The sequence below is a fragment of the Pelobates fuscus genome, chromosome 8 (genome assembly GCF_036172605.1).
Source record: "Pelobates fuscus isolate aPelFus1 chromosome 8, aPelFus1.pri, whole genome shotgun sequence".
NCBI classification, from domain to species: Eukaryota; Metazoa; Chordata; class Amphibia; order Anura; family Pelobatidae; genus Pelobates; species Pelobates fuscus.
Genome location: NC_086324.1, coordinates 134247848 through 134392026, shown reverse-complemented (window position 1 = coordinate 134392026; position 144179 = coordinate 134247848). Strand labels below are relative to the sequence as shown.

The following is a 144179-nucleotide window of genomic DNA, read 5'->3' as shown; positions in this document are numbered from 1 at the left end:
AAAACAACAGCACGAGACACATGCCACAACACCAGAAACAGGGAGGGGGTGTGGGAAAACAGTCAGGAGCCCTCAACTGATCCTGCCGACTGGTAAGTCCCCTCCCTCTCCCTTTCTTTAAGAACCCCCCAATCTTAGCAACATTGTATCTTCCCTGATCCATCCCACAATCTTGGGCAGCAGTCATGTTCCCCCTTCCTTATTATTCCAGGGGGAATCTTGACTGCTGACCCAACCAGTCCCAACCATCAACCCGTTGCCCCCCAATAATACACGTGACACCTCATTCTTGTGGATAAGGGCAACGGCCACAGCTTTATTTAACTTAACAGATTTGCTCACTCCAAATCTGCCAGCTGTTGGGTGTTTGCCCAACAGGCAGTTCTCACACACATTCGGTACCATGAGCCTCGACAGCCAGCTCCTCGCCATCAGCTCCGTGCTGGCTGTCATCTCCCCAATGTCCTTTCTTCCTCTGTGCTGTCCAGGGAAACCGCCACCGCGATGCCCCTCCTCGCGCACTACACTGCGCAGGCATCGCGACCCCCCGCCAACAGCGCCTCCTCAATTCCTGCTTGCAGGCCCGTGTTAAAAATGTCCAGCCCAATGGGGGACAGGTGCACCCCATCTCGCCTCATGAGTGCATCATTGTCCTCCTCCAATTCAACGTGCCTCAGTACAATCCCACCCAAGCGGAGTACGAACCGGGACATGGTCATATTGACCTTCTGCCTATAGCGCTCCAGGGCCTTACTCTTTCCCTCGGTTCGCCAGACCGGGCGGGGCACAATCTCGGACCAGACGAGGGTCAGGTCCCCGAACAACGCGACACAGAGGGCCACGTCATGCCGCATCGCATGCACCAGGTCCTACGACCATCGCCGTCCGACATCGTTCCCGCCCACGTGAATAACCAGGGTAACCGGCCCCGACACGTAGCGCCTGAGCTGAACCAGCTCAGCATATAACCCGTCCCAAGACAGTCCCCGGATATCCCTCCAACGTACCCTTGCTATCTCGTATGGAAAACCAAGGTTCCGGCCATAGGGTCTACTCTTGGCCCTTCTAGCTGCCCAATACACAAAGGAATGTCCAATTATCCATACAAAACGCGGGGAAGAACCTACAACGAAACAACAAAACTATAACTACGCTGCGCCGCTGGCCTAAAGCAAGTGAGGGTGCACATAGAGCTGAAACCGCCCCGATTGCCATCGGCCCAACCGCTTGAGAGCCTCTGATGGAAGATCCAGCATACTGGCCTGAGTAGCCGCCCCAATCCTGAAGGAGTGTGTAGTATAACATCCGGGAGACAATCCAATGTTTATCACGCCCGCCCGAAGCACTCTGGCGAATTGAAATCGGCTGAGTGAGGACCCATCCCGATGCCTGAACAGCAACCCTGCTGCCCTCCCACGTACCTCCAAGAACTCCCGCAGCAACCTGACCGGGCAAAACAGCTGACCAGTAACCTGAATCCGAACCGAGGCGCCCACCCCCATCTGATCCTTCTTTGATCTCCAGATGCACAACGCGACGTCCCCCATAGAAACCTTAATATCCGCCATTTGCAAGGCGGCTGGCGCCCTGGTACTTGGGGCCACCAACTCGCCGACCCACAGGGCGGCAAAGAAGCAAATTGCAAACGCGGCCCGAAACAGGAGCACCTCATAGTGCGACACGCAGATCTGCGGTAGCCGCTCCAATAGTTTGCACAGGATCTCATAGGAGATGGGATGCCGAGCGTCCGGCCTGCGATCTCTCTTCCATCCCTTCATGACCCGCGCGACGCAGAACGCCTTAGTAGCATCCTGCCACCCACACCACTGGAACAGGAAGGACAAGGCCGATAATGTTCTCTCGGCCGCTGCTGCCGACTTACCCTCCTCACATAGCAACTCCAACAAAGCCAACGTAGCCGACAAACTACCTTCCTCCGAGGACACTTCCCTACCCCTGCAAACATCCGTCCATCTCCGCCATACTGCAGAGTACGACCTCCACGTGGACGCAGCCAGCGACCCCCTCACCAACCGGCACAGATTGTGGAAACCAGGTCCCAGAGGTTCCAGTCCGGGCCGCCTCGGGAGCCGCCTCTCGAAACCGGTCCCACTGAAACCAAGAGAGAGAGTCGGCTATAACGTTCCGCTCCCCAAGCACGTGCCGCGCAACCAACCACAAATTCCACTCTAAACTAAGCAAGACTAAGCGCCTAAGCAGCGACCAAACCGGAGGGGATGAAGATGTGCACCACCACCTTCCAGTTTGCCAGTTCCGAACCCCATAGGTCCACTGCCACGACAATGGGAAAGAGCTCCAGGAACGTTAGGTTGCCTGCCAATTCAGTCTCCAGCCAATGGCGGGGCCAGGCCTCTGCGCACCATCGTCCTTGAAAGTAGGCCCCAAAGCCCACTGCCCCGGACTAGTCGGTGTACAACTCCAAATCTATGTTGGATGCCGCCTGGCGCAGCCAGCAAGATTGACCGTTGTACCTACCCAAGAATGAGCTCCAAACTTGCAGATCCTCTCGATGTCTGTGGGTGATCCGAATGAAGTGAAACAGCTGTTTGACTCCGCCGGCAGCTCCAGGAAAGGGGGACGGACGACTGGGGGTCATCAACAATAGCCAAAGGCTCCCGTCCTGTACCCCAAAGTCCATACCCGGACACACTGCCATCTTCTGGCGAAATTGTTGGTCATAGCGGAACCAACATTGACCCCCATAAACCTTGTATGCCCCCCATATCAGGTCTAAGTATCCAAACAACGCTGGTGCCTTCTCAGGGAAGGCCCGCGTCAGCACGCTCGCAAATATGGAGAACCCTTGAAGCCAGTTGCCAAACGTACGCGGCAGCTGCTTGCCATTCTCGCCGTATGCCGCCTCCCCCCGTCGCGGTCTATCCACTGACTTCCGGTCCGGAGGGACCAGGGACAGTACATCTAAGTACTCACCTTTTATGATCTTCTCCTTAACCTCTAACGCCACATGCATACCTAGGGGGGACAATTCGCAACCCGGCAAGCACCCCCGCACTCCCCCAGAGTGCACCCCCACTTGCCTACTCGTATCCCCTGACTGGGAAGGGAGCGCGCTAGCAGCTGGGCCTGGGAGCCTCTCTAAAACTCCTGCGCGATGCCGTCACGTACGCGTCTTGCGTCCTGGCGTTCTCCTCCGACGTGCGTGCGCGCTGACGTCACATCCGGTTGGGCCGGAAGAGAAGAGCGCGGGCTGCGCAATCTTCCGGCCTCACCTCCACCATTGCCGCAGCCACCATCTTGGGCCTGGACACCAGTAACAGTCCGGCTCCTTCGCCTCCTGGGGACCGATGGCCGCTCCAAGTGCGCGGCCGAGCCGCCACTATGCCTATGCTCACGCTGCCGGACCGGGCTCGGGGAAAGGCGCGACGGAGGCCGCGATCTCCTGGCCCTCCGTCCGCCAGATGCCACAGGCTGACCGGATGTCTCTCCTTCCTCCTGGGCCATGCTCCTCACCCCCGACATCAATTCATCCAGGGCCCCTCGACCGTGGGCCTCAAGTAAAGCCTGCAGAAGCCTCTGTAAATCAGCAGCTGGGGCAGCCATAACAGCAAGAACAGGCTCAGGGTAGATTCGCCGTTTAGGTGATCCTTTTTTTTTTTTTTAATAATAATTTTCTTTATGAATTACAGGGGACAGTCAGCTAAGAAATCAGTCAGGAGCTCTCAACTGATCCTGCCGACTGGTAAGTCCCCTCCCTCTCCCTTTCTTTAAGAACCCCCCAATCTTAGCAACATTGTATCTTCCCTGATCCATCCCACAATCTTGGGAAGCAGTCATGTTCCCCCTTCCTTATTATTCCAGGGGGAATCTTTCTGTGAAGCCGCACAGCTTTTGCACTGATATTAATGCCAGTGGAAGTTTGGAATTCTTCAGCTCTGGAATCAGCAGAGTGTTGGCGACTTTTACACACCATGCGCCTCAGCACTCAGTGACCCAGCTCTGTGATTTTACGTGGTCTTCTGCTTTGTAACTGAGTTGCTGTAACTGAAATGCTTCCACTTTTCAATAATACCACTTACAGTTGACAGTGGAATATCTGGCAGGAATGACATTTCACAAACTGACTTCTTGCAAAGGTTGCATTCTATCACACTACCATGCTTGAATTCAATGAGCTCTTCAGAGCGACCCATTTTTTTTTACAAATGTTTGTAAATGAGGACTGCATGGCTAGGTGCTTGATTTAATACACCTGTGGCAATGGGTCTGATTGAAACACCTGAATTCAATAATTAGGAGCTGTATCCCAATACTTTTGTCCATATAGTGTATGTATTCTATGTCCTTTGCTTTGACAGCCAAATGAGTATCAAATCTTTGGAAGTTGGACAACAGGCCTCAACCTGCCCGAAATGGATCTCCATGCTCAAACTAATTGGAGGCTTATGATTTTCCATGCACTAGTAGTTATTGTCTTATTACAGCCAGCCATTCATCCTTATTAAAAGGATGTATTCCTAACACTATAAATTTTAAACTACCTATTAGTTACCCCAGCCCCCTTCAGAGTGGAGAAATAAAGTTTTTAAATGTATCTTTTCTTAATGCACCTGTCTCGCCACGGCTGGCCCCGCCTCCATGGCTGAGATCATCAAGCTTGATGATCTTAGCCAATATAATACTTTCCCAAAGGAAAGCATTGGGAGGCTATTGCGCTAGCGTGACAAAACACAGCGCTGCGCCAATCAGCATCTCCTCATAGATATGCATTAAGACAATGCATTTCTATGGGGAGAATTCCACGTTTCCATGCAGAGCGGGGAGACGCTGAAAGCAGGCGCTGAACTAGGAAGCACCTCTAATAGCCATCTGAGAGACTAGGGGTGTTACTATTATCTGAAAAGGCAGCGTTTACATTGCTCAGCCAGCAGGAACATGCTATAGATACCAGAACCACTACAAAAAGCTGCAGTAGTACTGGTTACGATAGGGTCTCTTTAAAGCTGTACCGTTACCACCTCCCTCTTCGCCCTCCAAAATAAGTATTTCATCAAGATAGAATCTAATTCCAACCGAGTCAAAAGATAAACTATGACGAAGTAGAGACTACTTTGTCTCAGTATTTTTTCTCCATCTGACAAAGTTTGGCACTAGATGGAGCTACCACTGTCAAACTTGTCATTTCCCCCAGCCATAACCAGTAATGGCTGTATGGATATTAAGCTTTTGTATAGTATCTCAATGCTATACTACCTCGTAGAGAGTACAGTGTTGACGTGGGCTCCTGGCAGTTGAAGGGCCAGGAGCTAAAGAAGACCAATATGGAGAGGATGGACAGGTTCTGGTACGTAAATCAAATCTTTCCCTGCCCCCACCACCGGCCAATGGACCCTGAGTACCAATGTCACCATTGGGGGGTATTTGCAAATTATGTAAAGATCCCAGATGGTGACAGATCCACTTTAAGGGGTCCTGCCTTTACAGGAATACTTAAAATGCCAAAACAACTTTAAAGGGACACTGTTCTGGTGAGTAGAATCATTACCTTAATGCTTTTTGCTGTAAACACTGTCTTTTCAGAGAAAATGCAGTGTTTACATTACAGCCTAGTGATAACTTCACTGGCCACTCCTCAGATGGCTGTTAGAGATCCTTCCTGGGTCATGGCTGCCTAAAATGCATCCAAACATTCAGTGTCTCCTCCCTCTGCATGCAGACACTGAACTTTCCTCATAGAGATTCATTGATCCAATTCATCTCTATGAGGAGATCCTGATTGGCCAGGGCTGTGTTTGAATCATGCTGGCTCTGCCCTTGATTTGCCTCTTTGTTAGTCTCAGCCAATCCTATGGGGAAGCATTGTGATTGGATCAGGACACCACTTCTGATTATGTCAGCAGACAGCTTTTTTTTTTTCCTGAGGCAAACAGCATGCAGATCTACAGCTTCAGGCTTGAATACAGTAAGATTTTGCTATATTTATGGAGGCATGAGGGGCCCAGGGGGGCTAGATGGTGGTTTTAACACTATAGGGTCAGGAATAGTGATCCTTTAACTTAATAAAGTAGGTGTAATTTATAGATTGTGTCTTTGTTTATGCAGCCTTAGTCCCACCTGCCCAGGCCATGACATACACACTTCATGAAATAGAGCTCTAAGTTATAAACCTCATTCATTAGATAGTCAGGGTTGATATCACATCTAGCAATACCAGAAGCCTAAGATATCAAACTATGGAATGCTTTGCATAAGTCAAATCTGAGTTTCATGTGCAAAACAAATGCTATTCATGTGCACTTGACCCCAGGCTACAAGTTGCCAGCATGTCCATAGTTTCCATTGTTCTGATTGTATACACTTTCATTTTCTCTGTTCTACAAACATCTCTGTTGAAGAGGCCTCCCCACTGCTGTTCCAGAACAATCTGTTCCAGTGATCTTCCTGTTCCAAATGTTATTCTTATTTAAGCCTACCTATTCTTTTGCTAATTTATTTACATTCCCACAAAACCTGGTTTCTGTCCACTAAATATCCTCTATGCTTTGACCTGCCCTGCTCAAATTCATGGGGTGTCAGCTAGATAATAATGGCCACTTATATGGAGTTCCTATCCTGGTCAGAAGAGTGAACTATAGTTAGTATTTGTTTAACTGGCCAAGTGGTATATTTCTAGTTCCTGCATCTGGGTTTTCCATCTTTGCAACTGTGACAGCATAGATCAAGTGCCTTCTCATACCATGACTTTAAATTATAATTTCTACCCATTAATTTAACCCAGCTGCATCTCAGCTTATGTGTCTGGGCAGCTTTAGGACAGCAAAGACTTGTGGCTAATGAGCAATGGATTAACATGGTTTTAAGGGCTTACAACCCAACTGTTTCTGTGCGTCAAACTTGTCTGGTTACAATTACATGTTTGTTAGTCCACCCATTGTAAAGCGCTACGGAATTTGTTGCCACAATATAAATATTAGAATAATAATAATAATAATAATAATAATAATGAGATTTAAAAATTATCTTTGACAAGATTCTAATAATCCAAACCTTTTCCCTATATGCAACAAAACTGAGTACTGACTGACACAGGAATACTGGCAGCTATAAAACTATCACATTATTTAGTCAATACTTCAGATTACTTCAGCTGATTTTAATAAAATAGAATTCTATATTGTGCTAAACTTACCATACCCCTTTCTTTGACAGTCACTATAAGAGTGGGATCATTGCAGTAATTCTTGATTAAAAATACAACTTGGTAGAATTCTCTGTACAGACATGGATTGATGATGTTGCCAAAACATTATTACCCCAATGTTAATTAGAAGTATCCAAACTTTGTTAATAGGCCGTAAAAGGGTTACTCCGTGCACCATGACCATTACACTGATTTGAAGTGGTTATGGTGCATGTAGTCTGTATGTTCAGTATGAAACATATACCCTTTACACCTCCGGCAGCGTCATTAAGGTTTAGTAAGCCCGGAACTGCTAATGTCAATTCTGTGCACATTTTTATTAATGTGCCAGTCACTGGCTGAGAGTGGTCAGCTGACACTCTTAGCCAATGAATGGTGACTAGATCAGCATTTTTAGCATCTGCAGCTCTGCAGAAGCCAGAAGCACGTCACCTGCCAGGAGAGGTAACTGGGAGTCCGGGGGGACCCAGGTAAAAGGACAACTGTTGCTTTGTGCTTTGTCACATTAGCAGGGAACCGGCCAGGGAACTCTTAGCACCATAACGACTACAGAAAATCATGTAGAGCGTGAGGACATCCAGCATCAGTTACCGGACCAAAAGTCCTTTCTACCTGTCTAGTAGAAAGCCACTGGAGGCAGACTTAGTGCTGCAATGTAGAGCAATGGGGACACTGTAGATACAAATATCAATTTTGCTATCTATCCTAGCTGTTCATATAAGGGTTAATTTGAAGCAAGAATAAATTTGGCATTTATCTCCTATTCTCGGAAATAGGATTTATATAAAATCCTAGTTACGGGAAAAGTACTGATTTCGAAATAACTTGTTAATTGTCCAAGATATCGGTATTTGTAAATATCTGGTTTTAATCAAATGTGTAATGCGTTATATAACGAAAGATTATAACTAGAAACAGCTGTTTATAACTTGTGAAAAACAAATTACGTAATTAATGCTCATGACCCCCACTGACATGAAAATGGGGTATAAATGCTACTGACGTATAATTAAAATTTGAATTGGTTATTGAACATGTCTCTGCTATTCATTTCCAATTTCCAGAGCTCTGAATGAGTTGGCAAATATCCATCATCCACAAAGGGTCCGGGCTGATTTAATCCCCAACAGACACTGCACCCAACCCACTTCAATGAGCTGAAGTGGTCTGGGTGCCTATAGTGTCCCATTAATTTTTTAAATAAAAATGGACAGAAAAAAAAATTTCGGCATTTCTTCACATGCACTCTACAATTTAGCCATTACAGTGATAGCAAACAATAACATACAGGAATGAAAAGGTAGAAGCTGGATGCCTTAGAGATTCCTCTGTGCATAGTAGCTTGTTTATATTTCATACAACATGAAACAAACAATAGCACATTATCGACCTTGGGAAAAAAATGTCTATCAACCGTAAAGGCAAGAACAATTTGCATGATTTCTTTTTTTTTTATGTTTTATCTCATATGTTCTATGTCGTATGCTAATTGCTTTCATTGCCATAGTGGAGCCTGCCAGGCATTGGACTTTATAGGTAGCTTTTGGAGAGCTTGTTATTATTGATCTCATGGTTATTGCAAAGTGCTTACCCTAGCATTAAATACAGAAGTTGCAAGGATCTGTGTGCATGCGCTAAAGTTCATATTTAACCTACCCACTAGCTAGAAGGCAAATTAACATTTCTCTGTCATCAAATGTTAAGATCCTTCATTTCCACCTTTTTTTTGGTTCTAAAAAACATTAAAATAAAAATAACAATTAGAAAAAATGTAGATGCATCCAATTGTATTTATATTTTTCAATTAGTTGTGCATCTTTTAGTGAAGAAAATTAACTTTTTCAAATTATATTCAAAGTGTTGATATTTGGCAATAAGCCCAAGGGTACATTTTATGGCACCTTCCATGATGTAAGCTTGAGTATTATATAAACCTATATTTAGGAATCCATTGCCTGCTGTGTGAAACCTATTAAATGCTGCATGAACCCTGCAACTCAGTATTCACCCAAAACTTGCACCTTAAATCGTTTACCCACTGCATCTACCCTAGCATAGTATGACCTCACACTGGACATTATACTTAACTCCTAATATGGTAGTGTTTAAAGTGGTACTGCTGCAAATTATGTCATTGGAGGTGTTATTCAAGGGTCTCAAAATCATTTCCAGGACTTTTCAGAACTCAGAATCGGGCTCCAACCCAGGTCAGACTCCATCAATAATGTTGATGTAAAATAGATTAGCGAATGTGATATGCCATCACATTTACAAGGGTTGCCGCATCTCTGAGTAAAATAACTAAACATTATTAAAGAATTGCAAAAAAAAGTGGGGAATGTGCCAGTTGTGATTCAGATTTTTTAAATCGTGAGATGTTACCCTGTTACTGGACTTTTCCCAATGTTAACCTATAAGTCCCAAAAGATAAGCAATAGTCCATACAAACATGGGGAATCCTCAAATAAGTCACAGAGCAAAACTGAAATATGAAAAAAAGTGCACTTTTATTAGTAAAAAAATATATGTAGACTATAAGTACATGGCATCAAACAGTCATGGCAGCCCCCATAATTACTGCAGGTTGTACAGGTATGACATGTCATCCAAACTACATGGTGTGTTGAAGTGGCATAGGTTTTCAAGTATAAACAGCTAACCCGAATGAAAAGGTCGAGTAACAAAGCCCTGGACGCGTTTCGCACCCCATTGGTGCTTTTTCAACATGGGCTGACAAAGGAACATTTAAGCATACATAGGAGTAGTAAATCTAAAATAAGGCTTTCTTAATTGAACCAAGTCCACACCCTGAATGTAGCAGTACTACATGCTCAAGAACAGGAAATTCAGAAAAATTTTAATTTAAAAATAACCGTTACCAAATAATAAGTGAAGCAAATGTTACCATATATGTTATGTTATAAGTAATATGAGCCATTTAAAATTAGAAACATTGCATTATACACTGTCGCCATATAATTGGTTTTCTTAATGAACTGGGAGACATATCGGCATTGATCCCTTGCTTTAATAGGTGCCTTGGTTGACCTCCCATAATTAAAGATAAGTCCCTATATACAGAATGGAGAACTAATGGAATGTACTCACTCCAAATTATGGGTGAGTGCCCCAAAATGTTAATTATAAGAAAAATTCACATATTTACAAATAAATGCAATGAACTTGCCTTGTGATAATGCTCCGCCTATCCCTACTTGAATGGATGAATAGAGGGTCACAGAGACATGAGTGCCCTATCCGGGCCACCACAATTACGATTCAGGGTATAGAAATGTGAACCCGCATGTGGGCATCACAAGCCTTCTATGTAATTGTAACGGACCGTTTTGCTCAAAAGGGGATAAAAATCGTTTAGGCGATAATTCCCTTTTTCCTAGACCAGCAGCTACTGTAAGCACCAATCTCCCGAACTGCAAACTGTACGAATTCTGGAAACTCCCGAACTGGAAACACACGAACCCTGGAATCAGCCGAACAGGAAAAGCATACAATCCGCTTACACTCCTGGCAGTCAGCATACACTCCAATTCCCCCCAAGAACGAGACGACACATCGGTTTGAGGGTCAAGCAGAATCTGATTTACTGAGGGCTACCTGCCCAGTATTTATGCAGGTCTCCCACCTGGTGGACACTCCCCTAGGGGACCAAATGGAAGACTGAAACAGCAGACAGACATGTATCACTTTCGTACACACAGCCACAATACTTTCCCACAATGCATCCTGGTTTCCTCCTCTCTGTCCTGGAGATAATTAGAGAAGTAATTCAATTATCTCCCAAGACAAAGGCAAGACTCCATTATACACGTGGTGACACAGAAACAGTATATCACTTTAAAATACATAAAGACACATTTTATACATAAAACACAGACATGTAACATATCCCCAGATAGCTCAGGTCTGAGTGCACATTATTAGGTGAATGGCTCTCAGACCACCCGAATACAGTTTAAGTGCCATGGAGCTAAAGTCTTTAATTATACGAACAGGCTCCATGGCATTGCTATCTGGGTTAAAACATTCACATAAAACATAAAATACCGAATTTCCCTGCATTCACCAAATCCATCCGAATTAGAACCAGGGGCTGGAGGTTCAGCGGTGCCTGCACGTAAAAATGTGTCCGATTTTGGTGCATGAAAGCCGGGCAGAAAAGCGCTGGCTGCCCGGGGAGCTCCAGAACACCGCCACCTAGCGGCCGCTAAGTGTAACAGCGGCCACCCAGTAACAATCAATTGGGTGGCCAATTAACGGCGCCGGCCAGCTTCCCACGGCTCTGGGGAGGTTGGTAAACGGCTGTTTGTACCGAACTGCTGTGCAGAAAGGGAGAAATAAATCCTTCTGCACAGCAAAATTAACCCTTCAGCTGCCGGACCATAATCTAAAGGCAGCAGGCGAGCAACCAGGCTCCTCCAGTTCACAGTGGCGAGGTTGGCTTCGCCACACTTCTCCCCTTTACCAATTAGACTAACAGGGTACCTGACCTCCTGCCGGTCAGTGCCCTGGTTAGTCCAGCAACCCACCCACAAAACAGAAACAGCAGTACAGCCCACCCACAATAACTGGTTACTACACCAGGGTAGAGGAGAACTTTGTCCAGGTCCAGGTGTCTCACCACGGCTGTGTGGGGGACTGGTAGTCTGCCTTGGTGGGTTGCTTAGTGGGCAGAGACCAGCGGTACTCTGCCCTGGTGCCAGTACTACCGCGGAAGTAGCCTGGTTGGAGCCTGGTTGTGGGAGGGAGAGACCGACTGTCTCCCCTCTGGCTACACTGCTCTGTGGCTGGGGGACAGGACCGACCGTCCCTACCCCTTGGGCTGTAAGTGCAGAGACTACGGTCCCATCTGCACAGTTGCGGGGCTTAACATCTCCCCTTGGTGGGTTAGGCTGCCGCTGGAGAGAGGGTGTAACAAGCTCCTCTCTCTGGACTGTCAACTGCCGCTGGGGAGAGGGGTTAACAGTATATCACTTTAAAATACATAAAGACACATTTTATACATAAAACACAGACATGTAACATATCCCCAGATAGCTCAGGTCTGAGTGCACATTATTAGGTGAATGGCACTCAGACCACCCGAATACAGTTTAAGTGCCATGGAGCTAAAGTCTTTAATTATACAAACAGGCTCCATGGCATTGCTCCATGGCGAGGTTGGCTTCGCCACAGTAATCCTCCACAAAAATAATTTAAGAAAATAAGGATAAACATAATAAACACCCGTGAATAAAAAAAAAAAACATCAACTAAATGGTGAACATAACAGTTAAAAGGAAGACGAAATCGGGGGCGGGGCCTAACCGCCATTCTGAGCGGCCGCACATGAAGTGAGCTCCTGGCTAAACTATAAGAAAAAGCTGATAAACTGACTCAATATCCAAGCAAATCTGACAAATCCTACTGAGGACACCCTGAGCCACAATCTACGGCATATTACCGATCGAATGGTGATTTTACCTCGACGCATCTCCGAGAAAAAACAGTGGAGACAGCTGGTGAGAAACGGCCGTTCTCCTTGCTGATACTCTGCCTGACAAGGAGAGGCAATCAGAATCCCCGTTCCCCCCCTGCCGGTGAGGGACATCCCGGTAAATAATCGACTGTCCATCGAAAAGAGGGGGCCTATGTAATCCCGCAGAAGCCCTGAGGCCTTTCAAATCAGCCATCCCAAAATGGCGGATGCGCCATGTGAAGGCAGCCTTGCGACTTCCATGAAGCGCCTGGACGAAATCTTCGGCAACTTCTGGCGCAAAATCGCAGTCAGGCAAGAGCAACGAGAGGAGAGGGAACGGGGCGACAGCTCACTGCAAAGGGCGAAGTCGCCGTCCGCCACTCACCGACCTGCTAAACATGCAACCTCCACGCCACACACTCTTCACCAGCGGAGCCGACGCAACCGACCCCCGGGCACTTACATTCCAAAAGCCACTAAAATTCAGTACCGCTACCCCGGGCTGAAAATAGCAAGATTGAGCCTCCCGGTGCACCTCCAGAGGATGAGGCTTCAAGCGCAAGCCAGCAATGCACTGCACCGAGCCAGCGGAGGAGCTGCACACAACCAAACCGGCAGGAACCGAAGCCCGACGCAAGTATGGGAAAAACAACACACCAAGATCAGGGCCATTGAGACTCTCATACCCCGAAGAAGCCAGGTACCAAGACGAGGGATGGGGTGATCGACCACTAGTAAGCAGCCTGGACATTTCAGTTACCGTCCCGTTCTTCTCTCACGGACTGATTTGTACCGATCCACACCTGGACTATTTACGCTACCTGGCCCACTTAAGCGACCGTTATGCCACGACAGATGCTGATCAGACCAACGAGAGAACTTTCCAACAACCCTCAAAGCGTGAATCTTCCTAATTGTTCAATCGTTTTCATGTGTTTAAGTGTTTCATTGTTAGGCATCCTCTTGGTATTTTCTTAATACTTAAATGATGACATATAACTCACACCAGTCACACACCCTCAATCACGGCATAGCTTCTAGCCAACCTGCAGACATGCACACTCATAAAACACGCAGTACTAGTGATGATTATGTCAGTTAATATAGCTTGAACACCACACAAACTTGTTTAACTGCCTACTGACACTTATTATTATTATTAAGATACTGTACCCCACCTGCAACCCCTATATATGAAAATGTGCAATCTTTATTCATGCCAGGCTCATCATATATCCTGCCTATTTTACTGTGCTGGATGGAGCTGTTGTGACATACCTTCTCATTCACCTCAAAGTCTAGATAGATTTACACACTCTGACAGCAAAAACCACAATATAGATCTAGACCGTTTTATTAAGCCTTGTTTATTAAGCATGTTCCTTAACTTGTCAATAGTGATGTACCGAACTGTCCGCCGGCGAACAGTTCCCGGCGAAATTAGCGTGTTCGCGTTCGCCACGGCGGGCGGACACATGCGCAGTTCTATCCGCCCCCTATTCGTCATCATTGGGCAAACTTTGACCCTGTGCCTCTCGGTCAGCAGACACATTCCAGCCAATCAGCAGCACTCCCTTCCACACCCTCCAACCTCCCTCCCAGCATCCATTTTCGATTCATTCGGAAGATGCATGCTTAGTGAGAGGAGGGAAAGTTTAGCTGCTGCTGATTAGATAGGGAAATTGATAGCTAGGCTAGGGTATTCAGTGTCCACTACAATCCTGAAGGACTCATCTGATCTCTGCTGTAAGGACAGCACCCCAAAAAGCCCTTTTTAGGGCTATAACATCAGGCTGCTTTTTTTTTTTTTTTTTCCTGTGTAATGTAATTGCAGGTGCCTGCCTGCCTGCCAGCTTCTGTGTGAGGTTCACATTGGATACTGTGCCTATTTGCCCAGTGCCACCACTCATATCTGTTTTAACAATAGGTTAAGCTTTACATTTAAAATAAATATTTTTTTTTCACTGTAATAGAAGAGCAGTTGCCTGCCTGCCAGCTTCTGTGTGAGGTTCACATTGGATACTGTGCCTATTTGCCCAGTGCCACCACTCATATCTGTTTTAACAATAGGTTAAGCTTTACATTTAAAATAAATATTTTTTTTCACTGTAATAGAAGAGCAGTTAGTTGTCTGCAAGCGTCTGTGTTTCAGGCCTACTTCAGCGTGTGCTCTGCAGACCTGTGCCAGCGTGCTTTGACAGTTGCCACTCATATCTTGTGTCTCTATAGCGTGCTTTTACAACCAAAATTTTGTTTCCACTGTAATAGAAGAGCAGTTGCCTGCCTGCCAGCTTCTGTGTGAGGTTCACATTGGATACTGTGCCTATTTGCCCAGTGCCACCATTCATATCTGTTTTAACAATAGGTTAAGCTTTACATTTAAAATAAGTATTTTTTTTTCACTGTAATAGAAGAGCAGTTAGTTGTCTGCAAGCGTCTGTGTTTCAGGCCTACTTCAGCGTGTGCTCTGCAGACCTGTGCCAGCGTGCTTTGACAGTTGCCACTCATATCTTGTGTCTCTATAGCGTGCTTTTACAACCAAAATTTTGTTTCCACTGTAATAGAAGAGCAGTTGCCTGCCTGCCAGCTTCTGTGTGAGGTTCACATTGGATACTGTGCCTATTTGCCCAGTGCCACCACTCATATCTGTTTTAACAATAGGTTAAGCTTTACATTTAAAATAAATATTTTTTTTCCACTGTAATAGAAGAGCAGTTAGTTGTCTGCAAGCGTCTGTGTTTCAGGCCTACTTCAGCGTGTGCTCTGCAGACCTGTGCCAGCGTGCTTTGACAGTTGCCACTCATATCTTGTGTCTCTATAGCGTGCTTTTACAACCAAAATTTTGTTTCCACTGTAATAGAAGAGCAGTTGCCTGCCTGCCAGCTTCTGTGTGAGGTTCACATTGGATACTGTGCCTATTTGCCCAGTGCCACCACTCATATCTGTTTTAACAATTGGTTAAGCTTTACATTTAAAATAAATATTTTTTTTTCACTGTAATAGAAGAGCAGTTGCCTGCCTGCCAGCTTCTGTGTGAGGTTCACATTGGATACTGTGCCTATTTGCCCAGTGCCACCACTCATATCTGTTTTAACAATAGGTTAGGCTTTACATTTAAAATAAATATTTTTTTTTCACTGTAATAGAAGAGCAGTTAGTTGTCTGCAAGCGTCTGTGTTTCAGGCCTACTTCAGCGTGTGCTCTGCAGACCTGTGCCAGCGTGCTTTGACAGTTGCCACTCATATCTTGTGTCTCTATAGCGTGCTTTTACAACCAAAATTTTGTTTCCACTGTAATAGAAGAGCAGTTGCCTGCCTGCCAGCTTCTGTGTGAGGTTCACATTGGATACTGTGCCTATTTGCCCAGTGCCACCACTCATATCTGTTTTAACAATTGGTTAAGCTTTAGATTTAAAATAAATATTTTTTTTTCACTGTAATAGAAGATCAGTTAGTTGTCTGCAAGCGTCTGGGTGTCAGGCCTACTTCAGCGTGTGCTCTGTAGACCTGTTCCAGCGTGCTTTGACAGTTGCCAATCATATTTGGTGTCTCTATAGCGTGCTTTTAAAACCAAAATTTGTTTTTCACTGTTATAGATTGAATAGCAGTTACTTGTCTTCAAGCGGGTGTCTCAGGCCTACAGTGTGTGCTCTGCAGAACTGTTCCAGTGCACATTGCCAATCATATCTGGTGTCTCTATAGCGTGCTTTTAAAACCAAAATTTGTTTTTCACTGTTATAGATTGAATAGCAGTTACTTGTCTTCAAGCGGCTCTGTCAGTCCTTCCTTCAGCGTGTGCTCTGCAGAACTGTTCCAGTGCACATTGCCAATCATATCTGGTCTCACAGTAGCTTGCACGCATAGTACCACTAATCCCCAAAAAAATGACAGGCAGAGGCAGGCCACCCCGCAGGGGCCGTCGTGGTCGTGGTGCTGTGATTCCCTTTTGCCCTAGAATAATGCCCAGTTTTCAGAAGCCACGTACCCTGAACTTGAAAAGTTCTGAGGACTTAGTTGACTGGCTAACACAGGACACCCAATCTTGTACAGCCTCCGCTCGGAACCTTGACGCACCATCCTCCTCCAGCTTAGCTTCAGGCACCTCTCAAGATAGCACTCACCCGCCTGCCACCACCACCAAAACTAGCACCACAGCCGCTTTACTTGGTATGTCAGAGGAGTTATTCACACACCCGTTTGAAGAAATTAGTGATGCGCAACCATTATTGCTAGAGGATGTAGATAACAGGGATATGTCTCAGGCAGGCAGCATTAAACACATGGAGGTACGGTGTGATGATGATGATGTTGTACCCGCTGCTGCTTCCTTTTCTGAGTTGTCAGATACAAGCGAAGCGGTTGATGATGACGATGCGTCCATGGATGTCACGTGGGTGCCCGCTAGAAGAGAAGAAGAACAGGGCGAAAGTTCAGATGGGGAGACAGAGAGGAGGAGGAGACCAGTTGGAAGCAGGGGGGGGCGTCGCAAGGAGCTAGTGGCACAGTCAGACAGCATGCATCGGCACCCGGGGTCAGCCCGACAGCACTCCAATCAACGCATGCTGTGTCCACCACCAGAATGCAGTCATTGCAGAGCTCAGCAGTGTGGCATTTTTTTTGTGTGTCTGCCTCTGACAACAGCGATGCCATTTGCAACCTGTGCCAAAGGAAACTGAGTCGTGGGAGGTCCAACACCCACCTAGGTACAACTGCTTTGCGTAGGCACATGATCTCACATCACAAACGCCTATGGGATCAACACATGAGTACAAGCAGCACGCCTACTCTAAGCCGCCACCCTCCTCCTGGTCCAGCATCTTCAGCCACGTCAACCACTGCTGTCCTTCTTGCCCCCTCTCAACCATCCGCCACTCCGTCTCCCGCCTTGAGCAGTTCCCGCTCATCTGCCCACAGTCATGTGTCTGTCAAGGACATGTTTGAGCGTAAGAAGCCAATGTCACCAAGTCACCCCCTTGCCCAGCGTCTGACAGCTGGCTTGTCCGAACTATTAGCCCGCCAGCTTTTACCATACAATCTGGTTGAGTCTGAGGCGTTCAAAAAATTTGTAGCTATTGGGACACCGCAGTGGAAGGTACCCGGCCGGAATTTCTTTTCACAAAAGGCAATCCCCAACTTGTACTCGATTGTGCAAAAGGAAGTCATGGCATGTTTGGCACACAGTGTTGGGCAAGGGTCCATCTGACCACTGATACCTGGTCTGCAAAGCATGGTCAGGGCAGGTATATCACCTACACTGCGCATTGGGTAAACCTGCTGACGGCTGACAAGCAAGGAATGCGTGGCATTGCAGAGGAGTTGGTGACACCGCCACGAATTGCAGGCAGTCCTGCTGCCACCTCCTCTACTCCTCCTACTCCATCCTCTTCCATAACCTCCTCGGCTGAGTCCTCTTGTGCCGCTGCTTCTTGCTCCACATCAACGGCACCCCCCCAGCTCCCCAGGTACTATTCCACATCCCGGATACGGCAGTGTCACGCCGTCTTGGGTTTGACTTGCTTGAAAGCAGAGAGTCACACCGGACAAGCACTCCTGTCCGCCCTGAACGCACAGGTGGAAAAGTGGCTGACTCCGCAGCAACTGGATATCGGCAAAGTGGTGTGTGACAACGGAAAAAATTTGATAGCGGCATTGAAGTTGGGCAAGTTGACACATGTGCCGTGCATGGCACATGTGTGTAATCTGATCGTACAACGCTTTGTGCATAAGTACACAGGCTTACAGGACGTCCTGAAGCAGGCCAGGAAGGTGTGTGGCCATTTCAGGCATTCCTACACGGCCATGGCTCACTTTGCCGATATCCAGCGGCGAAACAACATGCCAGTGAGGCGCTTGATTTGCGAAAGCCCTACACGTTGGAATTCAACACTCCTAATGTTCGACCACCTGCTCCAACAAGAAAAAGCTGTTAATGAATATTTGTATGACCGGGGTGCTAGGACAGCCTCTGGGGAGCTGGGAATTTTTTTGCCACATTACTGGACGCTCATGCGCAATGCCTGTAGGCTCATGCGTCCTTTTGAGGAGGTGACAAACCTAGTCAGTCGCACCGAAGGCACCATCAGCGACATCATACCATTTGTTTTCTTCATGGAGCGTGCCCTGCGATGAATGCTGGATCAGGCTGTAGATGAGCGTGAAGAGGAAGAGGAAGAGTTGTGGTCACCATCACCACCAGAAACAGCCTTATCAGCATCGCTTGCTGGACCTGCGGCAACGCTGGAAGAGGATTGTGAGGAAGAGGAGTCAGAGGAGGATTGTAGCTTTGAGGAGGAGGAGGAGGAGCAAGAGCAAACACAACAGGCATCCCAGGGTGCTCGTTGTCACCTATCTGGTACCCGTGGTGTTGTACGTGGCTGGGGGGAAGAACATACCTTCAATGACATCAGTGAGGAGGAGGAACGGGAAATGAGTAGCTCGGCATCCAACCTTGTGCAAATGGGGTCTTTCATGCTGTCCTGCCTGTTGAGGGACCCTCGTATAAAAAGGCTGAAGGAGAACGACCTGTACTGGGTGTCCACGCTACTAGACCCCCGGTATAAGCAGAAAGTGGCGGAAATGTTACCGAATTACAACAAGTCGGAAAGGATGCAGCATTTGCAAAATAAATTAAAAAGTATGCTTTACACAGCGTATAAGGGTGATGTCACAGCACAACGGGAATCTAACAGGGGGAGAGGTGGAAGTCATCCTCCTCCTCCCACGACCACGCCGGCAAGGACAGGACGCTTTAAAGACGTGTTGTTGATGGAGGACATGCGGACCTTTTTAAGTCCTATGCATCGCCACAGCCCTTCGGGATCCACCCTCAGAGAGCGACTCGAGCAGACTACCTCGCCTTAACTGCAGATATCGACACTCTGAGGAGCGATGAACCCCTTGACTACTGGGTGTGCAGGCTTGACCTGTGGCCTGAGCTATCCCAATTTGCGATAGAACTTCTGGCCTGCCCCGCTTCAAGTGTCCTGTCAGAAAGGACCTTCAGTGCAGCAGGAGGTATTGTCACTGAGAAGAGAAGTCGCCTAGGTCAAAAAAGTCTAGATTACCTCACCTTTATTAAGATGAATGAGGGATGGATCCCGAAGGGACTGACACTGGGTGATACATTCGCTTAAAAAAGGCCTGATGAGATGAGCTGCCTTGGGCTAAAAATGGTCCACACGCTGCTGTATTTTAGCTCTGAATGACGTTTGACTTGCGTGACTTATCCGCCACCAACTAGGGTTCAAGCCGCCATGTTTTAGGGCACTTTCTGCCTGTGAAACAAACATCAATTTTGCCTAATTTTTAGGCCCACTGGTGCAGCACTGTGGCTTCAAAAACCAAACCAAAAATTAAAATCCTCCAAGATGGCACCAATATACCAGTGGTCTAAGCATCTTCCCACCTTGGCCTAAAAAGGGGAGGTGATTCAACAATTAAAAATCTCTGCCATTTACACGTCCACTGATAGGAGACGCGGAAGGTATTAAACTGATATGAACAATACTCCACTCCTATCAGTAGGTCCGTCCCATTGTGATTTATGCCCCCCACCCACCGCGCAGGGATGGGGGCCGGGGGGGAGGAAAGTAGGCCCCCCATTGTGATTTATGCCCCCCACCCACCGCGCAGGGGTGGGGGCCGAGAGGGGGAGGACAGTAGGTCACCCCATTGTGATTTATGGCCCCCACCCACCGCGCAGGGGTTGGGGAGGACAGTAGCTCCCCCCAGTGTGTATCAGGGGCTTTGAGGACAGGTGTCAATCCATACCTGCCAAGTGACCGTATGTAGGGGGAACAGTCTCTATTCTGCTCTGTGTCAGTGTATATCATGGTCTCTGTGGACGGTGAACAGTCTCTATTCTGCTCTGTGTCAGTGTGTATCATGGTCTCTGTGGACAGGGAACAGTCTCTATTCTGCTCTGTGTCAGTGTGTATCAGGGGTTTTGAGGACAGGTGTCAATCCATATCTGCCAAGTGACCCTATGTAGGGGGAACAGTCTCTATTCTGCTCTGTGTCAGTGTGTATCAGGGGCTTTGAGGACAGGTGTCAATCCATATCTGCCAAGTGACCCTATGTAGGAGGAACAGTCCCTATTCTGCTCTGTGTCAGTGTGTATCAGGGATCATTAGGATAGGTGTCAATCCATATCTGCCAAGTGACCCTATGTAGGGGGAACAGTCCCTATTCTGCTCTGTGTCAGTGTGTATCATGGTCTCTGTGGACGGTGAACAGTCTCTATTCTGCTCTGTGTCAGTGTGTATCATGGTCTCTGTGGACAGGGAACAGTCTCTATTCTGCTCTGTGTCAGTGTGTATCAGGGGTTTTGAGGACAGGTGTCAATCCATATCTGCCAAGTGACCCTATGTAGGGGGAACAGTCCCTATTCTGCTCTGTGTCAGTGTGTATCAGGGGTTTTGAGGACAGGTATCAATCCATATCTGCCAAGTGACCCTATGTAGGAGGAACAGTCCCTATTCTGCTCTGTGTCAGTGTGTATCAGGGATCATTAGGATAGGTGTCAATCCATATCTGCCAAGTGACCCTATGTAGGGGGAACAGTCTCTATTCTGCTCTGTGTCAGTGTGTATCAGGGGTTTTGAGGACAGGTGTCAATCCATATCTGCCAAGTGACCCTATGTAGGGGGAACAGTCTCTATTCTGCTCTGTGTCAGTGTGTATCAGGGATCATTAGGATAGGTGTCAATCCATATCTGCCAAGTGACCCTATGTGGGGGGAACAGTCCCTATTCTGCTCTGTGTCAGTGTGTATCAGGGGTTTTGAGGACAGGTGTCAATCCATATCTGCCAAGTGACCCTATGTAGGGGGAACAGTCTCTATTCTGCTCTGTGTCAGTGTGTATGGAATTCACTGCACAACAAAACAAAGAATTAAAAAAAAAAAAAAAAAGGAAGACGAAATCCACAGAGGATAAGGTTAGAAGAAAGAGGTGGGGAGAAATAGATATACAAATCATAATACAGTGAAACTTATTTGGTTACATTATTCATAGGTTTACAGTATCCAATGTATTAAGGTAAGTTACAAATAAATTCAATATTTGGAGAGATACAAGCCATAGATTAATTTCTAAATTGCATGGTTAGTAAGTTATATGAAAACTAGAAGTGCTTGCTAATCAATTAGGATTTAAGACATTTTAATCAATAAAGAAAATTGTCAAGATGCTTATATTGAACCTTGGACCTATGTAAAGAAATTAAAATTAACTACCTGTCAGCTGACGGGGTGACAGATGAACCGTCAGACAGATGAACCCCCCGATTTCCGAAAGTCTAAGCAGTCTACCCTCTAAGACTTTAATTTTTTCCTGTTCACTGATGAGTGCCGTGCAACCCTGGATGGTCCAGATGGATGGAGTAGTGGATGGTTGGTGGACGGCCACCCTGTTCCAACAAGGCTGCAACATCAGCAAGGCGGTGGTGGAGTCATGTATTGGGCCGGAATCATAGGAAGAGAACTGGTCGGCCCCTTTAGGGTCCCCAAAGGTGTAAAGATGACCTCGGCAAAGTATGTGGAGTTTCTGACTGACCACTTTGTTCATCTTCATGCATGACAATGCACCATCTCATGCTGCAAAGAATACCTCTGCATCAATGGCTGCTATGGGGATAAAAGGAGAGAAAGTCTGGGGCGGGGCCGGGCCGCCGAGCTGAGCGGTCGCAGGCCAGCTCGGCTCCGGCAAATGGAGGCACAAATAGCCTACTAATCGTGATTCTTAGAGAGTTTACCGCCGAAATCTGCGATCCCCGGTGACAGCGGGCTGCCTGAGCCGAGGAGAGGCTTGCTCTTGACAGTTTTAGTCCCTCGGAGGATGGGACCCGCCGCTACAGGCGGGACCTATACTGGCGGTGAGTGAAGCGGACGGATTTTGACTTATCAACTTTACCTGCCTTGCTTCACTTTTGTCCTCTGCTGCAAAACCTAAAATATTTCACAAGATCTCTAACACAATTTCCAGAACATATTGCCTATGTATAGATTTCTTCCTGGCACATTATAGAACTCTCGCTCCTTGTGATATTGGACCTCAGCCTGCGTAACAAACCTTCCTGCCATTAATATGGACATAGTCCCTCATGGGACTTAAGTCCTGAACTCAGCCTTGCCCAGAAATTGTATTGAGAACATGTTCATGTACAAAACCACACATCTGTGATTAAAAAATTAATTGAAAGTTTATTGATGGATAATACACAGGAAATCATTTTGATCTAGACTGTCAGGAGACATAAACATTCATTTATGAAGGACAAAACCGGTCAAACTCACTTAATTGTCTTCATTTTCATCTCACTTAATTGCCTGCGTCAGCCCACGCCAGAGATAATAATTTGATTCAAGCTGAAGATGCCACCACCATTACGCTAAAAAGTAGCATATTCAGAGCCTCAGTTGGTTATATGTGTGATTTCTATATTGTCCCAGTCTGTTCTCTTTTTATTTTCAATTACTGTTGAAATGACTGAGAGAAAATTTGGAGCTTTACAAATTAAACATGGATCCCTTGATGAAATGAGAAAATGACGATCCCATAGAAGCCTAAACCTAAGCCAAACCCTATTCCTCCCTCTAACTCTACCCCTAACCCTAACATTAACCCTAACATTAACCTATATTCAGCAGCCCGTACTTCAGTTTATTTAGTATCAAGTGTAATGCAGAATGTGTCAAAAATGTTGAGAAAATTTATGTTATGTAAACTAGGGCATTTTGCCATTTTTAAATTAGCTTTTCAGCCTAATTCCAAATCTCCAAAGCAACATACAGACGTATAGCTGAGCAAACGATTAGCTTGAATGGTGCGCATGTTCGTCTGCGTCATGATTCAGAGAACCAAAAACTTTAATCTTGATGGGATAAAAATATGAAAACATTTATAGGTAGATAGAGTCTGGGTCTTTTTTTCTTTTCTGGTTGGCAGACTAAATTAAAAGAAAAGATATGGAGTACCTTTCAAAAACTTTGACATTTGTGAATAGAGGTTAGAAAACAGAGTAGTACCCAGAAATTCACATATAAAGTCCATACTTGACGTTGGAATTTTATATTTATGTATCTGTTTGTTGTGTTTTGTCTGATTTTTGCAAGAGGAAAAAAGGAAAAAGAGAAAAGGGAAAAGACACAATTAGATAGAATCTTAATGATAGAGATTGTTCTGTATATCAAAAGAACTTTTTTATATAATATTTATACGCTGTAAAAATGATTTAAAAAAACAAACAAAGTATAAATGATTGTATGTATTTATGTTAAAAATCTAAAAAAAAAAAAAAAAAAAAAAGATGATTAATGGCTAAGGGATAGCCACTAAATTTTGATTTTATTTACAACTCAAATGAGAAGTTCCCAGTAGAGTGCACAAAAGGAGGATCAGTAAAAAAAGAAATATATATATACACATGAAAAAGTATTTATTACCTAATGCTCCTCCTCTTTTTCCCTCTAATTGTTACTGTTCTCACTTAATGTTTTATATTATATATATTTTTTGCAGTAAACCGATTGGCCTATTATCATGCCCTTTTTGTTGTCCAAATTGTTTTCCAGCATACATTTCATGGACAATATTCAGACAAGTTTAACCATCATATGAGTGTTTCATTTTAATTTTCAGAAAAAAATGGTTTAGCCAAAATTAATTTTTCTGCTGTTGACAGGTATAACGTTATGTAGCGGTAGCCCAGTGTATAGTACTGCATCTCAAAGAAATTAATTAGATGTTTTTACAGAGCAAGAGGTAAAAAAAAATTAAAGTAAGTTAACATGTTACTGAAAATAAAAACAATTTTTTTTTTCATGCAGGTTGTGTCAGTCCCAGCCAGGGGAGGTGTGGCTAGGGTTGCAAAGACAGAACCCAAAGTGATTTAACTCCTAAATGGCAGAAAATTGGGACGTAAGACTGCAGGGGCATGATCTATACACAAAAACTGCCTCATTAAGCTAAAGTTGTTTTAATGAGTATAGGGTCCCTTTAACCCCTTAAGGACACATGACATGTGTGACATGTCATGATTCCCTTTTATTCCATAAGTTTGGTCCTTAAGGGGTTAATCTTCTGCACTGTATTATTTACAATGGATTGAAGCTTATATCCCAAACATGTTTTGCAGGTTTGTTTATAATATATTTCATACACACATGATTTTGTCGTGTGACTCTCAATGTAGAACCATTCGACCTGTTCACCCTAAATAGCGGCTGTCTCAAGAAGATTGAGGCAAGGAATAGCATAAACACTTGTTTAAACAGGCTTGAGCAGCACTTATGATGAATCAGAGGACATTTCAGACGATATGTGAATGCTTTAGCAGCGATCATGGTATAGAAAGCCCAGATTGGCTACCATGCATTCTGGCAAGCAGGCATCCTGATGTGACATGCCCATATTGCAGGTGGGCACTGGCATGGCTTCCAGCCGACCATGACTTAGTGCTACCAAACTTTTCAGGTCTTATACTGTAATACATATGTTAAACCCATGTGCACATTTAAACACTATAAATGGGGAAATGGGGAAACTATTAGTAGTATATTCATATAATTATGGAATTTCCCAGTTACATATCAGTTATTCAAAAAAAGGTGGTAGTTTCTACATCATGTGTAGAGTGAATACTACTTACTATAATCGTATGCAGCACACTTCATTAGGGCGTGCTCACAGTGACCCACACAACCAGTGAATGACCTGAAAAGCTGTATAAAATTCACATAAGTAAAGCTGCATGATAATTTCCACTTCAGCCACAACATTCAAAATGGCTGACTACTACGGACAGTCATATTTTAGTACTAAATTCCTTTGTCCCTGTCAGTGGTGTATCTTGGATTTGTGCTGCCTCCCCACCTCCCGCGCGCCACCCACACCCAACCCTTCCCCCCTGTCCCGCCTTCTAAATACACACACACACACATTCACTGACAGATACGCATACACTAGCTAACAGAAACACACACTCACTAATAGACACACACACACACACACAGTCAGACACATACATTAACACACTCACTTTTTTTTTTCTAATTTAACCCCCCTAGCCTCTATACCTTTGGGAATGCTGGGGGGGTGGGGGGGGGGTGGATTCTCCCATTCCCTGGGGGTCCAGTGGCTGCTGGTTGGTCGGTCGGGTGGGCGGCGCTGGCGAGGGAGCACTTTCCCCTGCGCTCTCTGCTCAGCTCCCTTGCGCGCCGCCCGCAGAGTGAGGCTGGGAGCCGGAATATGACGGCTCCCAGCGTCACTCTGCGGGCCACGTGCAAGGGAGCTGAGCAGAGAGCTCAGGGGAAAGTGCTCCCTCGCCAGCGCCGCTCGCCTATCCGACCAGCAGCCCGCCTGACTGGACTGTTAGCCCCAAGGCTAACAAGGCATTTGCCCTGGGCATTTGGGGGCGGCTTTTTTTGTCGCCCCCTGGAAAATGCCGCCCAAGGCAAATGCCTTGTTTGCCTCGCAGCTAAAACGTCCCTGGTCCCTGTAACGGAGCTCCCTGTACCCCAGCTGGGTACCTCTGCCAAGGACCACTTCCTAACTAGAAGAGAGGACAAACCGCAGAGCTTTTGCCCCCCAGTCGTCGTGACTTGACTAGGGTCCTGGAACCTCTCTGTCCTGGAGCAGACTAGGGGACTTGCTCTATCCACTCACACAGACTGGACAATACACAGTCCTGGGAGCTGGAGTCCTTACACGATGGAACAAGCTGCAACAGTGATTAGCCCTTTGCCCTCCCAGTAAACAGACGACACATAGTTCTGGAAGTACAAGCTGGAATGCTTTAATCTGGCCAGATGGCCTGCTTTTATACAATAGCCCCTACAAGGGGTCTCCCACACAAAACAACAGGGACATTTCTCCCAGGATCCTGAGATGCCTGAGAGATAATTAACATATAAGTGTTTGCTCAGGTAATTATCTCTCAGGGACAGAAAATATAACAATTTACAAACCAAACCAATATACACATAAAATAATATACGAAAACCCCACAAAAGTCATATCCCCTGATAGCCCCGATCTGGGTGATCCAAAAATCAACCAGATCAGTTTAGGGGTTCGGGTTTTCCATGGAAGTCCCATTTTTGACTGACCGCACATGTGGCTTAAGCCCAAAACAGTTCCACGAAATCAGTGCTAGTGGTCGGTCAACTTCGGTAACCTAAAAATAGAATAAAATACCGAACTTAGTCTCTATTTCAACCGTGGAGCTTGTTCCCCTCATCCAGACGAACAATTCCACCGAACAGTGTTCTTCTAGGCTGCCTGTGTTCATGCAAACAAGATGGCCGCCACCTCGTCGTAGTTAATACGAATTGCGGCCACCCAGACAAACAATTAGAAAACTGAGGTGAGAACCGTTCCAAAGTGTTAATTGGGGTTAACAAGCTCCCAGGCAGTCCCTGGTATGTGCGGTGGTTCAGTTCCCGAACGGTATAGGGAAATTACACAAACCAGGCCATTTAACCCCTTAAGGACACATGACATGTGTGACATGTCATGATTGCCTTTTATTCCAGAAGTTTGGTCCTTAAGGGGTTAAACAGTATTTTACAGGTTTCCATGCAGGGCCCATAGTCTGTGGGCAGGAGGCTGGAAAGCAGGCTCCTCCAGCAGCTCGTGGCAAGCTCACGTGGAAAGGGGAGTTTGTCACAGTCCCTCTTTTACTTCTTTTTTGTAAACACGATACATTGTTCCTGTTCTACATCACATTTTAGTTCCATACATTGTTATTAGTAAGTTACTTAAAACTTATCAGAACAGCCCTGCCCTTGGTCACATACCCACTCACATCCCTAAAATTAATGTGTCCCTCTTTGTCCATTGGAAATGTTGGAGGTGTGTTGCTGAAAGGTGTGTTTTTACTTTTTGATTTCCAGATTTTTTTGTTCCTTATAAAGCATTGTGAGAGCAGGTATAGAGGGGTGAACAACCTATTCAGAGAATAAGATGTGTGATTCCCGAAACCATCCAGCAGATGGCAGTATATTCGTTTTCTGCTGCTTCGCTCGCGCTCCGTTCGCCGACAGAGGGCAGCAGCCCATCCTCTCCAATGCGCCCTGGAGAGGAAGACAGGGGGCGGGCTAACACAATCCCTCCAGCCAATCGCAGAAGTGGAAGGCGTCTCGCCGCCGAGCAGCCAATCAGAGCAGGGTCCCTGGCGGTCAGCCAATCAGAGCGTGTTCTGTCAGCGCCAGCCCCCGGTGCGAGCAGTGAGCGCCCTGCTGCCGCCTCCTTCCCCAGGAAGCAGGAACCGAAACAAGTGGATCTGCCGTTCCCGTCCGAGTGCCCTCCCCCCCCGGCTCCCCGCCGCTGGCCATGCCGGCTCGGAGAAGGTAATGAGCCGCAGAGCCCAGGGGTCTCGGCTGAGCAGCGGCAGCACCAAGCAGTACCAGCGGGGCTGGAATGACTGGCAGCACAGGTCAGTTGGCGGACTAGGCCTCGAGCTGGGGGGATGGCTGGCCCGGGGGGGCCGTGACTGGGGGTCGCCGGAATGGCTGGCCCGGGGGGGCCGTGACTGGGGGTCGCCGGGATGGCTGGGCCGGACACAGGGGGCAGCACTCGGCCTGTCTGCCATCCAGCCTGGGCCTACCCCGGCCGGGCTCTCCATGCTGACAGACTGGCAAAGCATTGTGGGTAACGGGGGGCACTAACTGTCAGCACCTACCTCACCAGGCCGGACTCATATACTGAATATACTGTGTATACACCACCTGAAACATGGGGGGCTCATATACTGAATATACTGTGTATACACCACCTGACCTGAAACATGGGGGGCCCTCATATACTGAATATACTGTGTATACACCACCTGACCTGAAACATGGGGGGCCCTCATATACTTAATATACTGTGTATACACCACCTGACCTGAAACATGGGGGGCCCTCATATACTTAATATACTGTGTATACACCACCTGACCTGAAACATGGGGGGCCCTCATATACTTAATATACTGTGTATACACCACCTGACCTGAAACATGGGGGGCCCTCATATACTTAATATACTGTGTATACACCACCTGACCTGAAACATGGGGGGCCCTCATATACTTAATATACTGTGTATACACCACCTGACCTGAAACATGGGGGGGCCCTCATATACTTAATATACTGTGTATACACCACCTGACCTGAAACATGGGGGGGCCCTCATATACTTAATATACTGTGTATACACCACTTGACCTGAAACATGGGGGGGCCCTCATATACTTAATATACTGTGTATACACCACCTGACCTGAAACATGGGGGGGCCCTCATATACTTAATATACTGTGTATACACCACCTGACCTGAAACATGGGGGGGCCCTCATATACTTAATATACTGTGTATACACCACCTGACCTGAAACATGGGGGGGCCCTCATATACTTAATATACTGTGTATACACCACCTGACCTGAAACATGGGGGGGCCCTCATATACTTAATATACTGTGTATACACCACCTGACCTGAAACATGGGGGGGGCCCTCATATACTTAATATACTGTGTATACACCACCTGACCTGAAACATGGGGGGGCCCCTCATATACTTAATATACTGTGTATACACCACCTGACCTGAAACATGGGGGGGCCCTCATATACTTAATATACTGTGTATACACCACCTGACCTGAAACATGGGGGGGCCCTCATATACTTAATATACTGTGTATACACCACCTGACCTGAAACATGGGGGGCCCTCATATACTTAATAAACTGTGTATACACCACCTGACCTAAAACATATGGGGGGGTCATATACTGTGTAATACTGGGACACTAACTGTCAGCACCTACCTGACCTGAAACATGGGGGGGGGGGGGCCTCATATACTGTGTAATACTGGGGATATTACCTGTTATATCACCTGCTGAGGGACTTAATAATAATGACCTGATATCTGTGTTATATAATGTGATAAGGGCTTCAATAATAATAGGCTGATATCTGTGTTATGTTATCTGTTGAGTGCTTATAATAATACTTATCATTATTATTATTATTAAGGTGTTAGACATGACCAGTTCACCACACATACCTGTCAGGCTCTCTATTTATTTTGTATTTTCTATAGTGTGTGTTTATGGTCTTTAGTGAGGAGTAAAAGTCTGATTTAAAAAAACAAAACAAACTATTAATTTAATGTGTTGGTTATTAAGTCATAAAGTATTCTATCTGTCGGTATAGGCAATACATGATGTGTTTGAGGTGCAGCGTGTAAGGGAAATTTTTAAATTTGTTGTAGTGATTGTTTATACCTTTGCACCTACTGTCAATATCTCATGGAGTTAGATTTATTTTGGTTCTAGAAACATTTCTGAAAAGGAGACGGAGAGATAGCACATGGTACCCACACGTCACCCATATGTCATGCAGTGCCACCATTGACTATTTAGCAATAGATAAATTTATACATACCTAATGCTCATTTGTTTAGGTCATTTAGCTCTTCAAGTTATTTATTAAACTGTTAATTCAGTGTATAATTTTTTTTAGGCCAGGTTGGGAAATATTCTCCATGTCAGCACTATAGTTATATTGGCCCAACATGTTATACAGGTATTCACTTTGACCTCACTTCGATTTCCTGTAATTTAGTTAAAGCAGAAATGTCTTGTTCCTGGATTTTTTTAACATTACGTTAACATTTCCTTATGTTTAAAGGTTTACTTCATCCTCCGTGATCATTTCTGCTTATAGAAGTAGTCATGGACGAACTAATCTGTATAGCGTAAGACATACAGAGAAATATGCACTGTAGTACAGGTGGCTAGTTATGCCTCCAGCACACGGCACATCATTTTTTTATTGGGCTTCCTGATGTTAATTCTGTACAAAACTATCTGTCACTGGCCATAGACATAATGAGCCTCTAGTCTCACTCGCAGCACTGGGAGTGTGCCTTCCAGGGGAAGATTAGTTCTCCCCTCCCTGCTGCCCCATCTTCCTACATTTCTTACAATTCCTCTGTTGTGTTTTTATTTTTTTTTTAACCCACTCTCTCCCCTCCTTGGCTCAGGACACATGAGAATAGTCCAGTCAAATGCTTCTCTATAAGAAGATTTTGATTGGACAACAGACAGGAAAGATAGAAACATAGAATGTGACAGCAGATAAGAACCATTCGGCCCATCTAGTCTACCCAATTTTCTAAATACTTTTAATTAGTCCCTGGCCTTATCTTAAATCTAGGATAGCCTTATGCCTTTCCCACGCATGCTTAAACTCCCTCACTGTGATAGAAACATAGATGTGATACGTTGGACAGGACGTGGAAACGCTTGAGCAGAGCTTCGCCCATGGCTGGGTACGAGGTAAGTTTTTGCACTTCTAGCACTTTTTTTAAGGTTAAAAATAGAAGGTAAACGTGGTTAATAATGCCCATTAGGAAAGTGAAAATACATTTTAAAAATGATTAAAATAGAAGTTATAGTAACCCTTTAACAAATATGTATTTGATAAAATTTGAATGCATGTCATGTTATTACACAACTTATGCACATTTTAAAAAGCATAACCTTCTATCAATACATTGTGCTAGCAAAATTGTTGAGGGAGACAAACCTATTTAATAGTAGGTCTTTCTCCATCCTGTCAATCCATTCTCCAGAATAGAGTCCTGTGTGGAAGGATGTGGATCATAGAGCACAAGAGACCACCCACAGACATTCCTGCAGCTTTCTACACAGCGCAACCACAGCACGTGCTCTATGGTTGAAATACTTACTCCCTAACAGACGCTACTGGCGCTGTCTAGGGAGTGTAGGAATGGAGTTAGTTGTTGGTAATGAAGCCAGCGAGCGTATTGGTGTTACAAAATGGGTTTGCAATTCTTAAAGAAGTTTCCCCAGGCAAAGCAAGTGAAAGAATGGAGCGAGCGCTGGTGAACCAGATTTGGGAGTTACAGAAATGTAATACCACTGAAGGTGAGGATATAGTGTTACTGGATCAGAGGTGCCTTAATATTTTTCACCGTATCTGTGTGATAAATGTTGTATTCAATGGCTCCCTGTCAATCATCGTAATGAGCTCTGTCCTTTGCACCTGGCATTCATAGGTTTCTGGTGTTATTTGCTAAAACTTTAATATAAATTTAAAAGAAAACAGCAGAAGTTTAACACGCGTTGTAGGGGGATTTTCGATGTTTTAGCCAGTGAGATAATTCCCAGATAATTGACAGTTACACCTCAGGAACCCTGTCAGTTTCATTTTCTCCACTGTGCCCTGTTATTGTAGCTGGTGTGAGAAAGTGGTCAATTGGAACAGGCAGAGGAGCAGTTAGCTGGTGCCTATTCCCTTGTGACATTCAGTTATACATGATCCATTTCAGGGCTCACCATGCCCTCAGGACGGCAGCAATATGGGGAAGACATGCAGTCTATTCTACTGAAGATGTATTATTTGTGTTTTGTAGTAAAACCAAGGCACCAGGAGCCAATTTCTACATGTGGCACCAGAGAGACCAGGATTTGTAAAATACACACACTGGCAATTTCATATTGTAATGTCATTTGTGTTTACTAAAATAAAATATCACTGTATACCTGTTTGTGCTGCTGTCACTCTAAACATCCTGCTGTATGGAGCACAGGGCATTCTTCATGTTGTATACACCTATTAAAGGAACACTATAGTCCCCTAAATTACTTTAGCTAAATAAAGCAGTTTTAGTGTATAGATCATTCCCCTGCAATTTCACTGCTCAATCCACTGTCATTTAGGAGTTAAATCACTTTGTTTCTGTTTATGCAGCCCTAGCCACACCTCCCCTGGCTATGATTGACAGAGCCTGCATGAAAAGAAAACTGGTTTCACTTTCAAACAGATGTAATTTACCTTAAATAATTGTATCTCAATCTCTAAATTGAACTTTAATCACATACAGGAGGCTCTTGCAGCGTCTAGCAAGCTATTAACATAGCAGGGGATAAGAAAATCTTAAACAGAACTTGCAATAAAGAAAGCCTATATAGGGCTCTCTTTACAGGAAGTGTTTATGGAAGGCTGTGCAAGTCACATGCAGGGAGGTGTGACTAGGGTTTATAAACAAAGGGATTTAACTCCTAAATGGCAGAGGATTGAGCAGTGAGGCTGCAGGGGCATGTTCTATACACCAAAACTGCTTCATTAAGCTAAAGTTGTTCAGGTGACTATAGTGTCCCTTTAAGAGTTCATAGGATGTACCTGGAGCGCAGGGAAGGGAGGGGAGAGGAACACTAAGGACTGGGGAGGGGAACACTTTTCTTGAAAACATAAAAAAAATCTGACTGGCATGTATATTTTGTGCATTTACCACTTAATAAAAGATTTGCAAAAAAAATGTTCGGTTAACAGTAGATTTGTGTAGAAATTGTTTCTTTTTTCAAAATGGTATATGTACAGTGTATCGGTAAGTTAGCGGCTTGAAAGTTTACAGATTATCAGTATCTGCTCTCAAAATCAATATCAGTTGATCCCAACGCTTGATGCCATAATTGCGTCACAATGCTATTTTGTTGGGTTTCCAATCGGTTTCAACAATCTCCCCATATTCTTCAGTATTTACTGTAGCACCAATGCCTTCCCGAGTGAAGTGACGAAACGTTTGCCCCTGGAAGGAACCAACTGAAGGTGTTTTACACAATAAGTTGTCATTATTCCAATTAAAGATTTATCATCTATTTTTTAGTATCATGTATTCTTGGTGGAGTTTATGGCAGTCTAAGATTTTTGAAGGGGAACTTTCATTTCTCTGGAAACTACATTATTGAATAAAACATTAAAATTTACCTATGACTTGTATTAAAATAGTGGTTTCCACAGTCCAGGATTTAGGGATTACCCAGTTGTGCCTACGATGTTTTTAGAAAGAAAAAAAAAACACTTTAGACACAACAGGCTAATCCCTAAATCCTAGAATGTTAGGGGCTACTTGAAGACTGGGTTTGGAACCCCTGTGTTAAAATATTGCTCGAAGCATCAGAAGGGGAGGGCTGAAGATGTGAAGTGTTTGGAAGCTGTTTTTAGATCTACCCCAAATGGGGGGAAAATGCACCATTAATTGCATGTATGTTTTTATTGGAGGTATATTTACTAAACAGTTTATTTTGGGGGGGGGGGGGGCAGGGCAGTGGAGTGTCGCTTTAAGTATTAGATACTCTTAATATTAAAACAAAACATTGTACATGTTATAGCATTGCTTAATAGGTTTATATCCAGGGCTCCTTTTATTTATTTATTTATTTTTTTTTTTTTTTAAACCCACTAAAACAAAACTTTTATTCCAATGCTGAGACAGTCTTCTGTTGGCAGCCTCTCCTCCTCTTCTGAGATCATAATCCTCCTTCATGATCTTGATAAAGTCCAATGCTGCTGTTTTAAATATGCTTTGAGGACCTATGTTTAGCACATGTGTGGCAGTCTTCTCATAGAGAAACATGGATTCTATTGCTTTTGTATGAGAAGCATTGAACATTTTCGGTGATGCCAAACATGAAGATCTTTGTTTTTTTGTGACTGTGTACATTTCCCAACTCCAGGTTGGGAAGGTTAACTGAGCAGCTAAAAGGTGTAATTTTTACTGGACAGACACCTCATACATGTTCTCTTAACCCCTTAAGGACACATGACGTGTGTGACATGTCATGATTCCCTTTTATTCCAGAAGTTTGGTCCTTAAGGGGTTAAAGGGATCCTATAGTGCCAGGAAAACAGGATGCCAGGGAAAATTTTCAAAATGTTTGGATGCAGAGACACAGATGACTGCTGCCTTCTCCTTTGTTCCCTGCAGGGCATAAGCTTGTTCACATGAAACCTGCATTTAATCTTTTTATCTGAACACTGTGCCACCACATAGGTTTTTGTTCCTCAACCCAGAAAGGCCCAGCTAGGCGGCCTGCAGTGTATCTTGCCGGGCTTGTTTCAATATAAGGAAGTTTTGTCCGACCTGGAAGCTGCGGTCTGTCATGCTGGAGACCTGGTTCTCCTGCACTGCCTGGGTTATCTCCTCCATGCGATCTTGGACCTCCAGCACATATGGCACGATAGGATTCTCCTCTCCGCTAATCTCCCCTTCCCGGTGTGTTTTTTTTAATTAAGTTTAGGGGTCCCCTCACCAGCTGCCTAGATAGCAGTTCAAGGAGGGAAAACCCAGTGGATTCCTTCGTCATTTCCTGATAAGTGAACATGGTATGCGTCAGGAATTTCTCCTAGTTCCAGCAAATTTTGTGAATTTCCTAAGCATTCAGTTGAGCTGCTCACAGAGGCTGTAGTTCTTGGGGAGATAGGGAGAGCACTGAATAGTCTTAATGCCACAGAGACTCCAGCATTTGTTAGTGACTTCAGAAGTGAACTGGGTACCCTGTTCAGAGAGGATCTCCTGTGAAAACCTCACCCAGGAGAAGATCTGCGTCAGGGCATCAGCCACTGTCATTGCATGGATATTGATAAGCGTGCCTGCCTCTTTTTAACTTGTATCATAGTCCAGTGCAAAAATATATTACTTGCCAGAGGGACTGGGCTAGGCTAGTGGCACTGTCAAATCTACGACCATCTTGCTGAATGGCACCTTTACAAGAGTGCAGTTTAGTCTTGTGGCAATTCCCCCCTCTAACACACCCGCTGACATGCCGCAGGTCTGACAGTAATAACATGGGCTATTATCAGTTGTTCTAAATGATACTTCTGGGGAACTAGCTGCTTTTGTCAGGGTCAGTACTGACTCTGGCTTAACTTAGACATTCAAAATAACAAGCCTTTGTTCAACAAAAATCTCTCTCTTTAACCTCCACTGACTGGTCTCTGCTTTAGCACTCTATACCTGTGGGGACGGGTATTCTCCAGCTTCTCTCCCAAACACTGTTTGGATATCCCAAGAAAGATATCTACAGTCATAATCAGGGAGGGGGCATGATGTCCTACCTGTGCCTCGTTGGAGGTTGAACCCGGCTCCTGCAGCGCGAGCTTGCCATCTGGTGGTTAGGTCACATGATGCCTTTTCTGGCGAGCTGGAGAAAGCCAGGGTTAGCTAGACAAAGTAATTTCTTTACAAAGGTTCGGGTGTAGCCGTGCAAGGAACAGGTCTCTCCACATATCCTCGCGCGTGTGTCAGATTTGCTGACAGCTGTGATATTGTGGACCATTTTGTAGAACTTGCCTTGGGGCGGCAGGAATTATGTGGGATTCATTTTATCTGTATTATGTTTTTCCACTTTTTATATTCTCGTGAAGTATACCAGAAAATGTGAGCGGTTTTCTGCCCATTATAGGCACCCAGGCCACTTAATCTTTTCGAAGTCCTCCTTAGTCCTGCAATTTAAAACTTTGCAGTTTTAGAGAACATGTTAACATTGCAGGCTTAAGACTGCCTCTAGATGCTGTCTAGCAGACAGCCACTAGAGGCGCTTCCTGGAATTTTATGGAAGCGTTGAGGCAATGCTTTCTCATGGGAGTGGCCTGCATGCACTTCCGGTCCCCCCATCGTCTGAGGAGGCAGAGCACGACCTCTGTGCTGGAATCCGCTTAGTGAATAGAGGTAATTTAATCATTTACATTGCAGTGGGATGCAGAGGAACATGTTAGTGTAAGGAATACCTCTCTGTATTCCTAACACTAAAGTGTTGCATTTCAGTTTCTGTGGACACCTGTGTGAATTCCCATTTGCATTTTCACAGAATTTCTGGTGGTGAGGAAAAATGTTTATAGTGTGGGTTTTTTATTTTATCTGCTTCCTTCACCCTAATGCTGGTTTAGTTTCAGTTAAAATGTAACAGGAAATTAAACTTCTGAAATACAAGATTTGAGCAGCAGTGTGTAAATGCTAAATAGACCATTAATTAATGTTAAACATGAAAACTTTTTCCGTAACTATTTGCTTTTCACCATCCCTGCTTTTGCTGTCTCCCAGAATGTGTAAAGTAAGTCTGTTGCTGGCATCTGTGTACATGAGAAAGGCCCATCCTTTGTCTACAACAGGAGTGCCACAATCAAGCAGGGTCTGGCCCTTCAGGAGTCCCAGTGGGACTTTAGATATCTGCTAATGAAACCCAAGTGGTGATTGCAGATGGTGACACACAATCCTCAATTTTTGCATTGCAGACTATCTCCCCGCACTTGTGAATGGGAATCTACAGTGGAGAAGAGCAGACTGCAGCAACTATCGCAGCTCCTTCCCTTGACATGTACCTGGCCAGTCCAGTCCCCACTGGACCCCATGGAAGAAACACACACTGCTAGATATACACAGAGATGCAGAAGAAGCCTCCCCTTCATACATGTAACACAAACACACAGTCCCCACAAACGCAACACCACTGACAATACACATACACGCACACAACCCCACAAGCAGCCTCACATACAATGCCATAAGATCTTGTTGTAGCACAGTACTACTAAATGGTTGCCTATCCCTGGTCTACAGTCTGAGTGAAAGGAACACTATATAGTGATGATTCCAAACCAACTAATAGCCTTTGAGTTATCGGTGTATTTTGTATACAGCATCGATTTCTCACATTACACAGACATTTTAGGGATAAGTATTAATAATGTGGACTAATTTTCCAGTCTCATTATGTAATTGTTTGTATATCTCAAACAAGTATGTGTGTTTGGTTTTTCGTTTTTCTCATATCCGTGAAACAAACTGGAAGCTGTTCAAATCTCAACATCTCATTCCTTGAGCTAATCACATTATGCAGGTTTAAAATTAATAACTAAAAATTGTGACGCTGTGGTTTTTAAAAATGTAGTTGCAGCCCCACACTTGTAAATCATATTGTTTTCTACTCTTCTGCGTACTGTGTTTAATGTGCTATTGCTCCTAAGATAGTTGCGTTTTGTTGTTGCTTGTTTTCCCAGTTTTGTGTTCAACTCTAAATTTACCACCTATACTATTAGTGTCATTCTCCTACAGTAGCAATAGTATATAATTATATATCTTGGAGTTTGTGTTAATAGCTTCTGGAGCTTGCCCGTGTGTGATGCATAATTTTTTAATCCTTTTGTCTTCATTTTGGAAAGATTGTACAGTAAATGGGTATTTTTCTAAAGATTTGCTAGAAATAGCCACCCTTAGTTTTGTTCATCAAAACATTTATGAAAAATTACTTCAACATTGATCGAAACAGTGTTTGTCAAAGACATGCAGTAGTATTAAAGGAATACGCCTGGCACCATAACAACTTCACCATAATATGTCATAGTGCCTGGAGGTCCTGGGTGCTGTCTTGCCATATGGTGTTAAATCGTTCTTAGGATAGTTTAACTTCAAAGTCCTTTTCTACATTGTTTGGCCCAACGCGAAGTCTTTGCCTTGGGTGCTAACGATAGGTTGACCGCATCGGATGATGCTCTCAGCTTACCTATGGCCGCCAATTGAGAGGAATGATTTAAAAAAGGTACAAAGTGGCTGAGCGGACGGGCACTTTTGAGAGCTCTGAGGCTAAACCAAAAAAGAAAGTTTACACTCATGAGGCAAGTTGGCGCCCAGGATGTCCATTCGCTATTATTAAGCCATTGACATAGTGTCCTTTTCAAAATCGAGCTTGTATTTTTTTTTTCTTCTTCTTTTCATTGTATCCTTTGGTTTTCCGTCTTTCTGTGGTACTTGCCCATCTTCAAGTTGGCACACCATTTACCCAACCAAAGACCGTGTGTAATTTTATCTTGCAATGGTACTACCGATGACTAGTTTTATATGGCAGTGATAAGCTTGTTTTTGTTTCTTCTGCATATTTCACTCTAAATCGAAAACACTTTAGTAGTCATTATGTGGGATCTCAATTTTGTATTTTTTTTGGTGTAATTTTTCTTCCCTTGCAGCAGAAATACTGTTGGAAGCTTTATTGGGACGAGGTGTGCAACCGAGAGAAATCTAAAACACATTTCGCTACATTATTGGGCATTTTTCACTTTCAATGCAGTATAAGACTTTGCCAGTACACTTTCATTCCATAAAAATAAAAAATTAAAGCCCATTTTAAAATATATGATGTTTATAATGTGTTTTTACCCCAAGTTCATCTTAACCCATGCTGTGTTCAACTGCCAACTCAGTATCAATCAGAATTGTGTACTGTTTAAAAAATAAAATAAAAAAATTATATTGCTCCTGCTCATCTAGATAACAAACTGTAGCTGCGTTAAAGGCCATATGGTTTATATAATCAGCCCACACACTGCAGTCCTTATAAACCCCATGGTTTTGTGTATAGTCAAAGACCCAGTTGCTAGAGTAACAAAATGGTCTTCTATACAGAGTTGAAGAGAATCTATTGTCTTACAGTTACGTAGTATTTCTGTTGAAAACCTTGTGTATTCTAATGTATAGTTGTTTCATATTGATACTTGATTGTAATATACTTTGTAAAACTTGCTGTTATCTTCAAAGTCCTCAATACTTTGTTTGTTTTCTTCAACTTTAAATAGTGTTTTAATCTTAATAGCTGCCAGGATAATAACATATTGCTAGAAAACAACTAAATTAATAAAATGTATGTCAGTTGGCTTCCGCGAGCTGTTGGGTTGCACATAAGATCCCCAACTTGTCAGTTTTCAGTGTTTCTCTTTAAGTTACATTCTTATATAAAGTATATATTTTAAAGTGTCTGTCAGAATTCCCAATGTGCACAGTCCAAGGGCAAGTAAAAGTATGATTATACATTTAACTTACTCATGAACTGAATCGCTTGAAAGTAAGCGTGTGTGTTTTAAGGAACATATCTAATGTCTGTCTGAATGTAAGTGGATGCAGCTGACAACTACAGACTTTCAGATGTGCTCTTCTTTTCACAATACCCAGCATGCCATTTATAGCATGGAATTGTGGGTGCCACAAACAGCATCGGGTAAGAGCAAATGTGCTGACCAACTGTAGCAGTGTTATTTGTTAAAGACTAATAAATCAACAGGCAAGGAAGAATCTGAGTGCCTGCTTTAACAAAGTTACGTGGAATGGACAGAATATAATCTACTTGCATTGTCAGAATTTGACATAGAAGGGTCAGACAATCTCGGTTGTTCCCGATCGAGGTAGACTTGTGGCTACTGAGCAACCATATTGTCCAAAGGATAAACATACAAGATTAGAAGTATAGTTTCAGCAGGTTCCTGTCTCTGCAATACGGATCTTTCAGATTTCTTACTTGCTGTTTTAGTTCCTTGGAAGTTTTTTCGGACATATGTGTGTGTGTCCAGACTTTCTAACAGTCTGAATGCTACAAAGCTCATTCTAAAATCCAAGCGTCTTGACAAGCATGTTGTCTGTCTTCTCTTCCAATCCAAGATCCTAGTAGGTTTGTTGTCTGGAGTGTTACCTATGCTGTTTGACCCAAATCTTCTTCAGGGACCATCATGCTTTAATTCTTTTGAGACTGCTTTAAGTTTTCTATGGTTTTTCATTCTATTAGCTCATACGAATATTCTTTAAAACCATACTTCACCTCAGACCACACTGTAGAATGACCTTTCCTCCTTGATATTTGACTGGGATTCTATGTTCTCTCTGTGAATGCTTGGTCTTCTACTAAAGTATCAGGATTTCTATTGAGTTATGAGCTTGTACTCCGTATGTGTTGATCCCATCCTCCAGGAACGATGTTCACCTGCACTATCTAAATGTCAAGCAAGCCCTTTCCAAATACCTCGAATTGACCCTTTATGCAAACTGACCATCTGCTGGTCATCTTCAAGCATTTCCACAAGGATAGGTAAGCAGCATAGCAGACACTGTAAATAGGTTCCTTAAATGAACAGGGTTCGTTACCAGCCTATAGGGTGAGGAGTACAAACCAGGATAGTGTTAAACACATTTTAGCCCAACAGCTTCCCCTTGCCCCCCTCTTAAAATAACATGAAACCTACCTTTATTCAACTGCTGTGTGGGCTCCGCCCCCTTGGCTGAGATACTCAAAACTGACAGTCTCTGACAATCCGGGGAGGCTAATGCGCACACAGGCAAAATGCAGCATTGGCCCATCAGCATCTCCTCAGAGATGTATTGAATCAGGGCATCTCTATTGGGAGTGTTCAGTGCCTCTATGCAGAGCCATAGCCCAGGAAGCACCTCTAGTGGCTGTATGAGTGACTGCCACTAGAGGTGTCCCTAGGTACACCTAGGCACATAGAGCACTTCAGAAAGCTAAAATGCTTCATCTGTTTGGAATATTCTTTTAAAGAGACTTTGTTACTTTTTGAGATCTTTGTGACATATTTGCTTGTATGGTTGTTTGAATGAGGGGAGATGGCAAGTAGTAAATACTGAGAGAAATTCTTACTTGGTATTCTCCTGACTCCTGTCACTATGTTCAGCTCCTGGCAGTTACATGTTCAGCAGCCAGTGTCAATCATGTATTCCCCCACATCTGCAGGAGTAAACAAATAAACCTTATGGAAGATCTTTTGCGACTGCGGGGTGTTTCATAGATCTCGCGCATGTGCAGCGTATCTTCAGAATAGATGCATGCTTCCATCAACTATTCAGAGTGATGGCTGGTGGGAAATGGTAGGATGTGGAGCCCGGAGCTTTACCTGTTTATTCCCAGTTTTATCTCATGTTTATATTTATAGAAAGTCCAACACAGTCAATAAGGGTTTCATAAAGATTCTATCTTTATGAAAAACAAACCACTCCTAGAGCAGCTTTAAAGTGGCACTGTCATGGCCGAATCCAGTTTTGTTTTGTTTTTTTAACCCCCCCCCTGCCTCCACTACATCTAACTGACCCCCTAGTCACCCCCAAATGCCCCTAAGCCCCCCATATTACCTATTTTTTATCTTTATTTTCTGCCCCGGCCTATATTCAGGGCGCCGCCATCTTTGGTGGGTAGAGGAAGTCCCTGTGGGACACGTCACCTGCCCACACTAGATAGCACTGTGAGATTCCCGCACATGCCCAGTGAAACACCTGGACATGCGAACGGGAATTTCATCCATTCATTCGTCAGAAGGACGAATGAATAGAAAAATCAGACAAACAAACACTGTGTATCAGTGTTCGTTCAGTTTATTACAAGGAGGGAGCTACCGGCACGCAGCTCCCTCCTTGTAATATGTGGTCAGGAAAACCGCTTTGTTTTCCTGACACTATAGTGATCCTTTAAGTCTACCGATTTTTACAGTAGTTGCAAATCATTGTTTGCATTTTCTGTGCTGTGGCCTAGAAAACGTCAGCTGTTTTTCTTGTCTTTGGGTATTATATTTGCATATTTCATAAAGTATAGAACAGAAAAGATCTGTTTTGGGGCAGAAATTGTCTTGAAGACCCAAGTGTGTGTGATGTAAATACAATTTTCAGATAAAAATGGTAAACTGCTAGTCTGGTTACAAGGAAAAAGTGTGTGTGTGTGTGTGTGTGTGTGTGTCGCCTATTTTGTTGATTACAACCATTGAAAAATAAAGGCAGCACTGTAAACAATTTGAAATAAGTCCAGTGGGTACGCTCTGATTTCCTATATTTATATGTGATCGGCAGAGATTTCAGAGAAAAGGCTTTTGTCTAGGAAATGGTTATTCTGACCATTAAAAAAAAAAAAAAATGCTGCACATAAGATAGTCATCTCTATTTTTCCGCAAACTAAGTTATGATCATTTTTGAAAAATCTAACTTTCTGTAAATGTAATTTTTTTTTTTTTTTTTTTAAGCCATATTTCTATTCTGCTAAGCAGGACATGTATGGGGCTTGGTTATTGCAATTTACTCATTTAGGTGTAACTACCCTGAATAAATGGAGAGTTAATTAATTCTCAGTCTGTTGCCAAGCTGTGTTTTGTATATATGTATATATTTGATACACATTGAGTTGTACCTGAAGTGAAGTGGACTTTATTATCCGCACACAACTTTGAAGTCACAAACACTCTCCCACACACACAGCGTGTGGGGGAGAGATTTGCTGGCAATTACAACTGTGTATTAGAAGCTTGGTCAATGACAGTATTATTTGCTTCATAAATCCATAATGGAGGAAGGTATTAATCCTTGCTGCAATGCATTGTTAATAATTGTCACTGTAAATAGGTTCTTCCCTCTCTAGAGTTGTTGTGATGCAAAATGTTTATTTGGTGGCGGGGGGGCTCCTCATCCTCAGTTATTGTCTAAGAGTGAGCCTATGCAATCCTCTTTCCCCTAACATAGTTTGAAATGGCCTACTAAGCACTATAACCGTTATAACTCATACTGTAAACAGTGCTGAGTGTTTGTTCCAAAACCATAGTATGGAACTCTGTTTGACAAATACCAAGGCCGTAACCCTCCCACAGTTCTTGCAGCCCATCATTGGTGTCGGCTTTGGACGATGAGTGTAACCGTTATACTTTCACGTTATTTGACTGCAGAGGGGTGAAGTATGCGTGCCAAAAGAGCACTGTTTTCTCCCTTCAGATTAGAGGAAATGCACAACAAAGATATATCACCATGTTGTGACCGTAAATGTCAGGCACCGCACTATACATTTTAAAGTTAAGCTCCTCCTAAGACTCCTCCCCAGAAAGGTATAAAACTTCCAAACCAACTAAGAAATCTTATTTCTCTGTCTGCCTTTGGTAGGCATTATTTTTTTTTTTTTTTTTTTATATATATATATTCATCGAGGTTTAGGTAAGGTGGCTGAGTCTGTAAAGGGGTCAGTTTTTCGATTCTCTTCTACAGGTTTGCTCACTTTTCATCCGTTCCAGTGCTGGTCCCTGGGTGTTACTCTTCATGCAACACACACCTCCTGGATGTTCTCATCTCCGCCTCTGTTCATTTTTGATTTGCCCTGCTTTGGACGCATCCCCAGGCAGAGCAAATCTCTTCAGTGACTAGTGGATTTAATGCTAGCATACCGGCGGCGGAACGGAGTGATGTCATGTCACCAAGTTTCTATACTCGCTGACTAGGGAGTTTCCATATCAACTGCAGCACATGGCTGTGGTTGCTATGGGTGGAGAGCAGAATGACATCCTGTGTGAGATATTTTCTGCTCTCTAGTCAGCCAATTCCTCTGCACACTGAGGCATTGATTGACAGCTGGGAGAAAAACCTATTTTTTAATATAGTTTTTTTTTTTTTTTCTCCTAAAATACATGTGCTAGCATTACTGCTAGTACAATGTGTATATATAAAATCATATGCTCAATCTAATGAGCAAATGTTTGGGGTGTGACAAGTGCATTGTGAAGTGTAAGTTCACTTGCCAACGTCAAGGCAAACCTTGTAGATAAGTTCTACACTAACAATTCACCTTGCTGCTTTCAGCTGTAATAGGAAACACGTGGTGTAGGTGGCAGCCCTGTTACATGGCTGTGCAATACAGATACAAAAATAAGCTCTACAGTCAAACTCCCACTATTCTTGGGCAGCGGGTGAGCTTTCACTTTAATGGTAATTGCACTTATGTAACGGTGCATAAGGACTTGGGTTAGTGTGCAGTTAACGTTTTGTTTTGGTTTTCTTTTCTGTATTTGCGCTAAGGAATACTTTAAAAGTTGCTGCTGCCCACAAATATTGGGAGTTGGAGCATTGGACTGTGTATTTTTAAATTATGTTGGCAAGTAATAATATAAACCTGGACTGAATGATGAGGCAACAAGGAACAGGTCATTGGTGATGTACTCAAGCCAGTTGTACAAGCAAACCTGGGCTCAAGGGCGGTTTATTTGAGAATAAGATAAGAGAAGGATTTGGCCTTTAATTTTCCATAAGCTTCTGTACTCTTGTATTAAGAACATTGTTTTGCATGTCTACTGAGTTTTTAGTGCAACACCTGTAATATTTGCAAATACTTACATTTTAGAATCTAATGTTCTTACTCTTCAGATCTGATAGTACTCCAGCCGACCAGGACAATTTAAAGTATTCTACTTCCCGAGACCGAGGCAATTCTGCCTCCTATGGATCGCACACTCAAAGTTCAGCCGGAGTTCCACGACACAAGCATGATGATATCAGGGTTCAGACTGACATTCATAATGAAGAGGAAGGTATGCAAAGTCTGTTCGTAAATACAGGCTGTCTGTATTTCTCTGTATATTATCGGTTCATTTTCATGTGTTTTTCTGAGCTGAGTTTGTAGAATGTTGTACAGGTTGTTAGTTTTGTGGTATGGCTGTACACATATATTTCAGATTAACCGTCTGTAAGGTACCAATGGATACAACAATGGACCGAAAAGTTAAGTAGCAAGCAGCCTGACATTTTCTGCAAGACTAGATGACCCTTAGGCCCTCCAGTGAATTTATTTGGTATGTCAATCAATAGTGAACTCCAAAGAATTCCCTATGACAGACAGATTCTCTTATGTTTCTTTTCTCCTACTTGCCAATAGAAAAATAAACAGAGAGGAAAATAAATAATTTAATGTTGTACTTTAAATAAATCCAGGAATGCTTACATTGTTGCCCAATAATATTAATATGAAGTGCAACTAAACATGTACAAAATTCCCATTATCTCATGCTTTTGCACTGGTAACATGGCTGTGCATGCTGACATTCAATGCCAATTTTGCACAGAATTGACGTTTGCCAGCCTGGAACTTTGTTCTGACGCTTGTGGAGTTGCACTTCCAACAGCTAAGGGATTAAACTCTGTAAGTGCAGATTTGAAAGTATAATGCAGCTCAAACAGACTGCAGGGTCCATGACCACTTCAAACCAATGAAGTGGTCATAGTGCTTGGAGTAATGTTTTAAGCGCAATGTTTACAGTGAAAACCACTGCTGCCTTTAAGGGAACCAATTATTTAACTTGGTTATAGGCCACCCTTCTCTTTCATCATACATGATACATTACAAAATGGTGCACAGCAGTATTAAGCCAGATTTAGCCCACATCATCTAGATTCTGGAACCATACCGGACTGTTTGCTCAGAGTTGAAATAGCCTGTATCTTGAATAAAAGATAGCAGCCTTTTTTAAAGCTGGCACACATACATATTTTGTATAGATTTCTCATGTTTTCTGACCAGGTATGATACTTTTATCAATGTATCTTTTCTTGTCTAGATAGCTACAATGTCAATGGAGGATCTGGAGAAAATGCTTTTGGTCGGAAGTCGCTGGGGCAAGAGCTGAGGGTTAACAATGTGAGCCCTGATTTCACCACTGTCCAGCATGGAAACCGTGCTTTAGCATCTAAAGAAATGAGGAAATCCCAGGGTAAGTTGGGACACAATACAAGACCAAAAGTGCTCGTATTTACTGAGAGAAAAAAAACATACAGCACCATGCTTTTGTGTTTTCGAAAGAGATACTACAACTGCAAAATGTGTTATGGAATACAGCAGTTTGCTACGCACTCTAATTTCCAGAATCTGGTCTGCAATTACACTGGCTCTAATGGGTAATCCATGGTTTTAAAAATGTCCTTAGGCAGTTATCCGCCTGATTATTAACATACAGAGGCAAAACATTTTTCTTTAGAGATGGCTGTTTTGGCAAATCTGAAATTTGACTAGTTGTGGTCACCTCTGTCAGAAGTGTAAGCCAAGTCAGGACTTTTTTTAGTTGATGGTGCCTGGTTGACATGTGGTTTGAGAAATTTGGCCTCATGCTGAGAATGTTTCCCTGCCTGATTAGTGAATCTCCTCTGACTTGCCCAAATGGGCTTCAAGGGACACTCTGCATGACAGACATCTTCAGGGCTTCTTTGTGCTTATCTGTGGAATCCTGACAATGAGAATATAGTGCCTGTCTCTAACTTTTGGCACTGGCTTTTAGAGTCTAGGGACTAAGCCTTATGCTGTGTGTTAATGAAATAAATGTAGTTGTGGAAACACAAACTATTATATTTTGATCTACTGTTCTGCAATAAATGTCAGAAGAGGTACCTGTATCTGTTTACTGCTATAATCCCAGGTGTGGAACGCGGTTCACACTGTGCAATGTTTCACTAAAGCATTTTTCAGCAATAATTTTAATACAGACTGAAGGCTGCTTTAAGCCAGTCTCCCTTTTAAATGTATGCATTTGTTGGCACATTTGACTCTTGCGCAAAAAACAACTTCTGTGACTAGTGCAGTAAATTATTCTTTAAAGCGGCACTGTCATGCCTCCCGCCTCCACTACATCCAATTGACCCCCTAGTCACCCCCAAATGCCCCTGAGCCCCCCACATTACCTATTTTTTATTCTTTACTTTCTGCCCCGATCTATATTCAGGGTGCCGCCATCTTTATGTGGGTAGGTGAATTCCCTGAGGGACTGTGAGATTCCCGCACATGCCCAGTGAAACACCTTCACGAATAAACTAACAGAGTATCAGTGTTCGTTTGTTTGTTCGGTTTATTACAAGGAGGGAGCTACCGGCGTGCAGCTCCCTCCTTGTAATATGTAAAGACAGAAGCGGCAGGGAGCTGTGCTCCCCACCACTTCATAAGCCCCCCAGGTCCCCCCCTCACTCTATGGGGGTCAGTCTGTGACTGCTGACTGTAAACAAAAAGGGAATAAGGGGAGAGTGGGGGGGGGGGAGGGAGAGATACCGTACTGTCCTCCCCCACCCCTGGGCGGCGGGTGGGGGCCAAAATGGTAATGGGGGGGGTGACCTACTGTCCCCCGGCCCCCACCCCTGCGCGGTGGGTGGGGGCCCTAATAAAACAATAAGGGGGGGGGACCTACTGTCCTCCCCCCTGGCCCCCACCCCTGAGCGTTGGGTGGGGGCCCTAAATAAAGATAGGGGGGCCTACTGTCCTCCCCCCCCCCCCCCTGGCTCCCACCCCTGAGCGGTGGGTGGGGGCCCTAAATAAAGATATGGGGGGGGAGACCTACTGTCCTCCCCAGCCCTGAGCGGTGGGAGGGGGCCCTAAATGAACCCCCCCCCCCCCAATCAAGGTGACTAGAGGTCCCAAGCCCCTAGTCACCCCCCCCCCCCCCCCCCCCCCCCCCCCCCACCCAAAACAAACTATCCCCTATCTACCCCCCTCACCCTAAAAATAGTGAGGGGGGGATAAAATACCTGTAAAAAAAAAAAAAGTTTTTTTTTGTTTTTTTACAGTGAGCAGCTATAGGCTGCTCACTGCTTACTACACATGCCCCTACTTGCGATATAGCGAGTAGGGGCATATTATTTACTAATACTAAGTCATTTTTACTTAGTGTTAGTAAATGTGGCTGAAAGACCAATTCAGGTCTTTCAGCCTTTTAGTAGATAGCTCCCTGATACCGTGGGAATTAGGGAGTTATCTACTACGCGGCTGCAAGATGCAGCCACAGCAATGAATAGGATCGGAGTTTCATTCATTAGAATGAAATTCCGATACGAACAAAGTACCGAATTGCATCCTAACACCAATGGAGAAACTCTTCTCATTCTGTTAGGCTGCAATTATGCAGTTTTGCCGGCGTTCTGTCTAAGTGACAGGACGTTCGGCAATACTGACAGGAAGCATTGTGGGAACAGGGAGGAAAGCTAGGGATCATGGGAAAATTGCTCTGACCAGCGGAAATGAAGCACACTTTGCTCCTCCGCTGGTCAGAGCTGGTCAAGCGGAGGAATCCTCCATAAGGCAAAGGGTCCCTACTTTGTCTTATGATTTTAAAGAAAACTAAAGAAGACAGGAAGAAAAGAATAACAGATCCTGAGAGAGGGGGAGAAGAGGAAGAGATTGAGGAAAGGTAAGTTCGGCATGACAGTGCCGCTTTAATACAAGCTTTACTCTGTAATTTAAACAATATTGTCCCCCTCAAAGCTGTTTGTTTGAACACATTGCTTTTTAACCACTAGCTTTTTTTGTTTGCTTTTTTTTTTCATGTATTTTCACTTTTTATCTTTGTAGATCGATCGCTGTCTTATTCTGATGAGTCCCGACTGTCAAATCTTCTTCGGAGGATTACCCGGGAAGATGACAGGGACCGAAGACTAGCTACAGTTAAGCAACTGAAAGAATTCATTCAGCAGCCAGAAAACAAAATGGTAGGAAATAAGGCTTTTCGTTGATAATCAAAATGAAGTTAGTTTACGCATTAGTTATAGCAGTGTTTGTGTTTATCACATTTATGACATTGCAAATTAATTGAGATAACAAGTTCTCTATTACTGTTTAGCATACCAAAACAACTTTGCAATTTGCTCAGGTTTCGAGGCTTCACTAGATATGGGTGTTATCTGTACTAGGACTGGGCAAACGGTAGATCCCCAGGTTTATTAGAACTGCAACTTCCATGATGCTTTTCCATTCTAAAACATGACAAAGCATCATGGTTGATGATGTTCTTCATCTATAGATTTACTGTTTGCCCATCCCTGATCTATACTGATGCAAAAATATCCTATGGATAGGCTTGGGTATCTGCTTTTGAAACATGCATATTGTCTCTATGGTCAAGCTATTTGCTAAGAATACAATCTGTTTTGAGGGGTTGCTTCATCGCAAATGCATAAACAAAAACAAACTTGTTTAACCCCTTCAGGACGGAGTCAATAGTGCATGTTCTGATCAAAACAAAACTTAAACAAAAACTAGAATTTGCGCTATATGTCTGTTCACCCGTAGTTCCCCTCTTTCAAATTATATGCACCCACACTTATTAATATCATTTTGTTCAGGAGGAAGAGGACTTTAATTTATCATTAACTATTCATATATGGAACATCATTTATTATGAATAAAATAAAAAAAATGTGAGAAAATAAGATTTTATTTTTAAATTTGTATTTCCGTCTGACATTTTAACTGTGAATGTCATAATACTGTTTTACTGCAAAAAAATGCACATATTTGTAATCAGCGATGTCTCACGAGTACAACAGTACCCCCCATTAACAGGTTTTATGTTGTTTTGGAAAGTTACAGGGTCAAATATAGAACATTCCATTTTCAAATTGAAATTTTCCAAATTGGTAATGTTACCTTTGAGACGGTGTGGTAGCCCAGGAATGAGAATTACCCCCATAATGGCATAGCATTTGAAAAAGTAGACAACCCAAGGTATTGCAAATGGGGTATGTTTAGTCTTTTTTAGTAGCCACTTAGTCACAAACACTGGCCAAAGTTAGCGTTCATATTTGTTTTCGTGTGGGAAAAAAGCAAAAAACTAATATTTGGCCAGTGTTTGTGACTAAGTGGCTACTAAGAAAGACTGGACATACCCCATTTGCAATACCTCGGGTTGTCTACTTTTGCAAATGGTATGCCATCATGGGGGTAATTCTCATTCCTGGGCTACCATACGCTCTCAAAGGCAACATAACCAATCTGGCAAATTTCAATGTGAAAAAAATGAAATGCAAGCCTTATATGTGACTCTCTAACTTTCCAAAACACCATAAAACCTGTACATGGGGGGTACTGTCATTCTCGGGAGACTTCACTAAACACAAATATTAGTGTTTTAAAACAGTAAAACATATTACAACAATAATATAGACCATGAAAGTGCAGTTCGTTTGTAAAAAATGCGAAAAACGTCACTTTTACTTAAAATATCATTGTTGTAATACAATTTACCAGTTTGAAACACTAATATTTGAGTTCAGCGTAGTCTCCCGAGTAAAACAGTACCCCGTATGTACAGGTTTTATGGTGTCTTGGAGAGTTACAGGGTCAAATATAGTGCTTGCGAATTAAATTCTCTGCACTTTCTCCCTGTGTTGTCAGGCATGTCAATCAAATTTTAATTAATCAAATCACATAATTATGTTAAAAGATTATTTAAATATACACGTAGAATTTTAATATATATATGCATTTATAGGTATTTAAATTCTACGTGCATACTAATGTAATATTTTATGTAATTATATGTGTGTGTGTGTGTGTGTATATATATATATATATATATATATATATATATATTTTATTTATTTGCGGTTATTTGTATTTTATATATAGATATATATAGAATGTCATTCTAAGTGTATTTTGTTACATATATATATATATAAAACAAAATAGTTATATATGCATATGTAATTTCATTCTAATTTATATTAAAAAAAATTCAATGTTGTATTTATTTATTTTATTCATTTATTATTTTAATTATACGTATTTATATATATAATATATATACATCTATTATATATGTAACGTCATTCTAAGTGTATTTTAATATTAATATATATACTTATTTTTACACTTGTCTAATTTTTTTTTTTTTATTTTTTTTTACTTCCCACCAGCAGGGGGACTGTCTGATATTTTAGACAGTCCCCCTGCTGGCAGATCCACAGCCAGCTATAGGGGGCCATGTGATCGCTCTTTGAGAGCGATCACATGGCCACCGGGGGCCTCATTTGTCGGAGGGGGGCTGCCTGGGCTGTCAGGCAGCCCCCCAGAAGAGGATCGCGGCGGAGGTGAGTACACCTCTCCTCCAGGGGCTCAAAGCCCTTTTAATGCGCAACGGCGTTAAGGGGTTAATCTCTTTTTCAGTCCATAATCACTTTAAAGTAAGACATATTTAACATCTCTGTAATGAAAAATGGGAATTTTGGGGGGAAATCCCACTCTATAAAAAAATGCGTTTTTTTTTTTTTTTGTTTGTTTTTTAAACTCAATGTAAAATTTCTTGCGTTTTTTCAGAAAACTGTAGAAAATAATTAACACGTAATTGGGAACCAATGAGAAGTATTTGGCTGCACTATAACAAATATTTCGGAAACTGCATTTAGCTGCCCAATATCCGTATAGAGCCATTTGCCTATTGAAAATAGAAACTTGAATGTAAACTGAAGAATTATTTGATAAGAACTGGTTGAGTACATATTTCCAGCTGTTTCTGTATCTATGTTGTAGTATTTTTGTGTGTTTTATGTAGGTGCTGGTTAAACAACTTGACAATATCCTGACCGCTATAAATGACGTGCTAAATGAAAGGTAAGTCTATTTGTGTTACGGTTGCATAGGATACTTCAGTAGCAGTAAAAAAAAATTTTTGTTTTTGTTTATCTTGTTCTAGTTAGTTCCCCCCTCAACACTTTAACTATGTAACAAAACCAATCATAGCAGTTTCAGAGAACATCCATGTCCATTGGCTATCAGGCTTACAGCCACTTGAGACGCTTCCTCACCTAAGGTCTTTCCTTTAGCTTCGTTTTTTACAAAATCAATATATTTATTTTAATTTTATTTTTTCCAACCTTTTTTTTTTTTTTTTTACAAGACTGTATATTTGCTTGATGCATTCACAGTGGATAAATGTTATCTTTATCAGTCTGCAGATCTATCCATTTGCTGCCCATTTGATTAAAGTGACAGTTTGAGCACAAACAACTTTAGCTTAATAAAGTGGTTTTGGTGTATAGATCATGTCACTGCAGTCTCGCTACTCAACTCTGTCATTGCGACTTAAATCACTTTGTTTTCAAACTTCCTTTATTGCACTGTATAGAGCCTACGTGAGCCTCCTGTGTTTGATTCAAATAACAGAGCATTTACAAACTTCTAAAGTAAACACACTGTACTTTAAGATCTGTGTGAAAATTAAACCTATTATTTATTTATTTTCTTTGTGTACGCTTTGTGAATCCCAGCCAGGGGCTTACATCAACTTGGGCTGCATAAACCGAATCAAAAGCGATTTATTTTTGTAATTCATAAATGGTAGAGAATTGAATAGTGAGACTGCAGGGGCATGATCTATATACTAAAACTAGTTTGAGCTTAATTTGTTTTGGTGCTTAGAGCAAGGCTTAAAATTAGAAGTCAATGTTACTGGCCATGCCTTAAGTTACCCACCAGAGCATATACACCATGGGTACATTTTTACTTGTCAATTGCTAGTGGCGAGTGGAAATTTTGAGCTGCTTAGAGTATCCCTTTAACACAATGTACAGATAAAACTATTAGCTGATTAATATACTACTGGATTCTTTATAAAAAAAAAAATCTCAACTTTACAAGGATGCATTTTCTTTTAATCTAAACCAGAATAATTTTAATGTACTGAAGCTTATTTATCAAACCAGGGATTGTCTAGAATTAGCTGTGGAATTGCAAAGTATAGGTCACAAAGCCAAGTTGCAAAAATAAAGGATTTGGATACTATTTTTAATCTGGCATGTATTTGTCACATTTGCATAGGCTTGGGTAGCCCACAAGGTTTATCGCTTTCACACCAGCACTGTGAATTCCTGCCTAATGTTCTGACTCCAGATTCTGAAGAAACTTCTCAAGCCCTGTGTTAAAGGGACACTATAGTCACCTAAACAACTTCAGCTTTATGAGGTTGTTCAGGTGAGAACTATAGCTCCCTGCAGCCTTTCTCATGTAAACACTGTATTTTCTGAGAAAATACAGTGTTTACATTGAAAGCTAGGAACACCTCCAGTTACAGTCACTCAGAGTGAATCAGAGGGACTTCGGAGTTGATGGAGGCATAATATGCTTCCATCCACTCAGATCTGCTGTCAGCAGAGCACAGGGCAGCACTGTGCACAGCATCCTGGGTTCAGTATCTCCTCCCTCTGCATGCAGACACTGAACTTTCCTCATAGAGATTCATTGATTCAATTCATCTCTGAGGAGATGCTGATTGGCCAGGGCTGTGTTTGAATCATGCTGGCTCTGCCCTTGATCTGCCTCTTTGTCAGTCTCAGCCAATCCTATGGGGAAGCATTGCGATTGGATCAGGCTACCACATGTCAGCAGACTGCTTGTTTTTCTGAGTATAACAGCATGCAGAGTTACAGCTTCAGGCTTGAATACAGTAAGAGTTTTACTATATTTATGGAGGCATGAGGGGCCCAGGGGGGTTTTAACACTATATTCCTGACCCTATAGTGATCCTTTAAATTAGTTATCTTGGTCCAAAATGATAATCTGTAACTCCTACAAACAGAAACAGATTCAGTACTCCTAAGTTATTCACTCTATTTATTGGTGCTTATCTGATGATGATTGGATCTGCATTTGGTGTTTTTCATGCCTGTCAGTGATTATAATTGTGATTTTTTTTATTTTTTTTTCCTACAGTAGCAAGCTGCTTCAGGAATTGCGACAGGAGGGCGCGCTGTGCCTTGGCTTACTTTGTGCTTCTTTGAGTTATGAAGCAGAGAAGATCTTTAAGTGGATTTTTAGCAAATTTAGCTCATCGTCTAAGGATGAAGTGAAAATTCTTTTTCTATGTGCCACTTACAAAGCTCTAGAAACTGTGGGGGAAAAGAAAGCATTTTCATCTGTAATGCAGGTAAGCCATTATTAAATTGGAAGCTCCTTACAGACATTAAAAGGGCACTCAAACGATCTTAACCACTGTGCAAAGTATTTGTCATGGTGCAGAGAGATTTTGTTTACAGTCAAACATCTTTAGTGTCCAACCATTTTCAAGTAGTTTGACTAAACCGAGGTACCATTGTCTCTTAAATTCTCTCCTTTACTCTTTACCTGTGTTTACTTAGACTTGCACTGCTCAGTTTGACAAGAATCAGTCCCCATTATCATTACATTTACGGCTCTTGCAAGACTTTGACATGTCTAGAAAAGTTTATACCATGTATATAGGTTTGTTACCTGCTTACAAACTACATTATGTGTGTTATCATGTTTTACTTTCTATCCATGAAGCTTCATGCTTCCATTTGTCTCCTACAATTCATCACAATGTCCTTATTGACACAGCAGTGCTGATTAGTTTGTAAATCTAGAAATACAATTACAACACTGTCAAACTGTATGCTTCATGACAACGACGACTGTTTTGAACAAAACAATATCCCATAGTGTTGGTCTGTTTTGTAATCAATATTTGTATCCATCTTTTCAAGAGCATTCTTTGTTTCCATGATAACTAGAAATAGGCAGCAGAATACAATGCTTTAAGAGGTGTGCTAATAACAGAGTAGGATTATTTTGTTATTTTGCCCCTATGTCAGCTTTGTTATGATTATGTATTACACAGTGTGTGGCGAAATACAGTTTAGAGTATAGGTACTCTTAATGCACAGGCCTGTCTGTACTAGATCATCTGTAACACTTGTAGTATAGAAAGGCAACTAACAAAAACAAAAAAAAAAGCCTCAATGGCCAGCTAAATGTGGCCTAGGGTTTTTATAACTTTAGTAATGCTTTTAAAAGGTTGCCTTGTTTAAGGAAGATCTTTGTCTCATTTCTTTTGTACGATAATTTGCTTCCTTTGCAGTTGGTTATGACTAGCCTGCAATCAATTTTGGAAAATGTTGATACACCCGAGCTGCTGTGTAAATGTGTGAAGTGTATTTTACTTGTGTCCCGATGCTACCCTCATATTTTCAGTACAAATTTCAGGGTAAGATTGATGTTGCTGTACCATCACACTCGTTGAATGTTCCTTCATGTTATTGGCTGTGGTGTGGGTTTTTTTTTTTTTTAACTACACATTTTATTCTTATTGTATAATTTTGTTTTATGTAATTGAAAGTCAATACAAAGTAAATGTATGTTCTCTGGGAATTGTCCAGAGAACTTGATTTTTAATGTTACAATGCACATACAGACTCCAAGTACCATGACCCCTTGAAATCAATGAAATTGTCAGTGCTTAGTGTAAACCTTAAAAAAAAAAATAAAAATCATAAATACATAAAATATTTCTCTTGATCACTTTAATTCCATATTTTAAAACCAACATTTTAGGCCCGCTACATTCTGTAGTGGGTAATGGCAATGCAGTTAAGTTTAAATAATCAATGCTCACACCACTCATTTGTACCTGATTCTTTTGTAGGACACAGTTGATATTTTGGTTGGGTGGCACATTGATCACACTCAGAAACCATCTCTCACACTTCAAGTGTCAGGTAAGATTTACATACCTTCCGATTTGTTCTATGTCCTGAGATAAAGATTCCCCCCACCACCACCACCTAATTTTCATATAGTATACATTCTAGGGCAGGGATAGATGACCTTCGCACCCCAGATATTGTGGACTACATCTCTCTTGATGCTTTGCCAACATTGTGGCTGTAAGAGCATGATAGGAGATGTGGTTCAAAAGATCTGGATTGCCAAAGGTTGCCTACCCTTGTTCTAGGGTTATTCATAAACTCTGGATTACAAATTTAAGCAATTTAATTACAGATGGCAAAATTAAAACTAAAATAGTTGATTTTGAAATCTTTTATATTAAAAACTTTGTTTATATCAAATCTTTTTTTTTTTTTTTTTAATTCTTTATTTAGGTTGTGCATGAGTTAACAAGTAGATTTGCACTGCCACGTTAGCTAGTGCAATCAAAGCAGTAAACATTGAACAACAACAGAGTGGCTTCATATACAATGCACATTTTCTTTTTCATGATAGTTAAGTATTCAGTATGCTAGAGATCAAGGTCTAGGCTAAGCTTTTCAGACATTGTTACGTGGGGTTATGTTAGCTAGACTGATAATAGGTTAGTACACGCTTGATAGTAGAAATACAACATGCTTGGGTTTGAGCTATATAACATGTGGGTGCAGGCAGTATTTAGTTGACAAACATCTAATGGGGTCCCCCCTGCAATCCCAGGCTAGTCTAAGAAAAGATAATAAATTCGCTTCAACATATGCCACAACAGCGTGGTGCAAGAGTGACGAAAGGGTTAGAGATTGGCACGTGAGTACGCACATTCTTATATATATATGTATGCTTAAATTCAAATGACTGGTAACACAACTGTGTCTTGGCGGCATGGTTTTGGAATAACTAGTGCAGCCCGACACTGGTGTGGGCTTTATAAACTGAATTAATAACGATTATATACAACATCGGTATGCCCTGAGGACAGCAACTGATAACCTAAGAAATAAGCAACTCAGTCATGCATCCTTGGTAATGGTGGGGTGGTTTGTCCGGGCAGCCAGCCTCGTGTGTCAGCATAGTCAGGTGGTCATTCAGCCTATACCCCTGCTGGGCTGTGAGCTTCCATGTGGGGACGGTTCATGTTGGGCTGCCAGTGGTTTATCCTGCGACTGATACCATGTAGTTGGTGGTTGCTGGTGCGTTCTGGTCCATCCTGAGGGCCTGGGCTTTGCATGGGGGCCTTTCGCTGCTGAGATACTGTGTCTCCTGGATGTCCTTTGTCCTCGTGGACGCATTCCTGTGGTTTCCCAGCGGGGTCGACGGGTTAAGCGCCTCCGTGGCTGTGGTCTCGCTTTTCTGTGCTTTGGGGAGGTGCGCCCCCCGATCCGCCGCCTTGTGGGAGCCCCTGGAGTTGCGGACTGTTGCAGGCCACTGTGTGGGTGAGTACAGGGCTGTGATGGGGTTTGTTGGTACATCATACACAAGTTTTGTCCAGAAGTCTTGAAAGTGCTGATCCAGCCGGATGAGGATATCATTGGCGTCGGGGCTTGGGTGCCGCGTGGCCGCCGCCATTTTGGCTAGGCCTCGGTCGACCTGTCTTAAGCTTGTGGCTTCAGCTTGCTGACCTGCCCGGTTTGGATCGCTTTTCAAGTATGGACCGGGATCACCCCTGCCGGTCCCAGGGGGGGGGTAACGGGATACCTGCATAGAGGGGTGACTTTGTGTGCAACGCTGGTTCCGTATTGTGGCCGCTGTCTCTGCCCGGCATGTAGTAGGCCGCATTTGCCTCGACGGGGCTTGCGGATTTTCAGGGAGCCGCCGACCACCTCGCCACATCTCAGGTGGGTCAGGCAGCCTATACCTCGCTTGGTGCTGCCCCTGTCTAGGGCAATCGGGCTGTTAAAAGCCTTTTTTAGTGAGAATATGGAGGAGCTTGTCCGAGACACGTCTATCCTCCATTGAAGTCAGGCCCCGCCCCCTATATCAAATCTTTATATTCATAGCTTGGTCATTTTAACTTTCTTGTTCTAGTGTGGATTAAAGTTGCTAAAATGTGGATTTTAGTGAATAACCCTGCTAGTGTTCCCTTTTTTTTTTTTTTTTTTTTTTTATTATTATTATTATTATTTTTGGTATGCATGCATGTTGGAGTCTTTAGGTTGAACTAACGTTTCACTACATAAATAGTTTGGGAAAACGTGTAGCTTATAAGAAGTTCATTTTAAAACTCTTGGACACCCTGTAACCCATTCTCCAGTCTTTCCAATGGGCCTGAGTCATAGAACCTTCCAGGTTCTGAACATGGGAGATGTATATGTGCACTCTCCTGCCACTACTATTCTTTCTCATGGACATAGCACCCTATAGCCTGGAATCCCTTCTGTCTGTAACATCCCACTGGGGTCGTGTTCAGTCCTGGAACCCGGGTACAGTAATAGCTCTGCCTTACAAGCACAAACCACAGGGATACTGAGGTTGAGAACAGGATTCGGTCGGGTCAGTAATGGCACAAGGGCTGATAATAAAAACAGAAAAATCTAAAGCAAAGGTATCTGAAGAAGGGTCAAGCAGAAATCAGTGAGATGGTTCAGAGGCCAGGGCAGGCTGTAGTAAGTAAAATTCAGAGAGCAGGCAAAGTCAGGAAACCAGCAAAGACCGTCAACACAGGGTAACAAATGCTTGGAGTTCTGAGACAGCCAACAAAACAACCAAGCACTCGCTGAACAATGTCCACTGCTTATCAAGGAGTGGCTCAATCACATAACCTGGACTCATCATTTGGTAAGATAATGCCCCACTGATGACACTTATAACAGGGAACCGGCATCCTGTATACTTATTGTAAACTATCCATTTATGAAAGAGAGAATTTGTAATTCAGGAGTATGAAGAGGGAGCAGATACCAAATGGTCCCAAATCAGTGGAAAAACAAAACAAAAGTGTAACTTTTATTAAAAGAATGATACAAATTCTTTATGCACCAGTGAATTATTCCACCACCTAGAATTGTTTTATAAAAACATATTTCAGGCTTAATGTAGTGCAGGTTTAGTGTAAGGGGGAACTATTGGTTCAAGTTAGTGTCTAAAAAGTAATAAATAAAGAGAGTGAATAGGTGGGTTTGTAACAGGAAGATCCTAGCAGTTTGCTAATCTGTGCCTTCGAGGGCAACCCTTAAACCAGCTCTCATTATGTTTTGGATAGAACGTTACTAATTTAGTAACACAAAGATTCTTATTAGAATAAATACAATTTACCTAAAGACATTGTATCAGTTGAATAACCGGCAAACTTTCAAGCGGGATCCCTTTTTCTTTTTTACATTTTTTTTTGCAGTGCATAAGATGTTACAGCGTTACACGGGGTACCCCAAAGGCATTCCTCGTGTTAGTCAGACAATGGGTACATTGGGGTATACGTTTGTACTTTTTTGGGGTTAAGGTCGCTTTCTGACAAGATGATGTGCAACGTTAGTTATATAGCGACATGGGTTATGCAGGCAGAATATACATATCATATAAGGTACGGTACATATGAGTAGACCCTATGTTTTGTGTGGTGGTATTGCTGATCCAGGATTGCTCCTAGGCGACTCACCCGGGAATGCAGGGCATATGTGGCAGTTACAGGCAGTGTGTGGGAACATATATTAAACATGACTGTTGCAAGCGAGGTATGAGTGCAGGTCGAGTAACAGTGTCTGCCGTGTTAGGGTGCCGTGAGTATTAGTATGGTACGTGGTACTAGTAGAGGGATGCATGCGGTATGCTATGGTCAGAGGTGCAGCATGTAAACTTAGGTATGTTTAAGGCCAGGTAGCCAGCCACAGATATAATATAGCATAATATAATATCACCCAGTCTGATCAAGAGTCTGTAAGGTTGCATACTCTTCAGGAATCACCGATATGGTGGGTCTGGTGCTTCAATAGCCAAAACGTTTTCCCACTTAATTATGTTTCTCAGGAGCTGTTGCCGCCTGCCCCGTTGTTGTTGTGCAGCATGAAGTGAGTGTCCGGTAGAGTGGGCATAGCAGGCAGTGGGTTCCTCGTTGGATTCTCCTGGGCTCCTGTAGTGTCGGTCCTGCCACTGAGGGTTGGTGTCAGTCATGTTGGTGAGCTTAAAGTCATGAGCGTACTGCTTTTTGGGTTGTTTGGTTTAGGCTTGTGTGGAGTGAGTGCCTAGTAATTACTCCAGAGTCCCGCCTTGCCTCTCACTTGGAGATCCTGGAGGGAGTGGATGCCGCACGGCGCTTCCATTCCTCAGTGCCACCGCTGTTCTCTCTCCGTGTTGTTTAAGTGGGTAGCTTGATTTTTGCTCTGATGGCCCCGGGGGGGTCGGTGAAGGTTTCTCCGCCTCCCTTTGTTGTAGGGACGGCAGTCAGGAACTGCTTTGTGAGCCGTGTATGCGTGGAGGTAGCGGGTCCCCTCTCTACCTCCTGAGCACATGGCGCCCGCCATTTTAGGTTCAGCGCACGGGTCTCCCCAGCTCCAGTTGTGGTTTCTCGGTTGGGGTCTCAGGGTAAGGACCGGGATCACCCCCCCCCCCCCCCGGTCCATAGGGGGGGAAGCAGGGCCGGAACCGCTCGGGATTGCACCTCGGGTTGGGGTCCGTGGGGCAGGATAGCGGGGCAGCGGCCGTCCGCTCCGCTCACCGCAGGTGAAGGCCCCAGTGTTGGCAACGAGAGTTTCTCCCCCAGGGTACTGCAGCTTCAAAGGCCATCCTCTCCCTGGACCCAGCGGTCCCCTTGCTCCGGGTATCTTCGTTGTTGGTCTACTTAGGGCGATCAAGGCAAGTTGTAGTGCCTGGATTATCGGTTTGTTGCAGGAGCTTCTCCTGCCTGCGACCGTCCCGCTCGGCGGTCCGGCCCCGCCCCAAGCGGGATCCCTTTTAAAGGCTTATTAGATCTTTTTCCCTGAGGCTCTACAGCAAGAGACTGAGTTGTTTGTATTGTTGCTTTATTTATTTAACTCTTTCTGTTTGCAGGATTTGACTATTATCACATCATATCTACTCTTGACCGATTTAAGAGAGAGATTCTCCAGCGAGATACTTGGTTTACTGAACCATTGCTCTATTTACTCCTCCTTGCTCTACTAGATTTGATTAACACTGTATCAATAAATTGCGGCAAACTACAAGATATACTCACTTGCTCAGTTCTATACCAAGGCTCATAGTAAGATACAGAGTTTGATACATACACATTTACTCAGTGTCTATACCAAGGTACAATAGCGAGATACTGAGGTTTTTCGTATTGTCACTTCATTTAAATTATGCTGTTCTGCCAGATTTGAATAATACCATATCACTTAATCTGGTCAGATAAAGACACTGAGTTTTTTTAAATCATTGTTTCAGTAAACTCTCTTTTTTCGTTTTGCCAGATTTTCAATTTTTTTTTTTAACATATCATAAGTCAGGTAGATTGAGAGAAACTCGCTCGCTCAGTTTCCACACTGACTCCGTTCTTAGACAAAGTCAAGTATATTCGTTGCTCAGTAGTTTCCACTAATTTACCGTGTAAACTCTGATTAAGATGAAATATTTTTTATAAAATAATTCTAGGTGGTGGAATAATTCATTGGTGCATAAGGAATTTGTATAACTCATTTAATACAGGTTATGTTTTATCTTATCAATTCAGTAGGGGTTACCCCCCACCAGGAGATCTACTCATACCTTATATGAATTGTTTTCATTTTTGTAAACTATCCTTGTCCATATTAACTGTATATTTTTGTTTTCATTGTTTTTGGTTTACACTCAGTACTACTAAAATGTTTTATCCTTTTTTTGATTGACCCAATGTTGGTATTTGTGTGAGTCATACATACATTCAAGCACTATAACTGCATTCATACATGTGATAATAGAGTGTACAGTTTTACAGTGGACAACATTTCTACATAGATATTAAAGGTTACTCTTATGCACAATGCAAAGTGAGAGGTTCCATGTTTACCTGATAGAAATAAGTATTACATAGGAAAGCTGGATACTGCAACTATTATTCATTTCTGTAGGAACTGACTGTACTTGTATGCTTTTTACATCATATATGTGCAATAAATGGGAAGAGAAGAATTAATTGGTATACCTGCTACCTCATCAAGAGACTAGGATGGACAGGGAATGTGATTTGCTGCTTGAAGGACCACTATAGTCACCCAGACCACTTCAGCTCAATGAAGTGGGCTGGGTGCCAGGTCCATCTAGGATTAACCCTGCCTGCTGTAAACATATAGCATTCAGAGAAACGGCTATGTTTACATTAGGGTTAATCCAGCCTCTAGTGGCTGTCTCATTGACAGCCGCTAGAGGCGCTTCCGCGCTTCTCACTGTGATTTTCACAGTGAGAAGACACCAGCGTTCATAGGAAAGCATTGAGAGTGCTTTCCTATGGACTGGCTGAATGTGCGTGCGGCTCTTGCCGCGCATGCGCATTCAGCCGATGACTGCCAAAGGAGTAGAGTCCCCGGCGCTGGAGAAAGGTGAGTGTTTAACCCCCTTCCTCCCCCTTTAGCCCGGCGGGAGTGGGACCCTGAGGGTGGGGGCACCCTCAGGGCACTATAGTGGTCCTTTAATGTGAAAAATATTTTTGGAGGGTGTTTTAAAGAAATGTTTGCAGTTAAGTTAACTTACTATTTTCTACTGACCTGGGGTGGAATTTTATAAGTTCACTTGTAACTGGAAATTAATTGAAGTCTGTGAGGAAATTTCTATTCGACAGAATGTTGTGAATATTATCAGAATAAACATCTCATTGAATTTAGCCTCAAGGACTTTGTCATGACATATTGAGACGAGAACCAAGGTGTTAAATGTAACACAATGACAAAGATGCAAGAATGCTGTCTGCTATTGCGTTCTGAACTCACTGGCTTAAAACTTATAATTTTAATGTATTTTTCTATTTTTTTCCCTATAGGGTGGCTGCAGAGTTTGGAGCCATTTTGGGTAGCAGATCTAGCATTTTCCACTACTCTGTTGGGGCAGTTTCTGGAAGACATGGAGGCTTATGCTGAAGTAAGAGCATGTGTTAATTTGTTACGTGTGTGTGTGTGATTTTTTTAATTTTATTTATTTATACATTTCTTTTTTTCATATATTTTGGCAAAGCCTTAAATATCTGCATCGTTCTATGTAAGCTGTGTCTTCGAGTTTTATTCTGTTGGCATTGTCTGATTCACAGTATGAATTTGGGATGTTTATTTTGTGCATCAAGCTCAGAGTAAATGAGTTGAATGGTTGTTCACATTTTCCTTCACCGGTCAGCTGTAACACTCCTGTTGAAGGCGTAGGTGAAAACTTTAAAACGGTTTGTTGCATATACAATTGTTGAAAATAATTAGAGTGAACAGTGACAGTGGTTCATCAAAAGTTGAATTGCAAACTAATTTCTCCCAGATTTAGGTCAGTTTAGATTCAGATTTGGATACTTCAGTTTGACACTGCAGACCTAACTAGTAAATGAAATGCTTGCATAAACTGCTAGTGGCCATTGCATATACATCAGAATGAGTTAGGCCCCCAAGACCTCCTTATATCCAAAGAAAACTACTTTTTGTTGCACCTCTTTCATACTTCCATTTATGTGGGTGGTGTGAGTAGTTTAGTTTTTTTCCATGCGTCACTTTTATGCCTCTAAATATTAGTGGGCCTGGTATGGGTGACTCAGCTGATGTCCACATGTCCTACAGAAAGTGTATTCTTCACCTTCAATGCTCAGTGTCATTTTGAAACAAAAAGCTGATGAATGATATACATATAATACAGCTGTTATTAAAAGATGTAAGTAGTATTTTTGTGCTGTAGAGTGACTGTTTTTTTTTTTTTTTTATTTGTGGCTTTTTTTTTTTCTGTGCGGTGGGGGCTTATTGTGAAATGATTTATTCAGGGTTATTCACTAGGGGGCTCTGAATTTTATTTTTTAAATTAAAGCCGAATGAAAACCTGAGGCAAAAATAGCTGATCTGGAAATGTTATCCAAATCTGTCATGTTCTGCTTGCACCATGACTTAAACTTGAAGCACTTTCAGCTGATTATTAATTTATGCACCTTTATTTAATGTTAAGGTGACACTATAGTCACCCAGACCATTTTATCTCAATGAAGTGGTCTGGGTGCAGTGCCCCTTTCCTATTAACCCTTCAATATAAAACAAACAACCAAAGAAATGGAGCGCATTGGATTGGACCCTATTGTGGATGATGCCATGCCAGTAGGCAGAGAGGTCATCACTGCTGAGAGATCCTTTGTGCTGGAAAAAGGTGAATAAAGCCCTTTCCTCTGCAGATGGTTTATACCAAAATTATTTAAGAATACTTTTCCGATTTCCGATCATAGGACTTGGGCCATGTGGCCTCTGGAGAATCTGTTGATGAAGATATTCCTCCTCCTTCTGTCTCTTTACCCAAGCTTGCTGCTCTTCTTCGAGTATTCAGTACAGTTGTGCGTAGTATTGGGGAACGATTTAGTCCCATTCGAGGACCGCCCATCACTGAAGCCTATGTTACCGATGTAAGTATTTTGTTTGTATATAGTCAAACTTAATCAAATAATTGATATTTGTTTAAAAAGAACTTGGTGACTGCCACAGAACATCCACAATTAAGGTACCTGTTGTACATCTCAAAATATGTACCTTCTGTCAGTAGACTTAAGACTTTAATTTTTTACATATGTAAAGGGTTTTGTAGAGACCAACCAAGCCTTAAAGGGACACTATAATCACCAAAACAACTTTAGCTTAATGGAGCAGTTTTGGTGCATAGCTCATGCTCCCTGCAGCCTCAGTGCTCAATTTAACACTTCCTGTAAAGCGTCATCTAATGTTTACACTTCCTTTATTGTAGCTTCTGTTTAATTTAGAATTTATCTCCTGCTCTGTTAGTAGCTTAATAGGCCCTGCAGGAGTCTCCTGCATGTACCGTATTTATCGGCGTATAACACGCACAGGCGTATAACACGCACCTCATTTTTAGAAAGAAATTCCAGGAAATTTCCCCCCTCATGCCATAGTATTCCCCCCCCTCATGCCATAGTATTCCCCCCCCTCATGCCATAGTATTCCCCCCTCATCCCATAGTGCCCCCCCTTTCCATAGTATTCTCCCCCCCCTCCCATAGTATTCACCCCTCCTCCCATAGTATTCCCCCCTCCTCCCATAGTATTCCCCCCTCCTCCCATAGTATTCCCCCCTCCTCCCATAGTATTCCCCCCTCCTCCCATAGTATTCCCCCCTCCTCCCATAGTATTCCCCCCTCCTCCCATAGTATTCCCCCCCTCCTCCCATAGTATTCTCCCCCCTCCCATAGTATTCTCCCCCCTCCCATAGTATTCTCCCCCCTCCCATAGTATTCTCCCCCCTCCCATAGTATTCTCCCCCCTCCCATAGTATTCTCCCCCCTCCCATAGTATTCTCCCCCCTCCCATAGTATTCTCCCCCCTCCCATAGTATTCTCCCCCCCCTCCCATAGTATTCTCCCTCCCCTCCCATAGTATTCTCCCCCCCTCCCCTCCCATAGTATTCTCCCCCCCTCCCCTCCCATAGTATTCTCCCCCCTCCCCTCCCATAGTATTCTCCCCCCTCCCCTCCCATAGTATTCTCCCCCCTCCCCTCCCATAGTATTCTCCCCCCCTCCCCTCCCATAGTATTCTCCCCCCTCCCCTCCCATAGTATTCTCCCCCCCTCCCCTCCCATAGTATTCTCCCCCCCTCCCCTCCCATAGTATTCTCCCCCCCTCCCCTCCCATAGTATTCTCCCCCCCTCCCCTCCCATAGTATTCTCCCCCCCTCCCCTCCCATAGTATTCTCCCCCCCTCCCCTCCCATAGTATTCTCCCCCCCTCCCCTCCCATAGTATTCTCCCCCCCTCCCCTCCCATAGTATTCTCCCCCCCTCCCCTCCCATAGTATTCTCCCCCCCTCCCCTCCCATAGTATTCTTCCCCCCCTCCCCTCCCATAGTGTACTTCCCCCCCCTCCCCTCCCATAGTGTACTTCCCCCCCCTCCCCTCCCATAGTGTACTTCCCCCCCCCTCCCCTCCCATAGTGTACTTCCCCCCCCTCCCCTCCCATAGTGTACTTCCCCCCCCTCCCCTCCCATAGTGTACTTCCCCCCCCTCCCCTCCCATAGTGTACTTCCCCCCCCCCTCCCATAGTGTACTTCCCCCCCTCCCCTCCCCTAACCATAGTGTACTTTCCCCCCTCCCCTCCCATAGTGTACTCCCCCCCCTCCCCTCCCATAGTGTACTTCCCCCCCCTCCCCTCCCATAGTGTACTTCCCCCCCTCCCCTCCCATATAGTGTACTTTCCTCCCCCTCCCCTCCCATAGTGTACTTCCCCCATTACCCTCCCATAGTGTACTTTCCTCCCCCTCCCCTCCCATAGTGTACTTTCCTCCCCCTCCCCTCCCATAGTGTACTTTCCTCTCCCTCCCCTCCCATAGTGTACTTCCCCCCCTCCCCTCCCATAGTGTACTTCCCCCCCTCCCCTCCCATAGTGTACTTCCCCCCCTCCCCTCCCATAGTGTACTTCCCCCCCTCCCCTCCCATAGTGTACTTCCCCCCCTCCCCTCCCATAGTGTACTTCCCCCCCTCCCCTCCCATAGTGTACTTCCCCCCCCCTCCCCTCCCATAGTGTACATCCCCCCCTCCCCTATCCATAGTGTACATCCCCCCCTCCCCTATCCATAGTGTACTTCCCCCCCCCCTCCCATAGTGTACTTCCCCCCCCTCCCATAGTGTACTTTCCCCCCCCTCCCCTCCCCTCCCATAGTGTACTCCCCCCCCCCTCCCCTCCCATAGTGTACTTCCCCCCCCCTCCCCTCCCATAGTGTACTTTCCCCCCCTCCCCTCCCATAGTGTACTTTCCCCCCCTCCCCTCCCATAGTGTACTTCCCCCATTACCCTCCCATAGTGTACTTTCCTCCCCCTCCCCTCCCATAGTGTACTTTCCTCCCCCTCCCCTCCCATAGTGTACTTTCCTCCCCCTCCCATAGTGTACTTTCCTCCCCCTCCCCTCCCATAGTGTACTTTCCTCCCCCTCCCCTCCCATAGTGTACTTTCCTCCCCTCCCATAATTACTTACCTGTCCTGAAGCGTGGGCCGGCTTCACAGCGCGCACCGCGGTACAGGAACTTTAATTTAAGGTTCCGGTTTCCGGCGGGACTGAAAGGAAGTGTGCACAATAGTGTGCACTCTTCCTTTCAGTCCCGCCGGAAACCGGAACCTTAAATTAAAGTTCCTGTACCGCGGTGCGCGCTGTGAAGCCGGCCCACGCTTCAGGACAGGTAAGTAATTATGGGATATCGGCGTATAACACGCACCCACGATTTTCCCCCTATTTTCAGGGGGAAAAAGTGCGTGTTATACGCCGATAAATACGGTAATTAAAGTACACTTTAGAGAGCAGGAGATAAAAACTTTTAAAATAAGTCCCATCTAATTGAAAATGAAACCATTTTTCTTTCATGAAGGCTGTGTCAGTCACAACATGGGGAGGCGTGGCTAGGGCTGAATGGACAGGAAAAACGTGATTATCTCCTAAATTGCAGAGAATTGAGCAGTGAGAGATTGCATGATCTATACACCCACACTGCTTCATTTAGCTAAAGTTGGTTTAATTACTAGTGTTCCTTTTAAATCTATTGATTCATCTTGAAGCATATATTTTTATATTTGTGTGTGTATATATAATTTTATTTATTGGTTAAAGATTTACTTATTTTGTTTTTATTCTATTTTGTAAGATCCTTTATCGCGTTATGAGATGTGTGACTGCTGCCAACCAGGTGTTCTCTTCTGAAGCTGTGCTAACTGCTGCCAATGAGTGTGTTGGTGTTCTGCTTGGTAGCATGGACCCCAGCATAACGATTCACTGTGAGATGGTTATTACATACGGGTTGGATCAACTGGAGAACTGTCAGACATCTTGTACTGATTACATAATCTCTGTTCTGTACCTGCTCACTTTGGTACGTAACTTGCAGCAATTTCATTCACACACTTCAGTTCAAATAAATATATTGTGCCTATACCAGTATTTACTAGTCTAAAAAGATCATTTTTCTTGGCCCCGATCTTATTCCCTATTGGTGTCACAATAGACATGTGATTTAATCCACTGTAGTATAGTAGAAAACATGAATAAATGTATATATTGATCCACCAATCTATTTTTTTTTTTTTTATTATTCACCAGTCTATTTATATTTCGTAGTTTGTGGGTTTTTGTCACTGTTCATAAGACCAACAACATTACAGTGAGAATATTTAAGATCTTGTCTACAGTGAATAGTTATTTGATTTCTTTGCTGTGTCTGTGTTTACAACTTTGTTAACCAGTCTTTGTGCACCTCCAATGAGTCATGTCTCAAAATACGACACCAATGTATAGCTAATGTCTGTGCCATGTTTGATTGTAGAGGTTTTATAAGATTGCTAGGGTACTACTATAAACTGTTTTCTTATTAACTTTCATTAAAAATAAATAAATAAAAATAAGATCTATACATTTGAGCAGTAAGTTCCTATCCTGAGGTGCTAGCTACATGGGGCATAACATGATGGGTGAAAAGATTTTGTATAGTTTTAACATCAGCATTGATCATACTTTTCCAGATTGTTGAGCAAATTAACACAAAATTACCATCATCGTTTGTGGAGAAGCTGTTTGTCCCAGACTCAAAACTGCTTGCGTTACGGTACCATAAAGAGAAGGAGGTAAGAAATTAATAATGCTATGTCAGAAAATTACCTTTTCACAACTTATGCTATATAATAGATTTGTGGTTATTAACCATGACACATGCCTAGGCTGTCCCCAAAGATACTTTAGATGGGAAGTTTAGAGGTGATTTTTCAGCACAGTAAAAAATATTGCCTTGGAACCCGCTAATAAAGCTACATTTTTTTTTTTTTTTTGTAATTTCATTTTAATATCCCTTTCAGAGGTTATACATAGATATTGTACTTAAGAAAAATAGACTAGATGCACTGTTATAACAGTGTTTAGTATATTAATTTCAAATGTTTTAATGTTCTGGATTAGTATTTCCTATTGTACATAATTTTTGTGTTTTTCTAGTGTATAATGGCAGTGCTCTCAAATGGGTATCCACCGTGATCGCTGGACAGGTACTCCTGTTATTACCTGACCCACGATCAGGACAGATGCTCGCTTTACTGTGGTATAGCACATTATTATCAGGAGCTTTGTTTACATCTCTGACTAGCTTGTGTACTTCAAGTCCCGACAACCTGTGGTTCTGTGGAGTGAGGAAAGCCCCCATACCTTTTTCTGGTTTCTTTCTTCATGGTGGAACGCATGCCAAACTTTGCCTTCCACTGCGATATATTGATATTTTTGTTCCCCTGGAATTTATAATTTGACTGATATTTTATATAAATGTTTTACACTTTAAGGTGATTGGAGCAGCGCATGCAGTATATCAAGCAGTATTGTCTCTGAAGAACATTCCTGTCCTGGAGACTGCGTATAAGTTGATTTTGGGAGAAATGACGTGTGCATTAAATAGCCTACTGAACTGTTTGCAACTACCTGAAGCCTGTTCTGAAATCCAACACGAAGCTTTCAAGAATCATTCGTTTACTGTGGACAATGCAAAGTTTGTCTTCATATTTGACCTTAGTGTGTTGACAACAATTGGGAATGCAAAGAATTCATTAATTGGCGTGAGTATATTGCTCGATGTTCATTAGTGCAATGTGCACGTTAGATTATAAATGGTCATTGCTCATGTCAATCTTAAGATTTTTTTCTTTTCTAATATTTGCTTGATTAGCCAAACATTTCTGCCTCTCCTTCCCAATGCAATGTTTCCCTTTTTGCTCTATAAATGTAGCTGTTTTTAATATTATGGATTTTGGGGGTTTTTGGAATTTGTCGTTCAGCTGTTGGCAATCTACATTTGAAAGCCATCCATCTATGGATTTGTATAGTGCATGAAAAGGGCAAACTCTGCTTGTTATGTTTGAAATTGAGAGTTGCTGTGCCCAAAAAGCACTGTTTATATGAGAAAATATAGTATAGTGGACAAACCTTTAATTTGAAACTAGTTTTGGGGTTTATTTTTAATACATTATCTATATAATGCATTTAGGAATGACTAGGTTAACTCCCTTGAATTTCTGTTAAAGGATTACTTTTTTCAATGAGTCATTTGATAACCTAATCAGGAATTCTAATAAGCAAGGAACTTCTGTTTCTTAGGGACCGTCAGTTTTTGTCAAACCATTTAAACCATTTGACACGAAATTCTGGGACCGCACCAGAAGCATACTAGCTTTTAATCTCTACAACAGACTGTAACAGTAGAATTTTCAACAATGTGTTTAATTCTATGTTCTTTTGACTAATTCATTCATGTAGGGAGATTTCTCAAGTGGTTTAGCTTTCCTATCTCCATAATGTTGCCCAAGTTAAAGGACCACTCTAGTGCCAGGAAAGCATACTCGTTTTCCTGGCACTAGAGTGCCCTGAGGGTGCCCCCACCCTCAGGGACCCCCTCCCGCCCGGCTCTGGAAAGGGGAAAGGGGTTAAATCTTACCTTTTTCCAGCGCTGGGCGGAGAGCTCTCCTCCTGCTCTCCTCCTCCGATCCGCCTCTTCTCCTCCCCGTCGGCTGAATGCGCACGCGCGGCAAGAGCTGCGCGCGCATTCAGCCGGTCACATAGGAAAGCATTCATAATGCTTTCCTATGGACGCTTGCGTGCTCTCACTGTGATTTTCACAGTGAGAATCACGCAAGCGCCTCTAGCGGCTGTCAGTGAGACAGCCACTAGAGGAAATAGGGGAAGGCTTAACTAATTGATAAACATAGCAGTTTCTCTGAAACTGCTATGTTTATAAAAAAATTAGTTAACCCTAGCTGGACCTGGCACCCAGACCACTTCATTAAGCTGAAGTGGTCTGGGTGCCTAGAGTGGTCCTTTAATAAGTAGTCATGGCAGCGTTGCTGTTTTGGTTGCGACTGGGAAAAGGTGTGCACAAATGCTTTGCGCCCTTTGGGTAGAATATTGTGATATATAAAGCCTATTTTATGTGTTGGTAATTAAATTGGGTTTGGATGCTTTTTAAAAAAAAAAAAAAAAAAAAAAATCTTTTTATTTTTTTTTCAGATGTGGGCTTTGTCCCCCACCATGTTTGCATTGCTGAGTAAGAATATAATGGTCGTACACAATGACATAGCCACCCACTATCCAGCTGTGCAATATTCTGTTCTCTACACATTATATTCACACTGTACTAGGTAAGGAAGTTTATGTAGAGCAATGTTTTTGTTTTGTCGCTAACCTGCTCTGGAATGTAATGCTTCCAAATTGATTTATACATTTTAACTGCTTTTATATTAGAACACTCAAATTCTATTTTAAAACTAAAATTTCTTTATAAATATATAAAAAAAAAAAACGCATGTGTACTGGTAAACTTACCATCGTGATGGCCAGTGTTTTAAGTTGCAGTAAACTTTATTTTTTGCTGTATTAGTTCCTTTGTTGATATGTTCAGCAAATTCTGCCTGATTGACACTGAAGTCTTAACTGCATACTTATGCATTCATTTTTTTTTTTTTTTTTTTAACTTTTAGTACATTCTGTTGTCCTCTTAATCATTCACATATTTACACTACCGTATTTGCATTTTACCTGGGTGTATTATTCTGACTAGCCTCCTCCGTCAGCACAATTATAATTTTATGATATTTTTCTGCTTATTCAGAATTCTTGCATCATCTTACAAAGACAAGACATATTTTTGCTGAGAAGTTTTAAATTAATCTGTGTAGTAAACAGGTTTTTAGGTGCACTGCAAAACATTAAATGTTAATATTAACATTCAAGTTCAAGTGTTTGAAAAGTGACTTAATAGCATATTAACGATCTTAAATGTAAGAATGAATCATATCGGGCAGGGAGTGAATTATTAAATGCATTCTGCTGTTATAAAGTACATTGTTAGTCATATCTATCAACTTTAGTAAAGCCTAAAACCTTATTGAATATTTAGTTCACTGATTTGTAGTGATCATTGTCCCTGCAGTCTGCATGTGCAGTTTTTTACTTTGAAATGTGCTCATACAGAATGCAACCCCTCTACTTCCAGAGGAGTAACACCATCTCTGGCAATGTCATTGGAGCATCATTACCCAGCCCAATCTGGCTAATGTAAGTTCTGTGCAAACTTTGGTGTCTGTTGTCAGCATGCACAGCCTACTGATGTCAGGCAGCCAATGATGGCACAGCCCGTATCCTCTCTCCTCTGTTCTACGCATCTCTGACACCCCTCTCCCTTAAGCGAAAGAGAGTGACATCAGTGGAGGAAGATTGGATTGAGAGAAAAATTGGTCTCTGCAAAGTAATGGAAGGGAGTTTAATATTTTGTATTTTTTTTTGCTGTTTTTGGTCAACGTAATCCTTCCTATCCCCCATGCCCACCCATCCTGGAGGTGTTGCTTCTTTTCCACTCCAATGCTTCTCATTGAGTAGTATTGGAGACATGTGCGTGCATGGCCAATCAAATGCTTCTCATAGGGAAGCATTGATTCCAATGTACATCTCTATGAAATGCAATGTATTGCAGTAGATTGTGGGTGATATCAGCTTGGATGCTGACATCAACACGTGGAGCTGGATGGAGGCTGTAGCAGAGTAGTCCTGGAAAGGAGGTAAGTAATCTTTTTATTTATTCATTTTTAATGTTAAGAGGGGTTGGACGTAAAGAAAGTTAGTCCCGAATAATGATTATTTTCGGGACTAGAGGTGTCACGGTGTAATACCCCAACAAGCAGAATTTAGGATAGCCAGGGACAAGACTAGGAAATTGCGTATTACCGGGCCTTAGACTAAACCAGGCCAGATTAAACATTAGACAGAGAAAAAGCGTAATCAGAGACGTGCCGAGGTCAAGGTAACAAAGAGGTTCCTTTTAATGCCTGTCCCTTTGTTTCATTTGTGACCAATATATGTATTTTTTTTTTCAACCAGTTTTTAAATTCAAAATGTATTTATTTATTTTGTCCTTTTGCAGACATGACCATTTTATTTCCAGTAGTCTCAGTTCCTCTTCTCCATCTTTATTTGATGGAGCAGTGATCAGTACAGTTACCACTGCCACAAAGAAGCATTTCTCTGTGATTCTGAACCTTGTGGGAATGCTGCTAAAGAAAGATAATCTGAGCCAAGATGCGAGGTAAGAGGTGACACTCAAGTGAATAATTTTATTACTACAAGCAGATCATATTAAGGGCATATTTACTGCCCTATTGGCCAGCTGTGGCTTTTATTATACCTTTAGAGATTGCTGTCTGTTTGTGGGCTGGTTTTTGTTGTATGGTGTTTTCTTTATATTCATAAACTTTTACTCTAGTTTTACATTATATATTTTTTTATTGGTTCTGCCAATTTCTGTAGCAATAAATGGAGAATAGAGTGACCAAACACCTGTTTTCGTGTCTTGTGTACCTTTAGACTAGTGTTGTGTGATAATAAAAGATCAGAGGTTTCCAAAAACTAGACTCCCAGCTTGTTAAGAACTGCAACTCCCATGATTCATTGCGAACAGTGAGGCTGGAGATGTGCTTTTTGGGTACTTCTGTGATCGACATTTGAGAATCCATGCCACTGACTGTCCTAAACTAATATCCCTTCCACAGGAAACTTTTAATGTTGTGGGCTTTGGAAGTTGCCACGCTGATGAAGAAATCTGACACCTACGCTCCATTATTCTCCTTGTCCTCTTTCTACACATTCTGCAAAGGAATCCTGGCCAATAGTAAGGCTCGGTTATCTCTTTGTGTGTTTTTATATTTAGAGTCTAATATTTTTTTTTTTTTTTGCTTTTCGTGTAATTCTTACATCGGAATATCAGTCTTTTTGATATGCAACTTTTTACACTTTGTAACACATTATTTGCCTCCAAAAAAGTTTAAACATTTGAAGAAAAAAAAAATGTTAATACTAATTTGTCATTCGTTCTCTTCTTATTATGACTAGTTACAAACTTATTCTTTTATGGACAGCCAAGAAATTGACAATTATTTGAGCTTTTGAAAGTCTACCAAGATTTGTTGCACATTCCAGCTGTATGTTTTGAAGCTAGTGCTAATTATACCTTTTCTTTGTCCTCTTAAACTAGCACTTTTTGAAGATGTGACAATCAGCTTACAAGCTTGTAACAGCCTACATATCTTATCCTCATCGTTGCCAGAAGATCTTCTGCAGAGGTAAGTTGGGGTAGTCAGAATTCCAGATTCAATTATCACAAACTTACTTATTTTTTGCATATTGCAAAAAATAAGTATTACAAAATAAATACACACACACACACACACACACACTCACTCACTCACTCACTCACTCACTCACTCACTCACTCACTCACTCACTCACTCACTACCGGATTTTTCAAATGATTCTTCTTTATTCAAATGGCACCAGGTACTACTAATTTTTTTTGGCTGCAGTGCAAGAGTTTTTCATTTGAGAGAGAGAGAGACAGATATATATCTATCTATATATATATATATATATATATATATCATGTGCATACATACACACACTTGTGTGGCAAGACGATGAGGCAGAAGCTGCTTGAAGCTCTGCCCTTCGCCACAGTAGCCAGAAGTCAGTATGTACATTAGGCAAAGTACTCCCTATTTTATATTGTATTTATTTTCTGATTGTGTTAGAATTTTTATAGAAAAATATAAAGACTGTGATATGATTTAACATAACTGATCCAGAATTGTTAAACTTTTTAGTACTGATCTATTGTGGGCTTCTTGTGCATTACTAAAAGTCAGCCAATCAAATAGTCACGAAAAGTGTTAAATTGTGATGATATTGTCATTTGTCCTATTAATGGATTACATCAGTTATTATAATACATGCAAGGTGAATTATTTTATAGACACTGTTTGCTATATTTTTCTTGACATACAATTCTGATAATCTGCTGCTCGCTTTTGGTGTTGGTCAGCAGTTGGAGACTCATTAATATTAATCCTCTCTAGGTGTGTAGACGTGTGTCGTGTTCAGCTCATGTCCAGTACATCAAGGGTCAGACAAGCTTTTGGGAAACTTCTGAAGTCTATTCCCCTAGACATTGTCTTAAGGTACACTTCTTTTTATGGTGTTATTTTTAATTGCTGGATTTACAGCTGTGGTGATCTGGCTGTACAGAAGATCCCATTGCATCTACCATAATAACCAGAGACAACTTATATAATGCTCTCTGTGCTATTAGAAGGAAGGTCAGAGGGACTATACAAAGTAATATATCCAACAATAATTCACTAAACCTAGTAGTTCAACATACGAGAACTACTAAATTACCTTTCTCCCAATCAACTACCTCATTTTCCTCTATGATGCTGTAACATTTTCTCCATCTTCGCTATCTTTTCCATATCTTCTTTCTGTAAGCGTTATAACCTATCTGCCTCTTCATTTTAGTCAGTCCTTTCAGTTTATCTGGTTACTTAATCCCAATGGACCTTTTTCTTCCCATATCCATTGCTTTTTTTTATATTTTCTGCTAAAGTTCTGTATTCCCACACACATCATGAATGGCAGTTCACACACTATTTGCTTTGCAGTAACAAGCTGGATATTACATGTATGTGTATAATATATATATTTATTTACTTGTGTCAGCCATTAGAAAACACTGTTGGTTATGAGACTGCCCTTACAATTCAGGAGCTCTTCCTCTCTAATCCAAATCCATGATATGTGTAGAATTATTTATATTGAAGGCACTATTGTTGCTCTATTAATGGGCTCTTCCTAGGTGTTCCTTTTATTTTGAGACATGGTATGATTAAAGATGATGATCACTTCTGTTATTTTTTTTAAATGTAATGAACAATATTTGCTTGACGAGTCATTTTTATTTATTTTTTTGGGTTTTACTTTATATATTTTTTATTAAATAGCAACACCAACCACACTGAAATGCAGGAAATCTCCACTGCAATAAGAAACCACATGAACAAATCTCCCAGCAACACATTCCACCCACAAGACTTCTCCGATGTCGTTAGTTTTATCCTGTATGGGAGTTCTCATAGATCTGGGTATGTTTGTCATGTTTCTTTTGTTTCTATGGAGCTTAAAGCTATACTTTTTAGATTTCCCTTTTTTTTTTTTTTTTTTTTAAATATATAAACATAACTGTTGCCTTGTTTTCCTTCTGGACGATTTCTGGCCCTATTGTATAGAGAAACACCCCAACTTACTTGTATTCACTTTCTACACAGAACATTCTTCTCTTTAAATAACTGTTATGGTCATTAGCCTCAGTTTTGCTAGGCCTGCTCTACAGTCGTTCATCTGTAGTATCTCTGACGAGAGCTATTAAAATAAGAAAGATTTGGTGCCACTTGTTTTATCTCGGCAATGAGAAAAATCATTATTCACTAGACCCCAGATTTTGTTCAGATGGCCATAATCCGGGGAAACTGTCCGCATTCCGACCATAATGGCAATTCTCAGATTTCATTCGATGTATGCATTCAATGGATGCTTCAAAATCAGTGCTTTTTGCTTCTGACCCCTTTACAAAGTACAGAATCCAGAACATGTATTAAGTATTGAGCAAGAGGCCGGTTTGGATATTAGAATTCCCTTACTTTTTAGGAAAGCACTGCCAGTAGACAAATGGTTAAACCCTTTGCAGTGCATGGTTTAATCATGTGATAGCTGATCAACACTTGCTAACCAGCAGCCATGTTAAAAAAAAAAAAGAAACTAATAAGCCTAAGGGTCCCTAAAACCCCTATTTTAGTATTTTTGTATAAGGGACCTCCCTTGGTCCACACGTGAGAGGGACATTCTAGTGTTAGTACTACAGTTTTATTCCTAACACTATAGTGTTCTTTTAAATCTTCTTTTCTTCAGGCCCACAAAAGGTCAAATTAAGTCATTTATATCCCAGGTGCAAGGCGAGCTCCACCATACTAAGCCTGAAAAAAGCATTTTCAGCTACCAATCTCTACTATTTACAACCCAGAATGAGTTAAGAAGTCTAAACATCAGGGACCCGTCAAATCTGCTTCCTTTTACTCCGGCCAGCTAAGGCCTCGGAAGTTCCCGCGTCAAAAGAAAATGGCAACTCTGCCTCCTCTGAAGAAGTGCTGGATGAGTTCCCAAACACTGGTGGACTGCACCACCCCTCCTCAGGTGAGGACAACGAGTTGCCCTCCACTAAAGGAGACATTAAAGCACTTCTCTACAATATTCGCACGATGTTTGTGGCAGACCTCGCCAACGCTCGGGAGGAAATACACCACCTGGAAGGACGAGTCAGGAAAGTGGAAGAGGACATGCAGGAACTTACCACACGATGCCGAATGATAGAATCGCGAACAAAGAGCTTCAACAAGCCCAGACATGGAGGCTCAGCACAGGAGCCGGAAAGTTAAAATCGGGGGAATCCCAGAGATTGTGATTCCTTAAGAACTGCTGCACTATATCAGGAGGCTTCTGACCACATTACTTACCTCAAATACTTACCTGGTTTTCTTGAACCATACAAAAACGGGGCACCATCACTTAAGGAACCAGTGCACCGTGTCGCAGCCTTTACTGCCCTACACGCCCCTCCCACAAACATCCCAAGCTTGGGCATCGGCTAAGTCTGGACCCCCTATTAGGTGCACTCCACCGCAAGCCGCTACTTGGATACAGAGCAAATGCTAGTCCCAGTGGTTCCTCATGTCGCTAGCTAATTTCTCTGAGCAAGCGTAGCTAGGCATTACCTAGGAAGTCCATAATGATATGTTAGTCTAGCCTGCTTATCCTGTTTAGTTATACGTTGGTGTCATGCATATTTCACCTGTTATTCTACTGTTACTTACACCCTACTCTTGTTTCCTACTCCTGGTGGTGCTGAGGTCTAATAGTACTCCCTGTTTTTCTGGCGTTAATCATAATTCAGGGTAGACACCCCCATTAGCTTAATTACAAAGCATGGTACTTGGCCTGTTTGTAATACTCTTTCTTAACTAAACTTGTCATTAACTCACCCATCTCACAGCTGTACATGTCCGAATAGCCTGATATTAAAGTTTATTTTAAAAAAATTGTGCACATCATTCAATATGCCATGTAATATATATTATTGAAGGGTTGCTTACAGCTATGGTGGGGTAGCAAACCTTATGCACAAAAAAAAATATAGAATAAAAAAATCTTAAGTCATTATGTCCCATTGCTACTATTAAACCAGGGGGACAAATTGGGATGAAGGTGATTAAAACTGTGGCACAAAAAAATAAGGTCTGTGTTAGCAATATAAGGCCTCCACACAGACTGAGCTTTCAAGTCAGGAAAATAAATATTCCCATGCAAGTCTTGTGAGAAATGAGACTTGCCTGTCAGAGTGCTCTGGATTTCTCATAGTCCAGATGGGTTCATTCATTACGGGGCCATTTGGGCTTTAGTGAATAACCCTATTAATGATAGACTGACTTGGCTTTAATATAGTACATATCCATTATATGCTGTCCAACATTCCTAGTTTAAAACTCACAAACCAAAAACAAGAGGAATGCTGTTGCTGATGCATCAGAATTCAAGATTTGTAATTGCATTTGAAAAAATGAATTGGTGTGTGTTCTTTGATTTCTTTTTATTGAGGTTAGTTTGTTATTGCTGGTCTGTAAATTTGTTTAATACAGAGGTTAAGACACAAAAGGAGATTAGATATGAAATTAGGAGAAAGTTCAAGATCATATGTTGTGCTTATGGCTTTTTTCCACTCTTCATCTCTAGGAAAGATAATTGGTTGGAAAGGTTATTCCACAGCTGCCAGCGATTAGACAAACCAGATGTATCACCCATTCCCCGCAATCTATTGAAGACCGATGCTGTGCTGTGGCAATGGGCAGTGTGGGAGGCAGCTCAGTTTACAGTTCTCTCAAAGCTGCGAACACCACTGGGAAGGGCACAAGATACGTTCCAAACTATTGAAGGTATTACAGCTGCATAAGAAATATCAAAACAAATATACATGTGCGTATGTTCCGAGTTGTCGAAGTCATGTTTGTCAGAGTGCAACCAACTCCTGGCACAAAAGTGCAAATATTTCTGGACTTACAGTCACTACCACCATGGCAGCATATAAACCCAGAAGTGGTCATGGTGGTTGGAGTAACCCTTTAAGGTCAGACGTATTACCTGTCTGACTGATAATTGTAACTGCATGTAATCAAGAGTTGTTGTGCATTCATGTATCCTGACATCAACAATGCTCTCTGGATTGGTTTCAGCTGTTAACATTGTTCATTTTCTTAATAGATAAGGGGCATATCTAAGGTAGCAAATATAACTGACCCTGCGTTGTGTTGTTTAATTGCAGCCAAACATCCCTAGAGCATTTGATAATTTCTTGTTTGGAATAATGTAAATCTTTCTTCTAAAGGTATTATCCGAAGCCTGGCAGCTCATACTCTGAACCCAGATCAAGATGTTGCTCAGTGGACCACTGCAGACAATGACGAGGGACATGGTAACAACCAGTTGAGGCTGGTCCTCCTCCTTCAGTATTTGGAGAACTTAGACAAGCTGATGTACAATGCTTATGAAGGATGTGCCAATGCATTGACTTCGCCTCCAAAGGTTGGTCATCTATGACAAATGCTTGATTTCACCTAGTTCCTGCATTCCTGCCCATTTTCATGGGTCTGGAACCAAATGAGCTGCTTGCAAAAGAGGAAACCAGGATACCCTTCCACAACATATTATGGATTTTATTTTTTTGTTCGTGTGTTAGGTTTATTCTTTTAATGATTTGCCAGAGAAATGTAGAAACTCGGACAGGGATGCCCTTAATGAAGCTTCAGGTTTGCCGCAGGTGATATGTATTCTGTCTAAAGAAGAGTTATCTGCTTCCAAGCCGTGGCCAATATGTAGTAGGTTTTATTCAGACTTGTGAAATGGTCATGGTTTGAGGACCCTGTTTAAGCAACACTGCACATACAGAGACTAAACTAAATGGGGGGCTTAGTGTCTCTCCCCGTGGGCCCCAAGATAAAACAGGGGGGGGGGTAGACCTTTTGTCCCCCGGCCCCCACCCATAAGCGCCGGGTGGGGGCCCTAGTGACAATGCGGGAGGGGAGGTGACATAGCATAGGTCCTGCCCCCACTCATGAGTGGCAGGTGGGAGCCCTACGTGAAAATAGAGGGGGGGGACCTATTGTTCCCCCTCCCCTGGAACCCAACCATGAGCGGTGGGTGGGGGCTCTAAATGTAAAAAAAAATAAAACGAAGTTCCCGTAAATAAAAATAAATATTTGAAGTCTTCTGGGTTATGCAAGCTTTTAATTAAACTCCTTTTTTGAGCCCACCTTGTCTTTTACTTTACTTTCTGACACTGACTATCACGACTCTTATCGTGGTAACTTCAGCCAGACACCTGGGAGAATTCAGAGCTATATAATTAATTTGTGATTTTTACCCGGGGAATTCGATTTCTTTCAGACTCTGCTCCAAAGGGTTTTAGCATCCTTCATAGATCACAAGAGAACACATTGCAAATTCCTCTGCCCTTGACCAATAATGAAGTTAAACAGTGCATCAGTGTCCAATCCCCTCTTTCAAATAATTTTTCTGTTTGTAATCTGATTTAGTCTCTTCTCTGTTCACTATAGTATGACAGCTTGGGAAAATGCTGAGGTGTATATATAGCTGTTTCTTCTCTGATTTCCAGAGACAAGGAACTCTCAGAGTGTGCTGCCTTAGTATGTTTACATAGAGTAGTAACTTATAGTGAGTAAATTTAAGTGTTCATTAGCTACTAGAATATGCAGTTACCAACTACATAACCATTTTCCTTTTGCTCATTTTATCTTCAGTAGAAACTATTCGATTGTCACATCAGTTATTGAAAACATCTTAATTAATACAATGTAATATCTGTCACAGGTCATCAGAACTTTCTTCTACACTAACCGTCAAACATGCCAGGACTGGCTCACACGAATACGAATTGCTATCATGCGGGTGGGATTGCTGGCTGGTCAGCCCGCTGTAACTGTCAGGCATGGGTTTGATTTACTCGCAGAAATGAAGAGCAACTGTGTGCACCAGGTAACGTGTCCTTTTATTCCCTGTAGATTACGTTCTCCTAAAAAAAATTGTCACATGTTGGAATGAATTGTTTTTTGTTTTTCCTGCATTTGTAGTTCTAGATTTTACATCTACTTTGTTTTTCATTTCTTATAACTTTCATTCTCATACTTTGGTTAACATCTGCACCAGAGGGCACACATATGTGCCTAGTTATTGCCCTGTACTCCCGAGCACATCTCTTAAATTCTGTGTTGCACACCTAGCTTATCATGAAAATGAGTAGGCTGCAAAGTAAAGCTGTTTTGTCCTTGTTAACATACATAAAATGTCTATTACACGACTCCACACATCCTCCTCAGAGATCTTTGCTTGGTGAGAACAGTTGCTGTATACAGTTTCTCTTACTCATTATTATGCTTAATGAGAAGTAATTTAAGCTAAATGAACAAGTTAAAGTTGATTATGAATGGTCATGTGCCCCAGGCTTTAAAACTGAATTCAAATGCTTTAAATTGAATATTATCAAGATATTGAATGTAGTTGAATACGTTATCCTTTTTTAGTTTTGTAATTGTAACAAGTGTATCTGTTTCCTTTTTAATGGGCTTTTAGGTAGAGCAGTAGAATTAAGATGGACAATGTCTAAACCAGTTATAATTTTTTTAGGGTACGGAGTTTGAATTGACCGTAATGATGGTAGTTGAAGCTTTGTGTGAACTTCAATGCCCAGAAGCTATCCAAGGTCTGACTGTATGGTCCTCAGCTGCCACTGGAAAAAGCCTTTCTTGGATCAATTCTGTGGCTCTACAAGCTGATGGGAGGTAAGTTAGACTGCATGGGGGGGGGGGGACATAATTGGTTAACCCAGACATAATTGGTTAATTCACAGCTTTTGTGATGCATAGTCTGTCCTGATTTACATTTATACTATATTGCCCAAGTGTTCGTTTACCCTGCACTATTCATTAAGTAAATAAAGTGTCTCATAGACAAGAGATTTGCCCTCTGTAAAGGAAAAAGTTGTTAGGTGTTTTTAGGAGAAAGTTGTTGGTATTTATTTTTTATTTTTTCTTAACTATACAGTTTAATGATAATGTATTTCTGCCTTCCTTGAATGTTGTCACTAGGTTTGAGAAGGCAGCTGTTGAGTATCAAGAACATTTGTGTGCCATGACGGGAGTTGATTGCAGTACTACAGGTTTTGATAAATCCATTTTGAAATTGGCAAATTTCAGTGGCAATACTGCAAGCCCAAAGCATTCAAATGGTTTGTAACTTACTTTCTATTGTCTGCACTTATACAGTAATGAGCCATCTTTCACTCTGATTTTCCAACCACCTGGTTTCATGGAGTACATAACATGCTCTTTATGCTTTACAGGTGATGCCCGTAAAACTGTTCTTTCAAAACCAAGTGACCCACTGCCCGAGGTAATCAATTACTTGGGTAACAAGGCTTGCGAATGCTACATTGCAATTGCAGACTGGGCTGCAGCCCAAGAATGGCAGAACACCATGCATGACCTCAAGAAGAGCTCCTCAGGGACTTGTATAAATCTTAAATCAGACTTCAACTACATAAAGTGAGTCATTTGTTTAAAATGAATTCCTTGTAAGCGGTTTTAAAAAGCGTTTTACCTACCTTATTCCCACTCCGTGTGCCGGTCTCGCCTGGGCAACCCTACCTCCACTGACTGAGACCATTAAACCCGATCTCCACCAATATTGTGCTTCCTCATAGGAATGCATTGGGACACTAATGCGCATGTGTGGCGAATCGCCATGCTGCACCAATCAACATTTCTTCATAGAGATGTAGTGAGTAAGTGCATCTCTAAGAGGAGCATTTAGAATTCCATTGCACAGGATGGATATTCTGAAAGACTGAACCCAGGAAGTCCCTGTAGTGGCTGTGGTGTGACAGCCACTTTAGGTTCCCTTAGGAGTGTAAACACTGCCTTTTCTTAGGAAAGACCGCTTTTACACTGCTTGGCCTGCAGAGACAGGCTTACTGCCTCAGAACCACTACATTAAGTGTCCCATTAAAGAGTACTTTTACTGCCATTTATAGATTGTCATGTAAGCTTCTATGGAATACTTGGAGAATACTGTAGATTTAAATGTGCCAACTGATTACTGTTTTAGTTGCTTGTACACTATATTTGAATATACCATTAAAAGCATGTGAGACTATAATGCATATGTATAATGCGCTCATGGTAATACTGTATTTAAGAAATATTCAAAAATGTATTGATAAGTTAAAATGGAACGTCATTTCTCAGGATGTTTACTATTATGTTTACTTCTCTCCTATATTTAAAGGAACGTTATAGGGTCAGGAACACATGTATTCCTGAACCTATATTGTTAAAACCACCATCTTGCCCCCCTAAATATAGTAAAATCTTGCTTGTATTCAAGTATGTAGCTTCTGGCTCTGCCCCTGTCTGCCTCTGACCTGCCTGCTGTCCGCTCACCTCATCAGAATTGGTGCTCTGAGACAATCACAATGCTTCTCCAATCAGCAAACCCTCATATACTAAATGGCAGTGCTGCTCACTGTGCAGCACTGCACCAGGAAGCACCTTTTGCAGCTATGAGGAGTGGCCAGTGGAGTTATCACTAGGCTGTAATGTAAACACTGCATTTGCTCTGTAAGTAGTGTTTACAGCAAAAAGCCTGATGGGTAGGATTCTACTCACCAGAAGAAATGCAATAAGCTGTAGTTGTTCTGGTGACTAGAGTGTCCCTTTAACAAATAAGTGTTCTGTGAAGTGTGAAAAATAAAATGAAATCTAGAAATTCACATCCTGGAAAGGTGGGGCTTCATCTTAACTACCAGTAAATCATTGTTTTAGGCTCTACATTTTCCTGTGATTAAAGTGACACTCCAGGCACCCAGACCACTTCTGCCCATTGGAGTGGTCTGGGTGCCAACTCCCACTACCCTTAACCCTGCAAGTGTAATTATTGCAGTTTTCATAAACTGCAATATTAACCTTGCAGGGTTAACTCCTCCTCTAGTGGCTGTCTAGAGGACACTAGACAGCCACTAGAGGGCACTTCCGGTATTATAGCACACATTCCGTGTGCTATAGCGTTGCTGGACGTCCTCACGCTATGTGAAGACCTCCAGCGTCGCTAAATTTCCCATAGGAAAGCATTGAAAGCAATTTTCAATGCTTTCCTATGGGGAGGACTAATGCACGTGCGCGGCATGGCCCAGGCATGCGCATTAAGTCTCCCCCGCCGTATGACATCGGCGGGGGAGGTGCATGGGTGGACCCTGAACCAGCACCAAGGGACATCATCGCTGCATACAGGTAAGTCACTGAAGGGGTTTTAACACCTTCAGCAACTTGGGATGGGGGGTGGGAGGGAGAGGGGGACCTGCAGTGCCAGGAAAACGATTTGTTTTCCTGGTACTGGAGAGTCCCTTTAAGGATAATATGTGGAGGTGGAGTAATGGAATGTTTTTCTCCACTGCAAAGTGTGCCCTGATTAAATGTGAATTTGTGACATACATATTTAAAACTTAATAAACATTTAAAAGAAAGTTGAGCATCACATGAAGGTTAATGTAATGTGCAACATGTCAATGTTTAAAATCAGTAATACAATGTCCAGGAAAATGTTTGCACTTATGGACTTATGTGTGTTCTTTGTCATTGTTTCGTTATCCACATGTTGCTTAAGCTTGTCAAAACTCTTTGGTTTTAAAGGCATTTGCTTTATTCCCTATATAGGACACTGCTTTCAGTCTAATTTTATTCTTAAATCATGTCCTCTAATAGAGCTCTAACTACATTTGATTCTGGAGAGTTCCTGGAATGTACAGGACAACTAGAGCTGCTCCCTGGAGAAAATCTGAATCTGCTGTCTGTGGGATCAAAGGAAAAAATAGGTAAGATGACATTAAATATTAATGAAATATTGGGCTGCTATAAGGTAAAATATGGTTGTATCATGCAAGACAATCATCCATATTTTGTAGTAAAGCCAAGGGCATGTCTTTCATGAAATGCAAAAAAGAAACACCATAGACTTAATAGGATCCTCCCTGAAAGAAAGAGACTGATTAAAGCGTAGAGGTAGCAATAACATTCACAAGCAGACAAGTAAAAAAACGTTAACGATATTTCAATCCAACAGAAATACTTTGTCTCAGACATTGTCTTCAAATTGGAATATATCTGATTTAGCTTTAACCAAAACTGCTTCACAGCTGCTACAAGCAATTTTCTTTATATGTGTGTAAAAGTAGTTCAGGTGAAATTCTGTAACTTGATGGTGGGGTTCATTTCCTAGACCATGAATTGTGTTGAACAAAAAATGGAAGTTATAGCCCCACAACATCAGTATGGATTTTTTGCACATTTACCTTCGATGTTCCCTCCTTTGTCTTTTAGACATGAAGAAGCTTCTTCCCTGTCTGCTCAGCCCAGACCCAAGAGAGCTACAAAAATGTATTGAAGTCCAACTTCTGAGAAGTTCAGTGTGCTTCAGCTCTGCTGTAACAGAAGAGGAACAAGAACAGAAGTGGCAGCCCATTGTTGAGTAAGCAGTTTGTTTAAAAAAAAATAAAAAAATAAAAAATGTACTGATTTTGAACACTCTGGCTAGTTCTGGGCTAAGTCTCCAATAAATCCGGGTGGCAAAGACTTAATAGAACACCATTTTATCTCAGTCACGATGTAATCTTGGCCTCTCCTCTTAGCATGCCCATCACTTTCATGTCCTTTAATGGCTTCTCCAAATCAAATATCACCGTGCTCCTCCCAGCACTCATGGGCGTCTAAGAAGGATGAGCTGTGTTTATCCAAACAGGGTGATGAATAATGGTGAAATATTGCTAATATCCTTCCAGTGTTGCAGCAAATAGTTTTGAGTTTCTTACTCATAGTACAGAAAATGTGGTATTCTCTGAAAGCAATTTATAAATGTAAGTGGGCTAAATATTCAGTTAGTAGCATGATGTACTACTTTGTATTCACACTATTATCGCAGATGACTTCACTATGGATATAGTTTTAAATCACGTCTGTCGGTTTATTTGTTTTGGAAAACATACCTAACATTTAAGGGCACGAATGTGAACATGTTTGGGAAGTGCCAAGAGGTCAGTTTGGTGCATTTGCACTTTTAATTTTTTTTGATTTTTTTTTTTTTTGGCAGAAATCTTTCTAAATACCTGAAGCAAACTGCACGGATTGCAATGGGACCCCTAAGACTTTCTACACTGGCTGTGTCTCAGTCCCTGCCTTTGTTGGGAACATTACAACTATACTGCTCCTCCGCTTTAGAGAGTACAGTGTCAACTAAACTTTCATCCGAGGTACATGAGCATCTTAATTTGTTTTCAGGCGATGTGTGGGATCTAATAAAAAATTAATGAAAGGAAGCTTGAAAAATTTTTTTACATATGGCATGTAGCATATAAATGAAGAGACGTATGAATTTCCAAACCACACTAAATGTGCCTGTGCCCTTGTATGTTACATACTTCATTGTCATTCCATATATTTTGATCTTACCTGAAATGCATCTTTCTCATTACAAAAAAAGAAAACCACATCCTCCCATATAGTGCCGTGTCTTTGGTAGCCCCACGGTGTAAATGTATTTATTTTTTTTGCCTTTTTATTTGTTGAAGTTTGCTACTGATAATGACCTATCGAAAGAATATTGAAAAGATAAAGACAAAGTACTTATTAGTTTATCCTAATCTTGTCCTATTCATGCATTGTATCACTCATTACGAGAACTGATCCTATCGGATCCTCAATAGACCTCAGTTTTTTTTTTTCTCTTGCGCATGTGCAAGACTACAGCACCGATCTAGCTCTTTGCAAATGAAACCACGTAAGTGTAACTCACTTCTGCACTCTTAGCAAGGTGACAGAGCCGCTTTGACTTTACAGGTTTGTCTCCTAGTCTTAACAAGTGAGTATGTGCCTGTATATATGTAAAATCTACAAATGCCTCTATACACACATCATCCTTACCATATCTCAGAAATTATTTGGTACAGAAAACCTATTTGCAGGATTAAGTTTATTTTTCTTTTCTGCCAGGATTGTCTGATACCTCTATTCAGTGAAGCCTTACGTTCATGCAAACAGAATGATGTGAGGCCATGGATAAATGCCCTCAGATACACCACCTTTCAAAACCAGCTCACTGATAAAATCCAAGGTATAGACTAACTATTTTTATCTCCTGTTTGCTTGAGCCTTAAAGGGACCATATTTTCTGGAGCTGAACTCTTAAAAACGTCTTATTGAGAGAATGTAGTAAAAACAAAAAAAAAACTATTAAAATGTTAGCACAGAAGCAATAGTGGCATAACAATTTAGGCAAAATGTCTCCAGATCAAATCCTCTTTTGTGGCTTTATTATTTGCTTAAGAAGTACACTAAAAGCCTTATTTGGTTAAAATCCAAAGATAGATACCTTCTGGTATCCCTGTCATAAGATCATATGAACTCTCGTAGCCTGCTAACAATATTCATAATGTTCCACATTGCTTTGGTTATATTTTCTCTTTATTTGAGGTACATTAGTGCTGAGTTTTAGTTTGTGGAAGGGGTGTATTTTTCCTTTAGGAGACATTTCTTTGTATAAATAAAAATATATCTGTATGATGATTGTGGGGCTTCTATTCTTGACCCATCGAACCTTTCAATGATATAATTGTGTAAGATTTTACACTGGGCATATCAAGTCTCTTTTTTGTTACTAATAATGAACTTATAAATTCTGTACAAATATGGGAATTATATTTCTGGATACACCTAACTTTTTTTTTTTTTTTCTTTCTTGTCCATAGATCAGACCTTATCAGTAAAAGTTCATCTGATGGAGATGGGACTAACTGCGGCAAAATGTTCTCGCAAACGTGGGAATGTCACTCTGGCTACAAGGTTGTTAGCCCAGTGTAGTGACAGCCAGCTTGTGCAGGTTACAAATGCCCAAGACTTAGTCAATCATTTCAAAAAGCTTTCTATCCAGGGACAAATGGATGAGAAGTGGGGTCCTGAACTTGACATTGAAAAGGCTAAAATGCTCTATGTAGCAGGTGAGTTCATACTCCGGATAAGCATTTTCATATGGAAGATTGGTTGGCCAAGTTACATTGCAGGCAGAAAGCTTCTACAATGATTGTTTGAAAATTGTTATTTTTCTCACACCATTTCCCACAGTGTGTGTGTGTGTGTGTCTATATCTGTCTATCAAGAGAGATATTATGCACACTAATAAAATGTTACTCTTAGGGATGCACCAAAATTCCGGCGGCTGAATTTTTCGGCCGAAAATGGGACTATCCTGTTTCGGCCAAAAACGGGTCAAATTTGCCGAAATGTAATTTTGTAGTGTATAGTTTCACATACATGCTTGCATTAACAATTCAGATGATTATATATCACAATGAAAGATAGTAATGATAACCTGAAAAATCAAGAATACTGCACTTGGGATGGGGGGAAGGAGGGAGAACACTATGGGACGGGGGGTGGGAGGGAAGGGGGAGAACACTATGGGACGGGGGGTGGGAGGGAAGGGGGAGAACACTATGGGACGGGGGGTGGGAGGGAAGGGGGAGAACACTATGGGACGGGGGGTGGGAGGGAAGGGGGAGAACACTATGGGACATGGGAGGGGGGAGAACACTATGGGACATGGGAGGGGGGAGAACACTATGGGGCGTGGGAGGGGGGAGAACACTATGGGGCGTGGGAGGGGGGAGAACACTATGGGGCGTGGGAGGGGGGAGAACACTATGGGGCGTGGGAGGGGGGAGAACACTATGGGGCGTGGGAGGGGGGAGAACACTATGGGGCGTGGGAGGGGGGAGAACACTATGGGGCGTGGGAGGGGGGAGAACACTATGGGGCGTGGGAGGGGGGAGAACACTATGGGGCGTGGGAGGGGGGAGAACACTATGGGGCGTGGGAGGGGGGAGAACACTATGGGGCGTGGGAGGGGGGAGAACACTATGGGGCGTGGGAGGGGGGAGAACACTATGGGGCGTGGGGGGAGGGGAGAAGGGGGGGAGAACGAGGGGGAGAACACGGGGGAGGGAGGGGGGGAGGGGAGAAGAGAACACTATGGGACATTAAGCGGGGGGGGGGGGGGGGAGTCCTTTTCAGCCAAGGGCGCCCTGAATTTCCATATTGGTGCATCCCAAGTTACTCTTGTTTGAGTGCTATAGTATTGCAGTATGTTGGGCATACTCCTGGAGCAGTGATGACTAACTTGCTGAATGTTAAGTTTCCCGTAATGCTCATGAAGTCGCAATGGGAAAAATTGACCTAGAGGTTAAGAATAAGCATTGGACATTGCTACTCCAGAGGTCTAAATCTGATCTACTTTCCTATAACAGCAATCCGATATATGCATACAGCGCATAATTCTTACACACAAAGGTTTATAATGAAAACACCAATTTAAAAAAAAAAAAATGCCCCTGCTGACCCTAGATAAGTTTTTGTTTGACTTCATAAATGCTACTGGCACTGTAACTGCTACAGTGGTCATGTTGACTGAAGTGTTAACGCTAATAGTTATATATGCCTGCTTGTGCTGTTCAATCTGCCAGACATTCTTGTGGTGTTGTCAAAGCATCCAGGTTTTTTTTGGCTTTGGTTTTTTATTACATCCAGACTTGTGGAGTATATGTATATTTTATTGCACATTAACACTTGAACATCTTGCACAGTTTAACATGCTTTGATGACTTGGGAGGTGAGTTGGAGGTGTACTTGTGTTTTATACACTTGTGTTTCTCCTGACCAGGCCAGTCTACTCATGCCATGGAGATGCTAAGTTCCTGTGCCATTTCCTTCTGTAAATCAGCAAAAGCAGAATATGCCGTGGCAAAATCTATCCTTACTCTTGCGAAATGGATTCAAGCAGACTGGAAAGAAATATCAGGGCAAATGAAGCAAGTGTACAGAGCACGCCAGCAGCCAAATGTCACTGGCCTCTCCACTCTGGCTAAAAATGTACACACACTGATTGACTTGCCACCTGTGAATGTCATGGAAGAGGAATATCCACGAATCGAAAGTGAATCTACAGGTAATTGCACATCTTCGGTAATTTACTTAAATTGTGCTTGAATTTTCATCCTTCTTAAGGCAGCTTGAGAATTTTGAAATTTAGTGGTTTTTGTATTCTTGAATTAAAAAGCACATGACTGGCTATTTTGAAAACCAAAAAATGTACAGGCATGCAATTTTTTCATTAGCTGGTGCAAATGTTTCATGTTTTTTCATGTGTAAAAGCAGCTTTGTCATTTCTGAGTATTTCATATTCATATAATCTCTACGGAATATTGACAGCACTAGAAAGTAAGGACTCCTTTGTCTTATGGGGGAGCCTGGCGTTGACAAAGATGGAGCTTCACTGTCCACTTCCAGCAGCTCTGACAGATGACAGTTGTAGGAATTGGGCATCATCTAGCTATATAGCAATGCTTTAGACCAGGTAGAGTCAGCTCCAGCTGGGTTTAGGCGATATTTTAAGATTTGACCCTAAATCACATTATCAACATTTTTAAGATTTCCACTGATCCATTAAATGTGTAAGGATTATTGGGCAACTGTATTTAATTATAACACCTGTGTCTTTGAAGTTTATTCTCATTCTTTAATATAATGTGAATTGGTGGAAGGGATAATGAAAATGAGAAACAGAGGTCCATTTCTTAGGGATTTGTTATCCATAGAATTTAGAGAAACAAAAGATTAGTACGAAGATTAAAATATAGTTACTGCAATTCTAAAATACTTTGAAAAGTACACCTGAATACTAAGTCAGCCTTTAAAACCGCAACAGCATATTTTATTTTTATTTTGTTTTAACTTGGGTAATCTTTCGCCTTAACATTTTTTGGATCAAATGTTATGTGCACTTCTCATTAAAGTTGGTACCAAGGGAATAAAGATTAGATGTCCTATGTCATTTGGCCGAAGCACAATTAAACTTACCTGGCATGGTTTGTGTCATAGGGACTTTCCACAAATTTAGAAAATATATTTTTGGCCCTCGAAGCAGTACATATTTTTGCCCAAACTAGGTTAGTATTTGAATGATGTAATGCCTCTTCCTTCCATTTGACCACTGATCAGCAGGATGTGAATAGACTTGTAGTGGGCCACCTACCTCAACTATATCCATGTGTATATTCACCTTTGCCTTGCTCCTATGTTTTACATTTAACATGACTATTAATCTATATTTCTTTTTTTTTTTCTTTTGTGTATTAGTGAGTATCGGTGTGGGAGAACCTGATTTTGTTCTGGGGCAGCTATATCACTTATCCTCTGTCCAAGCTCCTGATGTTGCCAAGTCCTGGGCAGCATTGGCCAGCTGGGCGTACAGATGGGGAAGGAAGGTGGTAGACAATGCCAGGTAAGCATATTGGTTTTGGATATTCCACATTCGCCTTTTTAAAATCTTCCATTCCCACTGGAGATGCACACTTTTCTACACTTAGATGATTATCAACACTTTGCACCTCTGTTTCCTCTTTACAACCTTGATATGTTATGACTTGTATAATAAAAATAATTCTATCATGGCAGTGCGTTTTACTTTTGATAGAATGACACAAATCACTTAATAGCTATTCAGTTTGGACATAAAGCAGTTTACTTATGACATTTTTTTTATTTTTGATCAGCCAAGGGGAAGGAGTGAAATTATTGCCAAGAGAAAAATCTGAAGTACAAGAGCTTCTGCCTGACAACGTTTCTGAAGAAGACAAAGAAAAAATATATGGTATTCTTGGGCAAGCCATGTGTCGACCAGCTGGCATTCAGGTTTGTTCAATATTTTCTATTATCTTGTATAAAGGTTCTACAGTCTAATAACATGTGCAAGCTAGTCAAACTCACGGTCTGCAAGCCAAGTACCTGGCAAACTCATTCTTGTTCAAGCTTCCACAAGTGAACAAAAACATGAACGTTAAGTCCTGCCAAAACAAATACATTTCAATGGCTGAAAATGTAAACTGCCAGCTAAGGACTGGGTGTGAGACTAGGAAGCATGTCCAAGGGGATGACTGTGCATAGACTTTTAGGGATACTTAAACATTTTGAAACTTGAGTTTATTCACTTAATACCAAATGTGAGTGAATTACAAACAGTGCCTCGTTTATAAATTACTGGCAGAGAAGCATTAATGAGTAGATTAAATGTACTGCTCCCCTGTTTCCCTTATTATTTAAATGTTTAACTTGTGCACTAAAATGTTTTGAACCCTTCGTATATCCCATATAATATACACTATCTGACCATTAATAATTTTCAGTCAACATCTCTGCACCCACTTTTTCTTTAACATAGAAACATAGAAACATAGAATGTGACGGCAGATAAGAACCATTTGGCCCATCTAGTCTGCCCAGTTGATATTACAGCCATATTTGCTTTCATATCTAACCCTGCCTCTGCACTTTTCTCACTAAACAGCTAGTTTAGTTGTGACACTGTGGAGTTAGATGCTGCTAGTAATATTGGGGAGGGAGAAAGAAAGACGTTGAAAAACAGTGGCTGTCCGCTCAAGATATTGTAAAAGTCTAGTGACACGGTGTGATAGACAAAGGACACTTGGAGTGAGCTTCATTTATTGAATAACAGTCAGCAGGGATTAGTCTGCTCAATACAAACATGCAAATCAAACGCACAATAAAGTAGATATGCATCATTTTTATCGTGTTGACTACATTTTAGGCCTGGCCTAGTTGAGCTTTGATTACGGCATGCAGCAAGAAATGTTTAATTGCCTTTGATAGGTTTCATGCGAGGAATATTATATTTACATTTTGGCATTACTATTGCTTACATTTTCAGGCTGCTCTACATTTCGCACTTGTACAAGTTAATGAAATTTGGGATTGTAGTTTTCTAATACATGAATGTGACATGCTGTCTAATGCTCTGGGAATATTTGGCCTGCATAAACCAGCAGTAATTGCTAATTAGATCAGCAGCAAATTGAATCACCAGCAAAAACAGATGTGCGAGAGAATGAACTTGATAGAAGCAAGTCTTTTTTTTTTTTACCTATATAACTATATAGGAGCGTGATTTGCTGAAAAGTTTGTTCTGTGTTTTTGCTTTTTCTAAAATATTTATTGAAATTCACTCTGCGTTTACTTTCATAGGATGAAGACTTGTCTCTTCAAATCACTGAAAATGAGGATAATGATGAGAACAACGCTGTGGATGTGATTTGGAGGCAGCTATTGTCAAGCTGCCCGAGGCTGGCAGATATGAACGAGGCTGCATCAGATGGTCTTATCAAAGTGTGGAGGAAAGTCGTAGACCGAATCTTCAGTCTGTACAAATTATCCTGCAGTGCATACTTCACCTTCTTAAAACTGAATGCCGGGCGGGTATGTAATTTGAGATTATGACTGTATTTAGGAACTTTGTTTACAGTTAATTAAACAAAGGTAATGGTCTCAGACTAAGTCTATTCTGAAAGCTGAGGCTAAGAGTCAAAGCAATTTTAAGTTTAAAAAAAAAAAAGCTGGTTTTCAAGATATCAAGAGTGCCAACACCTGCAGCCGCATGAAGATAACCAAGGCAGTGCCCATTATATTCACACCTCTCATTCAGCACGAAAACCTGTTCTGAAAATGAATTAAACGTTTGGGCTATACGTTGGGATTTATTGGCAAACATTAAGCACTGTGGTAAAACACACTTTTTTTTTTTTTTATTGTTTTTGTATAGGTTTCTCTTGATGAAGATGATCCTCGCCAGCATCTTAATAGCCCTTCCAAACAGAGTTCTGATGATGTCATTGTGATGGCAACATTACGTTTACTAAGACTGCTTGTCAAACATGCCGGGGAACTTAGACAGTACCTGGAACAAGGTCTAGAGACTACACCCACTGCTCCCTGGAGGGGTAAGCCATGTACATTCATCTGGCTTCTTACCTGGAACCTTGCTGTTTTTAAATATTTGTTACTGGGAGGTTTATTGGTAAATTTATTGTGCTGTCAGTGATTTGTTGGTACAAATATTTAAGCCCAGTAGTAAGCTGTTCTTTCATTTTTTTTAAAACTCTAGGTATAATTCCTCAACTCTTCTCTCGTCTCAATCACCCTGAAGTCTATGTTCGGCAGAGCATCTGCAATTTATTGTGTCGTGTGGCCCACGATTCACCATATCTCATCTTGTACCCTGCTATAGTTGGTAGCATCTCACTTAGCAATGAATCTCAGTCTTCAGGTCAGTAGCAACCTGTCATTTGGCAAAAATAAGAAAGCTCACAAACAATGGCATTCTATCTTATCTCCAAATCAGTAACTTGATTTTTAAAGGCTTTTTTTCTTAACTTATTGTTTTGATTTTCACATGTTCTTATACCTGCTTTAATATCGAATCCATTTGTCCTATCTTGTAAAGAAGTCCAAGCAGCAGTAGTGGGTTATGTAACCGTTAAATTCTGAGTGTGCTAAACCTTCACCATGCAAAACTGTAGAATATTGGATTGTGCTCTTAAATTTTAAAACGTCCCCCTTCCTCCATGGAAGGAACACCACTAGTGATGGTCCATTTTGGGGAAAACCTTTTTTGTACTTTGAGTGTATTATCCTTAGCAAGGGTTACCCCCTTTGGTAGGTTTCGTTAGATGGTCCCATGAGGATTCACATTGTTAGTGGATCTTCTTTGCTCATATTGAGAATGTTAGATTTACTTTTTTTAGCCTTTTGCTACGTTTTCACATTAGGCATAGTGTAAGTGTAACATTCGTGTATGGTGTACAATCCAGTAACTGTTTGTATTTCTAAAAACTAGTTTTCCAATGATTATCTGTGATTTTTATTGTTTAAACAGGTGTATAAACACCATATTTGACTATTGTCGGATGGTAGTCTTAACAGTTTGGGGGGAAAACTGTTTAATTGAATATTAAAATGGCCACCCAAGACATGGGGTTGTCATTTTTGACGTTGATTACATTTTAGATATTCTTTATTTGAATTTTTGTCACACAAAAATAAGTAAAAATACATATAACATTTACGTACAAAGACTTGACATTTACTCATACATAATGCATTCTACCTGTGTAAAAAAGGGGCTGAGCAGATTTGGTGCGCCTTCAAAGTTGTTGTGAGAGGATACTTGATAAAACTTAAAGCAACGCTGTAGGGTCAGGATCACCCCCTTTGTGGCATCATTAAAATGGCTTTTCTCTGAAAAGGCAGTGTTTGCATGAAAAAAGTCTAAAGGGGAACGATTATTAAGCTGTAGTTGTTCTGGTGACTATTGTGTCCCTTTAAGAATAGAATAAATAAACAAAAAGGGGCCTTGAGGGAAGAACTATATATAGAATATTATAAACTATCCAAAAATAAATTGCTAACTAGCAAAACTATAACACAACTAAACGAATTTAAAAAAAATCATTAAAAAAATCAATGAAATAGAATGTGAACAAATTTATACAAATCTAGAAAAAATGAAAGTGAACTATTATCAAGACAATAATAAAAACAAAAAGAAATAAGCTGAAATGGAAGGTAACTTTTTTCTTTGATTTTAGTTTTTGTTTTTAAATGGTTATTGTGCTTGCAGATTCTAAGTATGTTTCCATGTCAATCAAGGTTTCTTAGATTGATGAAATAATGTCTTCATTTTACTCATGTAATGGGTGAAATCAAGAAATGTGCTAGTAGTGCATGGACATTTTTCATTTCAATTAAATTTGATTACGTGTTCTGCAGGTGGCAAGTCAGAAAATGAAAATTGTGCATAATGTTATTGGGTGATAGGTCTTTCATTCAAAATACAGCTGGTGTGAAAATCTTAGTCAATGTCTAGAAAAAAAACTAATATGATTGAAAGCTACACTTTCTGGAGCAATTAAAATAAATAGATGCTAGTTACAGAACTCTTACGTGTAAATATTTAACATTTCAAAGTATGCACTTTTACGTAATGTCAACTAGAAGAATTGTGAATTACATTGCTCTTACTTTGCTTATAATATCAAGTTTAACGTTTTACATGTTTGTAACACAGGAACCAAGCTTTCTTCGGCTATCCCCACTCTACTTCGTAATATACAGGATGAGGAGCTGATGGGCGCTGAATGTGGAGATGAGAGTCCACCAGCTTCACAAGAAAGCAATCGGGAAGAACTAAAGAATGGTCTGAATGAGGACCAAGCCATGATGCAGGATTGTTACAGCAAGATTGTGGACAAGTTATCCTCTGCCAACCCAACAATGGTGTTACAGGTCTGTGTTTAGTGACCATTTATGAGTAGCCTTCTTTACTACTGTCGCTGTTTTGAGGAATTGTAAATGCGTCAGAGCTGCGTCTTCATTCAAACGTTCTCACTAGTTATTCTGTTTCTTATAGGTGCAAATGTTAGTTGCTGAGCTGCGAAGGGTTACTGTTCTATGGGACGAGCTCTGGCTTGGAGTCCTGCTGCAGCAACATATGTACGTTCTGAGACGTATACAGCAACTGGAGGATGAAGTGAAGAGAGTGCAGAACAACAACACCCTTCGCAAGTATGTGGTTTGTTTGGGAATTGAAGCACATAAGTACATTTTCACAACTGACCATAGCATTGGCTGCATTCGTGCGTAAATATAAGTGGGACACTCTTGTGTCTTCATGTCGTCCAAAAATGAGAAACGTGCGTAGTAATGGCGCATCTAGATGGTATAAAAACTAAAGATGTCAGCAGTTCTTGCATAGTGAACAAATGTATTAAACTTTCCAGAAGAAAGTGTTGACACTATATCAGTAAATAGTAATAAGGGTTTTGCTATTTTTTATCCCTTTCCTAATTAGAGAGGAGAAGATTGCAATTATGCGTGAAAAGCACACTGCACTGTTGAAGCCCATTGTATTTGCCTTGGAGCATGTTTGTAGCATTACTTCAGCTCCAGCAGAGACTCCCCATGAAAAATGGTTCCAAGACAACTATGGAGAGGCAATTGAAAATGCCTTAGAAAAACTCAGAAATCCCTCAAATCCTGCAAATCCGGGAAATAGCTGGTTGCCTTTCAAGCAGGTATGTGTACATTTGTAATCATTTTCAATTCTTATTCTGTTGGAGTAAATGCTCTGACATTTGAATTGTGGGCATGGTGCAGAAACCTTGCCTTAGGTCTGCTTTTTTTCAATGTTACTAGCGTTTGTGTAGTCTTGTGCAGTTAACATGATCTGTACTAATAGACTGCATTCCATTAGAATTAGAGCTTTTGATGTAAAAATATTCTGGATGTAGAGCAGACTGTCCATTTTAATTTGAGGGTATTACCTTTGACAAACTGAATACTGTGGGAATTCCAGTCCTTTTTTGTACAGTATTTAGCTTCCCCATTTAGGTCACGAAAAGTATTTGGACAAATTAAACAGAGCATTCAACAAAGTTACTGTAATTAGTGTTTGGTTGTCTTCCTTTGTTGATACCCTGTCAAGCATGTACTACAGCTATCTTTGATTTCCGTTGTTTCAGGAGGTTTCCCTGTTAGCTTTTGTTTTTTGTCAGTAAGTGAACTGGAGATTTTTCCCAGTGCTCCTCTTTTGGTCTAAAATGTGCAATTTTGTTTTCAGTTCACTAAATTCACAGTTTATTGAATGATGAATTGAATCACACTGTTTATTGAATGCTCATCCTCTTGATGGCCTACTTCACTGACATTGACCTTTTGCTCCTCTTGTTGAGGCAACCTTCTAAACTTCTTATCAAGAATGCCCTTTAGATGTTTTGTTACCATAAACTCCACACTAACAGGCAAATGTCCAGTTACAGTGGTTACCGTATATACTCGAGTATAAGCAGAGTTTTTCCTATCAGATTAGAGGCAGTGCTTACACCATAGGGATATCCAATCTGGAGGGAAAAAACAGGCAGGCAAATCTCCAAACATTTTAACCCCTCCCCTAATTACCTCCTTTCCAATAAGTAGCAGCTCCTCCTGATCATCCCCAGTTCTTTGCCTGCCTTCGGCAGGGGAGGTTATGCAGGAAGGTTCTCCAGGAAGCAGGTGAGAAGGGCTGAGGCTCGGGAGGCTCTGCTTCCTTGATGTTCGGGTAAGTAGCTGTTACGGAACGCAGTATATTAGTCCACGATATCCGTTGGTATCCTCAGGAAATCCACAGTCACGACAGAAAGCACGGCAATATTCCCCATCCTCCCAATAACCGGACGAAACACAGTTTGGGAGTCAACTGAACTCGGTTTATTCACAGGCAGTATATTTATACAGTTCCCCGTGCAAGGGGTTTCCAGACAGTAATTCCAGGGGATTTCTCCCACCATGCATCGTGACTTTCCCAACAGGCCTTGCCGCACGAGGGAGATACTCCCACTAAAATGGACGACTAAGTGGATTATCTCCTCGTGCAGCGAAACCGACAATTTACATTAAAATACAGAAATCACACATTATTCGGTACTTTGCAATAGTTGAACGTTCGGTAGATAGCTGGGGTCGGAGCGCACACTTTGGGAGAATACCGCTCCGATCCCAGCTGAATTGACCGAACGCCGCACATAATACAACAAAACATTAAAGTGAGTTTAAAAGCACCGAATAAATACGGGACATACAATGGACCGAACGCGGGACTCCCGAACGTGCTGGAAGTCCAGCGGCGTTCAGATCATCGAGTAGCCGTTTTCAGTTCCAGGCTCTCGACGACCGAACACCGCGGCAGGGACAAAGGATCCAAGATGGCCGACCGCCGCATGGTCGGTAGTGGATCGACGGCCACCTCGGAGAGCCCTTAATCACCGATCGTAACAAGGTTGCAATCGGTGAATTGGTACCACACGACTTGGGACTGTGTGGTCGACCTGGGGAGCCCGGATTCGTACGGCGAACGGCCAGGATAGCCGTGTTTCGTCGTATGACTGCTTGGTGCGCTGGCCGCATACGGCGGCCAGCCTGCGAACGGCTACAACACGGTACATACACAGGTTAAAATACACAGTGCATATCCAGCCTACGGACAACCTTTAATAACTACAGTCCAGAAGTGGCTAGTTTTGCCACACTGCTCCCCCAGAACCAAGCCGGCATACACAGTCTGATCCAAACGGATCGGCTTGGGGATGTCCGGGAGAGTACTCACAGATCACTTCTCGAGTTCAGTCTGTCTAGATAACCCGTCAGCGTTACCGTTTTGTCTTCCTGGCCGGTAATGGATAGTAAAGTCAAAGGGCTGCAGCGCCAAGCTCCAGCGCAGCAGCCTGGCATTGTCTCCAGACACACGGTTTAGCCACACTAACGGGTTGTGATCTGTGAGTAAAGAAAAAGGTTGTCCGTACAAATAGGGCTGTAACTTTTTAAGGGCCCACACCACGGCCAGGCATTCTTTCTCGATGGCGGCGTAGCTTACTTCGCGGGGTAACAACTTGCGGCTTAAGTAGGCTACGGGATGTTCTCCGCCATCGGCTCCCACTTGGCTCAGCACTGCCCCCAATCCAAACATTGAAGCGTCTGTGTGGACAAGAAATCTTTTAGTTGGATCAGGAGCCATTAACACAGGAGCATTAGTTAGTGCGGTCTTGAGCTGTTGGAATGCCTGCTCACACTCTGGGGCCCAGACAACCAGTCGGGGAAGGTTCTTTTTGGTCAGGTCCGTCAGGGGTTTGGCCAGGGTACTGTAGTCGGGTACAAATTTCCTATAAAACCCTGCAGTCCCTAAAAACGCTAGCACCTGGGTTTTGGTCCTGGGGGTAGGCCACTTGGCCACGGCCTCAATTTTGGCTGGCTCGGGTCTCTGCTGCCCACACCCTACTCGGTGTCCTAGATACTGCACCTCGGCCATCCCTATGTGGCACTTACTCGGTTTCAGCGTTAACCCCGCTCCCCCAATACGATCTAGGATCGCCCCTATATGTTGGAGGTGGTCCTCCCAAGTCTGGCTGAAGATGGCTATGTCGTCCAGGTAGGCACAGGCATAGTCTTGGAAGCCGTCCAGTAGTCGATCTACCATCCGCTGAAAAGTAGCCGGAGCGTTTTTCATCCCGAAGGGCATGACCTTGAACTGGTACAGGCCAAACGGGGTGACAAACGCCGACTTGGGGATGGCATCATCGGCTAGAGGAATCTGCCAGTATCCCTTACATAAGTCAATTGTAGTGAGATACTGGCCCCGTGCCATTTTATCTAGCAGTTCGTCTATACGGGGCATCGGGTAGGCGTCAGACACGGTCTTGTCATTCAGCCTCCGGTAGTCAACGCAGAATCGGGTTGTGCCGTCCTTTTTAGGCACCAGGACTACCGGTGATGCCCAGGGGCTATCTGAGGGTTCGATAACCCCTAACTGCAGCATTTCATCCAGCTCGGCCTTCATATGAGTCCGGACGGATTCCAGGACCCTATACGGGGCCTGCCGCATAGGTAGCTGTCCCGGGGTTTCAACTCGGTGGGTGGCCAGCGGAGTGTACCCAGGTAAATTAGAGAACGTAGCCCCTTTAGCTACGATCAGCTCCTGTATCTGGGCACGCTCGCGAGGGCTTAGCCGCTCCCCCAGTTGAACCCCCCGGGAGGGCTCTACCGGCTCTTCCTGTTCTAGCAGATCAGGTAGTGGTAAGTTCTCCTGATCTTCCAGGGCTGAGGCACAGATTGCCGTCACATCCTCTATCCGCTCGTGGTAGGGTTTGAGCAGGTTGACGTGAAGCATGCGTCTCTTCCCTACCCCGGAGCAGGGGCCAATCACATAGGTAGTGTCGCATCGCTGCTCCACTACCTGGTATGGGCCTTGCCAGACGGCCTGCAGCTTATCTGTGCGGACAGGTTTTAAAATTAAAACCTTCTGCCCCACTTGAAAGCTGCGGTCCCTGGCTCCCCTATCGTACCATCGCCGCTGACGTTGTTGGGCCGCCTGGAGGTTGGTGTGTACGGCCTGGGTTAGCGCCTCCAGTCGGTCTCGGAACTCCAGCACGTACGATACTATAGGGGTTTCGCTAGCGATACTCTCCCCCTCCCAGTGCTCCCTAATTAAGTTTAAAGGTCCCCGTACTCTTCTCCCGAACAGTAGTTCGAATGGGGAGAACCCAGTCGATTCTTGGGGAACCTCTCTATACGCAAAGAGCAGGTGAGGTAGAAATCTCTCCCAGTCTTTGTGGGTTTCCCCGAACGTCCGAAGCATCTGCTTCAGCGTCCCATTAAAGCGTTCACATAGTCCATTGGACTGGGGGTGGTAGGCTGAATTGACTATGGGCTTAATGCCACACACTTTCCACATCTGTTGGGTAACCTCAGCAGTAAATTGGGTGCCCCGGTCAGATATTATCTCCTGGGGGAACCCTACTCGGGAAAATACTTTTATCAGAGCTTCCGCCACGGTTTCCGCGTGAATGTTAGAGAGGGCTACTGCTTCGGGATATCGGGTGGCGTAGTCCACCACAGTTAAAATGTATTTCTTCCCAGAAGGACTGGGTTTTGGCAGGGGCCCTACTATATCTACAGCGACCCTGCTGAAGGGTTCGGCGATAATGGGGAGGGGGCATAACTTGGCCTTGTGGCGATCCCCTCGTTTTCCTACCCTCTGGCAGACGTCGCAGGACGTGCAATATTGTCGCACATCCTGTGAGATCCCGGGCCAGAAGAACGCGTGTGTTAGGCGGTACCGGGTACGGGTCATCCCTAGGTGTCCTGATAAGGGGATATCGTGAGCAATTCTGAGCAGCTCCTGCCTATACTTCCGGGGTACCACTAGTTGTTTGTTCGTCAAAGTGACGGACCCCCCCACATCCTTGGCCGTGATACGGTACAGTAACTCTTTTTCCCACGTGTAATGCTCCCCCTCTAGCCCGGTCTGGGCAGCTTGTGCCCGGTCCCTATAGACTTGTAGAGTGGGATCGGTCTGTACTTCGGTGATAAAGGTAGTCGGGGTATCCCAGGATATGGAAGTCGGGTGAGGGTCGTGGTCTCTTACCTGAGCCTCAGAGTGTATCGGTGTAGCCGTGGTGCGTGCCTGTTGCCGTGTGGTTACTGGATGGGCTTCCTGGTAGGGTGCCTGCGGAACAAAGGCAGAGGTCATCTGACCCAAATCATTCCCTAACACCACATCTGCTGGTAAGTTCTGCATTAGTCCCACTTCCACTGTCCCCTCTCCCGCACCCCAGTTCAAATGTACTTTCGCCGTGGGTAGTCGGTATACAGCTCCCCCGGCTACCCGAACGGCCACAGATCCGCCGGTATGCGTGCCCTCCGAAACCAAATGGGGGGCTACCAGGGTTAAGGTAGCTCCCGAATCTCGCAGACCCTGCACTTCGGTTCCCTCAAGAGTTACCAGTTGTCGGTGATGCTGCCGGTTATCAGTGGCTCGGACCGACATGACTTCGTGCAAAATGCCCAGAGGTTCCTCCGCCTGCACACTCCATAAATCCTGAGTGGCGGGGTCCCTCTGGTAATGGTGAGCAGCCGCCCTGGGTGCGGGGTTTGGACGGCCCTGATTCCAGGTGGGCCTGCTGCGATTCTGGGTGCATTCTCGGGCCATATGCCCCCATTGTTTGCAGGAATGGCATTGGATGTTGGCCCGCCCGTTGTATCTGGACGGTGGCGGTATCTGTCCTTGTGAGGGACGGAACGGGGCAGCGGTGGGTGCTAGGGGTGTTGTGGCGCTAGGTAGTCCTGGGGGTCGGGAGTAGCTTTTGGCTGCGGGTCCCTGGGGTCTCCGGGCATCAAAATGTTGATCGGCCAATCTAGCCGCTTCCGTTAGGGTAAGGGGTTTCCTATCCCGTACCCATTCTTGCGTCTCCGGGGATAATCCATTAAAAAATTGTTCCAGCAACATCAGCTGGCGCAATTCCTCCATGGTGGTGGCGTTGCTGGCCTGGATCCACCCTTGGGAGGCTTGATCCAATTTGTGTGCCCATTCTGCGTGCGAATCTCGCTCTGGTTTGCGTAAGTGTCGGAACTTGCGCCGGTATGCCTCTGGGGTAATGGCATACCTCTCCAAGATTGCACGCTTTACTTTGGCATAATCTTTGCTGTCCTCACTGGGTACAGCACGGTACGCTTCGGCTGCCCGACCTGCTAGTTTGCTTGCTAGCAGTTGCACCCATACGGACCGTTCTAGCTCATGCAGATCACACAGTCTTTCAAAGTCCTGCAAGTACCCGTCTATCTCGTCCTTTTCCTCGCAAAAAGCCCTGAAGGCCTGGTACGGGATCTTGGGCTTTACTGGGTTGTAGAGGGACCCTGGGTTTGACTCGGTTCGAGCCAGGGTGTGTTGCGGGCTGTGTTCCATAACATATTCCTGCACATTTGCCATTACCATATTTAACATGGCATCTGATATCGGTTGCGGCAAAAACGCTAGCCTGGTCCTCATTTCTCTTTCATAGAGCGTTTCCTCCATAACTACCGGGGGGGTAGCGCTGCGGGCTTGGTCTCCCTCCATCAGCTCGGCAATGATTGTCGCCTTGTTTTTGCTGCTGGCTACTTTCCCTCTGGCTTCCAGTAGTTCCTTTAACGTCTGTCGCTTCAGTATGGTATAGTCAATATCCATACGAATTGCCTTTGCTTTCCTCGTTCGGTAGTTCCAGTTACACGAACTCCGTTTTTCGGCTGTAAGGTTCGGATCCCGTCGCTTGCCACCAATTGTTACGGAACGCAGTATATTAGTCCACGATATCCGTTGGTATCCTCAGGAAATCCACAGTCACGACAGAAAGCACGGCAATATTCCCCATCCTCCCAATAACCGGACGAAACACAGTTTGGGAGTCAACTGAACTCGGTTTATTCACAGGCAGTATATTTATACAGTTCCCCGTGCAAGGGGTTTCCAGACAGTAATTCCAGGGGATTTCTCCCACCATGCATCGTGACTTTCCCAACAGGCCTTGCCGCACGAGGGAGATACTCCCACTAAAATGGACGACTAAGTGGATTATCTCCTCGTGCAGCGAAACCGACAATTTACATTAAAATACAGAAATCACACATTATTCGGTACTTTGCAATAGTTGAACGTTCGGTAGATAGCTGGGGTCGGAGCGCACACTTTGGGAGAATACCGCTCCGATCCCAGCTGAATTGACCGAACGCCGCACATAATACAACAAAACATTAAAGTGAGTTTAAAAGCACCGAATAAATACGGGACATACAATGGACCGAACGCGGGACTCCCGAACGTGCTGGAAGTCCAGCGGCGTTCAGATCATCGAGTAGCCGTTTTCAGTTCCAGGCTCTCGACGACCGAACACCGCGGCAGGGACAAAGGATCCAAGATGGCCGACCGCCGCATGGTCGGTAGTGGATCGACGGCCACCTCGGAGAGCCCTTAATCACCGATCGTAACAAGGTTGCAATCGGTGAATTGGTACCACACGACTTGGGACTGTGTGGTCGACCTGGGGAGCCCGGATTCGTACGGCGAACGGCCAGGATAGCCGTGTTTCGTCGTATGACTGCTTGGTGCGCTGGCCGCATACGGCGGCCAGCCTGCGAACGGCTACAACACGGTACATACACAGGTTAAAATACACAGTGCATATCCAGCCTACGGACAACCTTTAATAACTACAGTCCAGAAGTGGCTAGTTTTGCCACAGTAGCGTTTAACACGCCGGACGGCGTGGTCCCTCAGAATTTATTCCGTCTCTTGCCGTGCCAGGTGCCGGTCTGACGAAGGACGCAGGCGTGCGTCGGCTGGGAGGTCCTGTCGGTGGAACGCACACACAGGTTGCGTTGCGTTCCACCAGGGAGTCGCAGAGCGCTATGCACATGCGCAATGCGAACCTGGATTCAGGCGCCAAATTTGAACTTGGCGTTTTTGTTTGGTTACAGGACTTAAAAGGAGCATTACCAGCAGCAACCTCTGTTTGCCAGGAGCTCTCAGAACGGTTGCAAAGTGTGTTTCTCACCTGCCCTCCAACACACTCTCAGGCCATTTAAGGTAAGACTGATTAAGTTTTTATTTAAATGGTTCTAGCCTGAATCTTTAGGGAAAAATTTTGTTTATTTTCCCTTGTTTGTTTTCTGTTCCCAGTATATAATCCTGAAAATTTGGATAAAGTTGCTGAGAAGGGGAAATGTACATCTAGCCAAGCATGTAATGTGCTCTGTGTGTGGCCATCTTATGCCAGATGGTTGTAAAAAGGAAACTTTGCTCTGTATGTTCAAAGAAGCTTCAGAGGAAGCACAAAGAACAGAAATGTCCACTTTATCAGCTGGTTGCAACAAAGTATGCAGCAAACAGTTGTGGATATGTGGTCAGCAGCATTACAGACAATCCAGGCTTCGGTTGCCCAGGATTCTCAGATTGTTATACATGCTAACAAAAGCCTAAGATCTTGGGAAGTTCCGATTCTAGTTTGGAACTAGTGGTTCTGAGTATGGCGATAATTCAGCAGTGTCTCATCAAATGAGGAATCTGCATTCCCAGTAGAATCCATTTGGGGTATTGATTAAAGAAGTGCAGTGGCATTTGAACTTGAGGAAACAGGGTAGAAGTCCAATAGGTTTCTTTTTCACCCACAGATTGGGGAGTTGATTTAAAAGATTGGAAAATTCCCAAGTCACATGCTGTTTATTGGCTAGACAGTTTTTAAATCTCTCTTTTCCATAGAAGCGGAACAAGATTGTAAGCTGGATACTATCCCTGTAGTGGGCGTTCCTATTGCTCAAATAGGTAAGAAGACTACATTACCAATTGGAGATTCAAGCGGGCTCAAGGAGGTCATGGATAAACGCATGGACTGCTCCTTAAAGATGTTGTTCATCTCTTCTGCAGCCCAAGCTAAAGCTTTGATTACGGGGTCATCCGTTACCAAGGCCCATAAACTTGGTTGGAAGAACTAGAAAAGGTATATACGGGAGAAGCTAAGGAAGTCCCGTTAAAGCTATTAAAAAATATCAGTATGGCATCTGATTTTTTTTTTTTTAGTGGATGCCTCTGCAGAAAGCCTGAAATTATCGGCCAAGAATATAGGTATTTCAACAGTCGCCAGAAGAGCGCTTTGGCTTAGAAATTGGTCAGCAGATGCGGCATCTAATAATTCACTGTGTGAACTGTCTTTTGAACCAGGTAGACTTTTCGGTTCAAAACTGGATGAGTTGTTGAAACAGATGAAGGAAGGAAGGAAAGCTTTACCAGTATCATATAGGAAGCAGTTTAGAAGCCGTAACGCAGAGACACTTCCCTCATTTAGAAGTTCCTTTCGTAGAAACTATTTCAAGGGTCAACAGAAAAGAGCCTTTGATTATAGGAAGAAGGAAAGGTTTACTGCCAAGAGAAATAAAAAATGATGACGCCAGGCCTGTAGGTGGAAGGTTGAGTCACTTCCTAGAGCACTGGAAAGAGACAACATCGGATCGCTGGGTCCTTACAGTGATGGAGCACGGATACGCTCTAGAATTATCACAAGCCCCAAAGAACATGTTTCTATGTTCCGAGATTCATTCTCTAGATATGGAACTCCCTCTGATGCGGGAAGTATCGACTCTTGGTGCCAAAACCAGATGGTTCGTTCAGACCTATCCTAGACCTAAAGGCCGTAAACAAGCGGATTATCAAAAAGAAATTCCTCATGGAAACAGTAAAGTCAGCTGCTCTGCTTATTCACCCATAAAGTTGGTTTGCGTCCCTGGATTTGAAAGATGCCTATCTTCATGTACCCATAGCAGAATCCAGCAAAAGTTTTCTACGGTTGCGGTGTGCTGCCAATCGGTAACCAAACATTACCAATTCAGAGCACTGCCTTTCGGCCTGTCATCAGCGCCCAGAGTATTCACAAAGCTTCTAGTAGTAGTTTCAGCTTTTCTAAGAGGTATGGGCATCGCTGTCATTCCATATTTGGACGACTGGCTGTTCATTGCAGAGTCCCAAGTTCAACTACAGTTAGACCTGGGGACAGCCATCAAATCGCTGGAAAAGCATGGCTGGCTAATAAATTTCAACAAATCGGAACTAGTGCCAGTTCAAAGGATCCAGTTCTTGGGTCTAATTTTGGATTCTATCGCGATGAAGTTATTCCTGCCAGAAGAGAAGATACTAAAGATCAAGCGGTTAATCCGGAATCTCAGAGAAAAAAGTGTGTTTTCAATCAGAGAAGCCAGGTGCTTGCTGGGTCTGTTTACTGCCTCAATCCCGGCAGTCGGTTGGGCAAAAGCCAGAATGAGACCTCTACAAAGAAACATTCTGCAAGTCTGGTATCGACAGGATCTCGGCCTAGATGGGCTGATGAGGTTTAACGATCTAACTTTGAAAAGTCTGCAGTGGTGGACATTTTCTCGATTCCTCCACGAGGGTCTGTCATTCCGGATGAAGTCCTTTACTATCATAACAACAGACGCCTCTGCGCTGGGCTGGGGGGCCCATCTGGGAGACATAAAGAAGCAGGAGTCCTGGCAAGAGAAGGATATGAGAAGTTCCTCGAACTTCAGGGAATTAAAGGCCGTATGGATGGCACTCTTGGCGTTTCAGTTTCTCATCAAAGATCAACATATTCAAATTCGTTCAGACAATCGAACGACAGTGGCATATTTGAACAAACAGGGAGGTACGAGATCAACAAGATTAGAAAGCCTTTGTTCAATAATCATGCTGTGGGCAGAAGTGCACCTTATGTCAATCTCTGCAGTTCACATTTTAGGAAAGTTCAATGTGGTGGCAGATGCCCTGAGCAGGCATCATTTGAAACAAGCAGATTGGTCCCTGTCATGCAGAACTTTCAAGTTCATCACAGACCGCTTCGGTGTTCCAGAGATAGTCCGGATGGCATCCAGAGTGAACAGGAAGACAAGACGTTTTGCATCCCTAAATCCAGCAGACAGGCCGGATTTCATAGATTCCCTGTCAGTACCATGGAAGTTCAACCTGGCATATATCTTCCCGCCAGTAGTGCTTCTTCCCAGAATACTTCAAAAAGTAAGGCTGGAAAATGTAAGTATTATCCTAATCCTTCCATGGTGGCCAAGAAGAAGTTGGTTCTCGGTTCTCCTGAACTTTCCGGGGGCCACCTTTTGGAAGCTCCCTCTTTCAGGAGTAATTCTAGAGGACGCCATGGTGCCTCTTCCGGCCCTTCGGAGATTCCGTTTGACGGCCTGGTTTCTGAACTCCAGATTTTAGAGAGTAAAGGTCTGGATCCTGAAGTTATAAAAAAAATTTTTTGGCATCTTACAAGGAATCTACTTCAAGGTTCTACGTTAGGATTTGGAAGTTTTTTCAGCGGTGTTGTAGGTTTGAAGTCAACCCTGTTTCCGCGTCCATCCAGAAGATTCTATGCTTCCGTCAGATGGGATTTGCAAAGGTCTTAAACCTGCTTCATTTAGATTACATGTTTCTGCTATCAGTTTCTTCTCCCTCAGATGTTTCACCTCGAATTTTCTGATTTCAAGGTTCTTCAGAGCTCTGACACGTTTGGTGCCCTTTGTTAGGGAAGCCTGTCCTCCCTGGGATCTGAATTTGGTCCTTTCCGCGCTTTGAGTACCGTCTGTTGAACCATTGGAAGAAGTTTCCCTGAAGATGTTTTCGTTGGATACCGTTTTTTTTTGGTGGCTATTCGTCAGCTAAAAGAGTATGTGAGATCCGAGCGCTTCGGGAGTTTTTTCCCTTTTTGGTTTTCATCAGGACAAGGAGGTTCTGAAGCTCGATCCTTCAGGTATCACTAAAGTTTTTTCTGTTGCCAATGTCAACCGAGAAGTGGTTTTGCCGACCGTTTGTCGGAATCCGTCTAATGCCTTGGTAAGTAATTTTCACTGCTTAGACGTAAAGATATGTCTTTGGCAATATCTAAAAGCTACGGAATCCTTCCGGTAGGATATCAGTATGTTTGTCTTGTTCATAGGCACAAAGAAAAGGTATGTTGGTTTCGAAGAGTTCTCTGGCTAGATGGCTGAAGGATTGTATTCTGTTATCTTATTCTAAGAGTAGCACGGAATTTGCAGGCCCTATAAAGGCACATTCTACTAGAGCTGTTTCGCCGTCAGGGGCTCTGCGTGCAGCTGCTTCTCCGTCTCGAATTTGTTCAGCTGCTATTCGGTCCTCTCTCCATTCGTTCTCAAGACACTACAAGTGGGACATACTGGCCTCGGAGTATGCAGCTTTTGGGCGCAGGGTGCTTCAAGCAGTAGTGAACTGAAACCCGCCCTCAGGATCTGCTTTATTATATCCCTATGGTGTAAGCACTGCCTCTAATCTGATAGGAAAAACATAAATTTTACTTACCGAAAATTTCTTTTTCCTGAAGATTAGAAGCAGTGCTACAATTCCCGCCCCTTTTTCTAATAAACTCAGTAATTTTGCAGCTATTTGGCTTATGTATTGTCTGGGGATGATCAGGAGGAGCTGCTACTTATTGGAAAGGAGGTAATTAGGGGAGGGGTTAAAATGTTTGGAGATTTGCCTGCCTGTTTTTTCCCTCCAGATTGGATATCCCTATGGTGTAAGCACTGCCTCTAATCTTCAGGAAAAAGAAATTTTCGGTAAGTAAAATTTATGTTTTTCAGCACATTTTTTGTGCTGAAAAACCCCAACTCTGCTTATACTCGAGTCAATAGTCTGTATTATGGCAATTTGCATTGCCATAATACAGACTGGGGGCTGTGGGGGCTGGCAGAGAGTTTACTTACCGACGCGGAGGAGGAGGGAGCTGACAGGAGCTGCAGGAGAGGTAAGTAAACTCTCTGCCAGCCCCCCTCTCCCCCCCACTGAACTGCCAATAAAACAAAATTGCACCAAGGCTCTGCAACACATACACGCACACATACACACACTGCACACATACAACTGCACACATACACACACACTGCACACATACACACACTACACACTACACACATACACACACACTGCACTCATACACACACACACTGCACTCATACACACACACTGCACTCATACACACACACTGCACTCATACACACACACACTGCACTCATACACACACACACTGCACTCATACACACACACACACACACACTGCACTCATACACACACACACTGCACTCATACACACACACACTGCACTCATACACACACACACACACACTGCACTCATACACACACACGCACACTGCATTCGTACACACGCACGCTGCACTCGTACACACACGCGCTGCACTCGTACACACGCGCGCTGCACTCGTACACACGCGCGCTGCACTCGTACACACGCGCGCTGCACTCGTACACACGCGCGCTGCACTCGTACACACGCGCGCTGCACTCGTACACACGCGCTGCACTCGTACACACGCGCGCTGCACTCGTACACACGCGCGCTGCACTCGTACACACGCGCGCTGCACTCGTACACACGCGCGCTGCACTCGTACACACGCGCGCTGCACTCGTACACACGCGCGCTGCACTCGTACACACACGCGCTGCACTCGTACACACACGCTGCACTCGTACACACACGCGCTGCACTCGTACACACACGCGCGCTGCACTCGTACACACACACGCGCGCTGCACTCGTACACACACACGCGCGCTGCACTCGTACGTACACACACACACGCGCGCTGCACTCGTACACACACACGCGCGCTGCACTCGTACACACACACGCGCGCGCTGCACTCGTACACACACACGCGCGCGCTGCACTCGTACACACACACACACGCGCGCGCTGCACTCGTACACACACACACGCGCGCGCTGCACTCGTACACACACACACGCGCGCTGCACTCGTGTACACACACACGCGCTGCACTCGTGTACACACACACACGCGCTGCACTCGTGTACACACACACACGCGCTGCACTCGTGTACACACACACGCGCTGCACTCGTGTACACACACACACACGCGCTGCACTCGTGTACACACACACACACGCGCTGCACTCGTGTACACACACACACACGCGCTGCACTCGTGTACACACACACACGCGCTGCACTCGTGTACACACACACACACGCGCTGTACTCGTGTACACACACACACACGCGCTGCACTCGTGTACACACACGCGCTGCACTCGTACACACACACACACACACGCGCTGCACTCGTACACACACACACACACACGCGCTGCACTCGTACACACACACACACACACACACACACACACACACGCGTTGCACTCGTACACACACACACACGCGCTGCACTCGTATACACACACACACACACACGCTGCACTCGTATACACACACACACACACACACACACACACACGCTGCACTCGTATACACACACACACACACACGCTGCACTCGTATACACACACACACACACACGCTGCACTCGTATACACACACACACACGCTGCACTCGTATACACACACACACACACGCTGCACTCGTATACACACACACGCTGCACTCGTATACACACACACGCTGCACTCGTATACACACACACGCTGCACTCGTATACACACACACGCTGCACTCGTATACACACACACGCTGCACTCGTATACACACACACACGCTGCACTCGTATATACACACACACACACACACACGCTGCACTCGTATATACACACACACACACGCTGCACTCGTATATACACACACACACACGCTGCACTCGTATATACACACACACACACACACGCTGCACTCGTATATACACACACACACACACGCTGCACTCGTATATACACACACACACACACGCTGCACTCGTATATACACACACACACACGCTGCACTCGTATATACACACACACACACACGCTGCACTCGTATATACACACACACACACGCTGCACTCGTATATACACACACACGCTGCACTCGTATATACACACACACGCTGCACTCGTATACACACACACACGCTGCACTCGTATACACACACACACGCTGCACTCGTATACACACACACACGCTGCACTCGTATACACACACACACGCTGCACTCGTATACACACACACACGCTGCACTCGTATACACACACACACGCTGCACTCGTATACACACACACACGCTGCACTTGTATACACACACACACGCTGCACTCGTATACACACACACACGCTGCACTCGTATACACACACACGCTGCACTCGTATACACACACACACACGCTGCACTCGTATACACACACACACACGCTGCACTCGTATACACACACACGCTGCACTCGTATACACACACACGCTGCACTCGTATACACACACACACACACGCTGCACTCGTATACACACACACACACACACACACACACACACACACACACACACACACACACGCTGCACTCGTATACACACACACACACACACACGCTGCACTCGTATACACACACACACACACACACGCTGCACTCGTATACACACACTGTAAATAAATATTCAATTAATATATTTTTTTTAGGATCTAATTTTATTTAGAAATTTACCAGTAGCTGCTGCATTTCCCACCCTAGTCTTATACTCGAGTCAATAAGTTTTCCCAGTTTTTTGGGGTAAAATTAGGGGCCTCGGCTTATATTCGGGTCGGCTTATACTAGAGTATATACGGTAATCATAATTTCACTTCATGTTCCATGTGATGTGCAGAACAAAAACAAAACTTGTCATTGCATGAATATTTGAGGACTGTACTGTATCTCGGCTTAAAGGAAAGTTATAGTGTTAGGGATACAAACCTTTTGCTCCCCTTTTTCCAATGCCCAGACCCCTTTGGTGCTTCTCACCTCTGTTTCCTGCAATGTCATTGAGTAGGCTTGATGTCCTCTAGCAATAATCCAGTCCAATGCCCTCCTAGAGGAGCATCTGGGGACCTGGTGAATATGCTCGGAAAGTGCCATGCGCATCCATTACTTATCATAAGAAAGCATTGAATCCAGTCCTTTCCTGTGAGCTTCCTCATCACAGGACCGTTTTACTCTGTCAGTGCAGTAGAAGCACCTTTTAGTGGCCGTCAGTATACCTCTTGTTTACGCATTGCCCTTTCTGCACAATGGCAATATTTTACCTTTAAAGGTTAAACATACAGGACATTGAGATGAGGTGCTCTGGGTGACTTTAGTGGTCCCTTAATAAACCAAGAAATAGATGTATTTCTTCTTGATTGGGAAGTTGTCTCAATTTATTACTTTTGCCACTGTTTAGGTTATGCTGAGCTTACAGCAGAGAGCTCAGAAGCGTGCCAGTTACCTCTTACGTTTGGAAGAAATCAGTCCCTGCCTTGCTGCAATGACAAACACCGAAATCGCCCTACCAGGAGCAGTGTCAGACAGGGACACAATTACAATTCACAGCGTGGGGAGCACAATAACAATACTGCCGACTAAAACAAAACCCAAAAAATTCATCTTTTTGGGTTCAGATGGAAAAAACTACCCCTATCTCTTTAAAGGTAACTCACTGTCTTTATTTTTCCACTTACTCACTAATTTCAGATTTCTAATTATTTTGGTGTTTTGGCCTTTTAATTGGGGAACTATTAGAATATGCATGCTACAGGACTGCTGTGGTTTTAATGCAGCCTCCGTGCTTTATCTGTAGTTTTCCCTAGTAGGTTAAGAAACTTGTTCACTGTACACGAGTGTTGGATGTGATGACTTTATTAACACTATAACACTTTATTTTTCTTCACTTAAAGGTTTGGAAGACTTGCATCTCGATGAAAGAATTATGCAATTTCTCTCTATTGTAAACACCATGTTTGCAACAATTAATTGCCAGGAGTCTCCCCATTTTCATGCAAGACACTACTCAGTCACACCTCTGGGCACTCGATCTGGGCTCATTCAGTGGGTTGATGGAGCTACCCCTCTCTTTGGCCTTTACAAACGGTGGCAGCAGAGGGAAGCTGCTTTACAAGCACAGAAGGTATAGTTTGGGAATGCCATATTCTAAACCTAAGAAAGCATGATGGGGCTAAATAAACTACATTCCTAATGCAAAAAAACATACAGATTTGAGCCATACCCTTCCATATATGCCAATTTTGTAATCACTGCCTCTGTTAAACACAAAATCTATTTCAAAAAGTACAGTTCTTCACAGAACCTTTTTCTAAAATAGAAATTACTATCCAATAAATATTACATTTATTGGGAAATATGCAGCTTTTGAGTTTTATATACCAATGTTTCCTTGCAGGCTCAAGATTCCTATCAGACTCCCCAAAATCCAGCCATGGTCCCACGTCCCAGCGAGCTGTATTACAGCAAAATTAGCCCTGCCCTTAAGGCAGTAGGGATGAGCTTGGATGTGTCCCGTCGAGATTGGCCTCTTAACGTCATGAAGTCCGTACTGGAAGAACTAATGGAAGCTACACCCCCGAACCTCCTTGCTAAAGAACTATGGTGTTCCTGTGCAACACCTGACGAATGGTGGAGAGTTACACAGGTCTGTTTTGCCGTACCTCGAATATGCCTTATAAAGTTCTTCCATCCTTCCATCCTTGATTGAGGGGGTTTGGGTATTTTTGTATTTAATATTTTTAGGTGATGCTAAAATAAGAGAGGCTCTGTCCAATTTGAGAATTTTATAAAAATAAAATCTTTATGAATTGCTCATATTTGTAATTTCTGGTGGGGGATTTGTTTACTGATGTGTAATAATTTGGATGGGGGCGTCATTCCAATCATGAGTGAAGTCTAAAAATGTTACTCTGATCTGTAAAACCATTATTGATTGAAATTCCAACACAATGAAAACATAATAAAGCAGAATAAACTTCTGCTTTCCACTTATTTACCAACAGCCATGGAAACTGAATTTTATTGCACATTTTATTTTACTGAGATCCGTGGGACCTTACACGGACTTGTTATACTGTTGTGCTCGAATGCAACAGTGGCATAGTTTTCTAGCGGATAAAGACTTCTATCATTTTTTTCCTCCTAAAATACTATAGTATAAGTTTAAATTTTTTTTTTATCTAATCTAAACCACAATTTTACAAAGGTTACGCTAATGTGTTCTAGATGAAGTGCTAAATGTAGACTTTTTATTTACAAACGTTGACATTACAGCTGCTTATTCTTATTTACTTGACTTTGCAGTCCTATGCCAGATCCACAGCTGTGATGTCAATGGTTGGCTACATCATTGGCCTTGGAGATAGACATCTGGATAATGTTCTCATTGACATGACAACTGGTGAAGTCGTCCACATCGATTACAATGTCTGTTTTGAAAAAGGTGAGTTAATCATGTTACCGAGTTTACTTGGTTAAGGGTGGTTCTAGTTGTTGAAGTTTAAAAATATTACTCTAATTTGTGCTTAATAAAATTGCTGTTGGTTTACACAGGAAAGAGTCTCCGGGTACCAGAGAAGGTTCCATTCCGAATGACACAGAATATTGAGAGTGCGCTAGGAGTAACAGGAGTGGAGGGTGTTTTCCGTCTTTCTTGTGAACAGGTAAAGTGCCCACTTGCTTTTAAAGTGTCATTTGTAAAATTTTGTCTCCTGTTCCGTTTTGTGGAAGTATGTGCAAGCACATTTGCTTAGGTAGTAACACAAGTTTTACTAGTCCGAGTAGAGCAGTTACTAGCCACTCAATGTTGGCTCTATGGGCCTATTTTACTTGTCTTCTACAGTTTTCTTACTCCTCACAGGCAAGTGGTCTAGTGAAAGTTTCTGGCTCTGTGAGTGCTAAACTGTAATGTAGATCAGTATATATTGTTGTATGCCTAATGTTTAACACAAAGGTATCGTATACATAATTTTAAAAAGTCAAGTTTTAATAGGCATTAAGTTGCTATAGTGCTCATCTATAATTATTTGTGGTTTATGTAGGTTTTGCACATTATGAGACGAGGCAGAGAGACACTACTAACATTGCTTGAGGCCTTTGTATATGATCCCCTTGTGGACTGGACCGCTGGTGGAGAAGCTGGTTTTGCTGGTGCAGTGTATGGTGGAGGTGGTCAGCAGGCAGAGAACAAACAAAGCAAGCGGGAGATGGAGCGAGAAATCACTCAGAGCCTCTTTTCTTCACGAGTAGCGGAGATAAAGGTAACAAATGATTGTTCAAACTAGGTATCTTGGGATAGTGTGTCAAATGCACAGTGGTCAGAAGCCTCTTTAAAATATGGTAGTATTTAGACCTAGAATCTGGTTTTATGCTTTTGCCAGAATTCTATATATGCTTGGTTATCCAACACAGAGTTCTCCCCAGGACAGTGTCCAGCAGTCCTCAATTATATTGGCTTGTGGGATAAAGTTGCTTGTGGGATAAAGTTGCTGGTGGAAAGGGCCACCTTTCCTTCAATTTTTCCCATACTACAAAATAGGGAGTTTCCTTCTCGTGTTTGTGCAAGATATTGCTGTAACCGAAAACTCTGATATAAACACCTTTATCAAGATTCCTCTTTAGAAAAAAGTGCAACATCTATTTCCTAGCACTATATCAGATATTTCTCATGTCTGGTAGCTGTCAAATTGGCAGTGCATGAAGCCGCACATCCAAAAGTATGGGTAGACCTTACCTATACTACTCATTTTAAACAAGATTTGGGGGAGAAGCAGGAAGGTGGGGGTCTGGGAGAACAGATGAGGTATCACGCACAGTCTCTGTATATGTGGGCCTATGATAATAAATATATAAGATATATGATGTGGTGATGGTAAGTAAAAAAAAAAAAAAAATTTAAAAAAATCATGGTGCTGGGATTCTAAACGTGCAGTGTTTTTGCTGTAATTCCACCTCAGGCTCTATCATTGGGGTTTCGGGCAACCTGATACAAGGGTTCCAGGTGGCTAATGTTGGTTCTGTGCATATTGGAAGTCTGACGTTGGCACGCACAGCATGTTGTGAACGGATCCTGCTCTATTTTAGTAAATGTATTTTACATTTTTTTTTCCTGATGCCATTGTGCAACAGTATGCAACTTCTGAGAACAGTATTTTTGTTGAAGAATCACATCACATATCTTGGCACTCTAGTGAGCCTGTGAGTTTAACTTCTCAATAAGTGCATGCCTGTGTTTTTGTATATGGATATAGAAATATGTATCTTGAAACAGGCCCAAATGGGTTGAAATGTTTGATAGTTTTTATTTTGAATGTAATTCACCTATTTGGATTACTGCTTTATTTCATTCCTGCAAGTTCACTTCATCTCTGGGGATATCGTTCGATACAGGTTGGCATTCAAAGAAGGTTTATCTTGAATACTTGTAAAAGAGTGCCAGACTTTGTTATTATATATATATATATATATATATATATATATATATATATATATATATATATATATATATATATATATATATTTGCATAGATTTGTGTCCTATAGAAACTGACAGTTTATTTTTACTTGCCAGGTGAACTGGTTCAAAAACAAGGATGAAATGCTTAATGTGCTTCCTAAATTGGACACTAGTTTAGAAGAATATCTTAACCTGCATGATGAGCTGACAGAGGTGGAGAAACTGCAAACAAAACTAGTGGAAGAGATGGAGTTCTTGGAAGGAGCCGAAGCCCCAGATCACACATCCCATACACTGCAGCACAGGTTAGACTGCGATCCTGCCCAGAATGAGAACACTTGTCACTTACACAATTGCTTATTTAAATCTGGAGTTTGGAAATGGTTTCAGAGTTGTTGCTTTGCAGTGATTGGTAATGTGTTTTATATTAAAAACTACTTAGTAGTTCTGTGAGATTTAAAGGGCAAAAAAATGCTCAAAAGAGGTATTTAAAGCAAAGCAAGGTACTACTTTAAAGAAAACAGTTCTGGGTTTGGAGACTAGAACGGTCTGTCTCTTGATATGCTCCTCTCAAATTCCTCTGTTAACCTGACAGCTGATATAGGCAGTAGCACCTCTGGGAAAGTTTTCAGTGTGTCTACATTTCGAAGTTCATTGCTTTGCATTGTGACCTGTCCTGTTTGGTGTACAACTTTAAATCACTAGAAGTAAAACAGGCCAAGCAATAGTATATATTCCTGTGAAACACAAACAGTTTCAGTACTATGGTCTAGAGTGGCCTTAAAAATCATCAGAGATTTCAAGGTTATTCCATAGTTATAATCCTGTACCTCTCATTTATGCACTTTGTGATATAATCTGGACATTTCTGTGTATCTTCACATTTTTTTTATCAATATAAAGCCCATTACTGACATTGACATTGCTGAAGTAAACCTAAAGGGACACTATAGTCACCTGAACAACTTCAGCTTAATGAGGTTGTTCAGGTGAGAACTATAGCTCCCTGCAGCCTTTCTCATGTAAACACTGTATTTTCTGAGAAAATACAGTGTTTACATTGAAAGCTAGGAACACCTCCAGTTGCAGTCACTCAGAGTGAACCTGAGGGACTTCTGAGTTGATGGAGGCATAATATGCCTCCATCCACTCAGATCTGCTGAGCACGAGCATCCTGTGATTCAGTATCTCCTCCCACTGCATGCAGACACTGAACTTTCCTCATAGAGATTCATTGATTCAATTCATCTCTATGAGGAGATGCTGATTGGCCAGGGCTGTGTTTGAATCATTCTGGCTCTGCCCCTGATCTGCCTCCTTATCAGTCTCAGCCAATCCTATGGGGAAGCACTGTGATTGGATCAGGCTATCACATGTCAGCAGACTGCTTGTTTTTCCTGAGTCTAACAGCATGCAGATTTACAACTTCTGGCTAAAATACAGTAAGATTTGTACTATGTTTATGGAGGCATGAGGGGCCCAGGAGGGCTAGATGGTTGTGTTAACACTAGAGGGTCAGGAATACATGTAGTTGCACTGGTGACTATAGTGTCCCTTTAAAGTATCACACCCAGGCTGCGCCAAAAAAAAAAAGAAACCCACCCTCTGAAGGTTTTTTTTTTTTTTTTTTTTTTTTTTTTTTTTTTTTAATTTACTGGTAATGTGATATTTTAACCTCTGCACCATCCACAAAGTGGGTGACAATTTCAGCCAACCAAAGTTATCTTGTGTGTTTTAAAGAGAGATGCACATGTGCACGTTAGATTGAGATGTTTTGAAAAGCACTAAGTCTGTTTAGTGCGTGCAAATGCCAAGGTATTTCTCCCCCCCCCCCACCTGTTTCCGTAGTCTGTTTGCACAATTTGGTGGTTTCACAATGCATAGTACGTTGGCTCAGTTGACTTAACATAACCTAATGTAAATATGAATAAACGTTGTCCAGGTGCTCGGAATGACCCTTTAAATGTTGTGTAATAAATTTTTTTTTGTTTGTTTGTTTGTTTGTTTGTTTTTTAAGGTATTCTGAGCACACACAGTTACAGACCCAGCAGAGGGCAGTCCAGGAAGCAATCCAAGTAAAGCTGAATGAATTTGAGCAGTGGATAACGCAGTATCAGGCTGCTTTCAATAGTTTGGAAGCTACTCAACTGGCTGGCCTCCTTCAAGAGATAAGCAGCCAAATGGACTTAGGTATTTCCTTACTAATCTTGTTTTGTTTCAAATATAAATCAAATTAGGCTTTTGGTATTGAGATTTTGATAGGACTATTACTTTTCCCTTAAACATTTATATTACGGGAATCTGTTTCTTACTGGCTGGTGCGTTCCTCTGAAATGACAAAGCCCTGGTGCTAGGAGAGTTAAGGTCGCGTACCTACCTACACAGGGTGAACGGTTATTTCAGATTCCCAAGAGTTTCATTTAATTTCATATGTTTTATTAATTGATACATTTCTGTATTTTTTTTTTTGTCCTGTAACTTATTTAATTTTTTATCAAGGTCCTCCAAGCTATGTACCAGCCACCTCTTTCCTACAAAATGCTGGCCAGGCACACCTCATCACACAATGTGAGCAGTATGAAGGAGAAGTTGGTGCTCTGCTGCAGCAGAGACGTTCCATTTTGCGTGGCTGCCTTGAACATCTACACAACTACGCAACAGTGGCACTTCTATACCCAAAGGCTGTGTTTCTGAAACACAGAATTGACCAATGGAAGACTTGGATGGAAGAGCTTATTTGCAACATGACGGCAGAACACTGCCAGGATATCTGCAGGAAGTGAGTAGTAGATCTGTATAAAGCACCAAACTCATATGTCAGAACTCTGCTAACTTTTACTGCTCTGCTGCTCTTGAATGACTTTTTGTATTTTAAAGATCTAAAAACTTCCAAAGTGTGAAAAAAAAAAAGAAATGTTGGTCTTTTAAAGGAATGGTCAGCTCACATTTGTATGTGATTATAATACTTAATATTTATCAAAGGATAAATCGACTTGTGGTATTTTGGTAGCAAACTTTTTTAGTGTCTTCCATTTGTGAGATGAATTCCATATAGTTCCTGTGTGTCGTTTGTGAGACTGCACTCTTACCTCTGTAACAGTCTTCTGTGTATTGGACACGGGTAGAATTCTGCCTGTATTTAATTCTGAATCCAGCTGCAAGAGGATCAGCGCACTGGTCGAATGTTCACACTTCCAATACATCTATGCATGGTTTTTATTGGAAATGCTTCCTAAAATCTGTGAAGCTCTGTGATCCCAGACTAACTCGCTGCTTCCAGTGATGCACATTATTGTAGCCATAAAATAATGTGCTTTGTAGTTCCCTCTTAAAGGCACAGTACCATTGCACACCTACTCACTTTCATATCCAGATATTCACCCTATCTCAGCCATATTCTAGGCCAGCTCCTGGTATCTGCACACACTATCGGTGTTTATCCAAACATTAGTTTTGGTAGCGTTTACTGATTTAATGTGTACACAGTATTAACCATGTAAGAGCAGCCATTCAGTGCATACATGTTTCTTAATCTCTGTTCACTAATGTTTTTCCAGGTATGAAATGCAGTATGCTCCTCAGCCGCCCCAAACTGTGTGTCAGTTTATCTCTGCAACCGAGCTGGCGCTGCAGCGTTATGCAGCAGATACCAACAATAGACTTTTGAGACAAGTGGAACGGCTTAAACAAGAGGCTGTTTCACTTCCCGCTTGCGAGGACCAGTTGAAAGAAATAGAGCGTTGCATCAAAGTATTCCTCCATGAAAATGGGGAGGAAGGTTCTCTGAGTCTTGCAAGTGTTGTCATCTCGGCTCTGTGCTCTTTGACTAGGTTTGTCCTTCTGCTGGCCTGTGTATACTTATGACTGAAAATATCTTAAATTTAAAGAAACTTCATTCTTGTTTTTTTTTTTTTTTTTTTTATCAGATTTTATATAATTGTTTTTTGCTATTTTGCTTCCTTTAAATACTCAAGTTTATTCTGTATTGTTGAATCTCTAAACACCACCATGCACTTTTTTTCCTGTAGGCGTAATTTAATGATGGAAGGTGCTGCATCCAGCGCTGGCGAGCAGCTGGTGGATCTTACTTCTCGAGATGGAGCCTGGTTTTTAGAGGAGCTCTGCAGCATGAGCGGAAATGTTACATGCCTGGTACAGTTACTGAAACAGTGCCAGCTTGTTCCTCAGGATCTGGATATCCCCAACCCAATGGAGACATCTGAAGCTGTAAATCTAGCTAATGCTGCGTATACCACTCTTCAGGTAAATCTAGCTGGATCTTTAACAAACTACACATGCAAGATTAAAGTCTTACTGCTTTAAAGACAAAACAATTATTTTAGGAAGGTGACACTTTAAAAAAAAAAAAAAAAAAAATACATTTTTTCTCCCCTCTTTTTAAAGGAATTAAACTCAAATTTCCGTCAGATCATTTTTCCTGAAGCTCTTCGCTGTCTAATGAAAGCTGAACATACTTTAGAAAACATGCTTCAAGAGCTGGACAATCTCATTGAGCAAACCACCGATGGTACTTCTCTTCAGGCCCTGATTGACTCTCTTCAAACTTATCTACGCAACATTGGCATGGGAGTGGAAGATGAAAGCAATATCCAATACATTGACATTGCAAGGTACACTTCAATAGTTCCTGTGTTCAATCAGCGCTTTCTGATTGAATACTTTATTACACATGAAGCACTGGCAGTAGATTGGTTACTAGCACCATTGGTTTGAGTAGGAGCTGTGTTTAAAGGAACACTACAGCGTTAGGTATACAAACCTGTATTCCTAATGTTGTAGTGTAATATTACCCATTTATATATCGATGAGATACATTGACTCAGTGCATCTCTGAGCAGTGTTCAGTGTTTCTATGCAGAGCGTGAACACGCTGAACGTCGTACCTACAATCTCTGTGGGGCCAAACCCAGGAAGTCCCTCTAGCGGTGGCCATAGACGGCTGTGTAAATAGTATTTTCTCAGATAAGTCAACGTTTACAATGCTGAGGCTTAAGGGGGTATGCTATTTGTCCCTGAACTACTATATTAAACTGTAGTTGTTTTGGTGTCTATAGTATCCTTTTAAGATCTGATCTGTAATGGGCATTGCATATTTTACAATGCTGGCTTTCTTGCTTTATTTTGTAGCACGGTTCTATTGTATTGTAGCACCGTTCCGTATTAAAAAGAAAGAGGACTTGTGGTGCAATATTGCACAATACCATATGAAAGCTTACTTCCTTCATGCTCTGCTGCTGATTCTGTAATGGAGATAGAGATATATATATATATATATATATCTCTAAATATATATATAACTATTAAGGATGCTCTTCAAACGTATCCACAAATGCACACCACAAATATCAATGTTTTGCATAACTGCCTGATGCCTATAACCGTTTCTGGAGAAGTCCTCCACCATTAATATATTTTAAAAAAAAAAATTGTTTTTCATTTTTTTTCCCCTTCAGATCACTTCACTCACAGTATGGAGATTTAATACAGCCAAGGAATGGATCAGTGGAAGATACTCCAAAAATGTCAGCTGGCCAGATGCTACTCGTTGCTTTTGATGGGATGTTTGCTCAAGTTGAGACTGCATTTGGCTTACTAGTGGAAAAGGTAGAGAATTGGTCAGAGTGATCCTTTTAGAACTATGGCCTTGATTTTTTTTTTTTTTTTTTTTTTTAATAGATTTTTCATTTTTGGGTAAGCTGTTCTAATGATTACAATCTGTTAGAAAAAAAACTTTTCCAATGATTTGTCTTTCAAAATGCCCACAGACTTGGTGATTTCTGTAGATAATTAGTTAATTTGTGATTATTTGAAAATCTTATCCAAAAAATATGAAATCGTGGCCTATGTGACAACCTAATTCAAAGGCCTTCCATTTTTTTTTTGCACAAGTTTTCATTGTTAACTAAATGTGTCATTAGTTGCCTTTGTAGCAAACTTCACTAATAGAAAATGTCTGTTTCTGCCTTTTGTTGAGGTTGAAATCTTGTGACTCAAATATAGTCACAATTAAATTTGTTGATATTGGGGAAAGAGATTGATTTTGAGACTTCTCTGTCCAGTAGTTACGCATACTGGATCTTGGATTCTGGTTAAGATTGCAAAAAATAAGGACATACTTGAACAATGCCTTACGAGGCAAATGCATTTAGTCATGTCATTCTGCTACTTAGAAGTTTGTTCTCCTACATTTTCTTTTTCCTAGTTGAAGATAATGGAGGTGCCACCAGCATGGCGGAAAGTTGATATTATCCGGGAAGCACGCAGTACACAAGTCAACTTCTTTGATAATGATGAACTTAGGAGTGTTTTGGATGAGATATTCTTTTTAAAAAGACTGCAGACTATTCGGGAGTTCTTCAGATTGTGTGGCACATTTTCTCAAACCTTATCTGGTAATGATCATTTTTGTATATTTGTTTATCTGTATATTCACCAGTTTAAAGAAAAAAAGTCTGTCACTTAACTGATTGTCAGAATGATAAATTATTTTAGCATTAACTACCTATTTAAAACAAATAGAGAATAGTTATGAAGAGCAAATTACAGCAAATGTGAAGATTATATTAAATTTGGCTATTTCCGCCCCATAACAAGTTGGTAGAGTATTGTCCTTCATATGTTTATAGTGTGTTATTGCCCCTTTAAGGAGGGTTAGAAGAACACTTCAAACACCTAAAGCACTTTAGCTTTCTGAAGTGCTTTGTGTGAAAGTTGTACTCTTGTTTTTCATTTTGCAAAAATTATAAGTTTCAATAGAAATTAAATACAGATTAAGTAACAGCGCACACAAAATAATACTCTGTTTTACATGGCTACTTAAAATCACCAATGTTGGCAAACAAATATGCAGATTTAGTTACATCATATGGCCATATTGTGTTAAGCCCATCACAGCGTCACAATACCCCAATATTGGTGGGTTCTACACAAATTTTTAAATGGGAGGTTAACATGCTGACTACAATATGTACTGCTTAAAACGTTTTCAGAGACTCTGCTCAAATTTATGCTTTTTTGTGGTCACCTCCAAATGGGCACCTACAGTGGGTGGGTGTGGTGCTCAGCCCAATAGGTATCTGGTCTGCATTCTACACAGAAAAAAAGGGTATTGAGGGGCATGTTTCGGATGTGCATCCAATTCCCCACTTTTCTAAACTAACCCTGTTACATCCCCCGGATGTCAATCAGACAACAAATATTGTGTCTTCCTGGTTTGGTTAGCTCATAGGAGCTAAACTCAAGAGGCAGCAACTGCTCAGAGCACCTACCTTGCAAAGACTTCTCATTGAGCTGCTTTGAGAACTCTTTGATTGAACAACCACAGAAAATATGGTCTGCGTTAAAAAGGGAGGGTTTGCAAAGGGTCTGCAGAGAAGAGATCTACAGTTTTGCAAGCTGTTTTTAGATATACCACTGATGTGGGGTGGGGGGAATGCATAATTAAATGCATGCATTTTTTTTTTATTGCAGGTATGTCTACTAAATACTGATTGTGCTTATTTTTAAAAGCATTTTCTAGGGTTAAAACCCCTTCAGAAGCTTACCTAAATCCAGCGCGATGTCTCTCTGCCCTCAGTCAGGCTCTGCCCTCAGTCAGGCTCTGCCCACACTCCTCCCCCGCCGGCAGGGGAGACCTAATGCGCATGCACGGCAATGGCCATGTGCGTGCATTAGACCTTCCCATAGGAAAGCATTATTCAATGCTTTCCTATGGGGTTTCCGGCTAAGCTGGAGGTCCTCATGCATAGCGTGAGGACGTCCAGTGTCGTTTACACGACCCAAAGTCGTCTAAGAGCTGGAAGTCCCCCTAGTGGCTGTCTAGACAGCCACTAGAGGAGGACCTAAGCCTGCAAGGTAATTATTGCAGTTTATAAAAACGGCAATAATTACACTTGCCGGGTTTAAGGGTCATGGGAGCTGGCACCCAGACTACTTCAATGAGATGAAGTGGTCTGGTTGCCTACAGTGTCACTTTAATGCAATGGAGTGTCTCTCTAAAATAAAATCGGGTTAGCTATATCCTCCACAAGATCTCCAGCTCTGAGATAAAGATAAGCAGCACAGAACAAGCTTATACATTTTAGAAAGAGCAATTGAAAAAAGTAAATGCACATAAACTCTGACAACATAGATAAGAAAGTAAAAATATTTTATGTTGAACACCATTTCAAATGCTAAAAAAAAATCTGTGTATGCATGTGTTTGTGCCATGGTTTTTACATGGTTATTCACAAAAAGTATTACTTTACTGAGAGGGTAGTGGATGCATGGAATAGCCTTCCAGCTGAAGTGATAGCGGTTAACACAGTGAAGGAGTTTAAGCATGCGTGGGATAAGCATAAGGCCATCCTCACTATAAGATAAGGCCAGGGACTAATGAAAGTATTTCGAAAATTAGGCTGACTAGATGGGCTGAATGGTTCTTATCTGCCGTCACATTCTATGTTTCTATAAGTTTGGGCCAAATTAGAAAATTATTCTTTGAATTCCCCTCACTTCTCACTTTAGTGAGTAACCCTGTTAGTTATGTACGCAACTACAAGCCCTGATATGAAGCCACTCATTGTAGAATGCAGTTCTGCTAGTCCTTGAGCAGACAGTAAACCAGTCGATGAGGATGTTAATAAGGTGCTAACCACAGGGTGTGATGCAGCAGGGGAGGGCTGGCAGCCTTAGGCCTGGGGGGCAAAACCAGTCAAGTGGCCCATTGCGCCACAAAATCAGTTCACCATCCATGCCCACCTTTTCCTGGTTTTATAACGGATATTGATGTTATGCTAATCAGTAGCTCTTTGCCATACCCGCTCCTTCATGGCTCTGACTTTCAATGTTGTCAGAGCACAGGCTGAGAATCTCTGAGCCTGTGCTCTGATTCACTAACTGAGCGCCGGAACCACGAGGGAGAGGATATGATCTGACTGCACCTACTGCTGGTGTGTACCAGTGGACCACCAGCGAATCGTTTAAATTAAATATGCTGATGTACCCAACTTGTGAGCTGTGTTGGCCGCCGGGTGCCTCTGTTGTCATGGCACCCTGTGTGACCGCACAGCTTGCCCACCCCAACAGCTGGCCCTGCTGACACACACTGACGTTACTACTTAGACATCCCTCAATATTAATACAGACATCAGAGTAAACACCAAGAAACTGTGGAAACAGAGCTGATCTCCCCCCCCAAATTTATAAAGGTTTGCTTAGAGGATTTATTATAAGATTAAATCATGCCGCCTCCTCTCTCTCTCCCATGCGCTGCTCTGTAGGCTGGGAGGAAGTGAAGAGTAATCACATTCTCCCAGCACAGCGCCACCTGTGGCTGCATGGGGAACAGCTGTTTAATGTAATGCTTGCAGGACGGCCAGCTGCCGCAGAACCTCTTTGTTTCCGTCTCTGCAAAGGGCTCCAGGCACTGCTTGTTGTGAGTGTGAGCCACTGTAAATTGAGGGCAGAGGGCACTTGCACTGCGGTCAAGACGGGTCTGGGCAGGAGGAGAGTGCAGTGCAATCAGTGCACTCCCCTCCTGTGGGTCACCAGTAGACTGGTGCACCTGCCCAGGATCAGAGCCGGTGCAAGGATTTTTGCCGCCCTAGACAAAATAAAAATTTGCCGCCCCCCCCATGTGACATCACAATTCCCCACCCATATGATCTGCCATACGAACTAACACCAGTGCTGCACCAGCTATAGACACCAGAATCACTTCATTAAGCTATAGTGTCCCTTTAATGTGAGGTAAATTATAGATTAGTGTCACTAATAATATACTAGATTGCCTACTTACAATTAGATGAGGATGATGATGGGCTGCAGTTTGGCTCCACTGGTCTGGTGTAGAACAGGATCTCTGGAGGCTGTTTGCAACTGTGGTCACAAAATTCAACGTTCTGGGAGAATTGAAAGCAGCTCCATTTTTTGGGGGCCTCTTACACAGCTCAAGGTCTGGGCCCCAGGGCCTGACGGTGAGTATGCCCATAAGGCCCACTCATAAGTCCACTTATATGTTCCACCCACCCATGAGTTTGCTCACAGGGAGTGGAGTGTGTAGGGGATGTTTTATGTGTTATTGTAGAGGATCTAATATGTGTGCTTATGGTATGTAGTGTATAGGGATACCAGTTTGTGCAGGTGATGCAGTGTGTCTGTGTGTAGTGGAAGCAGTGTGTATTTGTGTATAAGGGATGTATTATGTGTTTCTGGTTGTGTGTAAGGGATGCATTGTGTGAATCTGTGTTTGTATGCATAAGGGATGCAAGGTGTGTGTCTGTATGTGTGTGCATTGAGTGTAAGAGATGCATTGTGTTTCTGTGTGTAAGAAAAGCAGTGTGTGGGTTTGCATTGTATGTTTCTGTGTATGTGTGCAAATGATGCATTGTCTTTGTGTGTAAGGGTTGCATTGTGTGTGTGTAATGGATGCATTGTGTGTTTCTCTGTGTGTAAGGGAAGCATGTTGTGTTTCTGTGTATGTATAGGGATGCATTGTGTGTGTGTGTGTGCGCGCGCAGTGTGAAAGAGCTCCCTGTCTTGCCCCATGTCCTATAGAGCTGTCCCTTAGAGATCTCCCCTGCCCCTTAGTGGTCTCTCCTCTCCCCCACCCTCCCCTAGCGGTCTCTTCTCACACTCACCCACCCTCCCTGTGCTCTTCTCACCCCCCCCCTCCACCCTCCCTGTGTTCTTCTCAATCCTCCCTCTGTGTGTTCTCCTCACCCCCCCTGTGTTCTTCTTACCCCCCTCCTCCCTGTGTTCTTCTTACTCCCCCCCCTTGTTCTTCTTACCCCCTTCTTCTTCTTACTCCCCCCTTCTTCTTACCCCCTCTTCTTCTTACTCCCCCCTTCTTCTTCTTAACCCTCCTACTTCTTCTTAACCCTCCTACTTCTTCTTAACCCTCGTACTTCTTCTTACCCCCTTCTTCTTCTTACCCCCTTCTTCTTCTTACCCCCTTCTTCTTCTTACACCCCCCTTCTTCTTACACCCCCCTTCTTCTTACACCCCCCTTCTTCTTACACCCCCCTTCTTCTTCTTACACCCCCCTTCTTCTTCTTACACCCCCCTTCTTCTTCTTACACCCCCCTTCTTCTTCTTACACCCCCCTTCTTCTTCTTACACCCCCCTTCTTCTTCTTACTCCCCCTTCTTCTTCTTACTCCCCCTTCTTCTTCTTACTCCCCCTTCTTCTTCTTACTCCCCCCTTCTTCTTCTTACCCCTTCTTCGTCTTACTCCCCCTTCTTTTTCTTACTCCCCCCTTCTTCTTCTTACCCCTCTTTTTCTTATCTCTCCCCTCCTTCTTACTCCCCCCTCCCCCTCTCCTTATTCCCCCTCTCCTTATTCCCCCTCTCCTTATTCCCCCTCTCCCTCTTCTACCCCCTCTTTTTCTTTTCTCCCCTCCTTATTACATTCCCCCCTCCCCTCCTCTTACTCCGCCCCTACCCTTACTCCACCCCTCCCCTCTTACTCCCCCCCTCTTATTATCCCCTTTTCTTACTCCCTCCCTCCCCTCTTCTTACTCCCTCCCCTCTTCTTACTCCCTCCCCTCTTCTTACTCCCCCCTCTTCTTACTCCCCCCTCTTCTTACTCACCCCTCCCCTCTTCTTACTCACCCCTCCCCTCTTCTTACTCCCCCCTCCCCTCTTCTTACTCCCCCCTCCCCTCTTCTTACTCCCCTCTCCCCTCTTCTTACTCCCCTCTCCCCTCTTCTTACTCCCCCTCCCCTCTTCTTACTCCCCCTCCCCTCTTCTTACTCCCCCTCCCCTCTTCTTACTCCCCTCTCCCCTCTTCTTACTCCCCCTCTTCTTACCCCCCCCTCCCTTCTTACTCCCCTCTCCCCCTCTTCTTACCCCTTCCCCTCTTCTTACCCCTTCCCCTCCCCTTCTTACCCCTTCCCCTCCCCTTCTTACCCCCTCCCCTGTAGCGTGGCCGAGCTGCTCTCCGGTCCGCGGTGCCCAGCTGGAGTGATGGGAAGGTGCACGCTCAGTGTGCGTTTCCTGTAACCGGCCGGACTGACAGGAAGTGCACACTGAGCGTGCACCTTCCCATCACTCCGGCCGGGCACCGCGGACCAGAGAGCAGCTCGGCCACGCTACAGAGGAGGGGAGGGGAGAATCTGTCCTGCAGCCGCCTGAGGCTCTTTACAGAGTGCTCAGGCGGCTGCAGCATTTAAAGGGCCGGCCCGCCGCTGCCGGTCTTAAAAGGATTTAGGGCGGCCTGGGGGGCAATTGCCTCCCTGCCCCCGGCCGAGCCCGCCCCTGTGATGCAGTGTGAGTTCTCTCACCATTGGACGATTTTCAAGGGTTTTGTAGAAAAGACTAGATTATGAAAAAAAAATTAGAGGCTTAATACATCACAATCTGTCTGATTTCATGGGCTTATAATTTACTTTCTCAAACTGAGACTCAAACTTGCAGCTGCCTTGACAAATATAATTATTTTTAAATTATATTGCAAATGGGACTCCTTAAGTCATGTATTTTTATTTATTTATTTTTACAGGCAAATGTTCTCTTGATGATCAAAATCCAGTAAATGGCCCTGTGCAGTTGCTTAATGTTAAAGCTCTCTATAGGAATACTTGTCTCAGTGAAGATCAAATGTCCAAACCGATCAAGGCATTTACTGCTGATTTTGTCAGGCAGCTCTTGATTGGTCTTCCAACGCAGGCTCTGGGGTTAACACTCTGCAGCTTCATCAGCACCCTAGGGGTTGATGTCATTGCCCAAGTTGAAGCGAAGGACTTTGGAGCCGAAAGCAAGGTCTCTGTTGACGATCTCTGCAAAAAGGCAGTGGAGCACAACATTCACACTGCAAAGTTTTCCCAGCCGGTAATGAACAGAGCCACTGTCCTAGCCAGTTCGTATGACACCGCTTGGAAAAAACAAGATTTGGTCAGACGCCTTGAAACAAACATCGCTTCTTGCAAAACCAGCCTGCAGCGTGTACAGTTGCACATTGCAATGTTTCAGGTAATAATCCTATTGTTTATAAATAAAGTTTGTCGAATCATGCTTTTTCCCCCATGCTGTGTATAACCTAGCCTTCACACCTTTCTTTTTTTCCTTAATGCTCCTTTTAGGGGATATTTAAAACTTTTTTTTTATTATTCTTATCAAATTTTAAACAAATATTTTATAATGGTCTTACCTTAAATAATTATCTGTGCATTGGAGAATGTCCGTGCCTGGACAAAATGTGCTTTTGGTGTGGACTGCCTTTATCATTATAACCCATCATATCTGACAATTAAAATGTTTCATGTGCTCTCACAAGTGAGCTGAATTTCACTTGCACCCATAGCAAAATTCACTTTGTTTTAGAAGAGAATCACTGACCCACTAATATCCTTTATCTGTATTTGCGTAGTGGCAACACGAGGATCTACTTATCAACCGGCCACAGACGATGTCCGTTACTCCTCCACCTCGCTCTGCCATTCTAACCAGCATGAAGAAAAAGCTCCACGCTCTTGGACAAATTGACTCTTCTATCATAGCCGTCCAGGTATTGTTACACATCTTTGTTTTTGAGAAGATATGGCTGCTAGAGCCAATATCTTTAGTTCTTTTTCTTTTTTTTTTCTCTGTTATGACTAGGTTAAGTATAACTATTATAACACTATTCTATGATGAGAGATTTTTGTGCAATTCTGTTCGTAGATTTTAATTTGAAAAAAATGTTTTTTTTTATCTCAAGTGTACATATCTTAGAATTTGGTGTTTAAATGGAACAAATTATTTGGAACCAGGTCGGGGAAGGCTTTTAGGGCTTCCTGCTCCATAAATTCTGGCCATAAACGAATATAGGTAGCTGTGTATGATTAGTTATGTTAAAGGGACACTATAGTCACCTGAACAACTTTAGCTTAATAAAGCAGTGTTGGTGTATAGAACATGCCCCTGCAGCTTCACTGCTCAATCCTCTGCCATTTAGGAGTTCAATCCCTTTGTTTATGAACCCTAGTCACACCTCTCTGCATGTGACTTGCACAGCCTTCCATAAACACTTCCTGTAAAGTGAGCCCTATTTAGGCTTTCTTTATTGCAAGTTCTGTTTAATTAAGATGTTCTTATCCCCTGCTATGGTAATAGCTTGCTAGACCCTGCAAGAGCCTCCTGTATGTGATTAAAGTTCAATTTAGAGATTGAGATACAATTATTTAAGGTAAATTACATCTGTATGAAAGTGAAACCAGTTTTTTTTTCATGCAGGCTCTGTCAATCATAGCCAGGGGAGGTGTGGCTAGAGCTGCATAAACAGAAACAAAGTGATTTAACTCCTAAATGACAGTGAATTGAGCAGTGAAATTGCAAGGGAATGATCTATACACTAAAACTGCTTTATTTAGCTAGAGTAATTTAGGTGACTATAGTGTTCCTTTAAGAATAAGTGGGAATTTAAAGGGACTCTCCAGTGTCAGGAAAACAAATCTGTTTCCTGATACTGCAGAATCCTGCAGTGCCCCTCTCCCTTCCACCCCATCTTATGTTGCTAAAACCCCTTCAGTGACTTACCTGAATCCAGCGCCAATGTCCCTCGGCGCTGGGTCAGGCTCCTCCCCCGACAGCCGGCGGAGACCTAATGCGCATGCGTGACAATGGCCGCGCGCGCATTACACCTCCCCATAGGAAAGTATTATTCAATGCTTTGCTATGTGGATTCTGACAACGCTGGAGGTCCTCATGCATTGCGTGAACACGCCCAGCGTCGTCTAAAACACTTTTCGCAGTTTAAGAAGCCGGAAGTCCCTCACTAGACAGCCACTAGAGGAGGATTTAACCCTGCAAGGTAATTATTGCAGTTTATAAAAACTGCAATAATTACCCTTGCAGGGTTAAGGGTGATGGGAGTTGGCACCCAGACCACTCCAATGGGCAGAACTGGTGTGGGTGCCTGGAGTGTCATTTAAGGTGAATTTTAAATGCATGGCCTAAATAGCCAAACTATAAGAATAGCTGACATAATGTTTCCAGTTTGGATGTTTTGGCCTTAAATTTCAAATTAATTTTCGATTCTTACTAGTGAATAATCCTGTAAAATATAATTTTAGGGTAAACAACTATACAGGCTGCCATCTATTGACACCACAGCTTTTTAGTCATTTTACTTTTCTGACAGCAGAGTGAATGTCAAACTAGACAGAAATAGAGAATAACAATGTCACCTATATTCTTTGGTAAACCAAATGGCTAGAATGCTGTTCTTAATAATCACTGCAGGTACCAAGCCCCGTATATTGTACTATAATCTGTGGGATCCGGATATTAAACACGTCATTGAATAGTGGAATTATTAACCATTTGTACCTCATTGCAGGTTTTATTTTTCCATTGCCACTTCAGCTTTATTTGGAGTCATCTCCTTGAGCTATGAAGTGCACAGTGACTTCATGTTCTAGAGCAGGATAAGGCAACCTTCTGCAATCCAGCTGTTTTGGACTGCATTCATCTGATGCTTTACCAGAATTTTGGCTTTAAGAAGTTCATGGGTGATGTAGTCCACAACATCTGGAGTGCCGAACGTTGCCTACTCCTGTCCTAGAGAGTTAATTTCTTAAAGATATCACATGTTTCCAAATGGTTTTTTTTTTTTAATATATTTTCATAGCATTTGTAAAGGTGACCGCGGGAAAGAGTACAAAAGAGAGAAACTTATTTACTGAACTGTGATCAGTGAAGGCCAAAAGAGCTGCATTGGGGGGAAAAAACTTTTTCATTCTCTGCTATTTTGGCATGAATTTTTTTATTCAGTCTTTAAATTTACCATAATTCACTGTCCAGGGAGAATAACTCTTTTTATCTATTTTGCTATCAGGACAAACTGGCTTCTTTGGAAGCAAGCATTGAGCAGCGCTTGAAATGGGCTGGGGGTGCAAATCCTGCCTTGGCACCAGTACTTCAGGACTTTGAGACCACCATTGCAGAGAGAAGAAATTTTATACTCAAGGAAACCCAGAGAACAAACCAGGTGAACACAGCATTCACTTTTCATTGTAAATATTCCTAGGTCTCCTACAGAGTGTGCAAATTCTCCCTTCCTTTGTTTTGCCAGGTCACATTTTTGTGCAGCACGATCCTTCATTTCGAAAGCTTACGCACGCGAACAGCAGAAGCAATTAGTTTGGATTCTGGATTATTTGACTTGATCAAGCGTTGCCAGCAGATGTGCTCCTTTGCGTCCCAGTTCAATAGCTCAGTGTCCGATCTTGAACTACGTTTACTGAAGAGAGTGGTTAGTACATCAGAATGCCAGCTATTGCTACAATAAAGTTTGTTCATTTTTTTTTCTCTGCATAGCATTGTTTGTTTTAATGGGATGATATAATTTAATTTTAAAAATGAACAGGCTACATACATCCTGTTAAATCATCCATTAGCACAATACACTGCTGTATACTCTCAGAGCAAAAAAATCTGTTTAAACCTATGATAATGCACATAAAATGAGAACTTATACACTCGCATGAAATACAGTCAATTACAAGTCCACATTTTTAAAGTGATGCAATCCTTAATAACGGTCTATTTACTTTAAGAGCTTCCTCCTCTGTATTTACAATGTATGTCGGTATATTGTCTCTTAGGTGTTTTCACAAACATAGATTTTAGAATCATTTTTCCACCATTGTCCACTTAATTGACATTTCTAACTTGAAATTGGGTTTCTGTTGAATTCATTAGGAACCTGACTTAAAACCTCTACATACCCATTAGTGTAGAATTTTTACAAGGAACCATTACAAGTTTGATCGTTGGCATAATGCTTTTTTATCACCTTTGTATTAGGCCTGCTCTAAATTTTAAAGTTTTGCAATATTCACATTTTAACTTACTTTTTCTTCTGTTTTGCGCTTTAATTGTTGATCCACCTCGGTTCACTCTTAAGTGAATAAATCCTAAAATGTTTTGGTCTATTTATAAAAAAAAGAAAAAATTGCAATATTGACTTTTCATAGGCCTGTCTACATTTTGTCATTGTGATTGTCTACAACTTCTTCAAAGTAAATCCTTGTCACCATATTCCCTGAATTGACTTGTCTGCTGTGTTAAGATATCTTAATTTAAGAAAGACTAAAAGTACTGTATAATGGTAATGTGTTTTGAGCTGCTGCCATCCCTATAAGTTACCATTTGCTGTAATGATGTTGCAGGGACCCTGTGGAGAGAATGCCATTGGAAGCCCTGAGTGGCTGGTTTCTGCTCACAAGCAACTGAGCCATGATATGTCAAGCCAGCGAAACCTACAGAGTGAGAAGGATCAGCAAATAGAAAACGTGTGTGAAACCACCCAGAATCTGGTGGACTGCATCAAGACCATATTAACTAGTCACAACAAACAACTCGGAGATGTTAAACACCTACTTAAAGCCATGGCAAAGGTTAGATTAGCGTTGTATATTTGTCCTTATTAGAAAAGTTTAAATTGTTAGAGAATCCAGTCCATTTGAGCATTGCTCTATTGTCAGTCTTGTAGAATGACTTACTTCTGGTAAAAGCCATTGGGCCCATCTCCTCTACCATTGCTTTGTTGAAAACCTTGAATACTACTTGATGCTTTCCTGTCCCTGTTCCTCGCTATGCCTCCCTAGGAGAAGTTAAAGTTGGACAGGGAAAGCTCATTTATAGAGGACGCTGAGGATTTTGTTCACATTTGGTTTATGACAGGTGAAAGAAGACTCTTCATCTGAGATATAAGGATCCGTAACTCATTATAATCTTATCCGTCATTAATTGTAGAGAATCACAGGTGGTTTATCGCCCAAGTAATGCAGCAGTGTGTCACTAAGTCGATTGATGGCTTTATTTTTCATCTTCCAGGTTAACACGTGCTAAATAATTTATCCTATAACATTCAGACCTTGCGTAGAATTCAACCCACCTATGCCACCAGTGGCCATGATTTCTGGGTAGTTTGATATTCTCTAAATATAAGCATAACCGATAATTTGTATCTTGCACAATTCCAAGAGCCATGCATTAAGTTTGTGATACTTTGTGTAAAGAATGTATCTATAATACTGCAGCTTTCTCTGTATGTATGTTCCATAGTTAGGAGATGCATGTCAACATGATGCTTTTGTTTCCGTAATACAGGAAAGAAAGTAAGATTTGTGTTTACTAACAATTTGTTTCCTGAAGTAGTGCACTTCCTGTTTTCTGAGTACTCGTTCATTTTGCTTCAGTTTGCTCATAACTATGTTGTTCAACTCCATTTTCATTTTGCTTTCTCCTTCTTCTTTCACACTCGCCCATTATGGGTAAAATTGGGAGTATGTGAGTGGAGTCACAAAAAAGACCGGTAGCAAAAGCTTGGAATACTATTGGTAAAATACAGATTTATGTGCTACTACTGTTCTACTCTCAATGCAAAAATAGATGGCACTTTGGACATAAAACAAATATAATAAAGTACCATATGACCCTATAGTAGGAACTGGGTTTGCTCATTTTGCAAGTTGTGTTTTTATATATATTTTTTTTGTTTGTTTTTTTTTTTTTTTCCACACTGGCAAATATTTCACAAATATGATTTAATATATACATTTATGTAATGTGTGCATTCATTTTTAAAACAATATTTTCTATATTGCTACGGTTTCTTTTAAAGGATGAGGAAGCTGCCATTGCAGATGGTGAAGAGGTGCCCTATGAGAGCAGTGTTAGACAGTTTTTGGGCGAGTACAAATCATGGCAGGACAACATTCAGACTGTTCTCTTTACCTTGGTTCAAGCCTTGGGTCAGGTTCGCAGCCAGGAACACATTGAAATGTTGCAAGAAATCACTCCCACGCTGAAAGAGCTAAAAAAGCAAAGCCAGGGGTAAATAGTAGTTTTGACTATATTTACAATGTCATGGTGCTTGAAGATATAGATATATTCATTTCTCATCTCTTTCCAGCATATACAACAACCTGGTGAGTTTTGCCTCCCCTTTGGTGACAGATGCAGCAAATGAATGTGCAAGCCAGACCACATCATCTACCTATCTACCCAGTTTTGCTGCAGGTTAGGCCATATACTGATCATGCTCAGAACAGTTGTTTATTGTATCAATTCTATTATCTATGACTGACAAATCCTAGAAGCCAGGGAACCAAGGTTACTGGGACTATTCCTGCTAATGTCTGTCTGCAGTTAATTCAGATCTCTGCAGACTTCTGCTCCCCGTTTTCCTTCAGCTATTTTTCTTTCCCTATCCCTCTTGCATAATTCTCATGTCTATCCCTCCTCATACATCTACATACTCGTTCTCTAGTAGGGTTGGTAGGGTTTTTTGACAGTGTGTGTAAGCAGGTTGGGTGGCAGTATGTGACCGGATGGGTAAAGTTAGGTCACATAGCATTTTGTTGGGGGGGGGGGGGGGGGGGTGTTATATTTGCCTGGGTGATTGTTGTAGGATCTGTAGTGAAAAGGACTGGTAGGGCTTCTAAATCACAGGGAGGAGATTGGATTAAATCCTCAAATTTTCATTGCAAGGAAATGGAAACTAGCTCTTTCCTAATTACCAAGGGCTAGTTTGCATGTTATTAATAATTATACAATCCAACAGTCAGCAGGCTTAATAACTTGTTTCCCTGATCAAACCTGCATTTAACATCCGCGTCCTGCTGATCCTGCAATGTTGTGGACCACCACCTAGCTTTTACTCTCTTGTAAATAGGACATAAAGAAAAAGGTCTATTTGCTATTTGTTGCCATAGCAACTACGCCAGGATACTGTTAAAGTTTACTGTGTCAAGCACTCTTCATTTGCAAGTTACCTTTGGTGTTGGCATACACCTGACTCACCAGATTTTTCTGGAATCACATATGCCATGCTTATAGGTAGGCTTTATTGCTTACATGTACTTGAATTCAGAATATAGAATTTCTTTAAGATAACATATTGACTACTTTGAGTTGTTAACTTGTCTCTTTCTGTTTATACCTAGATGAGTCAGGCATCATTTTTAGTCAGATAGCGAGAGGTGGTAAGTTCTTTTTACTGACTAGCGAGGAAAGCAGGAGCATCGTAGAGTTTGATTTCCTATTGTAATGTGTTTTAAAATCTAATTATGCTATAAATCTTAGATTCTGCAATCTGTCATTTAAAGGGACACTATAGTCACCTGAACAACTTGAGCTTAATGAAGCAGTTTTGGTGTATAGAACATGCCCCTGCAGCCTCACTGCTCAATCCTCTGCCATTTAGGAGTTAAATCCCTTTGTTTATAAACCCTAGTCACACGTCCCTGCATGTGACTTGCACAGCCTTCCATAAACACTTCCTGTAAAGAGAGCCCTATTTAGGCTTTCTTTATTGCAAGTTCTGTTTAATTAAGATTTTCTTATCCCTTCCTATGTTAATAGCTTGCTAGACCCTGCAAGAGCCTCCTGTATGTGATTAAAGTTCAATTTAGAGATTGAGATACAATTATTTAAGGTAAATTACATCTGTTTGAAAGTGAAACCAGTTATTTTTTTTCATGCAGGCTCTGTCAATCATAGCCAGGGGAGGTGGGGCTAGGGCTGCATAAACAGAAACAAAGTGATTTAACTCCTAAATGACAGTGAATTGAGCAGTGAAATTTCAGGGGAATGATCTATACACTAAAACTGCTTTATTTAGCTAAAGTAATTTAGGTGACTATAGTGTTCCTTTAACAGTTTGTTCAGCGCAGTGTGTTGTCCACCATTCTGTTATTTGAGGAGTTAAAAACCAGTAAAGGAAAACGCAAATCAGTGGGTTTTTTTTTCTTTTTCTTAATCTTTATTTTCCTTCATATCCAAAGCTGTTCGTAGCAACACTGTTCAGAAGACACAGTCAGAAGGCATGTCTCAGAATACAAAAAAGCCAATTCAGAAAAACCTGGCACCATCAGCAAATACTCCACCAAGCACCCTTCCAGGCCCTGGCAAGAGCGTTGCTTCAAGTCCTAAAAAGGCAGTTCGAGATCCTAAAACTGGCAAAGGTAAGGCACTTAGCACATGCTAATTAATCTGTTTAGTTAAAGAGCTTTGTCTTCCCAGAATCGATGTATCAAGCATGCTATATAACAGTCCGTCCAGAATGCTGACCAGCTTTACAATGACACTTCACTAATTATTATTCAGTTGGGTTAATTCTATAGTAAATAAAAAAAATAACAGAAGAGGAAATAATATCTTAGTTAAATAATGGAAGGAAAAAACAGAATGGTCTAATAGCAATGTGTATCTCCTAAACGACTGGTATTAAAATAGCACAGACTCTATGCAAAAGAATAGATGTGTAAAAAGACCACAAAAATCTAGTACATTAACCAGGAGTAGATACAGATGTAGATAAAGAATAGCTTAATGAATAAATAAATAGCAGCAGACAAAATTGTCTTTCACATATAAATAGATTTAAAAATGCTGAATAAATCAGTAGCAGCAAACTAAATAGTTTGAGGGGTATATATCGACTAAACGGTGAGTAATGTGAAATGAATAAAGGCAGACAATAGTTCTTGTACACACTACTCACCGTTTAGTCGTTATACACCTCAAACTATTTAGTTTGCTGCTATTGATTTATTCGTTTTTTTTTGTTTTTTTTTTAATCTAGCATCAGACAAAATTGTTTTTCACATATAAATATTTATTATTTATCTACATCTGTATCTACTCCTGGTAATTGTACTAGATTTTATCTTTTTACACATCATGGGTTAATTCTCTATTTATATAATTTTTTACATATGAGGTTATGCCATTGTTTATTGCCACATATTTTGACAATTCATTTATAGAATTGGCTCACCCCGTCTGGACACTACTGAAATTTCCCTTGATTGTGAAAATAACTGATTTTCATCTGTTCTCTTTAAATATTTTTTTGAGAGGCTATAAATTGGTTATAACCTAAATGCTGTGGTACCATTTTCAACAATATGAGACTATAATTGTATTTATATATAAAAATAAAAACATCCATACATTCCTTTTTTTTAACAAGGGAGAAACTGTTGTGTCTTTTTGCCTACACAATCCATTTGTAACCTTCTGGGCCATAAAAGCTAGCACCGGTACATGATACAATATTTGTAGAGATGGCCTTGTCTGAGAAAGGAAACATTGCAGTGTTTAATGTTTTGGTTTGGTTTTTTTCATCCACCAATCAGCTGTACAAGAGAGAAATTCGTATGCAGTCAGTGTCTGGAAAAGAGTGAAGGCGAAGCTGGAGGGACGAGATGTGGACGCTAACAGAAGGATGTCTGTTGCAGAGCAGGTAAACCAACTCTCCTGAGTAGATTGTTGTAAATGGATTCAATTGACATGTTTTGGAAGTCTACACAATACAAACTTGGAGAACATCTGCAGCAGAGGCGGCTCTCTATTTAGGCGGTTGCGTAAGGCCTCGCATTTGCTTTGTCCTCGCGGCCGCCTAAATTGCCTTAGGGCAGACTGAACTGTTGGATCTTCGGTCCATGACCGAGGACCTGACCGTGAGAGGGGGACCCTGCGGCTTGCCCGGTATGCCACGGGGTGGCCCCTCCGCATGGTCTGCCCGCAGAGAGAGCCAGCCTCTGATCTGCAGCACTGCCGAGTGCAGAGCTGCAGATCACGTTATTTGTGCTATCTAATTGGAATGTAAGGTGGGAAAAACGGAACTTGAATAAAGCATAGAGAAAGGTGATATAAAACCGGGTTTAAAGACCTGGTCTTACTACATCCCCACAATTATTATACACACACAGGCCTGGGGAATTTGTAAAGAATGAAATATTAGAATATAAAATATGTCTTTGTGTAATTGGCCTTCAAGTGTAAATCTCACTTTTATTGCTCTTTAGGTGGACTTTGTGATTAAGGAGGCAACAAACCTAGATAACCTGGCTCAGCTGTATGAGGGTTGGACAGCTTGGGTGTGAGCAAGAAGACGGCAAACCAGCCTGGTTCAGCAAAGTCAGAAATCCACCAGAATCAACAAAGTCTCAGGCATCCATAGCCGCGCCATGGTCGGTGTCGATGCATACTGGGGCTTAATATGAGGTAACCTAGGAAATCCTGGTGCGGTGGGAAGGGAATCCCACAGGAATGCTGCACCCAGAGAAATGTTAAACACCAATGGTCAGCAAGCCCCAGGGCACAGAGTCAAAAGCTCACTGTCTGGCTAACACGATTGTCTTTCTGCTACGAAAGAACTGACAATTCATCTGAAAGATAACTGCAGAAAGAAATTGGTATCTACAGACCGCAGGGTGCTCTAGAACTCTTCCACGTGACCCTGTCAACCATTGAGGAAACGCTACACCCTGTTCGTAAAGGGGGGGAAACTAGGGGCCATCACGGATTTGCAGCGAAGAAGATGCTGTCAGTTTCTTGGGTTACTCTTGTTGCTTGGCAACAGTGCTGGTTCAGTTGACCAGCAAAGCGCAGAAGGGGCAAGGAGATGAAGCATGGCCTTTGAAATTCGCTGAAAATAAGCAGCCAAAGAACCGAAATGTGAAGTTGGATGGACTTCTGAGAAGAAGAAAAAGCCTTGTTCTCCGTTCTTTTCTTCCCCTTAAACCTTAAATTCCTGTAGTTTAGAAATACTTGTTTAATTTCAATTTTTGTATTTCACACTGTAGTAAGTCTATCAGCTTTGTTTGGTAGTTTGATATCTATCACAACACATTTAAAACCTTGGAGCATTCAACAACGAATCTGGAAAAATATATATATTCTTAATTCACACAACGAAGGTCTGTTTGGTTGCTGTATTCTATAATAACCCTTTCATATACAGTTACCCATGCGTTTAACTTATGAGAACCTTTTAGTTCCACATGCCACATCTCTTTGAAGTCATTTCTGTAGATTAAGTTCTGGTCAAAAGTAATTTGCCCATTTGTAACCATATACTTTTTTTAGTTTTTTTTTTTATATTAAACAAAGAAGAAACTTTTTGTTTGACCAGCATAGACTAAGTAGTGGAGTTTTACGTTGCTTACAGTTAATAAAAAGTTATGTTCTGGTGGAGGTAGAGTGCAATGTTGTTTAATTCACGTTTTGATTGTAAGGTAACTTTTTGTTTTACATGTGCAGTTTTAATACCCCCCAAACATGACATTTTTAGCACTCGTTTTCTGGTAAACAAATCCAAGCATTTTTTTATTTTTTTTTTCCATTGACATTTCTCAAATCCATATACTCTTTAGCATATTTTTAAGGTGTTTATTAACTAAACAGTGAATTGTGATGTATTTAAAACAAACGAAAACTGAACTATAAACCGAAAAGTAATTCAACTCTACCCTATTTTTAGAGAAAATGTATCTATAATGTTGCGATTTGGATTTTGTTTCACTGGAGTTCTCTGTTTAGAGAATGAACATGGTTGTATGTGTGTTTCTCTTTCTCCCCCCAGAATTATATATAATTCTCTAGGTACACACATGTACATGCGTCATGTAAACATTATTAAATCTCTGAAGCAGGTTTATTTTGTCTACTCCTCTTGGTAAGTTTCGCGGTACACTGCTTTGCATGGATAGAAGATTGTGTTGCAGATCTTTTTATCCAAAATGTTAACACTGAGCGCTCTCTATCAAATTCCATTGGTTATTGTTGAGTAAAGTAAAGAAGAAAAATAAAATGCAGGAATTACTAATATTTAGAAGAGTTAACTTCAGTAATGTGCTCTGTTGGTATTCCTGTATACAAATGCAGGCAAATATACTAGTTGTTCACATCCCATGAAGACAAGTAATGGCTTGTAAAGATAGTGTTTTTTTTTTTTTTTTTTTTTTTTTTTTTTTGTCTTTATTTCTTTATTTAGCATCTTATCAGTATATAGATAGAGCATGAACTATTATATAAACTGTCTTCCAGCTTGGTATTGGGTTAAAAAACAAAACAAGTGGCTCATGTTGATTACATTTTGATTCTACAAGCAGTTGGAGTTCAAAATTAACGAAAACAAAGTTAATTTGTCATAACCAAGGTTCTTTTAGAAGGGAAAGTGTTGATCTGTTCATGGCTTAATCCTGTGGGTTATATAGAGGCCTGCAGAAAATACATTTTAGGCTGCTATAGCAAAACAATTTAATAATTTCATGAAATATTTTCCATTCAAAGTATTGAGAGTAATATTCTGATGTGTACTATTTGCAAAAGAGTATATTTTCAGTTTGTATAGGATTGACAGTCTTCTTTATTCTGATTGGCTGGCCGAGAGTATTTAAATGACAAAACAATGCATGTCTGTTTTGTGTATTAATGAGCAGCTTACTGCTAAGCCGTCTTGGTGATGGTAAGACTTTGTATATCAGAACTTAATGTTGAAGGAATTACACTTGCTCCAAATTTTTATTTTTCTCCCTTATATTCAAATTAACATTCTAATGCGGGATGTAGAAACAGTAAAAGAATTGCGTTTTACAACCATTACTTACAAAAGTGTTTAACGTACACGTCACAAAAACACATGTAAGATTAAATTTCTGCTTTCAAATACAAAATTCTATAAAGAATCAAATTCTTAATTGTTTAAATAAAATTACATACTTTATACTGACTTGTATTTTTTGCTTATCTGCATAATACTGGATTTAGTGTGACTTTTGTCTGTAAGGATCACACCATCTGATATGTTCTTCAGTTAAGCTTAAATTGTTAACAAGGCCAGACTTTCCTTACACATCTTTTCTGCAAACATGCATTTTAACTCCGCCATTAAAATGTTCAAATAGAGAAATGTTTTGTTCAATATGCCATAATCTATGCATTGTTTGACAAGTCACATTCAAAATCTGACATGTAAAGCGGCTCAACATATTTTATGCTGTAGGGGAAAATTATACGATCGTTAGGCACATAGATATTTTAATCCTTTTGTGATGAGCTGTTCAGGAAACACCTTTTAAAAGAATACTTTAGTGTTGGGCCTAACCTAGAGTGGTGCATAAACTTCTTAGATTGTCAGGCTTCCCTTTATTAATGGGACTCTCCACTGCCCAAATACAAAATAAGTAGAAATCACGGTTTAGTAGTTATAGCCCAAATGAAAACTTGAGTGTATTAAATTTTGCATTTTTTTTCATTTGAGTTTTATCTAAAAACTGCCGATCTCTTGTCTGCTGCCTTTGCGAGCCCTCCTCTTCTGACCCCACAGAGTCTCTCTGTGCCTGTCCAATCACAGACTTCCCAATGCAGGTCAATAAAAAGTCTGGGCAAGACATGTGCTCTGGGCAGTTGCTGCCTCTTAAATTCAGTGCAACTAAGCTAACTAAACCAGGAAGTAACAGGACGTGTTGTCTTTTTTAAAAGCCAGAAGGGTATAACCAGGTTAATTTATAAAACTGACCATTTCTATTGAAATCTGCACCTTTTTCCAAAATTTTAAAAATAGAACACACTTTTCACACAGAACTTTTCATCAAGCAAACGTGCTTTAAGGGGTCTCGAGTGTCCCTTTAAGTTATAGTTTTTACTCACCAGTTCCTCCAATAGAAATACTTTAACTCCATCTTTGCAGGACTGCATATAGGAAGACCCTTTATAGGCTGTGAGGGCTTGTTTTGTGGTTTTATTTTTGCAGGTCAAAAGAAATATATTAATCTTCAATAATCTATAATGTACAAATACTGCTGTATAACGGCAAAAGTTACACTTGTCAAGGGATGACCCTATTTTATGGTAATATTTCAGCTGAATGTGCATACATGAAAAACAAGTACTTACAGCTGAGGCATATTTGAATATATATATATTAAAGTGCAGAAATCAGGTAATGTGCACATTACCTAGTCAATCTGCAGATTAACTAGGGCGATCAGTTAAAGTGCAGAAAATTATTTTGTTTCTCAAATATTTCTCACATAAACCTACTAGGCTACTAAAAAAATCATTCTGTCCTCCATCTCTCTGAGGGGCTCACAGCTCTGGAGGACACAATGGTGTGCACAGGCTGCTGTTTTGTTCTTGTCTGGACCACATAGTCACATACCTCTTAAAACCGTTATTCCAAACTGGTAAGAAACGAGGAGCCCCCACCACCACAAGAGAGCGAGCGCTTCCTGCACATTATGCAGCAACACCCTGAAATGATCCCAGCAGATGCTCTCCACTGTTCTCAATATCATATATTTGAAGACTGTCGGAATCAGTGGTCCATGAGCAGACCTCTCCTTGGTCTCATTCTCCTCTATGAGAGAAGTATTTCTCTGACTTACGGAGCAGCATTGTTAGTAGCCAGCACCCCCTCTGAGAAGCAACAAGTCATGCGTCTATGCTTTGAGGATTTGATGGTGGAGGGCATTGAAAGGAACTTGCTCACAAAAAGAACCGAGACAGGTTCACACAGAATCTTTCTGTCTTCAGATGAGAAGTGAACAACTCTGCAGAGACTGCACTGAAAGGGTAAAACAGGTTCTGCACGGACGTTTTTGTAATAAATAATTTCCTCTTTTACCGAGGGAAAGAAACAAACATTTTGTACTGAAAGGGTGAAACATGGTTCTGCGAGGACGTAGTTTTTTGTAATAAAGAATTCCTCTTTTACCGAGGGAAAGAAACAAAAATTTTTCACTTTAACTAGACGGAATCAGTTAATGTGCTGTAGTGGTGCTTGGATTGGAGAAGGGGCCTTAAGTACTTGTGAAGACTGGAAATCTTTTTGACAGGGATCTAGGGACCTG

At 42.3% G+C, this 144179-nt stretch overlaps 1 protein-coding gene across 2 annotated transcripts; it reads left to right on the top strand.

The window, feature by feature from the left end:
• The first annotated feature begins 27877 nt into the window (after positions 1-27877).
• SMG1 (SMG1 nonsense mediated mRNA decay associated PI3K related kinase) lies at positions 27878-140520 on the top strand. Of its 2 annotated transcripts, none has more exons than XM_063430323.1 (63): positions 27878-28090; positions 44462-44625; positions 45649-45801; positions 48417-48553; positions 51397-51455; positions 53556-53766; positions 54718-54843; positions 55282-55354; positions 62272-62369; positions 63691-63864; positions 67094-67318; positions 67965-68066; positions 68769-69038; positions 70483-70613; positions 72392-72553; positions 73017-73135; positions 73499-73586; positions 74376-74477; positions 75300-75440; positions 78139-78338; positions 78788-78984; positions 80290-80454; positions 81103-81257; positions 81564-81703; positions 81818-82019; positions 84234-84343; positions 84849-84996; positions 85615-85774; positions 86514-86634; positions 87269-87517; positions 89236-89520; positions 90711-90855; positions 91127-91265; positions 92613-92843; positions 93187-93364; positions 93529-93690; positions 95491-95708; positions 95833-95987; positions 96274-96496; positions 112490-112736; positions 112983-113212; positions 113486-113734; positions 114394-114532; positions 114643-114752; positions 115131-115349; positions 116660-116850; positions 118563-118735; positions 119045-119324; positions 120103-120375; positions 120574-120808; positions 120950-121176; positions 122020-122170; positions 122769-122958; positions 129050-129519; positions 129917-130054; positions 132365-132517; positions 132602-132781; positions 133701-133928; positions 135158-135369; positions 135449-135555; positions 137322-137501; positions 138678-138784; positions 139350-140520. In XM_063430323.1, exons 1-63 carry the CDS (start codon positions 28008-28010, stop codon positions 139425-139427), a joined length of 10968 nt encoding a protein of 3655 aa, XP_063286393.1. In that variant the 5' UTR covers positions 27878-28007; the 3' UTR covers positions 139428-140520. The 2 variants fall into 2 exon arrangements, with proteins under 2 accessions (XP_063286393.1, XP_063286392.1); XM_063430322.1 differs by having other exon boundaries at positions 53553-53766.
• Positions 140521-144179: the final 3659 nt, after the last annotated feature.

Coding starts and splice junctions, on each gene's coding strand:
- SMG1 (XM_063430322.1), top strand. CDS start 28,008: ATGAGCCGCAGAGCCCAGGGGTCTCGGCTGAGCAGCGGCAGCACCAAG. Junction 72,554..73,016: donor AATCTGAGCCAAGATGCGAG/GTAAGAGGTGAC, acceptor TCCCTTCCACAG/GAAACTTTTAATGTTGTGGG. Junction 87,518..89,235: donor TAAAATGCTCTATGTAGCAG/GTGAGTTCATAC, acceptor TCTCCTGACCAG/GCCAGTCTACTCATGCCATG.